This window comes from Oncorhynchus nerka, linkage group LG2 (genome assembly GCF_034236695.1).
Source record: "Oncorhynchus nerka isolate Pitt River linkage group LG2, Oner_Uvic_2.0, whole genome shotgun sequence".
NCBI lineage: Eukaryota > Metazoa > Chordata > Actinopteri > Salmoniformes > Salmonidae > Oncorhynchus > Oncorhynchus nerka.
The window spans coordinates 4,726,864-4,871,042 of NC_088397.1; the positions used below are offsets into that span (position 1 = coordinate 4,726,864).

The 144,179-nt window shown below is 44.9% G+C and overlaps 4 protein-coding genes and 1 long non-coding RNA gene across 10 annotated transcripts; all 5 read right to left on the reverse strand.

Annotated features, from left to right (window-relative positions):
- Window positions 1-1,647: 1,647 nt before the first annotated feature.
- On the reverse strand, window positions 1,648-21,728 carry nsun3 (NOP2/Sun RNA methyltransferase 3). Of its 3 annotated transcripts, XR_010464638.1 has the most exons (7): window positions 21,467-21,728; window positions 21,156-21,259; window positions 18,527-19,116; window positions 12,225-12,379; window positions 5,173-5,300; window positions 2,130-2,846; window positions 1,648-2,033 (listed from the first exon to the last, which is right to left on the reverse strand). XR_010464638.1 is itself a non-coding variant. In XM_065022124.1 (6 exons), exons 1-6 carry the CDS (start codon window positions 21,620-21,622, stop codon window positions 2,573-2,575), a joined length of 1,329 nt encoding a protein of 442 aa, XP_064878196.1. In that variant the 5' UTR covers window positions 21,623-21,728; the 3' UTR covers window positions 1,648-2,572. The 3 variants fall into 3 exon arrangements, 2 of the variants coding, with proteins under 2 accessions (XP_064878196.1, XP_064878195.1); XM_065022124.1 differs by having other exon boundaries at window positions 1,648-2,846; window positions 18,527-19,038; XM_065022123.1 differs by having other exon boundaries at window positions 1,648-2,846.
- A 5,681-nt stretch (window positions 21,729-27,409) lies between these two features.
- On the reverse strand, window positions 27,410-67,350 carry arl13b (ADP-ribosylation factor-like 13b). Of its 4 annotated transcripts, none has more exons than XM_065022129.1 (10): window positions 66,476-67,350; window positions 60,034-60,104; window positions 59,807-59,912; window positions 59,465-59,608; window positions 57,131-57,236; window positions 53,788-53,990; window positions 38,594-38,711; window positions 35,415-35,676; window positions 31,927-31,995; window positions 27,410-27,636 (listed from the first exon to the last, which is right to left on the reverse strand). In XM_065022129.1, exons 1-10 carry the CDS (start codon window positions 66,532-66,534, stop codon window positions 27,623-27,625), a joined length of 1,152 nt encoding a protein of 383 aa, XP_064878201.1. In that variant the 5' UTR covers window positions 66,535-67,350; the 3' UTR covers window positions 27,410-27,622. The 4 variants fall into 4 exon arrangements, with proteins under 4 accessions (XP_064878201.1, XP_064878198.1, XP_064878210.1 ...); XM_065022126.1 differs by having other exon boundaries at window positions 27,410-27,889; window positions 66,476-67,349; XM_065022138.1 differs by lacking the exon at window positions 31,927-31,995 and having other exon boundaries at window positions 66,476-67,349.
- Window positions 67,351-68,545: 1,195 nt separating this feature from the next.
- LOC135573287 (uncharacterized) lies at window positions 68,546-95,448 on the reverse strand. Its single transcript, XM_065022140.1, has 9 exons — window positions 95,274-95,448; window positions 92,313-92,458; window positions 90,687-90,768; window positions 90,298-90,433; window positions 89,363-89,565; window positions 84,246-84,382; window positions 83,654-83,795; window positions 72,307-78,853; window positions 68,546-71,591 (listed from the first exon to the last, which is right to left on the reverse strand). Exons 1-9 carry the CDS (start codon window positions 95,397-95,399, stop codon window positions 71,581-71,583), a joined length of 7,530 nt encoding a protein of 2,509 aa, XP_064878212.1. The 5' UTR covers window positions 95,400-95,448; the 3' UTR covers window positions 68,546-71,580.
- A 4,036-nt stretch (window positions 95,449-99,484) lies between these two features.
- Window positions 99,485-101,567, reverse strand: LOC135573290 (uncharacterized). The gene is made up of 2 exons (XR_010464644.1): window positions 100,872-101,567; window positions 99,485-100,647 (listed from the first exon to the last, which is right to left on the reverse strand). It is a non-coding gene; the product is annotated as an uncharacterized LOC135573290 (long non-coding RNA).
- A 1,201-nt stretch (window positions 101,568-102,768) lies between these two features.
- chmp2bb (charged multivesicular body protein 2Bb) lies at window positions 102,769-114,561 on the reverse strand. Its single transcript, XM_065022149.1, has 6 exons — window positions 114,404-114,561; window positions 113,696-113,787; window positions 109,027-109,221; window positions 106,536-106,638; window positions 104,486-104,592; window positions 102,769-103,418 (listed from the first exon to the last, which is right to left on the reverse strand). The coding sequence occupies exons 1-6, from the start codon at window positions 114,435-114,437 to the stop codon at window positions 103,305-103,307; spliced, it is 645 nt and encodes a 214-aa protein (XP_064878221.1). The 5' UTR covers window positions 114,438-114,561; the 3' UTR covers window positions 102,769-103,304.
- Window positions 114,562-144,179: the final 29,618 nt, after the last annotated feature.

Below are 144,179 nucleotides of genomic sequence, written 5' to 3' on the forward strand. Positions count from 1 at the left end.
ACCAGTTCATTAACAGTGATGATCAGGACCAGGTGTTAAATAGTGACCAGTTCATTAACAGTGTTGACCAGGTGTTAAATAGTGACCAGTTCATTAACAGTGATGACCAGGTGTTAAATAGTGACCAATTCATTAACAGTGATGATCAGGACCAGGTGTTAAATAGTGACCAGTTCATTAACAGTGATGATCAGGACCAGGTGTTAAATAGTGACCAATTCATTAACAGTGAAAGGTGGTTCCAGGTGAATTAAGAAATCTGATCAATATATAATATAATATATATAATATAATAATATTTACATAATCTACCAAGGTATTTACAACAGGAACAGACATACAGTTTAGAATAGAAATCAAAACCTAAGCCTGAATCAGGCCTACTATAGCAGGTTGGGGTCTACCAGGCTATAACAGGTTGGGGTATACCAGGCTATAACAGGTCGGGGTCTACCAGGCTATAACAGGTTGGGGTCTACCAGGCTATAACAGTCTCCCCACACAGCTCAAATACCTACCAGGCTATAACAGTCTCCCCACACATCTCAAATACCTACCAGGCTATAACAGTCTCCCCACACAGCTCAAATACCTACCAGGCTATAACAGTCTCCCCACACATCTCAAATACCAAACCAACTATAGCAGGTTGGGGTCTACCAGGCTATAACAGGTTGGGTCTACCAGGCTATAACAGTCTCCCCACACAGCTCAAATACCTACCAGGCTATAACAGGTTGGGGTCTACCAGGCTATAACAGGTTGGGGTCTACCAGGCTATAACAGGTTGGGGTCTACCAGGCTATAACAGGTTGGGGTCTACCAGGCTATAACAGGTTGGGGTCTACCAGGCTATAACAGGTTGGGGTCTACCAGGCTATAACAGGCTCTACCAGGCTAGGTTGGGGTCTACCAGGCTATAACAGGTTGGGGTCTACCAGGCTATAGGTTAACCAGGCTATAACAGGTTGGGGTCTACCAGGCTATAACAGGTTGGGGTCTACCAGGCTATAACAGGTTGGGGTCTACCAGGCTATAACAGGTTGGGGTCTACCAGGCTATAACAGGTTGGGGTCTACCAGGCTATAACAGGTTGGGGTCTACCAGGCTATAACAGGTTGGGGTCTACCAGGCTATAACAGGTTGGGGTCTACCAGGCTATAACAGGTTGGGGTCTACCAGGCTATAATAGGTTGGGGTCTACCAGGCTATAATAGGTTGGGGTCTACCAGGCTATAATAGGTTGGGGTCTACCAGGCTATAATAGGTTGGGGTCTACCAGGCTATAATAGGTTGGGGTCTACCAGGCTATAATAGGTTGGGGTCTACCAGGCTATAATAGGTTGGGGTCTACCAGGCTATAATAGGTTGGGGTCTACCAGGCTATAATAGGTTGGGGTCTACCAGGCTATAATAGGTTGGGGTCTACCAGGCTATAACAGGTTGGGGTCTACCAGGCTATCTCCACACAGCTCACATACCACAGATAGAACATCACTCCAGCTCACAGGTGAAACAGACTAAAAGTATTTAGTCAGCCACCAATTGTGCAAGTTCTCACACTTAAAAAAGATGAGAGAGGCCTGTAATTTTCATCATAGATACACTTCAACTATGACAGACAAAATGAGGAAAAAATCCAGAAAATCACATTGTAGGATTTTTAATGAATTTATTTGCAAATTATGATGGAAAATAAGTATTGTGTATATATATATATATATATTCTCAAATAAACTACAGGTAGTTTGAAAACTTGGCCTCATATTTCTGTCATGCTGCTTTGTTGACAATTCAAACCATAATGCACCTCGGGTATTCAGCCAATCAGCAGCCACCACTGCTTCTTTGTATCAAAAACTGTTGTGGGTATTCAGAGGTCATTGGGATTTATTATTTATTTAAGAGTTCAGTGGGTCCTCTTGATGCCAGATAGGAACATGGCCAAAGAGCGTGTGAAACCAAGCGTGCTTCCTAAATAGCACCCTGTTCCCTATATAGTGCACTACTTTAGACCAGAGCCCTATAGAACCCTATTCCCTATATAGTGCACTACATTAGACCAGAGCCCTATAGAACCCTATTCCCTATATATAGTGCACTACTTTTGACCAGAGCCCTATAGAAACCTATTCCCTATATATAGTGCACTACTTTAGACCAGAGCCCTATAGAACCCTATTCCCTATATAGTGCACTACTTGCGTGTGGTATATATAGAGTGGCATTTGGAACACAGTCCTAGAGAGGTAGCTCGTTAGCAGTAGCCGTCACATGAAAACATGTTGCATTGTGGAATCCATCGAAGACCAGCCTCAGCGTCTGACATGCTCAGTCAGCGAGTCCTCTTGATACGTGACAGGAAGTCAGCGAGTCCTCTTGATACGTGACAGGAAGTCAGCGAGTCCTCTTGATACGTGACAGGAAGTCAGCGAGTCCTCTTAATGCGTGACAGGAAGTCAGCGAGTCCTCTTAATGCGTGACAGGAAGTCAGCGAGTCCTCTTAATGCATGACAGGAAGTCAGCGAGTCCTCTTAATGCATGACAGGAAGTCAGCGAGTCAATCAACCAATCAGTGAATCCTCTTGATGCGCGACAGGAACATGGGCCCCCAAGTCTGACCCTGCTGTGGAACCACAAGTAGGCCTAACGAGGGGGTGTGGCCTAACGGGGTGAAGGTGAAGTGTTCCTGAAGTGGAAGGGCTAGCTCCTCCTCCAGGTCTTGAAGCTCCACCCCTGGACAGGTGTTTAGGACCGCCTCCACCACTTCCTGGTTCTCAGAGCGGGACAACGTGCAGGTGGAGTAGACGGCCACGCCCCCCGGACGCACCGCAGCCAGCGCAGACCTGGGGAACAGACAGGATGTGATGAGACAGGATGTGATGAGACAGGATGTGATGAGACAGATCAGTAACAGCTGGAGGAGGGCTGTGGATTGCTTTTTCAGGTTAAAGGTCAACATAGGCCTGGCCCAGGACTGTTTTTACACCCCCGGTATGTCTGTATGTAGGCCAGGTATGTCTGGATGTAGGCCAGGTATGTCTGGATGTAGGCCAGGTATGTAGGCCAGGTATGTCTGTATGTGGGCCAGGTATGTCTGTATGTGGGCCAGGTATGTCTGGATGTAGGCCAGGTATGTCGATGTAGGCCAGGTATGTCTGGATGTAGGCCAGGTATGTCTGGATGTAGACCAGGTATGTCTGGATGTAGGCCAGGTATGTCTGGATGTAGGCCAGGTATGTCTGTATGTGGGCCAGGTATGTATGTATGTGGGCCAGGTATGTCTGTATGTGGGCCAGGTATGTCTGTATGTAGGCCAGGTATGTCTGTATGTGGGCCAGGTATGTCTATGTGGGCCAGGTATGTCTGTATGTAGGCCAGGTGTCTCTGTATGTAGGCCAGGTATGTCTGGATGTAGGCCAGGTATGTCTGTATGTAGGCCAGGTATGTCTGTTTGTAGGCCAGGTATGTTTGGATGTGGGCCAGGTATGTCTGTATGTGGGCCAGGTATGTATGTATGTGGGCCAGGTATGTCTGTATGTGGGCCAGGTATGTCTGTATGTGGGCCAGGTATGTCTGGATGTAGGCCAGGTATGTCTGGATGTAGGCCAGGTATGTCTGGATGTAGACCAGGTATGTCTGTATGTGGGCCAGGTATGTCTGTATGTAGGCCAGGTATGTCTGTATGTGGGCCAGTTATGTTTGGATGTGGGCCAGGTATGTCTGTATGTGGGCCAGATATGTTGGTATGTAGGCCAGGTATGTCTGTATGTAGACCAGGTATATCTGTATGTAGGCCAGGTATGTCTGTATGTGGGCCAGGTATGTCTGTATGTGGGCCAGGTATGTCTGTATGTGGGCCAGGTATGTCTGTATGTAGGCCAGGTATGTCTGTATGTGGGCCAGGTATGTCTGTATGTGGGCCAGGTATGTCTGTATGTAGGCCAGGTGTCTCTGTATGTAGGCCAGGTATGTCTGGATGTAGACCAGGTGTGTCTGGATGTAGGCCACGTATGTCTGTATGTGGGCCAGGTATGTCTGTATGTGGGCCAGGTATGTCTGTATGTAGGCCAGGTATTTCTGTATGTAGGCCAGGTGTGTCTGTATGTAGGCCAGGCGTATCTGTATGTAGACCAGATATGTCTGTATGTGGGCCAGGTATGCCTGTATGTAGGCCAGGTATGTCTGTATGTGGGCCAGGTATGCCTGTATGTGGGCCAGGTATGTCTGTATGTGGGCCAGGTATGTCTGTATGTAGGCCAGGTATGTCTGTATGTGGGCCAGGTATGTCTGTATGTAGGCCAGGTATGTCTGTATGTGGGCCAGGTATGTCTGTATGTGGGCCAGGTATGTCTGTATGTAGGCCAGGTATGTCTGTATGTAGGCCAGGTATGTTTGGATGTGGGCCAGGTATGTTTGGATGTGGGCCAGGTATGTTTGGATGTGGGCCAGGTATGTCTGTATGTAGGCCAGGTATGTCTGGATGTGGGCCAGGTATGTCTGTATGTGGGCCAGGTATGTCTGTATGTGGGCCAGGTATGTCTGTATGTGGGCCAGGTATGTATGTATGTAGGCCAGGTATGTATGTGGGCCAGGTATCTCTGTATGTAGGCCAGGTATGTCTGTATGTAGGCCAGGTATGTCTGTATGTAGGCCAGGTATCTTTGTATGTAGGCCAGGTATGTCTGTATGTAGGCCAGGTATGTCTGTATGTGGGCCAGGTATGTCTGTATGTAGGCCAGGTGTGTCTGTATGTAGGCCAGGTGTGTCTGTATGTAGGCCAGGTGTGTCTGTATGTAGGCCAGGTATGTCTGTATGTAGGCCAGGTATGTCTGTATGTAGGCCAGGTATGTCTGTATGTGGGCCAGGTATGTCTGGATGTAGACCAGGTGTGTCTGGATGTGGGCCAGGTGTGTCTGGATGTAGACCAGGTGTGTCTGTATGTAGGCCAGGTGTGTCTGTATGTAGGCCAGGTATGTATATATGTAGGCCAGGTATGTATGTATGTGGGCCAGGTATGTCTGTATGTAGGCCATGTATGTATGTATGTAGGCCAGGTATGTCTGTATGTAGGCCAGGTATGTCTGTATGTAGGCCAGGTATGTCTGTATGTAGGCCAGGTATGTCTGTATATTGCCAAGCTGATTTCATAATTAAAGCATGAATTCATACCTGAGCAGTTGTGTCTGTAGTGTGGGCAGCCTGGCCCTCTCCCTCAGCCTCACAGCCCCATGCTCCTCCCCTCCTGGACCAGAGAACAGCCAGCTACGATCATTAGAACATGGAGCATCCAGCAGAACCTGGGGGGAGAGAGAACACTATTGGTGAGAACACTATTAAAATGACTAGTATTCTAATTCAATGAACACTAATGACACAACACAGGAAAGATCCCCAGCCTCATGGTCTCTAGCCCCTAAATCCATCAACCCCTTTCTGTTTCAAGAGGAGAAAGAGGAGAGAACAGAGAGGAGAGAACAGAGAGGAGAGAACAGAGGAGAGAACAGAGGAGAGAGAAGAGAGAACAGAGGAGAGAGAACAGAGGAGAGAGAGGAGAGGAGAGAACAGAGAGAACAGAGGAGAGAACAGAGGAGAGAACAGAGAGGAGAGAAACAGAGAGGAGAGAACAGAGAGGAGAGAGAGGAGAGGAGAGAGAACAGAAAGGAGAGAGAACAGAGAGGAGAGAGAACAGAGAGGAGAGAAGAGAGAGGAGAGAACAGAGGAGAGAGAACAGAGAGGAGAGAGAGGAGAGAACAGAGGAGAGAGAACAGAGAGGAGAGAACAGAGAGGAGAGAAGAGAGAACAGAGAGGAGAGAGGAGAGAACAGAGAGGAGAGAACAGAGAGGAGAGAAGAGAGAACAGAGGAGAGAACAGAGAGGAGAGAACAGAGAGAGAGAGAACAGAGAGGAGAGAGAACAGAGAGGAGAGAGAACAGAGAGGAGAGAAGAGAGAACAGAGAGGAGAGAGGAGAGAACAGAGGAGAGAGAACAGAGGAGAGAGAACAGAGGAGAGAGAACAGAGAGGAGAGGACAGAGAGGAGAGAACAGAGGAGAGAGAACAGAGAGGAGAGAACAGAGGAGAGAACAGAGAGGAGAGAACAGAGGAGAGAGAACAGAGAGGAGAGAAGAGAGAACAGAGGAGAGAGGAGAGAGAACAGAGAGGAGAGAACAGAGAGGAGAGAACAGAGAGGAGAGAACAGAGAGAGAGAGAACAGAGAGGAGAGAACAGAGAGGAGAGAACAGAGAGGAGAGAACAGAGGAGAGAACAGAGAGGAGAGAACAGAGAGGAGAGAGAACAGAGAGGAGAGAACAGAGAGGAGAGAACAGAGGAGAGAACAGAGAGGAGAGAGCAGAGAGAGGATGACTGTAATGTAGAGTCTCTGTGTGATGCTAAGTGACGTGTGATGCTAGCTGCTGAGGAGGGATGAGATAGGATGGGTTTTCCTCCGGTGGGTAGAGGCGTGGGCTCCTCTCCTCCACAGGGCCTCTCCAGTCAGTGAGACGGCGCTAATGAGAGCCACAGAGGAGAACAAGAGCTAATCCTATATGTGGGAGAGGAGATAAGAGAGAGGCAGGGCGGAGCGAGAGGAAGAGAGGCAGGGGGAGAGAGGAAGAGAGGAAGAGAGGCAGAGAGGAAGAGAGGCAGGGGGAGAGAGGAAGAGAGGCAGGGGGAGAAGAGAGGCAGGGGGAGAGAGCAGGGGAGAGAGGAAGAGAGGCAGGGGGGGGAGAGAGGAAGAGAGGCAGGGGGAGAGAGGAAGAGAGGCAGGGGGAGAAGAGAGGCAGGGGGGAGAGAGGAAGAGAGGCAGGGGGGAGAGAGGAAGAGAGGCAGGGGGGAGAGAGGAAGAGAGGCAGGGGGGAGAGAGGAAGAGAGGCAGGGGGAGAGAGGAAGAGAGGCAGGGGGAGAGAGGAAGAGAGGCAGGGGGGAGAGAGGAAGAGAGGCAGGGGGAGAGAGGAAGAGAGGGGGGGAGAGAGGAAGAGAGGAGAGGGAGACAGAGCACACAAATAATTATACCTACCTCGGCATAAACATCAACACTGCAGTTAACCCACTGTTCCTAGGCCAGTTAACCCACTGTTCCTAGACCAGTTAACCCACTGTTCCTAGACCAGTTAACCCACTGTTCCTAGACCAGTTAACCCCACTGTTCCTAGACCAGTTAACCCCACTGTTCCTAGACCAGTTAACCCACTGTTCCTAGACCAGTTAACCCACTGTTCCTAGACCAGTTAACCCACTGTTCCTAGACCAGTTAACCCCACTGTTCCTAGACCAGTTAACCCACTGTTCCTAGACCAGTTAACCCCACTGTTCCTAGACCAGTTAACCCACTGTTCCTAGACCAGTTAACCCCACTGTTCCTAGACCAGTTAACCCACTGTTCCTAGACCAGTTAACCCACTGTTCCTAGACCAGTTAACCCCACTGTTCCTAGACCAGTTAACCCACTGTTCCTAGACCAGTTAACCCACTGTTCCAAGACCAGTTAACCCACTGTTCCTAGACCAGTTAACCCGCTGTTCCTAGACCAGTTAACCCCACTGTTCCTAGACCAGTTAACCCACTGTTCCTAGACCAGTTAACCCACTGTTCCTAGACCAGTTAACCCACTGTTCCTAGACCAGTTAACCCACTGTTCCTAGGCCAGTTAACCCACTGTTCCTAGACCAGTTAACCCACTGTTCCTAGACCAGTTAACCCCACTGTTCCTAGACCAGTTAACCCACTGTTCCTAGACCAGTTAACCCACTGTTCCTAGACCAGTTAACCCACTGTTCCTAGACCAGTTAACCCCACTGTTCCTAGACCAGTTAACCCACTGTTCCTAGACCAGTTAACCCACTGTTCCTAGACCAGTTAACCCACTGTTCCTAGGCCAGTTAACCCACTGTTCCTAGACCAGTTAACCCACTGTTCCTAGACCAGTTAACCCACTGTTCCTAGACCAGTTAACCCACTGTTCCTAGACCAGTTAACCCACTGTTCCTAGACCAGTTAACCCACTGTTCCTAGACCAGTTAACCCACTGTTCCTAGACCAGTTAACCCACTGTTCCTAGGCCAGTTAACCCACTGTTCCTAGACCAGTTAACCCACTGTTCCTAGACCAGTTAACCCACTGTTCCTAGGCCAGTTAACCCACTGTTCCTAGACCAGTTAACCCACTGTTCCTAGACCAGTTAACCCACTGTTCCTAGACCAGTTAACCCACTGTTCCTAGACCAGTTAACCCCACTGTTCCTAGACCAGTTAACCCACTGTTCCTAGACCAGTTAACCCCACTGTTCCTAGACCAGTTAACCCCACTGTTCCTAGACCAGTTAACCCCACTGTTCCTAGACCAGTTAACCCACTGTTCCTAGACCAGTTAACCCACTGTTCCTAGACCAGTTAACCCACTGTTCCTAGACCAGTTAACCCACTGTTCCTAGACCAGTTAACCCCACTGTTCTAGACCAGTTAACCCCAGTTCCTAGACCAGTTAACTGTTCCACTAGACCAGTTAACCCACTGTTCCTAGACCAGTTAACCCCACTGTTCCTAGACCAGTTAACCCACTGTTCCTAGACCAGTTAACCCCACTGTTCCTAGACCAGTTAACCCCACTGTTCCTAGACCAGTTAACCCCACTGTTCCTAGACCAGTTAACCCACTGTTCCTAGACCAGTTAACCCACTGTTCCTAGACCAGTTAACCCACTGTTCCTAGACCAGTTAACCCACTGTTCCTAGACCAGTTAACCCACTGTTCCTAGACCAGTTAACCCACTGTTCCTAGACCAGTTAACCCACTGTTCCTAGACCAGTTAACCCACTGTTCCTAGACCAGTTAACCCCACTGTTCCTAGACCAGTTAACCCCACTGTTCCTAGACCAGTTAACCCCACTGTTCCTAGACCAGTTAACCCCACTGTTCCTAGACCAGTTAACCCACTGTTCCTAGACCAGTTAACCCCACTGTTCCTAGACCAGTTAACCCCACTGTTCCTAGACCAGTTAACCCCACTGTTCCTAGACCAGTTAACCCACTGTTCCTAGACCAGTTAACCCACTGTTCCTAGACCAGTTAACCCACTGTTCCTAGACCAGTTAACCCACTGTTCCTAGACCAGTTAACCCACTGTTCCTAGACCAGTTAACCCACTGTTCCTAGACCAGTTAACCCACTGTTCCTAGACCAGTTAACCCACTGTTCCTAGGCCAGTTAACCCACTGTTCCTAGACCAGTTAACCCCACTGTTCCTAGACCAGTTAACCCACTGTTCCTAGACCAGTTAACCCCACTGTTCCTAGACCAGTTAACCCACTGTTCCTAGACCAGTTAACCCCACTGTTCCTAGACCAGTTAACCCCACTGTTCCTAGACCAGTTAACCCCACTGTTCCTAGACCAGTTAACCCCACTGTTCCTAGACCAGTTAACCCCACTGTTCCTAGACCAGTTAACCCCACTGCTCCTAGACCAGTTAACCCACTGTTCCTAGACCAGTTAACCCACTGTTCCTAGACCAGTTAACCCACTGTTCCTAGACCAGTTAACCCACTGTTCCTAGGCCAGTTAACCCACTGTTCCTAGGCCAGTTAACCCACTGTTCCTAGACCAGTTAACCCCACTGTTCCTAGACCAGTTAACCCACTGTTCCTAGACCAGTTAACCCCACTGTTCCTAGACCAGTTAACCCACTGTTCCTAGACCAGTTAACCCCACTGTTCCTAGACCAGTTAACCCCACTGTTCCTAGACCAGTTAACCCCACTGTTCCTAGACCAGTTAACCCCACTGTTCCTAGACCAGTTAACCCCACTGTTCCTAGACCAGTTAACCCCACTGCTCCTAGACCAGTTAACCCACTGTTCCTAGACCAGTTAACCTACTGTTCCACTGTTCCTAAACCAGTTAACCCACTGTTCCACTGTTCCTAGACCAGTTAACCCCACTGTTCCTAGACCAGTTAACCCCACTGTTCCTAGACCAGTTAACCCCACTGTTCCTAGACCAGTTAACCCCACTGTTCCTAGACCAGTTAACCCCACTGTTCCTAGACCAGTTAACCCCACTGTTCCTAGACCAGTTAACCCACTGTTCCTAGACCAGTTAACCCCACTGTTCCTAGACCAGTTAACCCCACTGTTCCTAGACCAGTTAACCCCACTGTTCCTAGACCAGTTAACCCACTGTTCCTAGACCAGTTAACCCCACTGTTCCTAGACCAGTTAACCCCACTGTTCCTAGACCAGTTAACCCCACTGTTCCTAGACCAGTTAACCCACTGTTCCTAGACCAGTTAACCCCACTGTTCCTAGACCAGTTAACCCCACTGTTCCTAGACCAGTTAACCCCACTGTTCCTAGACCAGTTAACCCACTGTTCCTAGACCAGTTAACCCACTGTTCCTAGACCAGTTAACCCCACTGTTCCTAGACCAGTTAACCCACTGTTCCTAGACCAGTTAACCCCACTGTTCCTAGACCAGTTAACCCACTGTTCCTAGACCAGTTAACCCCACTGTTCCTAGACCAGTTAACCCCACTGTTCCTAGACCAGTTAACCCCACTGTTCCTAGACCAGTTAACCCCACTGTTCCTAGACCAGTTAACCCCACTGTTCCTAGACCAGTTAACCCACTGTTCCACTGTTCCTAGACCAGTTAACCCACTGTTCCACTGTTCCTAGACCAGTTAACCCACTGTTCCACTGTTCCTAGACCAGTTAACCCCACTGTTCCTAGACCAGTTAACCCCACTGTTCCTAGGGCCGTCATTGTAAATAAGAACTTGTTTTAACTGACTTGTCTAGTTAAATTAAAAAAGGCTGTGAAACATCTTCTATGCCATATTGAAAGGAACTTTAAGAACTCAACCTCCCAATTAGATCTGATGATTTGCCCTCTGTGGTTGTGAAATCTGGAGTCCCACTCACTAACCAAAAATGGGACAACAAAAAAAACCAATCTATTGAGACTCTGCAACAACAACAACAACAAACTTTGTCTACAAGTCAAAACCCAAAACATACAGAGCAGAACGAGGACTATAGCCGTACACAGAGACACACATGGCATCCAGGAGATCATGTGACTCTGAGGAAGTAGATAAAATAACTCCCTGTCAACCCGTACACAGGAGATCATGTGACAGGAAGTAGATAAAAGACCTCCCTGTCAACCCGTACACAGGAGATCATGTGACTCTGAGGAAGTAGATAAAAGACCCCTCTGTCAACCCGTACACAGGAGATCATGTGACAGGAAGTAGATAAAAGACCGCCCTGTCAACCCGTACACAGGACATCATGTGACAGGAAGTAGATAGAAGACCTCCCTGTCAACCCGTACACAGGAGATCATGTGACAGGAAGTAGATAGAAGACCTCCCTGTCAACCCGTACACAGGAGATCATGTGACAGGAAGTAGATAGAAGACCTCCCTGTCAACCCGTACACAGAGACAAACATGGCATCCAGGAGATCATGTGACTCTGAGGAAGTAGATAAAAGACCCCCCCAAACACGGACGACACTGGGACGATTATGCGCCGCCCTATGGGACTCCAGATCCCAGCCGGGTTGTGATACAGCCCGGGATTGAACCAGGGTCTGTAGTGACGCCTCTAGCACGGAGATACAGTGCCTTAGACCACCATGGAGTTTTTAACTTGTCTAAATTAAAAATATATATCTAAATTATTTTGCAAACAAAGATAAATGGTTCCCGTTACGCGTGAGTCCGCTACTGTATTCATACTGGCATATTGTCCTTCAACAGGAAACGTTCAGAATAGCTGCAGTGTGTCTTTCAACTGATCTGGGCTGTTGTGTTATTTACAGGCATTTGGTAGCAGTCAGGGGGGGGGGGACACCTGCAATAACATCTGCTAAACACACGCGCATATGTGACCTAATAAACGGGGTCTGATTTGATGTCCGTTCAGAGGAACAAGAGCGCCCCCTGCTGGAACTGCAGGTTAGAGACGGTCACTTCAGAGAAATTAAAACCTGGCTCTTCCTCAGTCCACGACTCCTTGCAGCCTGTCTCCTAGCCCCCTTCTTAAAACCTTTTGGAGAAACCAGTCTGAAGGGAGGGAGCGTCTCCTAACGGATGGGAAGGAAGCAGGTAAGGAGATAGGATGCACTGAGATGGAGCGTCTCCTATAGATACGGATGGGAAGGAAGCAGGTAAGGAGATAGGATGCACGACACACTGAGATGGAGCCCTTGTGTCTTCCCTCACCTTGTCATACATTCCGGCTTCACTCTGCCCAAAGATCCGTCCATCCTGATTGGACACGGTGACAGTGCTGCTCAGCGATTGGGGGATGAAGGATTCCAGGGTTTTGGCCAGCCAATCACGTCGGTGTGGGTCCATTTCATTACAACACAACAGGGCTGGAACACAACGACAGATAAGAGTGACTCAAGTTAACAATATAACGGTGTTAACCAGTCAGGGGGGAGGGTGGAACAGCCCATTAATGAGTTTAACAGGACCTGGGTTAGCAGTCAGGGGGGGTGGAACAGCCCATTAATGAGTTTAACAGGACCTGGGTTAGCAGTCAGGGGGGGGGTGGAACAGCCCATTAATGAGTTTAACAGGACCTGGGTTAGCAGTCAGGGGGGAGGTGGAACAGCCCATTAATGAGTTTAACAGGACCTGGGTTAGCAGTCAGGGGGGAGGGTGGAACAGCCCATTAATGAGTTTAACAGGACCTGGGTTAGCAGTCAGGGGGAGGGTGGAACAGCCCATTAATGAGTTTAACAGGGGGGGGTGGAACAGCCCATTAATGAGTTTAACAGGACCTGGGTTAGCAGTCAGGGGGGTGGAACAGCCCATTAATGAGTTTAACAGGACCTGGGTTAGCAGTCAGGGGGGGTGGAACAGCCCATTAATGAGTTTAACAGGACCTGGGTTAGCAGTCAGGGGGGAGGGTGGAACAGCCCATTAATGAGTTTAACAGGACCTGGGTTAGCAGTCAGTCAGGGGGGAGGGGGAACAGCCCATTAATGAGTTTAACAGGACCTGGGTTAGCAGTCAGGGGGGGGGAACAGCCCATTAATGAGTTTAACAGGACCTGGGTTAGCAGTCAGGGGAGGGGTGGAACAGCCCATTAATGAGTTTAACAGGACCTGGGTTAGCAGTCAGGGGGAGGGTGGAACAGCCCATTAATGAGTTTAACAGGACCTGGGTTAGCAGTCAGGGGGGAGGGTGGAACAGCCCATTAATGAGTTTAACAGGACCTGGGTTAGCAGTCAGGGGGGAGGGTGGAACAGCCCATTAATGAGTTTAACAGGACCTGGGTTAGCAGTCAGGGGGGGGGGTGGAACAGCCCATTAATGAGTTTAACAGGACCTGGAACAGTTAGCAGTCAGGGGGGGGGAGGGTGGAACAGCCCATTAATGAGTTTAACAGGACCTGGGTTAGCAGTCAGGGGGGGTGGAACAGCCCATTAATGAGTTTAACAGGACCTGGGTTAGCAGTCAGGGGAGGGTGGAACAGCCCATTAATGAGTTTAACAGGACCTGGGTTAGCAGTCAGGGGAGGGGGTGGAACAGCCCATTAATGAGTTTAACAGGACCTGGGTTAGCAGTCAGGGGGAGGGTGGAAGGAACAGCCCATTAATGAGTTTAACAGGACCTGGGTTAGCATTCAGGGGGGATGGAACAGCCCATTAATGAGTTTAACAGGACCTGGGTTAGCAGTCAGGGGGGAGGTGGAACAGCCCATTAATGAGTTTAACAGGACCTGGGTTAGCAGTCAGGGGGGGAGGGTGGAACAGCCCATTAATGAGTTTAACAGGACCTGGGTTAGCAGTCAGGGGGGGGGGGGTGGAACAGCCCATTAATGAGTTTAACAGGACCTGGGTTAGCAGTCAGGGGGAGGGTGGAACAGCCCATTAATGAGTTTAACAGGACCTGGGTTAGCAGTCAGGGGGGGGGTGGAACAGCCCATTAATGAGTTTAACAGGACCTGGGTTAGCAGTCAGGGGGGGGGTGGAACAGCCCATTAATGAGTTTAACAGGACCTGGGTTAGCAGTCAGGGGGGGGGGGTGGAACAGCCCATTAATGAGTTTAACAGGACCTGGGTTAGCAGTCAGGGGGAGGGTGGAACAGCCCATTAATGAGTTTAACAGGACCTGGGTTAGCAGTCAGGGGGGGTGGAACAGCCCATTAATGAGTTTAACAGGACCTGGGTTAGCAGTCAGGGGGGAGGGTGGAACAGCCCATTAATGAGTTTAACAGGACCTGGGTTAGCAGTCAGGGGGAGGGTGGAACAGCCCATTAATGAGTTTAACAGGACCTGGGTTAGCAGTCAGGGGGAGGGGGGTGGAACAGCCCATTAATGAGTTTAACAGGACCTGGGTTAGCAGTCAGGGGGGGAGGGTGGAACAGCCCATTAATGAGTTTAACAGGACCTGGGTTAGCAGTCAGGGGGGGTGGAACAGCCCATTAATGAGTTTAACAGGACCTGGGTTAGCAGTCAGGGGGAGGGTGGAACAGCCCATTAATGAGTTTAACAGGACCTGGGTTAGCAGTCAGGGGAGGGTGGAACAGCCCATTAATGAGTTTAACAGGACCTGGGTTAGCAGTCAGGGGGGGGAGGGTGGAACAGCCCATTAATGAGTTTAACAGGACCTGGGTTAGCAGTCAGGGGGGGGGGTGGAACAGCCCATTAATGAGTTTAACAGGACCTGGGTTAGCAGTCAGGGGGGGGGTGGAACAGCCCATTAATGAGTTTAACAGGACCTGGGTTAGCAGTCAGGGGGGGGGGGGTGGAACAGCCCATTAATGAGTTTAACAGGACCTGGGTTAGCAGTCAGGGGGGAGGGTGGAACAGCCCATTAATGAGTTTAACAGGACCTGGGTTAGCAGTCAGGGGGGGTGGAACAGCCCATTAATGAGTTTAACAGGACCTGGGTTAGCAGTCAGGGGAGGGTGGAACAGCCCATTAATGAGTTTAACAGGACCTGGGTTAGCAGTCAGGGGGGGGTGGAACAGCCCATTAATGAGTTTAACAGGACCTGGGTTAGCAGTCAGGGGGGTGGAACAGCCCATTAATGAGTTTAACAGGACCTGGGTTAGCAGTCAGGGGAGGGTGGAACAGCCCATTAATGAGTTTAACAGGACCTGGTTAGTTGGAACAGCAGTCACCTGGGGGGGGTGGAACAGCCCATTAATGAGTTTAACAGGACCTGGGTTAGCAGTCAGGGGGGGGGTGGAACAGCCCATTAATGAGTTTAACAGGACCTGGGTTAGCAGTCAGGGGGGAGGGTGGAACAGCCCATTAATGAGTTTAACAGGACCTGGGTTAGCAGTCAGGGGGGAGGGTGGAACAGCCCATTAATGAGTTTAACAGGACCTGGGTTAGCAGTCAGGGGGGGGGTGGAACAGCCCATTAATGAGTTTAACAGGACCTGGGTTAGCAGTCAGGGGGAGGGTGGAACAGCCCATTAATGAGTTTAACAGGACCTGGGTTAGCAGTCAGGGGGAGGGTGGAACAGCCCATTAATGAGTTTAACAGGACCTGGGTTAGCAGTCAGGGGGTGGAACAGCCCATTAATGAGTTTAACAGGACCTGGGTTAGCAGTCAGGGGGGGTGGAACAGCCCATTAATGAGTTTAACAGGACCTGGGTTAGCAGTCAGGGGGAGGGGGTGGAACAGCCCATTAATGAGTTTAACAGGACCTGGGTTAGCAGTCAGGGGGGGTGGAACAGCCCATTAATGAGTTTAACAGGACCTGGGTTAGCAGTCAGGGGGGGGTGGAACAGCCCATTAATGAGTTTAACAGGACCTGGGTTAGCAGTCAGGGGGGGGGTGGAACAGCCCATTAATGAGTTTAACAGGACCTGGGTTAGCAGTCAGGGGAGGGGGGGGTGGAACAGCCCATTAATGAGTTTAACAGGACCTGGGTTAGCAGTCAGGGGGGGTGGAACAGCCCATTAATGAGTTTAACAGGACCTGGGTTAGCAGTCAGGAGGGGGTGGAACAGCCCATTAATGAGTTTAACAGGACCTGGGTTAGCAGTCAGGGGGGGTGGAACAGCCCATTAATGAGTTTAACAGGACCTGGGTTAGCAGTCAGGGGGGAGGGTGGAACAGCCCATTAATGAGTTTAACAGGACCTGGGTTAGCAGTCAGGGGGGGTGGAACAGCCCATTAATGAGTTTAACAGGACCTGGGTTAGCAGTCAGGGGGGAGGGTGGAACAGCCCATTAATGAGTTTAACAGGACCTGGGTTAGCAGTCAGGGGGGGGGGGTGGAACAGCCCATTAATGAGTTTAACAGGACAGGGGGGGGTTAGCAGTCAGGGGGGGGGAGGGTGGAACAGCCCATTAATGAGTTTAACAGGACCTGGGTTAGCAGTCAGGGGGGGGGTGGAACAGCCCATTAATGAGTTTAACAGGACCTGGGTTAGCAGTCAGGGGGGGGTGGAACAGCCCATTAATGAGTTTAACAGGACCTGGGTTAGCAGTCAGGGGGGGGGGTGGAACAGCCCATTAATGAGTTTAACAGGACCTGGGTTAGCAGTCAGGGGGGGGGTGGAACAGCCCATTAATGAGTTTAACAGGACCTGGGTTAGCAGTCAGGGGGGGGGGTGGAACAGCCCATTAATGAGTTTAACAGGACCTGGGTTAGCAGTCAGGGGAGCAGTCAGGGGGGGTGGAACAGCCCATTAATGAGTTTAACAGGACCTGGGTTAGCAGTCAGGGGGGAGGGTGGAACAGCCCATTAATGAGTTTAACAGGACCTGGGTTAGCAGTCAGGGGGGGGTGGAACAGCCCATTAATGAGTTTAACAGGACCTGGGTTAGCAGTCAGGGGGGGAGGGTGGAACAGCCCATTAATGAGTTTAACAGGACCTGGGTTAGCAGTCAGGGGGAGGGTGGAACAGCCCATTAATGAGTTTAACAGGACCTGGGTTAGCAGTCAGGGGGGAGGGTGGAACAGCCCATTAATGAGTTTAACAGGACCTGGGTTAGCAGTCAGGGGGGAGGGTGGAACAGCCCATTAATGAGTTTAACAGGACCTGGGTTAGCAGTCAGGGGGGGGTGGAACAGCCCATTAATGAGTTTAACAGGACCTGGGTTAGCAGTCAGGGGGGAGGGTGGAACAGCCCATTAATGAGTTTAACAGGACCTGGGTTAGCAGTCAGGGGGAGGGTGGAACAGCCCATTAATGAGTTTAACAGGACCTGGGTTAGCAGTCAGGGGGGGGGTGGAACAGCCCATTAATGAGTTTAACAGGACCTGGGTTAGCAGTCAGGGGGAGGGTGGAACAGCCCATTAATGAGTTTAACAGGACCTGGGTTAGCAGTCAGGGGGAGGGTGGAACAGCCCATTAATGAGTTTAACAGGACCTGGGTTAGCAGTCAGGGGGAGGGTGGAACAGCCCATTAATGAGTTTAACAGGACCTGGGTTAGCAGTCAGGGGGGGGTGGAACAGCCCATTAATGAGTTTAACAGGACCTGGGTTAGCAGTCAGGGGGGAGGGTGGAACAGCCCATTAATGAGTTTAACAGGACCTGGGTTAGCAGTCAGGACCTGGGTTAGCAGTCAGGGGGGGTGGAACAGCCCATTAATGAGTTTAACAGGACCTGGGTTAGCAGTCAGGGGGAGGGTGGAACAGCCCATTAATGAGTTTAACAGGACCTGGGTTAGCAGTCAGGGGGGAGGGTGGAACAGCCCATTAATGAGTTTAACAGGACCTGGGTTAGCAGTCAGGGGGGGGGTGGAACAGCCCATTAATGAGTTTAACAGGACCTAGCAGGAACAGTTAGCAGTCAGGGGGGGTGGAACAGCCCATTAATGAGTTTAACAGGACCTGGGTTAGCAGTCAGGGGGGGTGGAACAGCCCATTAATGAGTTTAACAGGACCTGGGTTAGCAGTCAGGGGGGGTCAGGGGGGTGGAACAGCCCATTAATGAGTTTAACAGGACCTGGGTTAGCAGTCAGGGGGGGGGTGGAACAGCCCATTAATGAGTTTAACAGGACCTGGGTTAGCAGTCAGGGGGGTGGAACAGCCCATTAATGAGTTTAACAGGACCTGGGTTAGCAGTCAGGGGGAGGGTGGAACAGCCCATTAATGAGTTTAACAGGACCTGGGTTAGCAGTCAGGGGGGGGTGGAACAGCCCATTAATGAGTTTAACAGGACCTGGGTTAGCAGTAACAGGGGGGGGGTGGAACAGCCCATTAATGAGTTTAACAGGACCTGGGTTAGCAGTCAGGGGGGAACAGCCCATTAATGAGTTTAACAGGACCTGGGTTAGCAGTCAGGGGGGTGGAACAGCCCATGAATGAGTTTAACAGGACCTGGGTTAGCAGTCCTACCCTTAAGGGGTTAGCCCCTACACCTAACCTACACCCTAACCCCTACACCCTTAGCCCCTACACCCTAACCTACACCCTAGCCCCTACACCTTAACTCCCTTACCCCCTGCACCCTTAGCCCCTACACCCTAACCCCCTTAGCCCCTACACCCTAACCCCTTAGCCCCTACACCCTTAGCCCCTAACCCCTAACAGTGTAATGCTCCTGACCTGGGTCAGCAGTCTGTAGTATAGCCAAGGCCTTCCCTCCAGGAGCCGAGCAGAGATCCAGGACCCTGTCCCCCTCCTCTACCCCCAGGGCTAAGACAGGCAGCAGGGAGGCAGCGTTCATCAGGTAGTAGGGTTTCAACTGGCCCTGGCGGTGAGGAGGAGAGGGGTAACGCACTGGGGAGGGGTGGATGAAACACTGCAGGGAGGGGGGAGGAGGACCGGGGTGAGGGATGGAGCTAGGCTGAGTGGGAGAGGTAGGGTGAGGGCTGGGGTGAGGGATGGAGCTAGGCTGGGTGGGAGAGGTAGGGTGAGGACCGTGGTGAGGGATGGAGCTAGGCTGGGTGGGAGAGGTAGGGTGAAGCTGGGGGAGAGAGGAGTTAAGAGGCAGGTCTGTGTGGGGCAGTAGGCTGACGAAGCCTTGCCCTTGGAGGCGTTGTTTGACCTCTGACACCGCAGCAAAACGGTTGAGCATCACTCCATACTGCCAGCACCCAGGGTTCAACAACACCGCCCTGTAGGAGACAGGAGGAGAGGAGAAGAGGTTGAGCATCACTCCATCCTGCCAGCACCCAGGGTTCAACAACACCGCCCTGTAGGAGACAGGAGGAGAGGAGAAGAGGTTGAGCATCACTCCATCCTGCCAGCACCCAGGGTTCAACAACACTTTCCCTTTGTCAGGGAGGTGACCAAGAACCCGATGGTCACTCTAAACAGAGCTCCAGAGATCCTCTGTGGAGATGGGAGATCTTTCCAGAAGGACAACCATCTCTGCAGTACTCCACCAATCAGGCCTTTATGGTAGAGTGGCCAGACGGAAGCCACTCCTCAGTAAAAGGCCCATGACAGCTCGCTTGGAGTTTTCCAAAAGGCACCGAAAAGACTCTCAAACAAGATTCCCTGGTTTGATGAAATCAAGATTGATCACTTTGGCCTGAATGCCAAGCGTGCCAAGACTGGAGGAAACCTGGCACCATCCCTACGGTGAAGCATCACACTGCAGGGATGTTTTTCATAGGCAGGGACTGGGAGACTAGTCAGGATCGAGGAGAAGATGACCAGAGTACAGAGAGATCCTTGATGAAAACCTGCTCAAAACCACAGACTGGGGCGAAGGTTCACCTTCCAACAGGACAACGACCCTGACCACACAGCCAAGACAACACAGGAGTGGCTTATGGACAAGTCTCTGAATGTCCTTGACATTCATGAGCGGCCCAGCCAGATCCCGGACTTGAACCTGGTCTAACATCTCTGGAGACCTGAAAATAGCTGTGCAGCGACCCTCCCCATCTAACCTGACAGAGCTTCAGAGGATCTGCAGAGAAGAATGGGAGAAACTCCCCAAATACAGGTGTGCCAAGCTTGTAGCGTCATACCCAAGAAGACACGAGGCTGTAATCACTGCCAAAGGTGCTTCAACAAAGTATTGAGTAAAGGGTCTGAATACTTATGTGAAAATGTGATTTCAGGTTGTTTTTTTAAATACATTTGTCTAAACCGGTCATTATGGGGTATTGTGATGTCATTATGGGGTATTGTGATGTCATTATGGGGTATTGTGATGTCATTATGGGGTATTGTGATGTCATTATGGGGTATTGTGTGTAGATTGATGAGGCATTTTAGAATAAGTCTGTAACATAACAAAATGTGTGTGTGTGGGGGGTCAATGTGGTCTGAATACTTCCAGAATGCACTGCACAACTTTAGAGGGGTTGGCACCCCCCCCTTGGGTTGTGCCGTGGCGGAGGTCTTTGTGGGCTATACTCGGCCTTGTCTCAGGATGGTAAGTCGGTGGTTAAAGATATCCCTCTAGTGGTGTGGGGGCTGTGCTTTGGCAAAGTGGGTGGGGTTATATCCTTCCTGTTTGGCCCTGTCCGGGGGTGTCCTCGGATGGGGCCACAGTGTCTCCTGACCCCTCCTGTCTCAGCCTCCAGTATTTATGCTGCAGTAGTTTATGTGTCGGGGGGCTAGGGTCAGTTTGTTATATCTGGAGTACTTCTCCTGTCCTATATGGTGTCCTGTGTTAATTTAAGGATGCTCTCTCTAATTCTCTCTTTCTTTCTCTCTCTCGGAGGACCTGAGCCCTAGGACCATGCCTCAGGACAACCTGACATGACTCCTTGCTGTCCCCAGTCCACCAGGCCGTGCTGCTGCTCCAGTTTCAACTGTTCTGCCTTATTATTATTTGACCATGCTGGTTATTTATGAACATTTGAACATCTTGGCCATGATCTGTTATAATCTCCACCCGGCACAGCCAAAAGAGGACTGGCCACCCCTCATAGCCTGGTTCCTCTTTAGGTTTCTTCCTAGGTTTTGGCCTTTCTAGGGAGTTTTTCCTAGCCACCGTGCTTCTACACCTGCATTGCTTGATGTTTGGGGTTTTTTTAGGCTGGGTTTCTGTACAGCACTTTGAGATATCAGCTGATGTACGAAGGGATTTATAAATACATTTGATTTGATTATACCAGGACAAATAGGGAACACTGTGCCATTTGGGAAACAGACTACAACAGAGTTCCCATCCGATTTAAGTTCAGAACAACGATTTATAATATAGTTATTGGCACGTAATGCTGCATAGACTGTATAAAAGGATAAGAGGACGAGGTGAACGCGTACATACCTTGCAGACGGCCATAGGGGGCCAAGTTCATGACCGTATTGTTGGTCAAAACGGTCCAATATGACTTTACACACCCGTTTCTGTTTCTCGGGTCGGGAAGGAACCTGTGAGTTTTGAGGAAGACGTCTAGATTCAAACAGGAGGACGGCTGATGAGTGTGTGCGTGTGTGTAACTAAAAGTATAACTAATCTAATCATTTATTTGATCAAATAACCAACAGTGAATTTGTCCTGGTTAATACCAGAAACAAATAACCCACACACGTATTGTCTGCTGGTCCTATACGTGTATTCGTATGAACCAACCTTACCCGTTCGGTCGGAACAGTTCGCTCCTCTCTCGACAGGTCCTGTCCACGGTCGGAACCGATAACGGAGTTGCACGACAGTAATCTCAGACATTTCGACGACTGAGAATGTCTCCACCGTAGAATAATTAACTCTCTCGAGACTAAACGTCTAAACATTTCATAAATAAATCAGAATTAAATCAATTTAAGCAAACGGTTGACTGACATTTCGTTCCGTGTTCTTCTTTAGACATGTCCGTCTCTTATAATTTACCCCCTTCTCCTTGGCTATTTTAAACTCAGTTCCCCTCCCTAACATCAAGCAACATTGAGACCCAAAGATTTTGGAATAGATACGGGTACAAATCGTACACAACTACTCATTCAAGGGTTTTTCTGTATTTTTACTATTTTCTACATTGTAGAATAATAGTGAAGACTTCAAAACTATGAAATAACACATATGGAGTCATGTAGTAACCAAAAAAAAAGTGTTGAATGAAAAATATATTTTATATTTGAGATTCTTCAAAGTAGCCACCCTTTGCTTTGACGACAGCTTTGCACACTCTTAGCATTCTCTCAACCAGCTTCACCTGGAATGTTTTTTTCCAACAGTCTTGAAGGAGTTCCCACACATGCTGAGCACTTGTCGGCTGCTTTTCCTTCACTCTGCGATCCAACTCATCCCAAACCATCTCAAATTGAGGTGAAGCCGGGTGATTGTGGAGGCCAATAGAGTTTGGAATAGAGACAAGGGTACAAATCATATACGCATTTATTAGCATTTTATAACAAAAAAAATGTACAAGGTAGAAAATGTGACTATGAAATCCCAAGAATGCAGCCGTGTGACTAAAGTAACATGTTATGGAAATGTACAAGATACATTCACATGGTAAGGTGATACCAGGACAAGACCGACCCCGTGACCCCCTGACCCCGTTCACATGGTAAGGTGATACCAGGACAAGACCGACCCCGTGACCCCCTGACCCCGTTCACATGGTAAGGTGATACCAGGACAAGACCGACCCCGTGACCCCCTGACCCGTTCACATGGTAAGGTGATACAGGACAAGACTGACCCCCTGACCCCGTTCACATGGTAAGGTGATACAGGACAAGACTGACCCCGTGACCCCCTGACCCCGTTCACATGGTAAGGTGATACAGGACAAGACTGACCCCGTGCACATGGTAAGGTGATACAAGACATGACTGACCCCCTGACCCCGTTCACATGGTAAGGTGTGGCCTACAGTCAAACAATAAAAGGACATGATACATCTAGTGTAGAAACGGGGTCAGTCTCTATGCAGAGTAGAAACGGGGTCAGTCTCTATGCAGAGTAGAAACGGGGTCAGTCTCTATGCAGAGTAGAAACGGGGTCAGTCTCTATGCAGAGTAGAAACGGGGTCAGTCTCTATGCAGAGTAGAAACGGGGTCAGTCTCTATGCAGAGTAGAAACGGGGTCAGTCTCTATGCAGTGTAGAAACGGGGTCAGTCTCTATGCAGAGTAGAAACAGGGTCAGTCTCTATGCAGAGTAGAAACGGGGTCAGTCTCTATGCAGTGTAGAAACGGGGTCAGTCTCTATGCAGAGTAGAAACGGGGTCAGTCTCTATGCAGAGTAGAAACGGGGTCAGTCTCGATGCAGAGTAGAAACGGAGTCAGTCTCTATGCAGAGTAGAAACGGGGTCAGTCTCTATGCAGAGTAGAAACGGGGTCAATCTCTGGACCAGAGTAGAAACGGGGTCAGTCTCTATGCAGTGTAGAAACGGGGTCAGTCTTGATGCAGAGTAGAAACGGGGTCAGTCTCTATGCAGAGTAGAAACGGGGTCAGTCTCGATGCAGAGTAGAAACGGGGTCAGTCTATGCAGAGTAGAAACGGGGTCAGTCTCTGGACCAGAGTAGAAACGGGGTCAGTCTCTATAACTATAACAGACTGTAGAGTACAGTATGTAGTGACTATAACAGACTGTAGAGTACAGTATGTAGTGACTATAACAGACTGTAGAGTACAGTATGTAGTGACTATAACAGACTGTAGAGTACAGTATGTAGTGAGTATAACAGACTGTAGAGTACAGTATGTAGTGACTATAACAGACTGTAGAGTACAGTATGTAGTGACTATAACAGACTGTAGAGTACAGTATGTAGTGACTATAACAGACTGTAGAGTACAGTATGTAGTGACTATAACAGACTGTAGAGTACAGTATGTAGTGACTATAACAGACTGTAGAGTACAGTATGTAGTGACTATAACAGACTGTAGAGTACAGTATGTAGTGACTATAACAGACTGTAGAGTACAGTATGTAGTGACTATAACAGACTGTAGAGTACAGTATGTAGTGACTATAACAGACTGTAGAGTACAGTATGTAGTGACTATAACAGACTGTAGAGTACAGTATGTAGTGACTATAACAGACTGTAGAGTACAGTATGTAGTGACTATAACAGACTGTAGAGTACAGTATGTAGTGACTATAACAGACTGTAGAGTACAGTATGTAGTGACTATAACAGACTGTCTTTAAAAAAATCAAGTATGTCGAGAATAAAGTCTGACTTCCAAATAGTAGTATGTAGCAGTATGTACCTACTTTATCATGTAGTGACTATAACAGACTGTAGAGTACAGTATGTAGTGACTATAACAGACTGTCTTTAAAAAAATCAAGTATGTGAGAATAAAGTCTGACTTCCAAATGTAGTGCACCTATTTATCATGTAGGGCACTACTTTATCATGTAGTGCACTACTTTATCATGTAGTGCACTACTTTATCATGTAGTGCACTACTTTATCGTGTAGTGCACTACTTTATCATGTAGTGCACTACTTTGTCATGTAGTGCACTACTTTGTCATGTAGCGCACTACTTTATCATGTAGCGCACTACTTTGTCATGTAGTGCACTACTTTGTCATGTAGTGCGCTACTTTACCATGTAGTGCGCTACTTTACCATGTAGTGCACTACTTTATCATGTAGTGCACTAAGGATGCATTGAAAGATGTCTTTATCACAGACAGTACACCCTATAATACTGATATTATCAGCAGGGGGAAAATAAAACAGGGCCTAAACAATAAAATGGTTTCAGCCTCCAGGTTGAGGATGTTTTAGTCAGACTAAAAACAGGATGAGACCAACGAAATAACTGCAATGCAAAGTTATACACACACACACCGAGTATACTAAACATTAGGAACACCGTAATATTGAGTTGTACTCTCCCCCCTTCCCCTTCCTCCTCCCCCTCCCGATCAGAACAGCTTCGATTGGTCGGGGACTTCACAAGGTGTGGAAAGGGTTCGAGTTGTACTCCCCCCTTCCCCTTCCTCCTCCCCCTCCCGATCAGAACAGCTTCGATTGGTCGGGGACTTCACAAGGTGTGGAAAGGGTTCCAGTTGTACCCTCCCCCTTCCCCTCCCCCTCCCGATCAGAACAGCTTCGATTGGTCGGGGACTTCACAAGGTGTGGAAAGGGTTCCACAGGGACACTGGCCCCAATGTCGACTCCAATGCTGTTCTCACGGTTGTGTCATAATTAGCCGGATGTCGTTTGGATGGTGGACCATTCTTGATACACACGGGAAAACTGTTTAGCATGAAAAACCAGCAGCTTTGCAGTTCTTGACACAAACCGGTGCAACTGGCTCTTACTACCATCCCCTGGTAAAAAAAAGACAATTAAAATCTTCTTGTCTTGTAACATTCGCAATCTATGTCGCCAATTGTCTCAAGGCTTGAAAATCCTTCTTTAAACCTGTCTCCTCCCCTCTTCATCTACATGTCTCCTCCCCTCTTCATCTACATGTCTCCTCCCATCTTCATCTACATGTCTCCTCCCCTCTTCATGTCTCCTCCCCTCTTCATCTACATGTCTCCTCCCCTCTTCATCTACATGTCTCCTCCCCTCTTCATCTACATGTCTCCTCCCCTCTTCATCTACAAGTCTCCTCCCCTCTTCATCTACATGTCTCCTCCCCTTCATCTACATGTCTCCTCCCCTCTTCATCTACACTGATTGAAGTGGATTTAACACGAGACGTCAATAAGGGATCACCTGGTCAGTCTGTGTCACAGAAAGAATAGGTGTTCTTAATGTTCTGCATACTCAGTGTGTTTGTGTATATATACACACACACACACACACACACACTACATGACCAAAAGTATGTGGACACCTGCTCATCAAACATCTCATTCCAAAACCATGGGCTTTAATATGGAGTTGGACCCCCCTTTGCTGCTGCTATAACAGCCTCCACTCTTCTGGGAAGTCATTAATATGGAGTTGGTCCCCCTTTTCTGCTATAACAGCCTCCACTCTTCAGGGAAGTCATTAATATGGAGTTGGACCCCCCCTTTGCTGCTATAACAGCCTCCACTCTTCTGGGAAGTCATTAATATGGAGTTGGACCCCCCCTATAACAGCCTCCACTCTTCTGGGAAGGCATTAATATGGAGTTGGTCCATTAGATGTTGGAAACATTGGTCCCCTTTGCTGCTATAACAGCCTCCACTCTTCTGGGAAGGCTTTCCAATAGATGTTGGAACATTGCTGCTATAACAGCCTCCACTCTTCTGGGAAGGCTTTCCACTAGATGTTGGAACATTGCTGCTATAACAGCCTCCACTCTTCTGGGAAGGCTTTCCACTAGATGTTGGAACATTGCTGCAGGGGAACTTGCTTCCATTCAGCCACAAGATCATTAGTGAGGTCGGGCACTGATGTGGGCGATTAGTCCTGGTTCACAGTCGGCGTTCCAATTCATTGTCATGCTGAAACAGGAAAGGGCCTTCCCCAAATTATTGCCACAAAGTTGGAAGCACAGAACCGTCTAGAATGTCATTGTGCTGTAGCGTTAAGATTTCCCTTCATTGGAACTAAGGGGCCCACCCAGTCACCCTCCGTCTCTCTCCAGGGCCCACCCAGTCACCCTCCGTCTCTCTCCAGGGCCCACCCAGTCACCCTCCCTCTCTCTCCAGGGCCCACCCAGTCACCCTCCCTCTCTTTCTCCAGGGCCCACCCAGTCACCCTCCGTCTCTCTCCAGGGCCCACCCAGTCACCCTCCGTCTCTCTCCAGGGCCCACCCAGTCACCCTCCCTCCTCTCTCTCCAGGGCCCACCCAGTCACCCTCCCTCTCTCTCCAGGGCCCACCCAGTCACCCTCCCTCTCTCTCCAGGGCCCACCCAGTCACCCTCCCTCTCTCTCCAGGGCCCACCCAGTCACCCTCCCTCTCTCTCCAGGGCCCACCCAGTCACCCTCCCTCTCTCTCCAGGGCCCACCCAGTCACCCTCCCTCTCTCTCCAGGGCCCACCCAGTCACCCTCCCTCTCTTTCTCCAGGGCCCACCCAGTCATCCTCCCTCTCTCCAGGGCCCACCCAGTCATCCTCCCTCTCTCTCCAGGGCCCACCCAGTCACCCTCCCTCTCTCTCCAGGGCCCACCCAGTCATCCTCCGTCTCTCTCCAGGGCCCACCCAGTCATCCTCCGTCTCTCTCCAGGGCCCACCCAGTCACCCTCCCTCTCTTTCTCCAGGGCCCACCCAGTCATCCTCCCCCTCTCCAGGGCCCACCCAGTCACCCTCCCTCTCCAGGGCCCACCCAGTCACTCTCCCTCTCTCTCTCCAGGGCCCACCCAGTCACTCTCCCTCTCTCTCTCCAGGGCCCACCCAGTCACCCTCCCTCTCTCTCCAGGGCCCACCCAGTCTCTCTCCCCCTCTCTCTCCAGGGCCCACCCAGTCACCTCCCTCTCTCTCCAGGGCCCACCCAGTCACCCTCCCTTCTCCAGGGCCCACCCAGAAATCACCCTCCCTCTCTCTCCAGGGCCCACCCAGTCACCCTCCCTCTCTCTCCAGGGCCCACCCAGTCACCCTCCCTCTCCAGGGCCCAATGGAGGAAGAGAGAGGAGGAGGAAGAGGAGGCAGTCACTAAATTCTCCATCTCTCTCTCCAGGGCCCACCCAGTCACTCTCCCTCTCTCTCTCCAGGGCCCACCCAGTCACCCTCCCTCTCTCTCCAGGGCCCACCCAGTCTCTCTCCAGGGTTGGACAGTCCGCTCCACCATCGTAGTCCTGTGAGCTCGTGGGCCGACGGTGGCGGTGGCTCCTTGGTCTTGGGAGCATCATCTCGGCTGGTGGTGGAGTCTGTAGACCTCTACACAGCACGTACTTTGAAAAGAAACCAAAGAAACTGTCATTTTTTTTTTGGTGGTGAGGTGTCAGGTCAAAGCCTAATAGAAATGCCTGAAGAGGACAAATAATGTTGTTTGAATTGAAGGTTGGGCTTGGGGATGGGATAAACCAATCAGGTAAGGAAGGAGGAGCCCGGTGGAGGGGAGGGGCTAGGATATGACATCATGAGTGTCGCTGTTAGGTTGTTGTTGACGGTTGGCCACGGGAGGGAGGGGCTTGCCGAAGAACTCTGAAAAAGAGAGAGAGGAGGAGGAAGAATGGAGGAAGAGAGAGGAGGCAGGAGGGACAGGATCAAAAGAGGAGGAGGCTGTTATAGCAGCTGTAACTTAAATTAGTTCTATATAACATAGAGACTAAGGCTATATACTTATAGCTGTAAGGCATATAACTATAACTAACTATAGGCATAACTATATAACATAACAACTAATATAACTATAACTATACTATAACTAACTATATAACTATAACTATACATGTAGGATGTAACATAGGATCATAACTATAACTATGTATAACTAACTATAAACAGCCCATAGACAGGAAGATGACCTGATCACCAGAGTAACAGACATGTAGGACGTAGGATCAACAGAGATACAGGAGGCATGTAGGAGGATCAACAGAGATACAGGAGGCATGTAGGATGTTCAACAGAGATACAGGAGGCATGTAGGATGTTCGTAGGATCAACAGAGATACAGGAGGCATGTAGGATGTTCGTAGGATCAACAGAGATACAGGAGGCATGTAGGATGTTCGTAGGATCAACAGAGATACAGGAGGCATGTAGGATGTTCATAGGATCAACAGAGATACAGGAGGCATGTAGGATGTTCATAGGATCAACAGAGATACAGGAGGCATGTAGGATGTTCATAGGATCAACAGAGAGACAGGAGGCATGTAGGATGTTCATAGGATCAACAGAGATACAGGAGGCATGTAGGATGTTCATAGGATCAACAGGATCAACAGAGATACAGGATGGCATGTAGGATGTTCATCAACAGGATCAACAGAGATACAGGAGGCATGTAGGATGTTCATAGCATCAACAGAGATACAGGAGGCATGTAGGATGTTCGTAGGATCAACAGAGATACAGGAGGCATGTAGGATGTTCGTAGGATCAACAGAGAGATTTAATCCAACTTCCATCAGACAAAGAAGACAATTACAATATGTTTTCAGAGGAGATGGAGTCAATATAACTATAACTATAACTAACTATATACAATATATATAATGTTAGTGTTGTTTAACATGCTCTGTAGACACAGAGAGGAAATGGAGTCAGTGTTTAACATGCTCTGTAGACAGAGAGGAAATGGGGTCAGTGTTTAACATGCTCTATAGACAGAGAGGAAATGGGGTCAGTGATTAACATGCTAACATGCTCTGTAGACAGAGAGGAAATGGGGTCAGTGTTTAACATGCTCTATAGACAGAGAGGAAATGGGGTCAGTATTTAACATGCTGTGTAGACAGAGAGGAAATGGAGTCAGTGTTTAACATGCTCTATAGACAGAGAGGAAATGGACAGTCAGTGTTTAACATGCTCTGTAGACAGAGAGGAAATGGGGTCAGTGTTTAACATGCTCTGTAGACAGAGAGGAAATGGGGTCAGTGTTTAACATGCTCTGTAGACAGAGAGGAAATGGAGTCAGTGTTTAACATGCTCTGTAGACAGAGAGGAAATGGGGTCAGTGTTTAACATGCTCTATAGACAGAGAGGAAATGGGGTCAGTGTTTAACATGCTCTGTAGACAGAGAGGAAATGGGGTCAGTGTTTAACATGCTCTGTAGACAGAGAGGAAATGGGGTCAGTGTTTAACATGCTCTGTAGACAGAGAGGAAATGGGGTCAGTGTTTAACATGCTCTGTAGACAGAGAGGAAATGGGGTCAGTGTTTAACATGCTCTGTAGACAGAGAGGAAATGGGGTCAGTGTTTAACATGCTCTGTAGACAGAGAGGAAATGGGGTCAGTGTTTAACATGCTCTGTAGACAGAGAGAGGAAATGGGGTCAGTGTTTAACATGCTCTGTAGACAAAGAGAGGAAATGGGGTCAGTGTTTAACATGCTCTGTAGACAGAGAGGAAATGGGGTCAGTGTTTAACATGCTCTGTAGACAGAGAGGAAATGGGGTCAGTGTTTAACATGCTCTGTAGACAAAGAGAGGAAATGGGGTCAGTGATTAACATGCTAACATGCTCTGTAGACAGAGAGGAAATGGGGTCAGTGTTTAACATGCTCTATAGACAGAGAGGAAATGGGGTCAGTATTTAACATGCTGTGTAGACAGAGAGGAAATGGGGTCAGTGTTTAACATGCTCTATAGACAGAGAGGAAATGGGGTCAGTGTTTAACATGCTCTGTAGACAGAGAGGAAATGGGGTCAGTGTTTAACATGCTCTGTAGACAGAGAGGAAATGGGGTCAGTGTTTAACATGCTCTGTAGACAGAGAGAGGAAATGGGGTCAGTGTTTAACATGCTCTGTAGACAGAGAGGAAATGGGGTCAGTGTTTAACATGCTCTGTAGACAAAGAGAGGAAATGGGGTCAGTGTTTAACATGCTCTGTAGACAGAGAGAGGAAATGGGGTCAGTGTTTAACATGCTCTGTAGACAGAGAGAGGAAATGGGGTCAGTGTTTAACATGCTCTGTAGACAGAGAGGAAATGGGGTCAGTGTTTAACATGCTCTGTAGACAGAGGGGAAATGGGGTCAGTGTTTAACATGCTCTGTAGACAGAGAGAGGAAATGGGGTCAGTGTTTAACATGCTCTGTAGACAAAGAGAGGAAATGGGGTCAGTGTTTAACATGCTCTGTAGACAGAGAGGAAATGGGGTCAGTGTTTAACATGCTCTGTAGACAGAGAGGGGAAATGGAGTCAGTGTTTAACATGCTCTGTAGACAGAGAGAGGAAATGGGGTCAGTGTTTAACATGCTCTGTAGACAAAGAGAGGAAATGGGGTCAGTGTTTAACATGCTCTGTAGACAGAGAGGGGAAATGGGGTCAGTGTTTAACATGCTCTGTAGACAAAGAGAGGAAATGGGGTCAGTGTTTAACATGCTCTGTAGACAAAGAGAGGAAATGGGGTCAGTGATTAACATGCTAACATGCTCTGTAGACAGAGAGGAAATGGGGTCAGTGTTTAACATGCTCTATAGACAGAGAGGAAATGGGGTCAGTATTTAACATGCTGTGTAGACAGAGAGGAAATGGGGTCAGTGTTTAACATGCTCTATAGACAGAGAGGAAATGGGGTCAGTGTTTAACATGCTCTATAGACAGAGGGGAAATGGGGTCAGTGTTTAACATGCTCTATAGACAGAGAGGAAATGGGGTCAGTGTTTAACATGCTCTATAGACAGAGAGGAAATGGGGTCAGATGCTCTATAGACAGAGAGGAAATGGGGTCAGTGTTTAACATGCTCTATAGACAGAGAGGAAACGGGGTCAGTGTTTAACATGCTCTGTAGACAGAGAGGAAATGGGGTCAGTGTTTAACATGCTCTATAGACAGAGAGGAAATGGGGTCAGTGTTTAACATGCTCTATAGACAGAGAGGAAATGGGGTCAGTGTTTAACATGCTCTATAGACAGAGAGGAAATGGGGTCAGTGTTTAACATGGAATAAGAGCCGTCATCAGCTGTTAGTGAAAGAGAAGAAACAACAGCATGCCATGAACAGGCTGCTAGATGAGGAACAGACAGATGGTTAGTTAGTAGTTAGTTAGTGGTTAGTTAGTGGTTAACATACAGCAGTGGAGTGGTGGTGGAGATAGTCAGATGACATGAACAGGCTGCTAGATGAGGAACAGACAGATGGTTAGTTAGTAGTTAGTTAGTGGTTAGTTAGTAGTTAGTTAGTGGTTAACATACAGCAGTGGAGTGGTGGTGGAGACAGTCAGATGACATGAACAGGCTGCTAGATGAGGAACAGACAGATGGTTAGTTAGTGGTTAGTTAGTGGTTAGTTAGTGGTTAACATACAGCAGTGGAGTGGTGGTGGAGATAGTCAGATGACATGAACAGGCTGCTAGATGAGAAACAGACAGATGGTTAGTTAGTGGTTAGTTAGTGGTTAGTTAGTGGTTAACATACAGCAGTGGAGTGGTGGTGGAGACAGTCAGATGACATGAACAGGCTGCTAGATGAGGAACAGACAGATGGTTAGTTAGTGGTTAGTTAGTGGTTAGTTAGTGGTTAGTTAGTTAGTCAGATGACAGGTCTAGACAGTCACTTTAAACATCATTACCGGATCGACTCCTATCGCCAAGAGGCTCCAGCTTGGGAAGCCTAGACATTTTGGGAGTAGCCCATCCAACTAAAACAACAAATACATTATTAGTAGAAGCCCATCCCACTACAACAACTAAATACATTATTAGTAGAAGCCCATCCAACTAAAACAACAAATACATTATTAGTAGAAGCCCATCCCACTACAACAACTAAATACATTATTAGTAGAAGCCCATCCCACTAAAACAACAACTAAATACATTATTAGTAGAAGCCCATCCCACTAAAAAACAACTAAATACATTATTAGTAGAAGCCCCATCCCACTAAAACAACAACTAAATACATTATTAGTAGAAGCCCATCCCACTAAAAAACAACTAAATACATTATTAGTAGAAGCCCATCCCACTAAAAAACAACTAAATACATTATTAGTAGAAGCCCATCCCACTAAAACAACAACTAAATACATTATTAGTAGAAGCCCCTCCCACTAAAACAACTAAATACATTATTAGTAGAAGCCCATCCCACTAAAACAACAACTAAATACATTATTAGTAGAAGCCCATCCCACTAAAACAACTAAATACATTATTAGTAGAAGCCCATCACTAAAAAACAACTAAATACATTATTAGTAGAAGCCCATCCCACTAAAACAACAACTAAATACATTATTAGTAGAAGCCCATCCCACTAAAACAACTAAATACATTATTAGTAGAAGCCCATCCCACTAAAACAACTAAATACATTATTAGTAGAAGCCCATCCCACTAAAACAACAACTAAATACATTATTAGTAGAAGCCCATCCCACTAAAAACAACTAAATACATTATTAGTAGAAGCCCATCCAACTAAAACAACTAAATACATTATTAGTAGAAGCCCATCCCACTAAAACAACTAAATACATTATTAGTAGAAGAAGCCCATCCCACTAACAACAACTAAATACATTATTAGTAGAAGCCCATCCCACTACAATTAACAACTAAATACATTATTAGTAGAAGCCCATCCCACTACAACAACAACCCATCCCATCCCACTAAAACAACAACTAAATACATTATTAGTAGAAGCCCATCCCACTAAAACAACAACTAAATACATTATTAGTAGAAGCCCATCCCACTAAAACAACAACAACTAAATACATTATTAGTAGAAGCCCATCCTAAAACTAACAACAACTAAATACATTATTAGTAGAAGCCTCATCCAGGTAGTGGTGGAAACTCTCAACAGGTAAATACATTATTAGTGGTGGAGAAGCCCATCCTCTCACAACAACAACAACTAAGTGGTGGAAGTGTGTCCCACTACAACAACAAGTGGTGGAGGTGTGTCTCTCACCAGGTAGTGGTGGAGGAAGCCCCTCTCTCACCAGGTAGTGGTAGGCCCTCCACTGGTGGAGGTGTGTCTCTATTAGTGGTGGAGGTGCCCCTCCCACTAAAACAACAACAACTGAACCAGGTAGTGGTGGCCCATCCCACTAAAACAACAACTAAATACCAGGTAGTGGTGGAGGCCCATCCATCACCAGGTAACAACAACTAAATACATTAGTGGTGGAGTGTGTCTCCCACTAAAACAGGTAAGTACATTAGGTGTGGAAGCCCTCACCAAGGTAGTGGTGGAGGTGTGTCTCTCACCAGGTAGTGGTGGAGGTGAAGCCCTCTAAAACAACCAAATAGTGGTGGAGTGTGTCTCTCACCAGGTAAAAAAGTGGTGGAGGTGTGTCTAAATACAGGTAGTGGTGGAGCCCATGTCTCAACAACCAGGTAGTGGTATTGGTGTGTCCATCCCAGGTAGTGGTGGAAACTCTCACCAGGTAGTGGTGGAGGTGTGGATCTCACCAGGTAGTGGTCATCCCACTAAAACTCTCACCAGGTAGTGGTGGAGGGTGTCCCATCCCACTAGTGGTGGAGGTGTGTCTCTCACCAGGTAGTGGTGGAGGTGTCATCTCTCACCAGGTAGTGGTGGAGGTGTGTGGATCTCACCAGGTAGTGGTGGAGGTGCCCATCTCTCACCAGGTAGTGGTGGAGGTGTGTCTCTCACCAGGTAGTGGTGGAGGTGTGTCTCTCACCAGGTAGTGGTGGAGGTGTGTGGATCTCACCAGGTAGTGGTGGAGGTGTGTGGATCTCACCAGGAAGTGGTGGAGGTGTGTCTCTCACCAGGTAGTGGTGGAGGTGTCTCTCACCAGGTAGTGGTGGAGGTGTCTCTCACCAGGTAGTGGTGGAGGTGTGTCTCTCACCAGGTAGTGGTGGAGGTGTGTCTCTCTCACCAGGTAGTGGTTATTAGTGTCTCTCTCACCAGGTAGTGGTGGAGGTGTGATCTCACCAGGTAGTGGTGGAGGTGTGGATCTCACCAGGTAGTGGTGGAGGTGTGGATCTCACCAGGTAGTGGTGGAGGTGTGTGGATCTCACCAGGTAGTGGTGGAGGTGTGTGGATCTCACCAGGTAGTGGTGGAGGTGTGTCTCTCACCAGGTAGTGGTGGAGGTGTGTCTCTCACCAGGTAGTGGTGGAGGTGTGTCTCTCACCAGGTAGTGGTGGAGGTGTGTCTCTCACCAGGTAGTGGTGGAGGTGTGTCTCTCACCAGGTAGTGGTGGAGGTGTGTCTCTCACCAGGTAGTGGTGGAGGTGTGTCTCTCACCAGGTAGTGGTGGAGGTGTGTCTCTCACCAGGTAGTGGTGGAGGTGTGTCTCTCACCAGGTAGTGGTGGAGGTGTCTCTCACCAGGTAGTGGTGGAGGTGTGTCTCTCACCAGGTAGTGGTGGAGGTGTGTCTCTCACCAGGTAGTGGTGGAGGTGTGTCTCTCACCAGGTAGTGGTGGAGGTGTGTGTCTCTCACCAGGTAGTGGTGGAGGTGTGTCTCTCACCAGGTAGTGGTGGAGGTGTGTGGATCTCACCAGGTAGTGGTGGAGGTGTGTCTCTCACCAGGTAGTGGTGGAGGTGTGTCTCTCACCAGGTAGTGGTGGGGGTGTGTCTCTCACCAGGTAGTGGTGGAGGTGTGGGGCTCTCACCAGGTAGTGGTGGATGTGTGTCTCTCTCACCAGGTAGTGGTGGAGGTGTGTCTCTCTCACCAGGTAGTGGTGGAGGTGTGTCTCTCACCAGGTAGTGGTGGAGGTGTGTCTCTCACCAGGTAGTGGTGGAGGTGTGTCTCTCACCAGGTAGTGGTGGAGGTGTGTCTCTCACCAGGTAGTGGTGGAGGTGTGTCTCTCACCAGGTAGTGGTGGAGGTGTGTCTCTCACCAGGTAGTGGTGGAGGTGTGTCTCTCACCAGGTAGTGGTGGAGGTGTGTGGATCTCACCAGGTAGTGGTGGAGGTGTGTGGATCTCACCAGGTAGTGGTGGATGTGTGTCTCTCACCAGGTAGTGGTGGAGGTGTGAACCCCATGATCTCACCAGGTAGTGGTGGAGGTGTGTCTCTCACCAGGTAGTGGTGGAGGTGTGTGTCTCTCACCAGGTAGTGGTGGGGGTGTGTCTCTCACCAGGTAGTGGTGGAGGTGTGGGGCTCTCGGGGGCTGCTGTCTCCTCCGTCCTCAGAGGATCCACTCTGTGTTTCCTCTTCAGTCTCAGTTTACTCGTCTTCTTCTTCGTCCGCTCCACTGAGGCTGCACCGCTCTCTGGAGTCTGTCTCTCGCTGTCCTCTTCCTCCTCCTCCTCCTCTTCCTCTTCCTGCCCTCCTTCTCTAGCATCGTTGGCACCACCCACCTGCCCTCCTGTCGGTCTCTTCTTCAGCTTGTCTTCATTCTGCATGGATGGAACACGCATTAACACAGCTGGAACCACCCGATGGCATTAACACAGCTGGAACCCCCCCGATGGCATTAATACAGCTGGAACCCCCCCATGGCATTAATACAGCTGGAACCCCCCATGGCATTAATACAGCTGGAACCCCAATGGCCAATGGCACTAATACAGCTGAACCCCCATGGCATTAATACAGCTGGAACCCCCATGGCATTAATACAGCTGGAACCCCCATGGCATTAACACAGCTGGAACCCCCATGGCATTAATACAGCTGGAACCCCCGATGGCATTAATACAGCTGGAACCCCCCATGGCATTAATACAGCTGGAACCCCCATGGCATTAATACAGCTGGAACCCCCATGGCATTAATACAGCTGGAACCCCCATGGCATTAATACAGCTGAACCCCCATGGCATTAATACAGCTGGAACCCCCATGGCATTAATACAGCTGGAACCCCCATGGCATTAACACAGCTGGAACCCCCATGGCATTAACACAGCTGGATCCCCCCCCATGGCATTAATACAGCTGGACCCCCCCATGGCATTAATACAGCTGGACCCCCATGGCATTAATACAGCTGGACCCCCATGGCATTAATACAGCTGGACCCCCATGGCATTAATACAGCTGGACAGCTGGACCCCCATGGCATTAACACAGCTGGAACCCCCATGGCATTAACACAGCTGGACCCCCCATGGCATTAATACAGCTGGAACCCCCCATGGCATTAATACAGCTGGAACCCCCCATGGCATTAACACAGCTGGAACCCCCATGGCATTAATACAGCTGGAACCCCCCCATGGCATTAATACAGCTGGAATCCCCCCCCCCATGGCATTAACACAGCTGGAACCCCCATGGCATTAATACAGATGGAACCTCCCCATGGCATTAATACAGCTGGAACCCCGCATGGCATTAATACAGCTGGAACCTCCCCCATGGCATTAATACAGATGGAACCCCCCCAGCTGGCATTAACACAGCTGAACCCCCATGGCATTAATACAGTTGGCATTAACACATGAACCCCCATGGCATTAATACAGATGGAAACCCCATGGCATTAATACAGATGGAACCTGGAACCCATGGCATTAATACAGCTGGAACCCCCCATGGCATTAATACAGATGGAACCTCCCCATGGCATTAATACAGCTGGAAACCCCATGGCATTAATACAGCTGGAACCCCCCATGGCATTAATACAGCTGGAACCCCCCATGGCATTAATACAGATGGAACCCCCCATGGCATTAATACAGCTGGAACCCCCCCCACATGGCATTAACACAGCTGGACCCCCCATGGCATTAATACAGATGGAACCCCCATGGCATTAATACAGCTGGAACCCCCCATGGCATTAATACAGATGGAACCTTCCCATGGCATTAATACAGCTGAACCCCCATGGCATTAATACAGATGGAACAGCTGAAACCCATGGCATTAATACAGCTGGAACCCCCCATGGCATTAATACAGCTGGAACCCCCCATGGCATTAATACAGCTGGAACCCCCCATGGCATTAATACAGATGGAACCCCCATGGCATTAATACAGCTGGAACCTCCCCATGGCATTAATACAGATGGAACCCCCATGGCATTAATACAGCTGGAACCCCCATGGCATTAATACAGATGGAACCTTCCCATGGCATTAATACAGCTGAACCCCCCATGGCATTAATACAGATGGAACCCACCCATGGCATTAATGCAGCTGGAACCCACCCATGGCATTAATACAGCTGGAACCACCCATGGCATTAATACAGCTGGAACCACCCCATGGCATTAATACAGCTGGAACCCCCATGGCATTAATACAGCTTAATACAGCTGGAACCTCCCCATGGCATTAATACAGCTGGAACCCACCCATAGCATTAATACAGCTGAACCCCCATGGCATTAATACAGCTGGAACCATGGCATTAATACAGCTGGACCCCCTGGCATTAATACAGATGGAACCCCCATGGCATTAATACAGCTGGAACCCCCATGGCATTAATACAGCTGGAACCTCCCCATGGCATTAATACAGCTGGAACCCCCATGGCATTAACAGCTGGAACCCCCATGGCATTTATACAGCTGGAACCCCCCATGGCATGGCATTAATACAGCTGGAACCCCCATGGCATTAATACAGCTGGAACCCCCATGGCATTAATACAGCTGGAAAACCCCATGGCATTAATACAGCTGGAACCCCCCCCATGGCATTAATACAGCTGGAACCCCCCCATGGCATTAATACAGCTGGAACCCCCATGGCATTAATACAGCTGGAACCCCCATGGCATTAATACAGCATTAATACTGGAACCCCCATGGCATTAATACAGCTGGAACCCCATGGCATTAATACAGCTGGAACCCTCCCCCATGGCATTAATACAGCTGGAACCCCCCATGGCATTAGCTGGAACCCCTGGACAGCTGGAACCCCATGGCATTAATACAGCTGGAACCCCGATGGCATTAACACAGCTGGAACCCCGATGGCATTAACACAGCTGGAACCCCCGATGGCATTAACACAGCTGGAACCTCCCCATGGCATTAACACAGCTGGAACCCCTCATGGTATTAATACAGATGGAACCCCCTGGTATTAATACAGATGGACCCCCATGGCATTAATATAGCTGGACCCCCCCCCCATGGCATTAATATAGCTGGAACCCCCATGGCATTAACACAGCTGGACCCACAACCCATTGACCCTGCGGCTCAAATGGCACCCTATTCCCTAAAGGGGACACTACAACGAACACATAGGGCTCTGGTCAAAACCAGTGCACTACATAGGGAATAGAGTGCCATTTCAAGCAAATCAACAAAGTTGATGCTGATTGGCCCAGTGTATTCCACACCTCATTGATGACGTTGCCGATTGGCTGGAAGGGGCTGTGTACGGCGGCGTCGTCGGTCTCCTCCTCCTCATGCAGTGTCCGACCCTCCCTCTCCGCCTCCTCTTTCTCCTGACGGTCTCTGGGATCAGGGGAACAAAAGGACTTTTTTATTTACCTAAAATGTTAACATGTCAGTTAATAACTCATTCTTATTTACAACGACTCCAACTGTCACTAAGGTGTGATATCTCTCCTAACCAGCTGGTTAATGTTCCCTTCACTAAGGTGTGATATCTCTCCTAACCAGCTGGTTAATGTTCCCTTCACTAAGGTGTGATATCTCTCCTAACCAGCTGGTTAATGTTCCCTTCACTAAGGTGTGATATCTCTCCTAACCAGCTGGTTAATGTTCCCTTCACTAAGGTGTGATATCTAACCAGCTAACCAGCTGATATCTTCTAACCAGCTGGTTAATGTTCCCTTCACTAAGGTGTGATATCTCCCTAACCAGCTGGTTAATGTCACTAAGGTGTGATATCTCTCCTAACCAGCTGGTTAATGTCACTAAGGTGTGATATCTCTCTAACCAGCTGGTTAATGTTCCCTTCACTAAGGTGTGATATCTCTCTAACCAGCTGGTTAATGTTCACTAAGGTGTGATATCTCTCCTAACCAGCTGGTTAATGTCACTAAGGTGTGATATCTCTCCTAACCAGCTGGTTAATGTTCCCTTCACTAAGGTATGCTGGTTAATCTCTCACTAACCAGCTGGTTAATGTTCCCTTCACTAAGGTGTGATATCTCTCCTAACCAGCTGGTTGGTTAATGTCACTAAGGTGTGATATCTCTCCTAACCAGCTGGTTAATGTTCCCTTCACTAAGGTGTGATATCTCTCCTAACCAGCTGGTTAATGTTGTGATATCCCTTCACTAAGGTGTGATATCTCTCCTAACCAGCTGGTTAATGTTCCCTTCACTAAGGTGTGATATCTCTCCTAACCAGCTGGTTAATGTTCCCTTCACTAAGGTGTGATATCTCTCCTAACCAGCTGGTTAATGTTCCCTTCACTAAGGTGTGATATCTCTCCTAACCAGCTGGTTAATGTTCCCTTCACTAAGGTGTGATATCTCTCCTAACCAGCTGGTTAATGTTCCCTTCACTAAGGTGATATCTCTCTAACCAGCTGGTTAATGTTCCCTTCACTAAGGTGTGATATCTCTCCTAACCAGCTGGTTAATGTTCCCTTCACTAAGGTGTGATATCTCTCCTAACCAGCTGGTTAATGTTCCCTTCACTAAGGTGTGATATCTCTCCTAACCAGCTGGTTAATGTCCCTTCACTAAGGTGTTGATATCTCTCCTAACCAGCTGGTTAATGTTCCCTTCACTAAGGGTGTGATATCTCTCCAGCTGGTTAATGTTCCCTTCACTAAGGTGGATTCTCTCTAACCATGGTTAATGTCACTAAGGTGTGATATCTCTCCTAACCAGCTGGTTAATGTTCCCTTCACTAAGGTGTGATATCTCTCCTAACCAGCTGGTTAATGTTCCCTTCACTAAGGTGTGATATCTCTCCTAACCAGCTGGTTAATGTCACTAAGGTGTGATATCTCTCCTAACCAGCTGGTTAATGTCACTAAGGTGTGATATCTCTCCTAACCAGCTGGTTAATGTTCCCTTCACTAAGGTGTGATATCTCTCCTAACCAGCTGGTTAATGTTCCCTCACTAACCAGGTGTGATATCTCTCCTAACCAGCTGGTTAATGTCACTAAGGCATGATATCTCTCCTAACCAGCTGGTTAATGTCACTAAGGTGTGATATCTCTCCTAACCAGCTGGTTAATGTTCCCTTCACTAAGGTGTGATATCTCTCCTAACCAGCTGGTTAATGTCACTAAGGTGTGATATCTCTCCTAACCAGCTGGTTAATGTTCCCTTCACTAAGGTGTGATATCTCTCCTAACCAGCTGGTTAATGTTCCTTCAAGGTGTGATATCTCTCCTAACCAGCTGGTTAATGTTCCCTTCACTAAGGTGTGATATCTCTCCTAACCAGCTGGTTAATGTTCCCTTCACTAAGGTGTGATATCTCTCCTAACCAGCTGGTTAATGTTCCCTTCACTAAGGTGTGATATCTCTCCTAACCAGCTGGTTAATGTCACTAAGGTGTGATATCTCTCCTAACCAGCTGGTTAATGTCACTAAGGTGTGATATCTCTCCTAACCAGCTGGTTAATGTCACTAAGGTGTGATATCTCTCCTAACCAGCTGGTTAATGTTCCCTTCACTAAGGTGTGATATCTCTCCTAACCAGCTGGTTAATGTCACTAAGGTGTGATATCTCTCCTAACCAGCTGGTTAATGTTCCCTTCACTAAGGTGTGATATCTCTCCTAACCAGCTGGTTAATGTTCCCTTCACTAAGGTGTGATATCTCTCCTAACCAGCTGGTTAATGTCACTAAGGTGTGATATCTCTCCTAACCAGCTGGTTAATGTTCCCTTCACTAAGGTGTGATATCTCTCCTAACCAGCTGGTTAAATGTTAACCAGCTTCACTAAGGTGTGATATCTCTCCTAACCAGCTGGTTAATGTTCCCTTCACTAAGGTGTGATATCTCTCCTAACCAGCTGGTTAATGTCACTAAGGTGTGATATCTCTCCTAACCAGCTGGTTAATGTTCCCTTCACTAAGGTGTGATATCTCTCCTAACCAGCTGGTTAATGTTCCCTTCACTAAGGTGTGATATCTCTCCTAACCAGCCAGCTGGTTAATGTTCCCTTTAATGTCACTAAGGTGTGATATCTCTCCTAACCAGCTGGTTAATGTCACTAAGGTGTGATATCTCTCCTAACCAGCTGGTTAATGTTCCCTTCACTAAGGTGTGATATCTCTCCTAACCAGCTGGTTAATGTTCCCTTCACTAAGGTGTGATATCTCTCCTAACCAGCTGGTTAATGTCACTAAGGTGTGATATCTCTCCTAACCAGCTGGTTAATGTTCCCTTCACTAAGGTGTGATATCTCTCCTAACCAGCTGGTTAATGTCACTAAGGTGTGATATCTCTCCTAACCAGCTGGTTAATGTCACTAAGGTGTGATATCTCTCCTAACCTGGTTAATGGTTAATGTATCTCCTAACCACTGGTTAATGGTGTGATATCTCTCCTAACCAGCTGGTTAATGTCACTAAGGTGTGATATCTCTCCTAACCAGCTGGTTAATGTTCCCTTCACTAAGGTGTGATATCTCTCCTAACCAGCTGGTTAATGTTCCCTTCACTAAGGTGTGATATCTCTCCTAACCAGCTGGTTAATGTCACTAAGGTGTGATATCTCTCCTAACCAGCTGGTTAATGTTCCTTCACTAAGGTGTGATATCTCTCCTAACCAGCTGGTTAATGTTCCCTTCACTAAGGTGTGATATCTCTCCTAACCAGCTGGTTAATGTTCCCTTCACTAAGGTGTGATATCTCTCCTAACCAGCTGGTTAATGTTCCCTTCACTAAAGTTAATGTTCCCTTCACTGTGTGATATCTCTCCTAACCAGCTGGTTAATGTTCCCTTCACTAAGGTGTGATATCTCTCTAACCAGCTGGTTAATGTTCACTAAGGTGTGATATCTCTCCTAACCAGCTGGTTAATGTTCCCTTCACTAAGGTGTGATATCTCTCCTAACCAGCTGGTTAATGTTCCCTTCACTGGTTAATGTCAAGGTGTGATATCTCTCCTAACCAGCTGGTTAATGTTCCCTTCACTAAGGTGTGATATCTCTCCTAACCAGCTGGTTAATGTTCCCTTCACTAAGGTGTGATATCTCTCCTAACCAGCTGGTTAATGTTCCCTTCACTAAGGTGTGATATCTCTCCTAACCAGCTGGTTAATGTTCCCTTCACTAAGGTGTGATATCTCTCCTAACCAGCTGGTTAATGTCACTAAGGTGTGATATCTCTCCTAACCAGCTGGTTAATGTCACTAAGGTGTGATATCTCTCCTAACCAGCTGGTTAATGTTCCCTTCACTAAGGTGTGATATCTCTCCTAACCAGCTGGTTAATGTTCCCTTCACTAAGGTGTGATATCTCTCCTAACCAGCTGGTTAATGATATCTCTCCTAACCAGCTGGTTAATTCACTAAGGTGTGATATCTCTCCTAACCAGCTGGTTAATGTTCCCTTCACTAAGGTGTGATATCTCTCCTAACCAGCTGGTTAATGTTCCCTTCACTAAGGTGTGATATCTCTCCTAACCAGCTGGTTAATGTCACTAAGGTGTGATATATCTCCTAACCAGCTGGTTAATGTCACATCTCTCCTAACCAGCTGGTTAATTCACTAAGGTGTGATATCTCTCCTAACCAGCTGGTTAATGTCTCTCCCTAACCAGCTGGTTAATGTTCCCTTCATGATATCTCTCCTAACCAGCTGGTTAATGTTCCCTTCACTAAGGTGTGATATCTCTAACCAGCTGGTTAATGTCACTGGTTAATGTTAATGTTCCCTTCACTAAGGTGTGATATCTCTCCTAACCAGCTGGTTAATGTTCCCTTCACTAAGGTGTGATATCTCTCCTAACCAGCTGGTTAATGTTCCCTTCACTAAGGTGTGATATCTCTCCTAACCAGCTGGTTAATGTTCCCTTCACTAAGGTGTGATATCTCTCCTAACCAGCTGGTTAATGTCACTAAGGTGTGATATCCCTTCACTAAGGTGTGATATCTCCTAACCAGCTGGTTAATGTCACTAAGGTGTGATATCTCTCCTAACCAGCTGGTTAATGTCACTAAGGTGTGATATCTCTCCTAACCAGCTGGTTAATGTTCCCTTCACTAAGGTGTGATATCTCTCCTAACCAGCTGGTTAATGTCACTAAGGTGTGATATCTCTCCTAACCAGCTGGTTAATGTCACTAAGGTGTGATATCTCTCCTAACCAGCTGGTTAATGTTCCCTTCACTAAGGTGTTATATCTCTCCTATTGTCCCCTGTCACTAAGGTGTTATATCTCTCCAGCTGGTTAATGTCACTAAGGTGTTATATCTCTCTAACCAGCTTGTCCCCTGTCACTAAGGTGTTATATCTCTCCTATTGTCCCCTGTCACTAAGGTGTTATATCTCTCTCCTGGTTAATGTTCCACTAAGGTGTGATATCTCTCTAACCAGCTGGTTAATGTCACTCAAGGTGTTATATCTCTCCTACCAGCTGTTAATGTCACTAAGGTGTTATATCTCTATTGTCCCCTGTCACTAAGGTGTTATATCTCTCCTATTGTCCCTGTCACTAAGGTGTTGATATCTCTCCTGCTGTTAATGTCACTAAGGTGTTATATCTCTCTAACCAGCTGGTTAATGTCCCCTTCACTAAGGTGTTATATCTCTCCAGCTGGTTTGTCCCTGTCACTAAGGTGTTATATTGTCCCCTGTTTGTCACTAAGGTGTTATATCTCTCCATTGTCCCTGTCACTAAGGTGTTATATCTCTCCTATTGTCCACTGGTTAATGTCCCCTGTCACTAAGGTGTTATAGGTGTTATATGATATCTCCTATTGTCCCCTGTCACTAAGGTGTTATATCTCTCCTATTGTCCCCTGTCACTAAGGTGTTATATCTCTCCTATTGTCCCCTGTCACTAAGGTGTTATATCTCTCCTATTGTCCCTGTCACTAAGGTGTTATATCTCTCCTATTGTCCCCTGTCACTAAGGTGTTATATCTCTCCTATTGTCCCCTGTCACTAAGGTGTTATATCTCTCCTATTGTCCCCTGTCACTAAGGTGTTATATCTCTCCTATTGTCCCCTGTCACTAAGGTGTTATATCTCTCCTATTGTCCCTGTCACTAAGGTGTTATATCTCTCCTATTGTCCCCTGTCACTAAGGTGTTATATCTCTCCTAACCCCTGTCACTAAGGTGTTATATCTCTCCTATTGTCCCCTGTCACTAAGGTGTTATATCTCTCCTATTGTCCCCTGTCACTAAGGTGTTATCTCTCCTCACTACTGTTATTGTCCCCTGTCACTAAGGTGTTATATCTCTCCTATTGTCCCCTGTCACTAAGGTGTTATATCTCCTCCTAATGTCCCCTGTCACTAAGGTGTTATATCTCTCCTATTGTCCCCTGTCACTAAGGTGTTATATCTCTCCTATTGTCCCCTGTCACTAAGGTGTTATATCTCTCCTATTGTCCCTGTCACTAAGGTGTTATATCTCTCCTATTGTCCCCTGTCACTAAGGTGTTATATCTCTCCTATTGTCCCTGTCACTAAGGTGTTATATCTCTCCTATTGTCCCTGTCACTAAGGTGTTATATCTCTCAGCTGGTTATTGTCCCCTGTCACTAAGGTGTTATATCTCTCCTATTGTCCCTGTCCTAACCAGCTTGTTAAGGTGTGTCACTATGTTAAGGTGTGTTATATCTCTCCTATTGTCCCCTGTCACTAAGGTGTTATATCTCTCCTATTGTCCCCTGTCACTAAGGTGTGATATATCTCTCCTATTGTCCCTGTCACTAAGGTGTTATATCTCTCCTATTGTCCCCTGTCACTAAGGTGTTATATCTCTCCTATTGTCCCTGTCACTAAGGTGTTATATCTCTCCTGGTTTGTCCCTGTCACTAAGGTGTTATATCTCTCCTATTGTCCCCTGTCACTAAGGTGTTATATCTCTCCTATTGTCCCCTGTCACTAAGGTGTTATATCTCTCCTATTGTCCCCTGTCACTAAGGTGTTATATCTCTCCTATTGTCCCTGTCACTAAGGTGTTATATCTCTCCTATTGTCCCCTGTCACTAAGGTGTTATATCTCTCCTAGCTTGTCCCCTGTCACTAAGGTGTTATATCTCTCCTATTGTCCCCTGTCACTAAGGTGTTATATCTCTCCTATTGTCCCCTGTCCCTGTCACTGTCACTAAGGTGTTATATCTCTCCTATTGTCCCCTGATATCACTAAGGTGTTATATCTCTCCTATTGTCCCCTGTCACTAAGGTGTTATATTGTCTCTCCTATTGTCCCCTGTCACTAAGGTGTTATATCTCTCCTATTGTCCCCTGTCACTAAGGTGTTATATCTCTCCTGGTTTGTCCCTCCTAACCCTGTCACTAAGGTGTTATATCTCTCCTATTGTCCCTGTCACTAAGGTGTTATATCTCTCCTATTGTCCCCTGTCACTAAGGTGTTATATCTCTCCTATTGTCTACTGTATTGTCCCCTGTCACTAAGGTGTTATATCTCTCCTATTGTCCCCTGTCACTAAGGTGTTATATCTCTCCTATTGTCTACTGTATTGTCCCCTGTCACTAAGGTGTTATATCTCTCCTATTGTCCCCTGTCACTAAGGTGTTATATCTCTCCTATTGTCCCCTGTCACTAAGGTGTTATATCTCTCCTATTGTCCCCTGTCACTAAGGTGTTATATCTCTCTATTGTCCCTGTCACTAGGTGTTATATCTCCCTGTCCCTGTCACTAAGGTGTTATATCTCTCTCCTGTCACTATTTATATCTCTCCCTGTCACTCACTAAGGTGTTATATCTCTCCTATTGTCCCCTGTCACTAAGGTGTTATATCTCTCCTATTGTGTCCCTGTCACTAAGGTGTTATATCTCTCCTATTGTCCCTGTCACTAAGGTGTTATATCTCTCCTATTGTCCCCTGTCACTAAGGTGTTATATCTCTCCTATTGTCCCCTGTCACTAAGGTGTTATATCTCTCCTATTGTCCCCTGTCACTAAGGTGTTATATCTCTCCTATTGTCCCTGTCACTAAGGTGTTATATCTCTCCTATTGTCCCTGTCACTAAGGTGTTATATCTCTCCTATTGTCCCCTGTCACTAAGGTGTTATATCTCTCCTATTGTCCCCTGTCACTAAGGTGTTATATCTCTCCTATTGTCCCCTGTCACTAAGGTGTTATATCTCTCCTATTGTCCCCTGTCACTAAGGTGTTATATCTCTCCTATTGTCCCTGTCACTAAGGTGTTATATCTCTCCTATTGTCCCTGTCACTAAGGTGTTATATCTCTCCTATTGTCCCCTGTCACTAAGGTGTTATATCTCTCCTATTGTCCCCTGTCACTAAGGTGTTATATCTCTCCTATTGTCCCTGTCACTAAGGTGTTATATCTCTCCTATCCCTGTCACTAAGGTGTTATCCCCTGTCACTAAGGTGTTATATCTCTCCTATTGTCCCCTGTCACTAAGGTGTTATATCTCTCCTAGCTTGTCCCCTGTCACTAAGGTGTTATATCTCTCCTATTGTCCCCTGTCACTAAGGTGTTATATCTCTCCTCTCTTGTCCCCTGTCACTAAGGTGTTATATCTCTCCTATTGTCCCTGTCACTAAGGTGTTATATCTCTCCTATTGTCCCCTGTCACTAAGGTGTTATATCTCTCTATTGTCCCTGTCACTAAGGTGTTATATCTCTCCTATTGTCCCCTGTCACTAAGGTGTTATATCTCTCCTATTGTCCCCTGTCACTAAGGTGTTATATCTCTCCTATTGTCCCTGTCATAAGGTGTTATATCTCTCCTATTGTCCCCTGTCACTAAGGTGTTATATCTCTCCTATTGTCCCCTGTCACTAAGGTGTTATATCTCTCCTATTGTCCCCTGTCACTAAGGTGTTATATCTCTCCTATTGTCCCCTGTCACTAAGGTGTTATATCTCTCCTATTGTCTACTGTCACTAAGGTGTTATATCTCTCCTATTGTCCCCTGTCACTAAGGTGTTATATCTCTCCTATTGTCCCCTGTCACTAAGGTGTTATATCTCTCCTATTGTCTACTCTATTGTCCCCTGTCACTAAGGTGTTATATCTCTCCTATTGTCCCCTGTCACTAAGGTGTTATATCTCTCCTATTGTCCCCTGTCACTAAGGTGTTATATCTCTCCTATTGTCCCTGTCACTAAGGTGTTATATCTCTCCTATTGTCCCCTGTCACTAAGGTGTTATATCTCTCCTATTGTCTACTGTATTGTCCCTGTCACTAAGGTGTTATATCTCTCCTATTGTCCCCTGTCACTAAGGTGTTATATCTCTCCTATTGTCCCCTGTCACTAAGGTGTTATATCTCTCCTATTGTCCCCTGTCACTAAGGTGTTATATCTCTCCTATTGTCCCCTGTCACTAAGGTGTTATATCTCTCCTATTGTCCCCTGTCACTAAGGTGTCTCTCCTATTGTCCCCTGTCACTAAGGTGTTATATCTCTCCTATTGTCCCCTGTCACTAAGGTGTTATATCTCTCCTATTGTCTCCTGTATTGTCCCTGTCACTAAGGTGTTATATCTCTCCTATTGTCCCCTGTCACTAAGGTGTTATATCTCTCCTATTGTCCCCTGTCACTAAGGTGTTATATCTCTCCTATTGTCCCCTGTCACTAAGGTGTTATATCTCTCCTATTGTCCCCTGTCACTAAGGTGTTATATCTCTCCTATTGTCTACTGTATTGTCCCCTGTCACTAAGGTGTTATATCTCTCCTATTGTCCCCTGTCACTAAGGTGTTATATCTCTCCTATTGTCCCCTGTCACTAAGGTGTTATATCTCTCCTATTGTCCCCTGTCACTAAGGTGTTATATCTCTCCTATTGTCCCCTGTCACTAAGGTGTTATATCTCTCCTATTGTCCCCTGTCACTAAGGTGTTATATCTCTCCTATTGTCCCCTGTCACTAAGGTGTTATATCTCTCCTATTGTCCCCTGTCACTAAGGTGTTATATCTCTCCTATTGTCCCCTGTCACTAAGGTGTTATATCTCTCCTATTGTCCCCTGTCACTAAGGTGTTATATCTCTCCTATTGTCCCCTGTCACTAAGGTGTTATATCTCTCCTATTGTCCCCTGTCACTAAGGTGTTATATCTCTCCTATTGTCCCCTGTCACTAAGGTGTTATATCTCTCCTATTGTCCCCTGTCACTAAGGTGTTATATTGTCCCTCTCACTAAGGTGTTATATTCTCCTATTGTCCCCTGTCACTAAGGTGTTATATCTCTCCTATTGTCCCCTGTCACTAAGGTGTTATATCTCTCCTATTGTCCCTGTCACTAAGGTGTTATATCTCTCCTATTGTCCCCTGTCACTAAGGGTGTTATATCTCTCCTATTGTCCCCTGTCACTAAGGTGTTATATCTCTCCTATTGTCCTGTCACTAAGGTGTTATATCTCTCCTATTGTCCCCTGTCACTAAGGTGTTATATCTCTCCTATTGTCCCCTGTCACTAAGGTGTTATATCTCTCCTATTGTCCCCTGTCACTAAGGTGTTATATCTCTCCTATTGTCCCCTGTCACTAAGGTGTTATATCTCTCCTATTGTCCCTGTCACTAAGGTGTTATATCTCTCCTATTGTCCCCTGTCACTAAGGTGTTATATCTCTCCTATTGTCCCCTGTCACTAAGGTGTTATATCTCTATTGTCTCCTGTCACTAAGGTGTTATATCTCTCCTATTGTCCCCTGTCACTAAGGTGTTATATCTCTCCTATTGTCCCCTGTCACTAAGGTGTTATATCTCTCCTATTGTCCCCTGTCACTAAGGTGTTATATCTCTCCTATTGTCCCCTGTCACTAAGGTGTTATATCTCTCCTATTGTCCCCTGTATTGTCCCCTGTCACTAAGGTGTTATATCTCTCCTATTGTCCCTGTCACTAAGGTGTTATATCTCTCCTATTGTCCCCTGTCACTAAGGTGTTATATCTCTCCTATTGTCCCCTGTCACTAAGGTGTTATATCTCTCCTATTGTCCCCTGTCACTAAGGTGTTATATCTCTCCTATTGTCCCCTGTCACTAAGGTGTTATATCTCTCCTATTGTCCCCTGTCACTAAGGTGTTATATCTCTCCTATTGTCCCCTGTCACTAAGGTGTTATATCTCTCCTATTGTCCCTGTCACTAAGGTGTTATATCTCTCCTATTGTCCCCTGTATTGTCCCCTGTCACTAAGGTGTTATATCTCTCCTATTGTCCCCTGTCACTAAGGTGTTATATCTCTCCTATTGTCTACTGTATTGTCCCCTGTCACTAAGGTGTTATATCTCTCCTATTGTCCCCTGTCACTAAGGTGTTATATCTCTCCTATTGTCCCCTGTCACTAAGGTGTTATATCTCTCCTATTGTCCCCTGTCACTAAGGTGTTATATCTCATTGTCCCCTGTCACTAAGGTGTTATATCTCTCCTATTGTCCCCTGTCACTAAGGTGTTATATCTCTCCTATTGTCCCCTGTCACTAAGGTGTTATATCTCTCCTATTGTCCCCTGTCACTAAGGTGTTATATCTCTCCTATTGTCCCCTGTCACTAAGGTGTTATATCTCTCCTATTGTCCCCTGTCACTAAGGTGTTATATCTCTCCTATTGTCCCCTGTCACTAAGGTGTTATATCTCTCCTATTGTCCCCTGTCACTAAGGTGTTATATCTCTCCTATTGTCCCCTGTCACTAAGGTGTTATATCTCTCTCCTATTGTCCCCTGTCACTAAGGTGTTATATATTGTCCCCTGTCACTAAGGTGTTATATCTCTCCTATTGTCCCCTGTCACTAAGGTGTTATATCTCTCCTATTGTCCCTGTCACTAAGGTGTTATATCTCTCCTATTGTCCCCTGTCACTAAGGTGTTATATCTCTCCTATTGTCCCCTGTCACTAAGGTGTTATATCTCTCCTATTGTCCCCTGTCACTAAGGTGTTATATCTCTCCTATTGTCCCCTGTCCCCTGTCAGGTGTTATATCTCTCCTATTGTCCCCTGTCACTAAGGTGTTATATCTCTCCTATTGTCCCCTGTCACTAAGGTGTTATATCTCTCCTATTGTCACCCCTATTGTCCCTCAAGGTGTTACATCTCTCCTATTGTCCCCTGTCACTAAGGTGTTATATCTCTCCTATTGTCCCTGTCACTAAGGTGTTATATCTCTCCTATTGTCCCCTGTCACTAAGGTGTTATATCTCTCCTATTGTCCCCTGTCACTAAGGTGTTATATCTCTCCTATTGTCCCCTGTCACTAAGGTGTTATATCTCTCCTATGTTATATCTCTTGTCCCCTGTCACTAAGGTGTTATATCTCTCCTATTGTCCCCTGTCACTAAGGTGTTATATCTCTCCTATTGTCCCCTGTCACTAAGGTGTTATATCTCTCCTATTGTCCCTGTCACTAAGGTGTTATATCTCTCCTATTGTCCCCTGTCACTAAGGTGTTATATCTCTCCTATTGTCCCTGTCACTAAGGTGTTATATCTCTCCTATTGTCCCCTGTCACTAAGGTGTTATATCTCTCCTATTGTCCCCTGTCACTAAGGTGTTATATCTCTCCTATTGTTGTCCCCTGTCCCTGTCACTAAGGTGTTATATCTCTCCTATTGTCCCCTGTCACTAAGGTGTTATATCTCTCCTATTGTCCCCTGTCACTAAGGTGTTATATCTCTCCTATTGTCCCCTGTCACTAAGGTGTTATATCTCTCCTATTGTCCCCTGTCACTAAGGTGTTATATCTCTCCTATTGTCCCCTGTCACTAAGGTGTTATATCTCTCCTATTGTCCCCTGTCACTAAGGTGTTATATCTCTCCTATTGTCCCCTGTATTGTCCCCTGTCACTAAGGTGTTATATCTCTCCTATTGTCCCTGTCACTAAGGTGTTATATCTCTCCTATTGTCCCCTGTCACTAAGGTGTTATATCTCTCCTATTGTCCCCTGTCACTAAGGTGTTATATCTCTCCTATTGTCCCCTGTCACTAAGGTGTTATATCTCTCCTATTGTCTACTCTATTGTCCCTGTCACTAAGGTGTTATATCTCTCCTATTGTCCCCTGTCACTAAGGTGTTATATCTCTCCTATTGTCCCCTGTCACTAAGGTGTTATATCTCTCCTATTGTCCCCTGTCACTAAGGTGTTATATCTCTCCTATTGTCCCCTGTCACTAAGGTGTTATATCTCTCCTATTGTCCCCTGTCACTAAGGTGTTATATCTCTCCTATTGTCCCCTGTCACTAAGGTGTTATATCTCTCCTATTGTCCCCTGTCACTAAGGTGTTATATCTTATATTGTCTACTGTATTGTCCCCTGTCACTAAGGTGTTATATCTCTCCTATTGTCCCCTGTCACTAAGGTGTTATATCTCTCCTATTGTCCCCTGTCACTAAGGTGTTATATCTCTCCTATTGTCCCCTGTCACTAAGGTGTTATATCTCTCCTATTGTCCCCTGTCACTAACCTGTCGCTCTGTTTCTTAACCGCCATTTTAAACATGTACATGATACTGCAACACAGTGTCCCCACGGGCACAGTAAAGTTCCTCTCCTCCTCCTCACTTATCCTCCTCCCCTCTCCCTTTCTCCCCTCCTCACCTCTCCTCTCTCCTCTTCTCCCCCCTTCTCCACCTCCTCACCTCTCCTCCTCCTCCTCCTCCTCCTCCCTCTCCTCCTCCTCCTCCTCTCCTCCTCCTCTCCTCTCCCTCTCCTCTCTCTCTCTCTCCTCCTCTCCCTCACCTCTCCTCCTCCCTCCCCTCTCTCCCTCCTCTCCCTCATCTCTCTCTTTCTCCTCTCCCCGCCTCCTCCTCTCCTCTCTCTCCTCTCCTCCTCCTCTCCTCCTCCTCCTCTTCCTCCTCTCTCCCTCTCTCCTCCTCTCCTCTTCCTCCTCACCTCCTCCTGCTCTCTCCTCCTCCCTCCTCCTCCTCCTCCTCCTCCTCCCTCTCTCCTCCTCCTCACCTCTCCTCCTCACCTCTCCTCCGTACTCTCTCCTGTCTCTCTCTCTTCTCCTGTTCCTCCTGAGCCCTCTGTTCGGCCGTGTCCTTCGTACTCTCTCCTCCCCTCCTCTCCTCCTCCTCACCTCTCCTCCTCCTCCTCCCTCTCCTCCTCCTCCTCTCCTCCTCCTCCTCCTCCTCCTCCTCACCTCTCCTCCCATATCCTCCGTACTCTCTCCTGTCTCTCTCTCTTCTCCTGTTCTTCCTGAGCCCTCTGTTCGGCCGTGTCCTTCGTACTCTCTCCTCCTCCTCCTCACCCTCCTCACCTCTCCTCCCCCCTCCTCCTCCTCCTCCTCCTCCTCCTCCTCACCTCTCCTCCTCACCTCCTCCTCCTCCTCCTCACCTCTCCTCCTCTCCTCTCCTCCCTCCTCCTCTCCTCCTCCTCCTCCCCTCCCCCTCCCCCTCCTCCTCCTCCTCTCCCCTCCTCCTCCTCTCCTCCTCCTCACCTCTCCTCCCGTGTCCTTCGTACTCTCTCCTCCCTCCTCCTCCTCCTCCTCCTCCCTCCTCCTCCTCACCTCTCCTCTCCTCCCCTCCCCCCTCACCTCTCCTCCTCCTCACCTCTCCTCCCCTCCCCTCCCTCCCCTCCCCTCCCCCCTCCCCCTCCTCCTCCTCCTCCTCACCTCCCCCTCCCTCCCCTCCTCCCTCCTCCCCTCCTCCTCCTCACCTCTCCTCCCGTATCCTCCGTACTCTCTCCTGTCTCTCTCTCCTCCTCACCTCCTCTCTCTCTCTCTCTCCTCCTCCTCCTCTCCTCTCCTCCTCCTCCTCCTCTCCTCCTCCTCCTCCCCCCTCCTCCTCACCTCTCCTCCCGTATCCTCCGTACTCTCTCCTGTCTCTCTCTCCTCCTCACCTCCTCTCTCTCCTCTCCTCCTCCTCCTCACCTCTCCTCCTCCTCACCTCTCCTCCTCCTCCTCCCCCTCCTCCCCCTCCTCTCCCCTCCTCCTCCTCCTCCTCACCTCTCCTCCTCACCTCTCCTCCCGTATCCTCCGTACTCTCTCCTGTCTCTCTCTCTTCTCCTGTTCCTCCTGAGCCCTCTGTCCTCCGTGTCCTTCTCCTCCCCTCTCCCCTCTCCTCCCCTCCTCCTCCTCCTCCTCACCTCTCCTCCTCCTCCTCCTCTCCTCCCTCCCCTCCTCCTCCTCCTCTCCTCCTCCCTCCTCCTCCTCCTCACCTCTCTCCTCCCATATCCTCCTCCTCCTCTCCTGTCTCTCTCTCTTCTCCTGTTCTTCCTGAGCCCTCCTCCCGTGTCCTCCATTTACTCTCTCCTCCTCCTCCTCCTCACCTCTCCTCCCCCTCCTCTCCTCCCCTCCTCCTCCTCACCTCTCCTCCTCACCTCCTCCTCCTCTCCTCCTCCTCCTCCTCCTCCTCCTCACCTCCCTCCTCCTCCTCCTCTCTCCTCCCGTGTCCTCTACTCTCTCCTCCCCTCCCCTCCTCCTCCTTCCTCCTCCTCCTCACCCTCCTCCTCCTCCTCCCCCCTCCTCCTCCTCCTCCTCCTCACCTCTCCTCCCGTATCCTTCGTACTCTCTCCTGTCTCTCTCTCTTCTCCTGTTCCTCCTGAGCCCTCTGTTCGGCCGTGTCCTTCTGGACGCGTTCAGAGATGGCTTCGTAGTCTTTGGCGATGTTGTTCAGCAGCCAGTTGAGTCCGTTCCTGATGGACTTGTCCCCCTTCTTACCGTAGCCCAGAACAGCAGAACACGGCTCCTGACAACACACACAGGAAGTCAGACGGATAGAGAGACAGAGAGGAGGTCACAGGTCACACAACATTTAATTTCTTAACTCATGTATTTTATAGATAGCTATTCTCCCAAGAGAGAGAACAATAAGGGGGGTCATTGTTGAAACCAGGAGGATCTCTTTGCTAATAGAATGTATGAAGAACACACAATCCTGACCAGTATAACAAGGTACAGCCTCATAGCCACAGTACTGCAGTATAACAAGGTACAGCCTCATAGCCACAGTACTGCAGTATAACAAGGTACAGCCTCATAGCCACAGTACTGCAGTATAACAAGGTACAGCCTCATAGCCACAGTACTGCAGTATAACAAGGTACAGCCTCATAGCCACAGTACTTCAGTATAACAAGGTACAGCCTCATAGCCACAGTACTTCAGTATAACAAGGTACAGCCTCATAGCCACAGTACTGTAGTATAACAAGGTACAGCCTCATAGCCACAGTACTGCAGTATAACAAGGTACAGCCTCATAGCCACAGTACTGCAGTATAACAAGGTACAGCCTCATAGCCACAGTACTGCAGTATAACAAGGTACAGCCTCATAGCCACAGTACTGCAGTATAACAAGGTACAGTCTCATAGCCACAGTACTGCAGTATAACAAGGTACAGCCTCATAGCCACAGTACTGCAGTATAACAAGGTACAGCCTCATAGCCACAGTACTGCAGTATAACAAGGTACAGTCTCATAGCCACAGTACTGCAGTATAACAAGGTACAGCCTCATAGCCACAGTACTGCAGTATAACAAGGTACAGCCTCATAGCCACAGTACTGCAGTATAACAAGGTACAGCCTCATAGCCACAGTACTGCAGTATAACAAGGTACAGCCTCATAGCCACAGTACTGCAGTATAACAAGGTACAGTCTCATAGCCACAGTACTGCAGTATAACAAGGTACAGTCTCATAGCCACAGTACTGCAGTATAACAAGGCAGTATAACAGCCTCATAGCCACAGTACTGCAGTATAACAAGGTACAGCCTCATAGCCACAGTACTGCAGTATAACAAGGTACAGCCTCATAGCCACAGTACTGCAGTATAACAAGGTACAGCCTCATAGCCACAGTACTGCAGTATAACAGTCTCATAGCCACAGTACTGCAGTATAACAGTACAGTCTCATAGCCACAGTACTGCAGTATAACAAGGTACAGTCTCATAGCCACAGTACTGCAGTATAACAAGGTACAGTCTCATAGCCACAGTACTGCAGTATAACAAGGTACAGCCTCATAGCCACAGTACTGCAGTATAACAAGGTACAGTCTCATAGCCACAGTACTGCAGTATAACAAGGTACAGTCTCATAGCCACAGTACTGCAGTATAACAAGGTACAGTCTCATAGCCACAGTACTGCAGTATAACAAGGTACAGCCTCATAGCCACAGTACTGCAGTATAACAAGGTACAGCCTCATAGCCACAGTACTGCAGTATAACAAGGTACAGCCTCATAGCCACAGTACTGCAGTATAACAAGGTACAGCCTCATAGCCACAGTACTTCAGTATAACAAGGTACAGCCTCATAGCCACAGTACTTCAGTATAACAAGGTACAGTCTCATAGCCACAGTACTGCAGTATAACAAGGTACAGCCTCATAGCCACAGTACTGCAGTATAACAAGGTACAGCCTCATAGCCACAGTACTGCAGTATAACAAGGTACAGCCTCATAGCCACAGTACTGCAGTATAACAAGGTACAGCCTCATAGCCACAGTACTTCAGTATAACAAGGTACAGCCTCATAGCCACAGTACTGCAGTATAACAAGGTACAGCCTCATAGCCACAGTACTGCAGTATAACCAGGTACAGTCTCATAGACACAGTACTGCAGTATAACAAGGTACAGCCTCATAGCCACAGTACTGCAGTATAACCAGGTACAGTCTCATAGACACAGTACTGCAGTATAACAAGGTACAGTCTCATAGCCACAGTACTGCAGTATAACAAGGTACAGCCTCATAGCCACAGTACTGCAGTATAACAAGGTACAGCCTCATAGCCACAGTACTTCAGTATAACAAGGTACAGTCTCATAGCCACAGTACTGCAGTATAACAAGGTACAGCCTCATAGCCACAGTACTGCAGTATAACAAGGTACAGCCTCATAGCCACAGTACTGCAGTATAACAAGGTACAGCCTCATAGCCACAGTACTGCAGTATAACAAGGTACAGCCTCATAGCCACAGTACTTCAGTATAACAAGGTACAGCCTCATAGCCACAGTACTTCAGTATAACAAGGTACAGTCTCATAGCCACAGTACTGCAGTATAACAAGGTACAGCCTCATAGCCACAGTACTGCAGTATAACAAGGTACAGCCTCATAGCCACAGTACTGCAGTATAACAAGGTACAGTCTCATAGCCACAGTACTGCAGTATAACAAGGTACAGCCTCATAGCCACAGTACTGCAGTATAACAAGGTACAGCCTCATAGCCACAGTACTGCAGTATAACAAGGTACAGCCTCATAGCCACAGTACTGCAGTATAACAAGGTACAGCCTCATAGCCACAGTACTGCAGTATAACAAGGTACAGCCTCATAGCCACAGTACTGCAGTATAACCAGGTACAGTCTCATAGACACAGTACTGCAGTATAACAAGGTACAGCCTCATAGCCACAGTACTGCAGTATAACCAGGTACAGTCTCATAGACACAGTACTGCAGTATAACAAGGTACAGCCTCATAGCCACAGTACTGCAGTATAACCAGGTACAGTCTCATAGACACAGTACTGCAGTATAACAAGGTACAGTCTCATAGCCACAGTACTGCAGTATAACAAGGTACAGCCTCATAGCCACAGTACTGCAGTAGCCACAGTACTGCAATAACCAGGTACAGTCTCATAGACACAGTACTGCAGTATAACAAGGTACAGTCTCATAGCCACAGTACTGCAGTATAACAAGGTACAGCCTCATAGCCACAGTACTGCAGTATAACAAGGTACAGCCTCATAGCCACAGTACTGCAGTATAACAAGGTACAGCCTCATAGCCACAGTACTGCAGTTACTGCAGGTGAAGTATTGAAAGATAAACCACAGCATCACTCACGATCTGACAGAGACACTTGTTCTCGTTCACTAGCTTCTCCAATGACAGGTTCTCAATGATGTCTGCCTCAGCCAATGCCCCGTCCCGATCCTGCTTGTTAGCCAATCTGTGGAGCCGGCAGGGATATATGTCAGAAACAGGTGCCAGACAGCAAGGGTGAGGTGGTGTGTGTGTGTGTGTGTGTGTGTGTGTGATCTACAATCTCAGAAAGCCCACTACAAGGATAGTAGAACAAGGGAAATTATGCGTGTGTGTGTGTGTGTGTGTGATCTACAATCTCAGAAAGCCCACTACAAGGATAGTAGAACAAGGGAAATTATCCCTCGTCCCAATGAGGACGGAGGCTATTTTAAGCTCAGAGATTCAGGGTTACAATTAGGCTTAGAATTAGGGTACGAGGTTAGTGGTTCCGGTAAGGGGAAATAGATATATTTTTTAAATAGAAATGAAGTTGAGTTCTCCAGGAGGATGAGGAGGATGTGTGTGTGTGTGTGTGTGTGTGTGTGTGCGTGCGTGCGTGCGTGCGTGCGTGCGTGCGTGCGTGCGTGTGACAGATGGTGTGGGAAGAAGACACTTCATGCTCTAATGCAGCCAGTCAGGGAACTGGAAATATAGTTGGATTCCTGCTAACATTGATTCCCTTTTCTCAAAATGTTGAATATAATACACTACTTTAAAGAAAGAAAGAAAGACAGACAGACAGACAGACAGACTTAGAGCACAGACAGAGTGACTCACACTAGGCCAGGTTTAGAGCTCAGACAGACAGTAACTCACACTAGGACAGGTTTAGAGCTCAGACAGTAACGCACACTAGGCCAGGTTTAGAGCTCAGACAGAGTGACTCACACTAGGCCAGGTTTAGAACTCAGACAGTAACTCACAATAGGCCAGGTTTAGAGTTCAGACAGTAACTCACACTAGGACAGGCTTATAGCTCAGACAGTAACTCACACCAGAACAGGTTTAGAGCTCAGACAGACAGTAACGCACACTAGGCCAGGTTTAGAGCTCAGACAGTAACTCACAATAGGCCAGGTTTAGAGTTCAGACAGTAACTCACACTAGGACAGGCTTATAGCTCAGACAGTAACTCACACCAGAACAGGTTTAGAGCTCAGACAGAGTGACTCACACTAGGCCAGGTTTAGAGCTCAGACAGAGTGACTCACACTAGGCCAGGTTTAGAGCTCAGACAGACAGTGACTCACACTAGGCCAGGTTTAGAGCTCAGACAGAGTGACTCACACTAGGCCAGGTTTAGAGCTCAGACAGTAACTCACACTAGAACAGGTTTAGAGCTCAGACGGAGTGACTCACACTAGGACAGGTTTAGAGCTCAGACAGAGTGACTCACACTAGGACAGGTTTAGAGCTCAGACAGAGTGACTCACACTAGGCCAGGTTTAGAGCTCAGACAGAGTGACTCACACTAGGCCAGGTTTAGAGCTCAGACAGTGACTCACACTAGGCCAGGTTTAGAGCTCAGACAGAGTGACTCACACTAGGCCAGGTTTAGAGCTCAGACAGTGACTCACACTAGGCCAGGTTTAGAGCTCAGACAGTGACTCACACTAGGCCAGGTTTAGAGCTCAGACAGAGTGACTCACACTAGGCCAGGTTTAGAGCTCAGACAGACAGTAACTCACACTAGGCCAGGTTTAGAGCTCAGACAGAGTAACTCACACTAGGACAGGTTTAGAGCTCAGACAGAGTGACTCACACTAGGCCAGGTTTAGAGCTCAGACAGTAACTCACACTAGGACAGGTTTAGAGCTCAGACAGTGACTCACACTAGGCCAGGTTTAGAGCTCAGACAGAGTGACTCACACTAGGCCAGGTTTAGAGCTCAGACAGTAACTCACAATAGGCCAGGTTTAGAGTTCAGACAGTAACTCACACTAGGACAGGCTTATAGCTCAGACAGTAACTCACACCAGAACAGGTTTAGAGCTCAGACAGACAGTAACGCACACTAGGCCAGGTTTAGAGCTCAGACAGTAACTCACAATAGGCCAGGTTTAGAGTTCAGACAGTAACTCACACTAGGACAGGCTTATAGCTCAGACAGTAACTCACACCAGAACAGGTTTAGAGCTCAGACAGTAACTCACACTAGGCCAGGTTTAGAGCTCAGACAGAGTGACTCACACTAGGACAGGTTTAGAGCTCAGACAGTGACTCACACTAGGACAGGTTTAGAGCTCAGACAGAGTGACTCACACTAGGCCAGGTTTAGAGCTCAGACATAGTGACTCACACTAGGCCAGGTTTAGAGCTCAGACAGAGTGACTCACACTAGGACAGGTTTTGAGCTCAGACAGAGTGACTCACACTAGGACAGGTTTCCCAGAGATGCGAGGGTGTCGGAGGACCTCGGCCATGGTGTCCCTGGTCTCCTGGATCCTCTGAACATCACTGGAGTCCACCACGAACACCACCCCGTAGGACTCGCTGTAGTAGTTCTTCCAGATGCCCCTGATCACATTGGAGTCATTTAGCAGACTCTTATCCAGAGCCACTTACAGGAAGTACATTCAACTATACGTTTAGTAGGGGGGGGGACCACATATCACAGCCACTGCAAGTAGACCTTTGTATAAAATAGTCCTATCAGCAGAATCAGGGCAGAAAGTGCAGGTGTGTGTGTCAGAAAGACAAGGAGTAATAAAAGACCTGATCCTCTTCCCTCCGCCCAGGTCAAAGATGGTGACCTCAAACTTCCCCTGCTTCAGATCCACCTTGGAGAACCCTACCGTAGGGGCCACGTCCTCTGGGCTCTCTGTGATGGAACACAACACACACACTCAGCGACGAAGAGAACGAGCCCCCCCCCAAAAAAAAAACATCTTATAATCGAGTAGAATAGAAGTGAGTGATTCAAGTCAAGACGACCCACTCACCTCCCTGGATCCCGCGTACTGTAGCAGTCTTCCCAGCGTTGTCAAGTCCAACCATCACCAGTGTTATTTTCCTAAAAACACCACAGAGAAGATGGATTACTAGAGAGATGACACAGAGACTCAAATGGAGGTGTGGTAGGAGAAGGACATGCAGGAAAAATGATAGGGCAATATTCACATGGGGGGGGGGGGGGTAGTCTACAACATGTCATGTGACTCATGCCGTGTCCCTTCCATAAAGGATAGAGAGCAAGACATATTGCTCTCTATTCGGGGGCGGCAGGTAGCCTAGTGGTTAGAGTGTAGAGGAGGCAGGTAGCCTAGTGGTTAGAGTGTAGGGACGGCAGGTAGCCTAGTGGTTAGAGTGTAGAGGTGGCAGGTAGCCTAGTGGTTAGAGTGTAGAGGAGGCAGGTAGCCTAGTGGTTAGAGTGTAGAGGAGGCAGGTAGCCTAGTGGTTAGAGTGTAGAGGTGGCAGGAGGCAGGTAGTCTAGTGGTTAGAGTGTAGAGGAGGCAGGTAGTCTAGTGGTTAGAGTGTAGAGGAGGCAGGTAGTCTAGTGGTTAGAGTGTAGAGGAGGCAGGTAGTCTAGTGGTTAGAGTGTAGAGGAGGCAGGTAGTCTAGTGGTTAGAGCATTGGGCCAGTAACCGAAAGGTTGCAAGATCAAATCCCAAAAGCTGACAAGGTAAACATCTGTCGTTCTACCCCTGAACAAGGCAGTTCTTAGACTGTTCCTAGGGCCGTCATTGAAAAGAAGCATTTGTTCTTAACTGACTTGCCTAGTTAAATAAAGGGTAAATAAATAATGATTTTATAGCTTGAGCCACTTCCAAAGAAAGCATTGAACATTCAACGCCAGTCTCCACACAGAAACGATGAATAATCTGATATTAGCCTAACGCATCAGAGCTCAGACAGAGTGACTCCCACTAGGCCAGGTTTAGAGCTCAGACAGAGTGACTCACACTAGGACAGGTTTAGAGCTCAGACAGTAACTCACACTAGGACAGGTTTAGAGCTCAGACAGTAACTCACACTAGGACAGGTTTAGAGCTCAGACAGAGTGACTCACACTAGGCCAGGTTTAGAGCTCAGACAGAGTGACTCACACTAGGCCAGGTTTAGAGCTCAGACAGAGTGACTCACACTAGGCCAGGTTTAGAGCTCAGACAGAGTGACTCACACTAGGACAGGTTTAGAGCTCAGACAGTAACTCACACTAGGACAGGTTTAGAGCTCAGACAGTAACTCTAGGACACTAGAGGAGTGACTCACACTAGGACAGGTTTAGAGCTCAGACAGTGACTCACACTAGGACAGGTTTAGAGCTCAGACAGAGTGACTCACACTAGGCCAGGTTTAGAGCTCAGACAGAGTGACTCACACTAGGACAGGTTTAGAGCTCAGACAGAGTGACTCACACTAGGACAGGTTTAGAGCTCAGACAGTAACTCACACTAGGACAGGTTTAGAGCTCAGACAGAGTGACTCACACTAGGACAGGTTTAGAGCTCAAACAGAGTGACTCACACTAGGACAGGTTTAGAGCTCAGACAGTAACTCACACTAGGACAGGTTTAGAGCTCAGACAGAGTGACTCACACTAGGACAGGTTTAGAGCTCAGACAGAGTGACTCACACTAGGACAGGTTTAGAGCTCAGACAGTAACTCACACTAGGACAGGTTTAGAGCTCAGACAGAGTGACTCACACTAGGACAGGTTTAGAGCTCAGACAGAGTGACTCACACTAGGACAGGTTTAGAGCTCAGACAGAGTGACTCACACTAGGCCAGGTTTAGAGCTCAAACAGAGTGACTCACACTAGGACAGGTTTAGAGCTCAGACAGTAACTCACACTAGGACAGGTTTAGAGCTCAGACAGAGTGACTCACACTAGGACAGGTTTAGAGCTCAAACAGAGTGACTCACACTAGGACAGGTTTAGAGCTCAGACAGTAACTCACACTAGGACAGGTTTAGAGCTCAGACAGAGTGACTCACACTAGGACAGGTTTAGAGCTCAGACAGAGTGACTCACACTAGGACAGGTTTAGAGCTCAGACAGTAACTCACACTAGGACAGGTTTAGAGCTCAGACAGAGTGACTCACACTAGGACAGGTTTAGAGCTCAAACAGAGTGACTCACACTAGGACAGGTTTAGAGCTCAGACAGTAACTCACACTAGGACAGGTTTAGAGCTCAGACAGAGTGACTCACACTAGGACAGGTTTAGAGCTCAGACAGAGTGACTCACACTAGGACAGGTTTAGAGCTCAGACAGAGTGACTCACACTACGACAGGTTTAGAGCTCAGACAGAGTGACTCCCACCCTCACCTCACCCTGTCCTTCAGATGTTACTGGTTGAGGTGGTAACTGTAAGAGGGGCTTAGCCAGCAGCCCAGGTCACTAATGCCCCCCACCTTAGGGCTGCCCAGGGCTAAAACCACAGGGACATGACCACAGATTGGGTGAGTCAGCACTCTGTCCATAATCACAGTGAACAGCTGGGTAGATCTATGGATGTACACAGACAGGGATGCAGAGTCAACAGACTCATCGACCACCTCGAAGCATTCCTTTAAAAGGGAGGTGGATGTTAGAACTATCGTCCATCATTCATTCACCTTCCAATGAATCGGCCCAGATCCTAAATCCACCCTTTATACTCAGGAAAAGCCCAGATCCTAAATCCACCCTTTATACTCAGGAAAAGCCCAGATCCTAAATCCACCCTTTATACTCAGGAAAAGCCCAGATCCTAAATCCACCCTTTATACTCAGGAAAAGCCCAGATCCTAAACCCACCCTTTATACTCAGGAAAAGCCCAGATCCTAAATCCACCCTTTATACTCAGGAAAAGCCCAGATCCTAAATCCACCCTTTATACTCAGGGAAAAGCCCAGATCCTAAATCCACCCTTTATACTCAGGAAAAGCCCAGATCCTAAATCCACCCTTTATACTCAGGAAAAGCCCAGATCCTAAATCCACCCTTTATACTCAGGAAAAGCCCAGATCCTAAATCCACCCTTTATACTCAGGGAAAAGCCCAGATCCTAAATCCACCCTTTATACTCAGGAAAAGCCCAGATCCTAAATCCACCCTTTATACTCAGGAAAAGCCCAGATCCTAAATCCACCCTTTATACTCAGGAAAAGCCCAGATCCTAAATCCACCCTTTATACTCAGGAAAAGCCCAGATCCTAAATCCACCCTTTATACTCAGGAAAAGCCCAGATCCTAAATCCACCCTTTATACTCAGGAAAAAGCCCAGATCCTAAATCCACCCTTTATACTCAGGAAAAGCCCAGATCCTAAATCAGAAAGTGCCTCTCCTATGGAACACACACACACCTAGCCTCCATCAAAAAGAGCCTCTCCTATGGAACACACACACACACCTAGCCTCCATCAAAAAGAGCCTCTCCTATGGAACACACACACACACCTAGCCTCCATCAAAAAGAGCCTCTCCTATGGAACACACACACACACCTAGCCTCCATCAAAAAGAGCCTCTCCTATGGAACACACACACACACCTAGCCTCCATCAAAAAGAGCCTCTCCTATGGAACACACACACACACCTAGCCTCCATCAAAAAGAGCCTCTCCTATGGAACACACACACACACCTAGCCTCCATCAAAAAGAGCCTCTCCTATGGAACACACACACACACAGACAGACAGACAGACAGACAGACAGACAGACATTCTGACAACACACACACACTCACATTCTGACAACACACACACACACACACACACATTCTGACAACACACACACACACACACACATTCTGACAACACACACACACATTCTGACAACACACACACACACACACATTCTGACAACACACACACACACACATTCTGACAACACACACACACACTCACATTCTGACAACACACACACACTCACATTCTGACAACACACACACACACACACACACACCAACGTGTAGAAATACTTGCCTGCGGCTCTTCCGCCGTATGGACTTCCAGCACACTATCCAGTGGACAGTCCTCTGGAGCCAGGAAGACTTCATCTGGGAGCTTCAACCAGTCCAGACCCAGAGAGCACTGATCAGAACACCCCCACTCTACAGACCCAGAGAGCACTGACCACAACACCCCCCACTCTACAGACCCAGAGAGCACTGACCAGAACACCCCCCACTCTACAGACCCAGAGAGCACTGACCACAACACCCCCCACTCTACAGACCCAGAGAGCACTGACCAGAACACCCCCACTCTACAGACCCAGAGAGCACTGACCAGAACACCCCCACTCTACAGACCCAGAAAGCACTGACCAGAACACCCCCACTCTACAGACCCAGAGAGCACTGACCAGAACACCCCCACTCTACAGACCCAGAGAGCACTGACCACAACACCCCCACTCTACAGACCCAGAGAGCACTGACCACAACACCCCCCACTCTACAGACCCAGAGAGCACTGACCACAACACCCCCCACTCTACAGACCCAGAGAGCACTGAGCAGACAGACGTCAGGGACACGAACTAGTAACCACAACAACCGAAATATACAGTACGCCTCCCTGATGGAAAACACGTCACACACACACACACTTCATAACCACCCCCCGCCCACTGCCCTGAGAGCAGCAGGATTAGCTGGGGATTTCCTTAAATCTCTCTACAGCGGGGACACGTGTTCTCACGATACTCTTGTCTGTTTAGCGTCAGAGGGACACCAACTGTTCAGGCCGTCGGGTAGACCCCTCCACCAACTGTTCAGGCCGTCAGGTCGGCCCCTCCACCAACTGTTCAGGCCGTCAGGTAGACCCCTCCACCAACTGTTCAATCGGCCGTCAGTCAGCTGTTCACCAGATAAACCCAACCACCCCATTGGTTGTGTAGAGCCAGCTGTTCACCAGATAAACCCACCCACCCCATTGGTTGTGTAGAGCCAGCTGTTCACCAGATAAACCCACCCACCCCATTGGTTGTGTAGAGCCAGCTGTTCACCAGATAAACCCACCCCATTGGTTGTGTAGAGCCAGCTGTTCACCAGATAAACCCACCCCATTGGTTGTGTAGAGCCAGCTGTTCACCAGATAAACCCACCCCATTGGTTGTGTAGAGCCAGCTGTTCACCAGATAAACCCACCCCATTGGTTGTGTAGAGCCAGCTGTTCACCAGATAAACCCACCCCATTGGTTGTGTAGAGCCAGCTGTTCACCAGATAAACCCACCCCATTGGTTGTGTAGAGCCAGCTGTTCACCAGATAAACCCACCCACCCCATTGGTTGTGTATAGCCAGCAGTTCACCAGATAAACCCACCCACCCCATTGGTTGTGTAGAGCCAGCTGTTCACCAGATAAACCCACCCACACCATTGGTTGTGTAGAGCCAGCTGTTCACCAGATAAACCCACTCACCCCATTGGTTGTGTAGAGCCAGCTGTTCACCAGATAAACCCACCCATTGGTTGTGTAGAGCCAGCTGTTCACCAGATAAACCCACCCCATTGGTTGTGTAGAGCCAGCTGCAGAAAACAAATTCTAAGAATCTGGGGGGCCAAATAAAACCACCTTCAGGCCGCAACCCTGGCCTATAACCTAGGAGGCCTACTCCACACTATACACTGTCAGCCATGCGTTGAACTTCTTTGTTTTGCCAACAGTGATTGGGTTATATTATCAGCCTAAATTATGACTATCCAATCTACTCATCACATTATCTTACATGAGTATGCAAATGTAATGATGCAACGAATGCTTATTAATAATAAAAAGTGCATTTTTATAGTGAAAATAAGCTTCCCCCAAACTTGAAACTCACACACTGCCTACGATCCTGTGCCTTTATCACAGTCAACAACACACATATATGTTATAGTAAGAATAGGCATGTCATGAAATCAAACAGAATGAAAGAGAACATACAGAATAACAGCCCTGGGGTTTATGCCTTTTTAATCCGGCTCCCGGAGAGAGGGGGGTACTTCTGCAGTTTTAAGGAGTGACAGCTGCCAAAAGTGGCTGTAGTTTAGCACCTTAGTCACTGGTTACATGACTACCCGGTAATCAGACAGCAGCATGCTATAAACCACACATCTCGGTTGGGTGATATATAGCGAACAAGACATTCTATGAAATCACAGATTCTGACATGGGGTGAACTGGGTGGCTGGCTGGCTGGCAGCACTGGTACCCCATTCACAAATCAAATAGCCAATAAATCAAAAATAGTGTGAATATTTAAATACATAACCAGACAATTTAACTTCCGTTAGCTAACTAGTAGTCCGATTTTTTATGTCACCTTTATTTAACCAGGTAGGCTAGTTGAGAACAAGTTATCATTTGCAACTGCGACCTGGCCCAGATAAAGCATAGCAGTTCGACACATACAACAACACAGAGTTACACATGGAATGATACTTCATGCACTCACCTTGCGGGCTGCCGCCAGCGTTTCAACCAGTTGCAACAATTCGCCATCAGACTAAACATTGCTGTCCAAACTCAGATAATTGTCGGAAAAGATTCATGTAGCAGCGATTCTGAATGGATCAAATGCCTCTAGTCGGCATTTCAGCTCATTATCACCATACAGCTGCATGAGTTAGGCCTAGGGGCCAATAAAAGTGTCATTCTTTGACATCATTTCATTTACATTTAAGTCATTTAGCAGACGCTCGTCGGATTGTCAAAAAACACTAGCCACAGCTAGTACTAGTGAGTGTACTTGTTGTTTCTCTAACTATATCATTGTGTTTACTTTATCTACCTACACAAATAGCTAGCTAGAACAAAGTGTTAATAATATTTTTTTTTAAATCCTAACTATTTAAAAGCAATATAAAATATTGGCCAGCTTGTAACGTTAGCTAGAACTAGCTAATAACATTAGCAGGTAAGTTTCCTTGCTAAACTACACTAGCAAACTATTATGTTTAGTATTTTTCACAAACTGCAAAAGATAGCGGCTAGACAATGTTAACACGCTAAGCTAACCTAGCAATACAATGTAGCTAGCTAACGTCAGTTAGCGAACCTAGCTAGCATACAATGCAGCTAGCTAATGTTAGTTAGCGAACCTAGCTAGGATACAATTTAGGCGCTGCTTAGCGACCTTAGCTAGTTTTACGTACAGCCGGCGTTGTCAGGTAAAACAAAACAACAACAAAAGTAAAGGTAGTATTCCTTTGTAAAGATCTCTTCAGTGAGAAAAATATTTCTGGAATCCGTTTTTTTGTGTGTTTACGACCGTTGTCGTGTTCGGCTGCTATGGCTACAAGAGCCGTGGGGGGGACGTCATCATCAGTGGTCGAGAAATCAGGCACCCCATCTTTTAGTGGTCGGCCCTAGTTACCACAGCCACAAAGTCATAATTGTGGCTAAAATCTTTTGACTATTCCTGCAATTTCTTAAAATCTGGGTTTAAACAACCTTAAGCACACTGCTAACCTTATGCTTAAACCTTTAAATGAAGTCTAAAAAAATGCTTTGTGGCTGTGGTAACTAGTAGCAATCTTTACTGTAAAAGTCTGCAGCAGCACCTTCTGTGGACAAAGCGTGGGACTACACGGGTCTAATAAATATGACCAGTGTTCTGGACTTTGTAAAACAAAAATAAAAAAAAAAAGCTTTAACATAAATCCTTAAGTCTATTGACGCACCCCTCGTGTCAATCTAAATAACATCCCCAGCTAAATCTGTCAAATGAAGTTAGAGAAATGTTTCTGCATGGGCTGCGTCCCAATCTGCCCGTATGCGTCTTCCACATCTGTGGTGGAAGGTGGCCCGAGCTACAGCGGTTAGACCATGAGATATCACAAACAGGTTTGTAGCGTCTGAACGGTTTGGCCTAAAAATAAACTAATATGACCACTCTATGGAAAGATGACTCATGACGGCGTCATGGGACTTGTTTGAAGGTAACCCATACAAATGAATGGAAGTCGTTGTGCCAACAAAAATAAGAGGTTAAATATGTGTTTAAAAAAACAAATATATTTCCTGAGCTTTCTTAGATCTCCTAGATAATACAACAGACACTTCAAAACCTTAAAACGAACATTATTCCACTGTCTTTTTTGCGATTTGTGTGTTATTCAAATCGGTTTCTGTGGGCTATATTAGTAAAGACCAAATTCACTATTTTATCTATTTTTTTTGTTTTTATATACAGAAAAAAGGGGGTCCTAAAAATTCTAAATGAACCATGTGATAAGGATGTGAAAACAAGTCTGTGTGTTAGCGGTCACCTGAAATGTCAAACTAAGCTAAGTGACTGATGTACATAAAACCCCATGGCATCATAACTAACTAGCAGTCAATTTACCCACGATACATTACGGTATCGATCCACTCAAACACAGCCAATGCCTTTTGAGAAGAGAGGCAAGGAGAGGAAGATACAAGGAATCAATGAAAGATGAATTGAGAAAAAGGAGGGCCCACCCCACAGTGATCACACCTTATGCATGTACTGGTTTGATAAATAAAAGACTCGGTCGACTTATACCAGTTTAATAACATGTGTTTTTATTATTTTACACCAAGAACTTGATGATATATAAACCCGTTTCAAAACACCCAGTAAATAATAAGCCATTTCGAACTCGTCACATATTTACAGGAGCCAAATAGAAAACCCCCATGTGAATAATACATTAAACCTGCTGCCACTGTTCTGTTGGGTTCAGTAGAACAGTCAGTCACCGCCCGGTGGAATGCCGCCTCGCTGACATCACAATAGATTTATCTTCTTTTTTTAAACGCTTCTATGAGCTTCTGACATCACAATAGATTCATCTTTTTTTAAACGCTTCTATGAGCTTCTGACATCACAATAGTTATTTCTCTTAAAAAAAAAAAAAAAATGGGAAGTGATGTCAGAAGCTCATAGAAGCGTTTAGTCTCGTCCATGTGTTGAGCAATAGACAATATCAATACACTGGTTTCTGAACGCAGCGTTGTTGGTTGGGGTCAGATTAATACACGTAACAAGTTCCTAACCTCTTTTATAAAATATGAGTCCCAAGTGGCACCCTGGTCTATTCCTTAAATTAACCCAAATGGGGCCCCTGGCCTATTCCTTATAGTTAACCCAAATGGGGCCCCTGGCCTAATTCCTTATAGTTAACCCAAATGGGGCCCCTGGCCTAATTCCTTATAGTTAACCCAAATGGGGCCCCTGGCCTAATTCCTTATAGTTAACCCAAATGGGGCCCCTGGCCTATCCATTATAGTTAACCCAAATGGGGCCCCTGGCCTATCCATTATAGTTAACCCAAATGGGGCCCCTGGCCTATCCATTATAGTTAACCCAAATGGGGCCCCTGGCCTATCCATTATAGTTAACCCAAATGGGGCCCCTGGCCTATCCATTATAGTTAACCCAAACGGGGCCCCTGGCCTATTCCTTATATAGTTAACCCAAATGGGGCCCCTGGTCCCAAGTAGTACACAAGGAACCGTTTGGGACAGGGACGTACATTGAACAACAGCTGACAGCATAGTTCTGGTTGTGTTGAGACCGACTGACATCGCGTCAACTCATCCCAGACAGATAAACAAAGAGTGAAACTTAAAAATGTGCATTAAACTATAATATGGATTAAAGTCACATATATAAAAAAAAACAGGTTGTTGATGTTGTTGTTTAGTCCTGATGGAAAAATATGTTCAAACAGGTTATAGTGTGTATTATAGTCAATGTAAGCAGTAATATGGAAATGAAAGACACTTTGCACATTGCAGACACAATGGTCTCAAATGGCAACCTGTTCCCTACATACAGGGCCGGATTAATGCAGGGGCTTACCGGGGCTGAAGCCCCTGGGCCCAGGCCCGTGGGGGGGGGGCCCAAGACACTTATATACAGTATATATTAGATAGAGATATTTTTACTGCGACCGCCAACCACAGGAGGATTCAGGAGCCCGCTGTCAATGAGTTTTAGACAGCCTGCTGCCGCTCTGCTAATTATCAGACAGGGGAGAGAAGAGGCAGGTAACTGGGCGGGGCCCTGCCTTGATTGGGTAACTGGGCGGGGCCCTGCCTTGATTGGGTAACTGATTTAATAAAATGAACTGCATAATAAATAAACGTGATGGGGGTCAATTGGTGTGAGTCAGGGGCTGGACCCCAAGAAAAAAAAAATATATATATATATATATATAAAATAATATTGAGTTTTAAAAAAAAGTATCCAATCACAGGAGCATGCTCTCAATGAACAGAATTTAGTCACAGAGGATCAACAGTGAAAATTTGATCAAATACGTGTAATTGCCAAAATAAAGGAAACACCTACATACATTTCTTAAATAGGTGTCGTGTCACCACGAGCTGCCAGAACAGCTTCAATGCACCTTGACATAGATTCTACAAGTGGACCTGGACCATGCCGGGAAAATGGCACCCCACACATTTACAAACTTCTGTATTTACTCAAGGGTTTCCTTTATTTGGACAGTTATCCGGTTGCCTAACAACACGATATCTTAAATATACACGTTGTTGCGTTGTGGGTCGTAGACATATAATCCATAGAAGAGGTTTTGGAGCCTCTTTCCTCTTGGCAGTTTGACTGTTAAACTCACTAGGGAGGGTTTTGGGTTTAAGTGACAAGTGCAATAGCAAAAAGATGAGCAATATAAAATAAAATAAAATTTGTTAGTGTGTGTTAAATATTTGAACATTTTGTATAGTTAACATCCCTGCATAACATCAGTTCTCACATCTTCACGAGTCATTCCTTGACCCCGGCAATAAGTCTCCGTGGCCCAAATGATTCCCTTTTAATAGTACACTGCTTTTGACCAGGGCTCACATAGGGTAGTGCACTATAGAGGGAATAAGATGCCAATTGGGAGGAAAAACCCCTGGACCATTGACCAATAGAAGAGAAGCAGGAAGTAGCAGGTTGGATTCCAGGCACTTCTTCAGTCCAAAGTAAATACGGTCGAAAAACAAATAAAAACAAAGAATATATTAACTATCCGGCCAGGTCTCATAGTCTCCGCCTCATAAGTCCTTCAGGCTTTAGTTTAGAGACGCTTCCTGGTCGACGAATCGAAAAATCGGTCAGCCCAAAAGACCCCTTGAACTTTGGATTTGAGGTCAGGGTTCAAAGGTCGTAGGTCACTCCTATGACCATGGGAGACAGAACATGGAAGAATGGTCACAACCCTTTTACTGTTCTCCGTCTTCTGCTGTAGCCAACCGGGCCAACTTCAGTCACATCCCAGGCTAGTCAGCAAGTCATGTAAAAGAGTTAACGCTTTAAGAATCCTCTTGAGAGGTGTCTTCTGTTGTAGCCGCCTCAGATTGCCAGCCTCAGTCACAAGGGGAGGCCTGGCACGGCTGTCCCAGACTAGCCAGCAAGTCATGTTAAGAGCCCTGTAAACCCTGGTCGTCCCTCTTGAGGTAGCAGGGTCGAAAGGGGTTCAACACTCCTAGCAGGTTTTGGAGGGGGTTCAACAGCCCCCACACCCCCACCCCCTTCCCTAGCAGCACATCCAAACATGTCCTCTTGTCTATCAGCTTTCACGAGCTACCTGAAACGATAGTAAATCACAAACCATAAATCATACAACATCTGGAGCTTTCAGCATAAAAACAATATTCTATAATCTAGCACACTTTGAGGAGGTTTACCAGACACATAATCTACTACACTTTGAGGAGGTTTACCAGACACAATCTACTACACTTTGAGGAGGTTTACCAGACATTTAATCTACTACAGGAGGTTTACCAGACACATAATCTACTACACTTTGAGGTTTACCAGACACATAATCTACTACACTGAGGTTTACCAGACATATAATCTACTACACTGAGGTTTACCAGACATATATAATCTACTACACTTTGAGGAGGTTTACCAGACACATAATCTACTACACTTTGAGGAGGTTTACCAGACACATAATCTACTACACTTTGAGGAGGTTTACCAGACACATAATCTACTACACTTTGAGGAGGTTTACCAGACATATAATCTACTACACTTTGAGGAGGTTTACCAGACACATTTTAAGGGTAGTCTGGGACTAAGAATACTTTGATGGATTCCCCGTTGAGATTGTTTTTAAATCCACGACTTCTAGGCTTAAATCTGCATCCGGAAACAGCTCCTAAATTACCTTGTATTAACTATCATTCAAATAATGTTTTTATTTTATTTTTTAAATTCAATCAACGAGAAATCAAATCCCTGAAGTAGACAAATATGTTAACAACAAGTCACAATCTTATACTTACTGTCCTCGTCTGAGTCGAAGCCGAAAAGGGTTGCGCACTTCTTCAGCGAGACGTGCGTCTGCAACTCTTCTCCTCTGTCGAAGGACAAGAAACACTTGGCACAGCGCTGCCTATGGACGGACGGTGTCGCCGTGGTCCCCGACGCCTCCACCACGAGGTCCGGGCGCGTCGGAGAGAAGCGAGGGTTCCAGGACATCTCTTTCCTGCGTTTTGGCATGGTGGTGTACCGCTCGTCTAGGTAAGCCGTGGGTGGAGGCCGGATGTATGGCCTGTTGTTAATCTTCCCAAAGAAAGTTGATTTTTTCGCTTCCTCCTTGATAGGGGCTTTGGGAGTATTTGTAGGGGGTTTAGGAGTATTTGTAGGAGGTTTGGGCGTATTTGTAGGGGGTTTGGGCGTATTTGTAGGGGGTTTGGGAGTAGCAGGTTTATGGTTTCGTGGGTCACATTTCTTGGATTTGGAAACTGTACTTGTTTTAAGACTTTTCTGGTATTTTGGCGATTCTTTAGGGAGGTCCTTTAAGTGTCCGTTAACCATCTTCTGGTCACAGACACTGCTAGCTGTTGAGTCTGATGTTTCCACCAATGGTTTATCATCTTCTTCCTTTGATTTACTTCCTACCACTTCTGTGTCCTTACTTCCTAGCACTTCTGTGACTTCATTAACATGTTTCTCTGGACCAGACGTCTTTGACTTCACAGGTTTTTTGGAGGTCTTCCTGGGTTCTTCGCTAACAGGCCTCTTGGGTTCCTTGATAACTCTTTGTTTCTTTAGAACTCGTGTTTTCTTTAACTTCTCGGTCACCACGGGTAACTTCTCGGTGACTTTCGGAGTGACGTTGGGAGGAACAGGTTGGGTGTCCTCGTCTGTGCTAACGCTTGACATCTTCCTGGGGTCTTTTCCAACACTCGGTTTCTTTACAAGTTGCGTTTCCTTTAACTTTTCGGTCACTTTTGTGTCGGTGGCTGGATCCGGTTGGGTATCCTTTTCTTTGCTAACGTTCGGTTTCTTAATAACTCGCATTTTCTTCAACTTGTTTATGATTTTGAGCTTTTTGGTAACTTTCTCAGTGGCGGTAATCGTGGTGGAGGTGGTTGGACCAGTTGGGGTATAATCGTCTTCGCTAACGTTCTGTCCCGTTACAGCCCACGCTTTCTTTCCCTTATGAATCATCGTTAACTTCTTGCTCGCTTGCTCAGCTTTTTCATTGGACGTGGTGACGGGAGTGTTTGGAGCGTCCATTTTCTTACCAACACACGGTTTCCTCTTAACCTGCAATTTCCTCAACGTATTTGTTACCTTCGCAGAGACGGTAGAGGGGTCAGTAGTACGAGGATCCTTGTCTCCAGGAACATGCCGTTTCTTACCGACCTGTGTTTTCTTTAACGTCTTGGTCAAGTCATACTTCCTGGTTACCTTTACAGTAGTAGTGAGGTCAGTTGCCGATCCCTCCTTTTCTCTAAGAGGCCATCGTCTCTTAACACCCTGCATCTTCTGTAGCTTATTCCTCCCCGTCTTACACGGTTTAATCACGTTAACAGAGGTGGTATTGGTGACGAGGGAAGAGGAAACGGATTCATCCTTCCCTTCCTTTGGAAGACGATAGTGTTCTAGTTCGTGGCGGTTCAACTCCGGAAGACAAGCCAAGCGCTCCCGACAACCTGGGAAGCAGCACACTGCCAGGAGCGGCTGATGGGTCTTTGCGTGGTTCCTCATTTCTGTCGCTGCACTGAACCGGGCTTTACATCCGTCATGTAGACAAGGATGCCTGGGAATTCCTTTGTGCCATAAAATGTGGTGCTGGTAATGCTGCAAAGTCAAAACAGGTTTCTTGCAAATATTGCATTTGCCATTCCCGTGACGGAACGTCGTTTCCAAGGGTTTGGCGTCACCGCGGTGATCGTCCAGAATATGTCCGAGGAGAGAACGCCGTTTTCCAGTGAATATCTCTGTGCATCCCTCCACAGGGCAGCTGCCGGGAGTCTCCTTACCCTGAACTGAGGTCTCTAGAGGTGAAACTGAAAGCCTATCCTGTGTTACCGATACAGCCTGAGATTCTGTGTCGTCCTCCATGGTCTTTGCCGAGGAACAGGGTTTCTCCTCTTCTTCCAAAAACTTTGTCAGAGGAGAGGAACAGGGTTTCTCCTCTTCTTCCAAAAACTTTGTCAGAGGAGAGGAACAGGGTTTCTCCTCTTCTTCCAAAAACTTTGTCAGAGGAGAGGAACAGGGTTTCTCCTCTTCTTCCAAAAACTTTGTCAGAGGAGAGGAACAGGGTTTCTCCTCTTCTTCCAAAAACTTTGTCAGAGGAGGAGAACAGGGTTTCTCCTCTTCTTCCAAAAACTTTGTCAGAGGAGAGGAACAGGGTTTCTCCTCTTCTTCCAAAAACTTTGTCAGAGGAGAGGAGCAGGATCCTCCTTGTTCACCTGTCGATGTCTTCGCCAGAGAAGTAGCGATCTCCACGGGTTCTTCCCTCTGTTCCAGAGCAGAGTGCTCCTCCTCTTGCCTCCTACTGATCTTTTCTTGTTCCTCTGCCTGAGTATCACCATCACCCTCAGTTCCTTCAACCTGAACTCGTCTTCTGCCCTTCTGTCCACTGACCCCCTGTGTCCACTGCTTGCCTTCAGACTCTTCTGTTGCGAGTTTAGTATCCGGTGAAGGTTGAGAGTCAGTTGAGAGCCTATCGGGGTTAGACCGTAGATTAGGGTTAGTAGACCGTAGCTTCCTGCGATCCGGTGGAGTTGACTCCGAGGAGTTTATAGAGGAGATCCTATTGGTGGACCGTAGCTTCCTGTAATCCGGAGGTGTTGACTCTGTGGAGTTTACAGGGATCCTCTTGCGTCCCCGTCTCCCTCTCTGCGTTGAGCGTCCAGGCGTGTCTGACATCCCAGCTTTACAGTTCTCACGGACCTCCTCAATATCAGGCGGTAGGTTTCCTTTTTTCAACTTGTCGATGTGCTGGGACAGATGCATCATAGCGAGCAGGTCGTTTTTGAACAGCATCCTACAGAACATACATTGGTCCCTGCGGAAGTGGTACATGGCGTGGGCAATAACACGTTTGCCTTTGAAAACCTTGTTGCAGAGACTACAGCGATATGCCAGTGGGCTGTTCTCATTTTCCTGTGGGGTGCCATCTCCAGGAGTTTGTCCGATATCCCCAGAGACAGTTGGGTTGTCCTTTGTAGATTTTGGGGTGTCCTGTGTTTTCTGTGGAGAGTTTTCAGTGACTTTTGAGGAGTCTTCGGAGTCCTGTGACGTGTCTTCAGGGACTCTTGGGGTGACCTTTGGAGTGTGAGCACTTTCAGTGACTTTCGGGTTGACCAGTGAATTGTACTGCCTGTCCTGTGGGGTGTCTTCAGTAACCATTGAGGTGTCTTCATTGACTTGTGTGTCCTGTGGGGTGTCCTCTGGGACCTTTTGAGTATCCACATGTACTTTAAGGGTGTCCTCAGAGACCATCGGGGTATCTCTCCTGACCTTTGAGGTGTCTTTGGGTTCCTGTGACGTCTCTTCGGGGACTCTTGGGGTGTCCTCAGTGACCGGTGTGTCCTCATGGAGCTGTGGCGTGTCCCCATTGTTCTGTGTGGCACTACGTGTGTCCTTGGTGAACTCTTCAGAGACCATTGGGGCATCCACTGTGAACTGTAGGGTGTCTGCAGTGTTTTGAATTTGTAGGGCGTCCTCAATGTGCTCAGAGGTATCTACAGTGACTTCCTGGCTGTCTACAGTGACTTCCTGACTGTCTACAGTGACTTCCTGGCTGTCTACAGTGACTTCCTGGCTGTCTACAGTGACTTCCTGGCTGTCTACAGTGACTTCCTGGCTGTCTACAGTGACTTCCCGGCTACCCTCAATTCCCTCCGAGCTGTCCTCCTCCATGTTCTGTGGTAGTGTGTCCACAGCCTCTGGAGTATCCACCGTGGCTTTTGTGCGGTCCTCAGTAGCCTGTGGGGTGACCTCAGTGAAAGTGACTTTCAGGGTGTCCTCTGCGAGTTGTCTTATGTCCTGTGTATTCTGTGGGGGGTCTTCAGTGTCATTGTCATGTGTCGAGTCCACAGGGAACTCTGGAGTACCCACAGTGCCTTTCAGAGGGTGCTCAAGCTGCCGGGTCTCATCAGTGAGCCGTGGGAAGCTCCCAGCGGCCATTGGGATATCCTCCGGCTCCGTGTTTTGTGAGGTACCTTTAATGTCCAGTTGGGTGTGTCGAGTGTCCATGTTTTCCTGGATATCTGTAGTGTCCTGTGGGGTGACTTTGGTTATTTTTGAAGTGTCCTCAAGGACCACTGGATCTGTGACGGCCGTAGGGATGACTTTTGGAGACGTTGACAGTGTCTCGCACAAAACCTTGGAGAGGACACCATCGGTGGTCTGTGGTGTCACCGTTGACGATGTCGTCTCCAACGTTTTGCGCGAGACACCATCTGTGGTCTGTGGTGTCACCGACTGCTGCTTTGCGACAACATCAGAATCCGGACCCTTGGCAAACTTTTCAAACTCTCTAGCAAACGCATCCATTGAGGTATTAGCCAGCCAGCAGAAAGGAGTAAGAACAACAAGCTCCCGAGTTTCCTTTCCAGGGACGCTGCCAGTGCCACCGTCCCTCACCATTGCTTCATCCACACCAATGTTTGCTATATCCATAGCCTCTTTCAGAATATCGGTAACTTCGGACTTCCTGGACGATTCTAGAATCTCCCCGACTTCAGAAGCGGTTCGCTTTTTTGGAACATTCGTAACTTCCGTTGGTTCTCTCGGAACATTAGTTACATATGTATTTGTTGTCCTTCTTGTGTTATTAGGAACAATTACATTCACCGAGAGAACAGATGGAATACATGTTTGCTGAGCATCGGTAGAGAATCCGTCCTCATTCTTGGGACTTTCGATGTGTTCGACAGCGCCACCTTGTGGTGTGAAAGTCATGTCAGTCGCAGTGACAGTTTGTGAGGAGACCTCAACTTCCATTTCCACTGCAGACGTCTGGTAAAATACCCTCGAATCGTCACATGGCACCGGCAGACAACTTGGGTTTAGGGAGGGACGGACATCTGTCGCTTTCAACAAACAGGTTTCAGTGTTCAACGTGACACCTTCCGCCTCTCGCGTCTGGGCGTAGTTGTGCAACTGCTGTATGAAGAGACTGGCGTTCTGAGCGGAAAGGAGAAACACCTCTCCGAGTCTATCCTTCACCCGATACTGTGCCTGGATTGGTGCCTTAGATTTATCACAGTTTAGAGTCACCAGTCCTTGCCTACTGAGATAATCCTCATGGAAGAACCCAAATACTTCGTTGTCAGGTAGGGAGACCTCCAGCTTTGAGTCATGAGCAGGAGATACTGCTGGTAGGTGGTTAGTAGCAGGAATCTCCTTCTGACGTTTACCTTCCTGTTCCCTCGGAGCTGTTAGACGAGCGGCCGCCATTTTATTTTGGGAGGTCACGGCATTCTTTTGTTTGGTTGTGCTTTCCTTGACTGCGGCACCAGACCGAGAGGTCTTATTGGTCTTGTCCACTGGTGTCTTCTGCTGTGGAGGTTTCCTCCCCGGTCGGCGACCCTTCCGGGGAGCACTGTTCTCAGCCTGGAACGTACCCTCCAGGAGCCACCGGGGTTTCCTACCCCTCCGTTTGGGAGGTTTCTTCTCCGAGAGTCTGGTCATGTGCCTATGTGGTCTGTGACCGACTTGCCCGGCCAGGTTCTCCTGCGCCATGTCCAGTTGTCTGAAGGACCGTCTGACAGAGGTGGTCTCGGCTGAGGGCTCTGTTGTTTTGACGGATGACCGCGGTCCCGGCTTCCTCCCTCTTCTTTTTATTACAGGTTGTTCATCGACAACAGGGGGTTCAGCCAGCTTCTCCGTCTTCGCCGTCGTCACATGATTAACAGGCAGCCGCTGCGACTCGACAACAGAGGTTTTTTCCGACCTTTGAGCTTTGACACGTTTGGCTGCCACCGGCGCCGTCGAAACGTGATTCTTCTCTTCTTTTTGGAACCGCCTTTTGGGCGCTGTTACCTGGTGAAAGGGTTTAATCTGAACGTGCTTCTGTGCTGGTTTAGTCTCTACATGTTTAGGCTGCACACGCTCTGACAGGTTGGCGCTCCAGCTGCAACAGGGCTCTTTGGTGGCGGTGCTGCAGTAGTTGGACACCCACCCATCATCCTCCATCATCATCCTCGCCAACGCCGCCTTCTTCTCGCTCATCAGCTTCAGGCAGTTGGTCCGGAGATTCAAAAGGTTCCAGAACTCTGGATCGAAGTAGAGACCTCTCTTCAGGGTCTGGAGGATCTCAAAGCGGATGTGGTTCCCGATGGGACCGGCTTCGACGTGGTACTCCTGGTCGGGGTGCGTGTAGAGGAGGAACACCGTTTTGTAGGCCTCCACGGTGCGTTCCAGGAAGAAGACGAGGAGGGCGCAGGCCCGGCAGACCTCCAGGTCGTTGGGGAGGAGGTAGGCTACCGTCTTGTAGATGAGGGACTTGGTGGCGGCGTCGCAGGGGTTCGTCTGGAGGGCGTGGGTGCAGAGCTCCACACAGAACTGGAGACCATCCTTTCCCAGCTGGGAGAGCAGAACAGAAATAGAACAGAAGGGGTCAGTGAATTACCCATGCTGTACAAAAACATGTATTTCTATATTTCTTTATTTAATATATATATTTTTTAGACACAGTCAGGTCCAAAATGATTGGCACCCAAACATGGGGTCTTGAATTTTAATAAGTATTGAGTTTTTCTTGCCAAGTGGGTGTTTCCTCCTGATAGTGGCATTATGCTGTGTTCATAACAAGTGGGACCCTGCGGGGATATTGTGTAGCAGCGGCAGGGTGGCCTAGTGGTTAGAGCGTTGGGAAGGTTGCAACCGGAAGGTTGCAAGTTCAAATCCCCGAGCTGACGAGGTACAAATCTGTCGTTCTGCCCCTGAACAGGCAGTTAACCCAGGCCGTCATTGAAAATAAGAATTTGTTCTTAACAGACTTGCCTAGTTAAAAAGGTAAAATTAAATTAAAAAATAAAAGATGAGCAGAAAAGACTAATAATGTATGCCCTTTTTTTTTAACAATCATTACTTTACAACAATACCATTTCTTAGAGATTGTTTAAGTATTATTATCAAAGAGACGAGGTCGAAATGATTTGCACACCTGGTTCTCGATCCCTCATCCTGCGAGGATAACGGCACTGAGCTGTTTGTGAGTCTGATCGCAATTATAATTCAAAATGTATCATACTCGCACAAATACGACCTGTTATTTTTCATATTTGCATTTAAATTTCTTTCACTAGCGAGTGAACTGCTGGCACTTTATAGAGGCCATCTTATGTTCTCTAACGTTAGCTTGAAAACAATTAGTGTTTCCATTTCCACAACACACGGAGTGGAAAAGGGATTTAGTCCGCGTGTTTAAGTATAGCTGACAGTCAGCATCACAACAAACAAGGAGGGGCAGACACGTCCAATAATGATGTATTCATCTCCATGTCCGCTGACACAAACTCCGTAGATGTCTGTGTGTCGCAGCTCGAGAAACAGGATGTTCGATTAACTTTTTATAAAAATTTAAAATATTAATTTCTACATACTTTTAAAGGCATCTGCGTACATGGACAGAGAATTGCGTAGTTGGTTTGCAAAATGCGTGCATGTTGACAGATCTGCAAGAGCCCCAGGACCGGCGGAGGCAGAACAGAGCCCCAGGACCGGCGGAGGCAGAACAGAGCCCCAGGACCGGCGGAGGCAGAACAGAGCCCCAGGACCGGCGGAGGCAGAACAGAGCCCCAGGACCGGCGGAGGCAGAACAGAGCCCCAGGACCGGCGGAGGCAGAACAGAGCCCCAGGACCGGCGGAGGCAGAACAGAGCCCCAGGACCGGCGGAGGCAGAACAGAGCCCCAGGACCGGCGGAGGCAGAACAGAGCCCCAGGACCGGCGGAGGCAGAACAGAGCCCCAGGACCGGCGGAGGCAGAACAGAGCCCCAGGACCGGCGGAGGCAGAACAGAGCCCCAGGACCGGCGGAGGCAGAACAGAGCCCCAGGACGGCGGAGGCGGAGAGCAGAACAGAGCCCCAGGACCGGCGGAGGCAGAACAGAGCCCCAGGACCGGCGGAGGCAGAACAGAGCCCCAGGACCGGCGGAGGCAGAACAGAGCCCCAGGACCGGCGGAAGCAGAACAGAGCCCCAGGACCGGCGGAAGCAGAACAGAGCCCCAGGACCGGCGGAGGCAGAACAGAGCCCCAGGACCGGCGGAAGCATCAGGAGCCCCAGGAGAACAGAGCCCCAGGACCGGCCGAAGCATCCGGAGCCCCAGGACCGGCCGAAGCATCCGGAGCCCCAGGACCGGCCGAAGCATCCGGAGCCCCAGGACCGGCCGAAGCATCCGGAGCCCCAGGACCGGCCGAAGCATCCGGAGCCCCAGGACCGGCCGAAGCATCCGGAGCCCCAGGACCGGCCGAAGCATCCGGAGCCCCAGGACCGGCCGAAGCATCCGGAGCCCCAGGACCGGCCGAAGCATCCGGAGCCCCAGGATCCGGAGCCCCAGGACCGGCCGAAGCATCCGGAGCCCCAGGACCGGCCGAAGCATCCGGAGCCCCATCCGCATCCGGAGCCCCAGGACCGGCCGAAGCATCCGGAGCCCCAGGACCGGCCGAAGCATCCGGAGCCCCAGGACCGGCAGAAGCATCCGGAGCCCCAGGACCGGCAGAAGCATCCAGAGCCCCAGGACCAGCAGAAGCATCCAGAGCCCCAGGACCAGCAGAAGCAGAACAGCCCCCACAACATCAAAGATCCAGCACCATATTCCACAGTAGGTAATGGGGTTATTCTCTGCTCATACATCCCGATTTGGACACCAAACCCACCGCTGGTCTGCATGGACAAAGAGCTCTATTTACAGGCGATCTGTCCCGAAGCACCAGGTTCCAATCCAAGTGGCATTTAGAAAACTCCAGCCGTTTACATTTGTTGGATGACATGAAAAGAGATCTTTGGCCCCACACACACAGCCGCGGTGGGTTTAGTGTCGAAATCAGAACGCATAGGCAGAGGGAGAAAAAGTACCCACATAGCTACTTAGAACAAGTCTCGATGCCGGTATATTTCACAAAGGTGAGGTTTTGAAAAACAGGGGTGCCAATAATTATGACCGAACCTTTCTACGAGAAGAAACCAAAAGATGTACTGGTTAAACTCAAATCTTTCCCTGAGCGATTGTATAAGAGTATAAAATAATACCAAAATGTTTTGGAGAATAAAATATATCTCAGTATTTGGATCATGTATTCATCTAGTCTGTGTTGCTCATCCTCATCAAAATGTGTCTATTTTTGACGGAAAAACAAACAATTATACTAACGAGTCGGCCTAATAATGATCAGGGCTGTGTCCCCAATTATACTAACGAGTCGGCCTAATAACGATCAGGGCTGTGTCCCCAATTATACTAACGAGTCGGCCTAATAACGATCAGGGCTGTGTCCCCAATTATACTAACGAGTCGGCCTAATAATGATCAGGGCTGTGTCCCCAATTATACTAACGAGTCGGCCTAATAATGATCAGGGCTGTGTCCCCAATTATACTAACGAGTCGGCCTAATAATGATCAGGGCTGTGTCCCAAAAAAAGTAAACTATTCCCTATATACTGTAGTGCCTAATCTCGATCAGGGCTGTGTCCCCATTTTATACTAAGCACCATGCCTAATAATGATCAGGGCTGTGTATTTTATTTTATTTTACTGAGTCGGCCTAATAATGATCAGGGCTGTGTCCCCAATTATACTAACGAGTCGGCCTAATAATGATCAGGGCTGTGTCCCAAAAAAAGTAAACTATTCCCTATATACTGTAGTGTGTTATTCTCAACCAGGGACCATAAATAGGGGCCCATTTTAGTCGCACCCCAGCACCATGCTAAGCTGGTGGTATTTTTATTTTATTTTACTAGGCAAGTCAGTTAAGAACTAATTCTTATTTTCAATGTCGGCCTTACCGGGGACCAGTGGGTTTAACTGGTCTAGGAACAGTGGGGTTAACTGGCCTAGGAACAGTGGGGTTAACTGGCCTAGGAACAGTGGGGTTAACTGGCCTAGGAACAGTGGGGTTAACTGGCCTAGGAACAGTGGGTTAACTGGCCTAGGAACAGTGGGTTAACTGGCCTAGGAACAGTGGGTTAACTGGTCTAGGAACAGTGGGTTAACTGGTCTAGGAACAGTGGGGTTAACTGGTCTAGGAACAGTGGGGTTAACTGGTCTAGGAACAGTGGGGTTAACTGGTCTAGGAACAGTGGGGGTCTAGGAACAGTGGGTTAACTGGCCTAGGAACAGTGGGTTAACTGGCCTAGGAACAGTGGGTTAACTGGCCTAGGAACAGTGGGTTAACTGGCCTAGGAACAGTGGGTTAACTGGCCTAGGAACAGTGGGGTTAACTGGCCTAGGAACAGTGGGTTAACTGGCCTAGGAACAGTGGGTTAACTGGCCTAGGAACAGTGGGTTAACTGGCCTAGGAACAGTGGGTTAACTGGCCTAGGAACAGTGGGTTAACTGGCCTAGGAACAGTGGGTTAACTGGCCTAGGAACAGTGGGTTAACTGGCCTAGGAACAGTGGGTTAACTGGCCTAGGAACAGTGGGTTAACTGGCCTAGGAACAGTGGGTTAACTGGCCTAGGAACAGTGGGTTAACTGGCCTAGGAACAGTGGGTTAACTGGCCTAGGAACAGTGGGTTAACTGGCCTAGGAACAGTGGGTTAACTGGCCTAGGAACAGTGGGTTAACTGGCCTAGGAACAGTGGGTTAACTGGTCTAGGAACAGTGGGTTAACTGGTCTAGGAACAGTGGGTTAACTGGTCTAGGAACAGTGGGTTAACTGGCCTAGGAACAGTGGGTTAACTGGCCTAGGAACAGTGGGTTAACTGCCTTGTTCAGGGGCAGAACGACAGATTTGTACCTCGTCAGCTCGGGGATTCGATCTTGCAACCTTTCAGTTACTCGTCCAACGCTCTAACCACTAGGCTACCCTGCCACCCCTCACATACAACATACAACATACAACATACAACATACAACATACATACAACATACAGTTTCAGTTACTCGTCCAATGCTCATGTTGTTTGTCAGTTCAACACAAATTCTCAGTCAAACCCAAAATAAAAGCCATGACTTCTATTCATCTCTCTAGTCGGCACAGTAATCCTCAACAAGCATCTGAAGAACGCTGACCTAAGCCAAGCCACCTGAGCGGAGGTACAACCCGAGCTTTTCACATCATCCTCTATCACAACAACTCCATTACATCTGAACAAACAAAAAATGGCAGCTGGAATGTCAGCACTAAAAATCAACAATCACAGGAGTTCCTGGCTCACCTCTGCAAGGATCACTCTAATGAAAGAGAATATGGATCTGATGTTGGTGGCCGACAGCAGCAACCGATGACTCTCTTCCAGGAAGGCCTGTTTGGAAGGGTTGACCCGCAGGCGGAGTCGACTCCATATGAACACCAAATCCCTGGAAGAGGAAGTGATTTAATAACAAAATTATTTAAAAAATCCACTTCATTAATAAAAAACGTTAATTATTACTAGGGGTTTAAAAAAAAAAAAAAAGTCACGTTTATTCATTAGCGGACTCAATTAAAAACCTGGGTTTGTAAATCAGATCCCAACAGGGGAGTAGGAAGTGGTCCAAGATCAATCAATCAATGTTGTCTATAAAGCCCCATTAATGTCAACAGGTGCTGAACGGTAACCAGGCCCAGAAAACACCAAACATCAAAGAACAAGCAGGATAAATACATGTCAGCACTTCGTGCGTCGCCCTATGGGACTCCCCGATCACGGCCCCTGTGTCGAACACAGACCGGTATGATGTGTATAGACAGTGAACACAGACCGGTATGATGTGTATAGACAGTGAACACAGACCGGTATGATGTGTATAGACAGTGACGAGGCTCACCACATGCAGTACAGGTCTCCCCGGTGTAGCTGCTGAGAGAGGAAGGCTGTGCAGAGGGACAGGAGCGTCTCGTCGCTCTCCTCACTCTCTGTGTTACACACGATATCCACGGCGTCCTGACCGTCGATGTCAGACATCTACAGGTAGAGAGGAGAAGAAGAAGAAATGGTGACATCATTCAAGTATATACAGGTAGAGAGAGAGAAGAAGAAGAAATGGTGACATCATTCAAGTATATACAGGTAGAGAGAGAGAAGAAGAAATGGTGACATCATTCAAGTATATACAGGTAGAGAGAGAGAAGAAGAAGAAATGGTGACATCATTCAAGTATATACAGGTAGAGAGACAGAAGAAGAAGAAATGGTGACATCATTCAAGTATATACAGGTAGAGAGAGGAGAAGAAGAAGAAATGGTGACATCATTCAAGTATATACAGGTAGAGAGAGAGAAGAAGAAGAAATGGTGACATCATTCAAGTATATACAGGTAGAGAGAGAGAAGAAGAAGAAATGGTGACATCATTCAAGTATATACAGGTAGAGAGAGGAGAAGAAGAAGAAATGGTGACATCATTCAAGTATATACAGGTAGAGAGAGAGAAGAAGAAGAAATGGTGACATCATTCAAGTATATACAGGTAGAGAGAGAGAAGAAGAAGAAATGGTGACATCATTCAAGTATTTATACGGTAGATTCCAGTGGTGTAGTGGAGAGCGAACGCAGGGCAACGCCGTTAGGGGAGCGTTACTTTACTCCCCGCGACACCGGCTACTTCTCCCCCGCGACACCGGCTACTTCTCCCCCGCGACACCGGCTACTTCTCCCCCGCGACACCGGCTACTTCTCCCCCGCTACACCGGCTACTTCTCCCCCGCTACACCGGCTACTTCTCCCCCGCTACTTCTCCCCCGCTACTTCTCCCCGCTACTTCTCCCCGCTACACCGGCTACTTCTCCCCGCTACTTCTCCTTCCCCCGCTACTTCTCCCCGCTACTTCTCCCCGCTACTTCTCCCCGCGACACCGGCTACTACTTCTCCCCGCGACACCGGCTACTTCTCCCCGCGACACCGGCTACTTCTCCCCGCGACACCGGCTACTTCTCCCCGCGACACCGGCTACTTCTCCCCGCGACACCGGCTACTTCTCCCCCGCGACACCGGCTACTTCTCCCCCGCGACACCGGCTACTTCTCCCCCGCGACACCGGCTACTTCTCCCCGCTACTTCTCCCGGCTACTTCTCCCCGCTACACCGGCTACTTCTCCCCCGCTACTTCTCCCCGCTACTTCTCCCCCGCCACCGGCTACTTCTCCCCCGCTACTTCTCCCCCCCACCGCTACTTCTCCCCCGCTACTTCTCCCCCCCCCGCTACTTCTCCCCCGCTACACCGGCTACTTCTCCCCGCTACCCGCTACTTCTCCCCCGCTACACCGGCTACTTCTCCCCCCCCGCTACTTCTCCCCCGCTACACCGGCTACTTCTCCCCGCTACACCGGCTACTTCTCCCCCCTACACCTCCCCGCTACACCTCCCCGGCTACTTCTCCCCCGCTACACCGGCTACTTCTCCCCCGCTACACCGGCACCGGCTACTTCTCCCCGCTACACCGGCTACTTCTCCCCGCTACACCGGCTACTTCTCCCCGCTACACCGGCTACTTCTCCCCCGCTACACCGGCTACTTTCTACACCGGCCCCCGCTACACCGGCTACTTTCTCCCCGCTACACCGGCTACTTCTCCCCCGCTACACCGGCTATTTCTCCCCGCTACACCGGCTATTTCTCCCCCGCTACACCGGCTATTTCTCCCCCACTACACCGGCTATTTCTCCCCGCGGCACCGGCTATTTCTCCCCGCGGCACCGGCTATTTCTCCCCGCGGCACCGGCTATTTCTCCCCACTACACCGGCTATTTCTCCCCGCGGCACCGGCTATTTCTCCCCACTACACCGGCTATTTCTCCCCGCTACACCGGCTATTTCTCCCCACTACACCAGCAAAATTCTCCCCACTACATCGTTGCTAGATTCCTAATGACATCACCCAAAACTAAGAGGTAAACAGATGATAAAACAGAAAAATGGGAGTACTGGTCAAATATCGCCTTCTAGCAGGCTAGCAGAAATGACTATTGTCTTCTACCTGTAGTCTCATCCATACGTGACCTACTAAACCTTCCAAACAAGGGGGAATGGCAGCAACTCCAAATATGGACTGCAACAACCACATTTAGGAATTAGTTAGTGCTCTTGTACAAAACACATCATCTTCGTCAAAACCTTATCCTCTCATCTCTACTGTAGATCCCAGCTAGCATATCAGTCCATCCTCTCATCCCTACTGTGGATCCCATCTAGCATATCAGTCCATCCTCTCATCTCTACTGTGGATCCCATCTAGCATATCAGTCCATCCTCTCATCTCTACTGTAGATCCCAGCTAGCATATCAGTCCATCCTCTCATCCCTACTGTAGATCCCATCTAGCATATCAGTCCATCCTCTCATCTCTACTGTAGATCCCAGCTAGCATATCAGTCCATCCTCTCATCTCTACAGTAGATCCCATCTAGCATATCAGTCCATCCTCTCATCTCTACTGTGGATCCCATCTAGCATATCAGTCCATCCTCTCATCTCTACATCCCAGCTAGCATATCAGTCCATCCTCTCATCTCTACATCCCAGCTAGCATATCAGTCCATCCTCTCATCTCTACTGTAGATCCCAGCTAGCATATCAGTCCATCCTCTCATCTCTACATCCCAGCTAGCATATCAGTCCATCCTCTCATCCCTACTGTGGATCCCATCTAGCATATCAGTCCATCCTCTCATCTCTACATCCCAGCTAGCATATCAGTTCATCCTCTCATCTCTACTGTAGATCCCAGCTAGCATATCAGTCCATCCTCTCATCTCTACTGTAGATCCCAGCTAGCATATCAGTCCATCCTCTCATCTCTACTGTAGATCCCAGCTAGCATATCAGTCCATCCTCTCATCCCTACTGTAGATCCCAGCTAGCATATCAGTCCATCCTCTCATCTCTACATCCCAGCTAGCATATCAGTTCATCCTCTCATCTCTACATCCCAGCTAGCATATCAGTCCATCCTCTCATCTCTACATCCCAGCTAGCATATCAGTCCATCCTCTCATCTCTACATCCCAGCTAGCATATCAGTCCATCCTCTCATCTCTACTGTAGATCCCATCTAGCATATCAGTCCATCCTCTCATCTCTACATCCCAGCTAGCATATCAGTCCATCCTCTCATCTCTACATCCCAGCTAGCATATCAGTCCATCCTCTCATCTCTACATCCCAGCTAGCATATCAGTCCATCCTCTCATCTCTACATCCCAGCTAGCATATCAGTCCATCCTCTCATCTCTACATCCCAGCTAGCATATCAGTCCATCCTCTCATCTCTACATCCCAGCTAGCATATCAGTCCATCCTCTCATCTCTACTGTAGATCCCAGCTAGCATATCAGTCCATCCTCTCATCCCTACTATGGATCCCATCTAGCATATCAGTTCATCCTCTCATCTCTACATCCCAGCTAGCATATCAGTTCATCCTCTCAACTCTACTGTAGATCCCAGCTAGCATATCAGTCCATCCTCTCATCTCTACTGTAGATCCCAGCTAGCATATCAGTCCATCCTCTCATCTCTACATCCCAGCTAGCATATCAGTCCATCCTCTCATCTCTACTGTGGATCCCATCTAGCATATCAGTCCATCCTCTCATCTCTACATCCCAGCTAACATATCAGTCCATCCTCTCATCTCTACTGTAGATCCCAGCTAGCATATCAGTCCATCCTCTCATCTCTACTGTAGATCCCAGCTAGCATATCAGTCCATCCTCTCATCTCTACTGTAGATCCCAGCTAGCATATCAGTCCATCCTCTCATCTCTACATCCCAGCTAGCATATCAGTCCATCCTCTCATCTCTACATCCCAGCTAGCATATCAGTCCATCCTCTCATCTCTACTGTAGATCCCATCTAGCATATCAGTCCATCCTCTCATCTCTACTGTACATCCCATCTAGCATATCAGTTCATCCTCTCATCCCTACTGTAGATCCCAGCTAGCATATCAGTTCATCCTCTCATCCCTACTGTAGATCCCAGCTAGCATATCAGTCCATCCTCTCATCTCTACTGTAGATCCCAGCTAGCATATCAGTCCATCCTCTCATCTCTACTGTAGATCCCATCTAGCATATCAGTCCATCCTCTCATCTCTACATCCCAGCTAGCATATCAGTCCATCCTCTCATCTCTACAGTAGATCCCAGCTAACATATCAGTCCATCCTCTCATCTCTACATCCCAGCTAACATATCAGTCCATCCTCTCATCTCTACATCCCAGCTAGCATATCAGTCCATCCTCTCATCTCTACTGTAGATCCCAGCTAGCATATCAGTCCATCCTCTCATCTCTACTGTACATCCCATCTAGCATATCAGTCCATCCTCTCGTCTCTACTGTAGATCCCAGCTAGCATATCAGTCCATCCTCTCGTCTCTACATCCCAGCTAGCATATCAGTCCATCCTCTCATCTCTACTGTAGATCCCAGCTAGCATATCAGTCCATCCTCTCATCTCTACTGTACATCCCATCTAGCATATCAGTCCATCCTCTCGTCTCTACTGTAGATCCCATCTAGCATATCAGTCCATCCTCTCATCTCTACATCCCAGCTAGCATATCAGTCCATCCTCTCATCTCTACTGTAGATCCCAGCTAGCATATCAGTCCATCCTCTCATCCCTACTGTAGATCCCAGCTAGCATATCAGTCCATCCTCTCATCTCTACTGTACATCCCATCTAGCATATCAGTCCATCCTCTCGTCTCTACTGTAGATCCCAGCTAGCATATCAGTCCATCCTCTCGTCTCTACATCCCAGCTAGCATATCAGTCCATCCTCTCGTCTCTACAGTAGATCCCATCTATCAATTACAGTAATTATCCAGAGCAGTCATTAGCCCCTCCCATTCCCAACGTTTTATATTTAAGTCATTTAGCAGATGCTATTATCCAGAACCCAGGAATCCTAATAACCAAAAGTTTGTTCCCCTCACCTCTTCGTGCATATGGCGAGGGAGCGATGCCTTCAACAGACAGGTGAGGTAGGCCTGTCGGAAGAACAGGTGTCGCCCGGCAACGGGGTGCTGAGAGCAGGTCTTAGCCAAGACCACCGCCTCGGTGAACATCTCACTGGACAGCAGGTAACGAACACGCAGCTCAAAGAACACTGGCACCTCTGAGCCTAGGTACCGGTCCACTGTGGAGAGAGACAGGTCAAGGGTCAATGTTGCACCTCTGTGCCTAGGTACCGGTCCACTGTGGAGAGAGACAGGTCAAGGGTCAGTGTAGCACCTCTGAACCTCGGTACCGGTCCACTGTGGAGAGAGACAGGTCAAGGGTCAATGTTGCACCTCTGAGCCTAGGTACAGGTCCACTGTGGAGAGAGACAGGTCAAGGGTCAATGTTGCACCTCTGAACCTCGGTACCGGTCCACTGTGGAGAGAGACAGGTCAAGGGTCAATGTTGCACCTCTGAGCCTAGGTACCGGTCCACTGTGGAGAGAGACAGGTCAATGTTGCACCTCTGAACCTCGGTACCGGTCCACTGTGGAGAGAGACGGGTCAATGTTGCACCTCGGTACCGGTCCACTGTGGAGAGAGACAGGTCAAGGGTCAATGTTGCACCTCTGAACCTCGGTACCGGTCCACTGTGGAGAGAGACAGGTCAAGGGTCAATGTTGCATCCCAAATAGTGCTCTATATTTGGGGGAAAGAAAGAAAGAGAAAGGAGTGTAACAGTAGTAAACATTAAATCCACAGAGAAGAACCTCTAGTTAACGGACTCCTGTCATTATAGACGGACGACTCGAGAGCAGATATTTACAGGACAGATTTCTAGTCAGTAATACAACATGGTACACGGATGAGTATGTAGAAGTTGGTCCATGGCCCCTCCCCTCTCATCCTGCCTTTCTCTCCCAGACCCTCACCTTCATCCCGGGGCAGCTGTGAGTCCTTCAGGATGGCCTGTAGTATGGGGTTGGTCCACGGTCCCTTCTCTCTGATGATCTGTCCCACCTGCAGCAGGTGGATGTTCTGGTGTCTCTCCAGCTGGGAAAAACATTCCTGGTAAAAAGGAGGAAGAGGTTAGCCTGGTTCAAGATCTTACGTGCCATCTTGCCAAACCATAAAGCAGTGAGAAATGGATATGATCTGATTGGTCAGCTGATCCAAACGGATATGATCTGATTGGTCAGCTGAGTCAACACAGCCTCTTTGTGTCGTCTTGTTGACATGACAACAACCATAGGAGCTGGCAAGACAGCACAAACAGATATGGAACCAGGCTAGGAAGCAAGGGGTTGTTAAGACAACTCACCTGGAACGAATCAAGGATTTTTTTCAAGGGATCCTGCAGGATCTTATTTCTGTTCAAAAACAGCAAGAGCTCAAAAGCACTCCTGTGGAGAGAGAAAGGGGAGGGGGAGAGAAAGGGGAGGGGGAGAGAGAAAGGGGAGGGAGAGAGAGAGAGAAAGGGGAGGGGAGAGAGAAAGGGGAGGGGTGGGGAGAGAGAAAGGGGAGGGGTGGGGAGAGAGAAAGGGGAGGGGTGGGGAGAGAGAAAGGGGAGGGGTGGGGAGAGAGAAAGGGGAGGGGTGGGGAGAGAGAAAGGGGAGGGGTGGGGAGAGAGAAAGGGGAGGGGTGGGGAGAGAGAAAGGGGAGGGGTGGGGAGAGAGAAAGGGGAGGGGTGGGGAGAGAGAAAGGGGAGGGGTGGGGAGAGAGAAAGGGGAGGGGTGGGGAGAGAGAAAGGGGAGGGGTGGGGAGAGAGAAAGGGGAGGGGTGGGGAGAGAGAAAGGGGAGGGTGGGGAGAGAGAAAGGGGAGGGTGGGGAGAGAGAAAGGGGAGGGAGGGGGGGAGAGAGGGGAGGGGTGGGGAGAGAGAAAGGGGAGGGGTGGGGAGAGAGAAAGGGGAGGGGTGGGGAGAGAGAAAGGGGAGGGGTGGGGAGAGAGAAAGGGGAGGGGTGGGGAGAGAGAAAGGGGAGGGTGGGGAGAGAGAAAGGGGAGGGGTGGGGAGAGAGAAAGGGGTGGGGAGGGGAGAGAGAAAGGGGTGGGGAGAGAGAAAGGGGTGGGGAGAGAGAAAGGGGTGGGGAGAGAGAAAGGGGTGGGGAGAGAGAAAGGGGTGGGAGAGAGAAAGGGGTGGGGAGAGAGAAAGGGGGGGAGAGAGAAAGGGTGGGGAGAGAGAAAGGGTGGGGAGAGAGAAAGGGGGGGGAGAGAGAAAGGGGGGGAGAGAGAAAGGGGAGGGGTGGGGAGAGAGAAAGGGGAGGGGTGGGGAGAGAGAAAGGGGAGGGGTGGGGAGAGAGAAAGGGGAGGGGTGGGGAGAGAGAAAGGGGAGGGGTGGGGAGAGAGAAAGGGGAGGGACTGTTTGAGCCTCAAACCTCCTTTAATAAATGTAACAACAGGGACGGAATAACAAGGCTGAAAGGGGCGGAGTCACCCTAGAAAACAACACTCATACTGGAGATGGAGACTGGGGGTGACATGACTATGGACCCCAAGGAGCAGGTAAACAAGTCAACACTCAAACTGGAGATGGAGACTGGGGGTGACAGGACTATGGACTCCAAGGAGCAGAGTCACCCTAGAAAACAACACTCATACTGGAGATGGAGACTGGGGGTGACATGACTATGGACCCCAAGGAGCAGAGTCACCCTAGAAAACAACACTCATACTGGAGATGGAGACTGGGGGTGACATGACTATGGACCCCAAGGAGCAGAGTCACCCTAGAAAACAACACTCATACTGGAGATGGAGACTGGGGGTGACAGGACTATGGACTCCAAGGAGCAGAGTCACCCTAGAAAACAACACTCATACTGGAGATGGAGACTGGGGGTGACAGGACTATGGACTCCAAGGAGCAGGTAAACACTCATACTGGAGATATTGTCCTGTCACCCCCAGTCTATGTACCCCAAGGAGCAGGTAAACAACACTCATACTTACAGGGCAAGGCTACTCAGTGTGTAGCATACATGTTCACAGTCAGACGGGAAGCAGGCCGAGGCTTGGACAAAGGAACATAGAGCAGTCTGGAGCACCTGCAGCTGTGGCAAGGGTACCTGCCATCGTCCTGAATACACCTCCACCAACTACAGGGAAAGGGAGCAGAGGGAGGAGAGAGGGAAGGGGGTGGGGAGGGTGAGATACAGGTAGGAAAGGGGAGGGGGGATACAGGTAGGAAAGGGGAGAGATACAGGTAGGAAAGCGGAGGGGGAGATACAGGTAGGAAAGGGGGAGATACAGGTAGGAAAGGGGGAGATACAGGTAGGAAGGGGAGGGGGAGATACAGGTAGGAGATACAGGTAGGAAGGGGAGGGGGAGATACAGGTAGGAAGGGGAGGGTGGAGATACAGGTAGGAAAGGGGAGGGGGAGATACAGGTAGGAAAGGGGAGGGGGAGATACAGGTAGGAAAGGGGAGGGGGATACACAGGTAGGAAAGGGGAGGGGGATACAGGTAGGAAAGGGGAGGGGGATACACAGGTAGGAAAGGGGGGGGAGATACAGGTAGGAAAGGGGAGGGGGAGATACAGGTAGGAAGGGGAGGGGGAGATACAGGTAGGAAGGAGATACAGGTAGGAAGGGGAGGGGGAGATACAGGTAGGAAGGGCAGGTAGGAAGGGGAGGGGGAGATACAGGTAGGAAGGGGGGTACAGGTAGGAAAGGGGGGATACAGGTAGGAAATGGGGGGGATACAGGTAGGAAAGGGGGATACAGGTAGGAAAGGAGGGGGATACAGGTAGGAAAGGGGGGATACAGGTAGGAAATGGGGGATACAGGTAGGAAATGGGGGGGATACAGGTAGGAAATGGGGGATACAGGTAGGAAATGGGGGATACAGGTAGGAAAGGGGGATACAGGTAGGAAAGGGGGGATACAGGTAGGAAAGGGGGATACAGGTAGGAAAGGGGGGGATACAGGTAGGAAATGGGGGATACAGGTAGGAAAGGGGGGGATACAGGTAGGAAAGGGGGGAGGAAAAATAGACAGTGGATAGGGAAACCATACCAAGATGTTGGATTAATTAAAAACAATTGTTGTCCCTTTCACTGTATCACCATCTCAACTTATTTAGTAGCAACTGAATACTTCGCTAGCTACATTATTACCAAACTAGGCCATAGTCAGACTAACTAGACACTGTAGCTAGCTACATTATTACCTAACTAGGCCATAGTCAGACTAACTAGACACTGTAGCTAGCTACATTATTACCTAACTAGGCCATAGTCAGACTAACTAGACACTGTACCTAACTAGGCCATAGTCAGACTAACTAGACACTGTAGCGAGCTACATTATTACCTAACTAGGCCATAGTCAGACTAACTAGACACTGTAGCGAGCTACATTATTACCAAACTAGGCCATAGACAAACTAGACACTGTAGCTAGCTACATTATTACCAAACTAGGCCATAGTCAAGACTAACTAGACACTGTAGCTAGCTACATTATTACCAAACTAGGCCATAGTCAGACTAACTAGACACTGTAGCTAGCTACATTATTACCTAACTAGGCCATAGTCAGACTAACTAGACACTGTAGCTAGCTAAATTATTACCAAACTAGGCCATAGTCAGACTAACTAGACACTGTAGCTAGCTACATTATTACCAAACTAGGCCAGTCAGACTAACTAGACACTGTAGCTAGCTACATTATTACCAAACTAGGCCATAGTCAGACTAACTAGACACTGTAGCTAGCTACATTATTACCAAACTAGGCCAGTCAGACTAACTAGACACTGTAGCTAGCTACATTATTACCAAACTAGGCCATAGTCAGACTACCTAGACACTGTAGCTAGCTACATTATTACCAAACTAGGCCAGTCAGACTAACTAGACACTGTAGCTAGCTACATTATTACCAAACTAGGCCATAGTCAGACTACCTAGACACTGTAGCTAGCTACATTATTACCAAACTAGGCCAGTCAGACAAACTAGACACTGTAGCTAGCTACATTATTACCAAACTAGGCCATAGTCAGACTAACTAGACACTGTAGCTAGCTACAGTATTACCAAACTAGGCCATAGCCAGACTACCTAGACACTGTAGCTAGCTACATTATTACCTAACTAGGCCATAGTCAGACTAACTAGACACTGTAGCGAGCTACATTATTACCAAACTAGGCCATAGACAAACTAGACACTGTAGCTAGCTACATTATTACCAAACTAGGCCATAGTCAGACTAACTAGACACTGTAGCTAGCTACATTATTACCTAACTAGGCCATAGTCAGACTAACTAGACACTGTAGCTAGCTACATTATTACCAAACTAGGCCAGTCAGACTAACTAGACACTATAGCTAGCTACATTATTACCAAACTAGGCCATAGTCAGACTAACTAGACACTGTAGCTAGCTACAAATATATGTAACGTTAACGCTTCAATCTGACAAACTGTAAAAAGCCACTTCAAAACTTAAAGGGCAGACATTGAATTCCACTAGAGGCATTATTAAACACGTTCCCGAATCTACTGTTGGTAAACTAGCAGCTAAACTAACTAGCTAAAGTGGGAACTGAAGATAAGTTGGCTAACAAGCAAGCTACCCGAAAACGACTTGACAATGCTTTTCCCCGTAGCTAGCTAGTTAGTTAGCTACTATCATGCATTTTGAAAAGGGTGAATTAGGATATAACATATGTGACATTACAGGGGGGAAAACAGGTTGGTTTATTGGTTGCTAGCTAGCCATTTACAGGTTGTTATCCGTCTGTTTGAGGGGGAATAGGTTGGTTGGCTAGTTAGCCTTAGCATAGATTAGAGAAAGGAGCTCTGGCTAGCTAGCTACCGTTAGCTAGTACGAGTCTGTACTGGGGAAAACAAGTATTTTCCTCTCTCTCCCCCAGGTGTAATTCCAATACATTGCTTTACCTTACAGAACCGTACACAATATAACTTGCTTTGAAGTCCGTATTCTTCACTTGAACTACTGACAAATAAACTCTTCAATTCTTTTTTAAAACCTTCTAACTCAAATTCACTCTCTTCTTCCGCCATACTGCTTGTCTTGCCTAGCGCGTAGCTACAGCGACTAAAACGCGACGCGTCCGAACGTATCGCGGTCGAGAGATTTGATTGGATGAAACTCGCGTCTGTATTGCCCTACGGCGGAAAAAGACGTCTTGTGATTGGAGGACACTGCACATCATCTAAAAATTTAAAAAACGCCCCTACATTGAAAGGTATCTTGTGTGTTTATATATTATGGGTTACATTGGAACATTGTTGCAAACGTGTTTGATTAACGTTTCTTTGAACGTTGTCACCAACCTAATATTGAACGAATCAATTAGTGATTTTATCTGTCTGTGTCTCTCTCATTTCAGAACGGCGGCATGATCAAAAACACGTTATATCTTTCCATTCCGTTGATTGGTTGACATGAGATGATATTGGATTTGTGCTCATTTATTAATTAACAGGTGACACTGAGCGCGCCTACCTTTATAAATCCATCCCCTACTGTCTCGTTTAAAAGGAATCAGTTCTGGCTGTTGAGTCCAAGGAGGACTAGGTCACAGTTGAGCAGCAGGTGACCAATGCTTATAACTGCTTCATTTATGGAATGTTTTGGGGAAAAAAACCTTCCTCATCCTTTGAGTTTGTCAAAACAATTTGGTTTATGCAAGTTAATTTTTATCTACCTTTACCCCTTATTTCTCTGCCATTTTAAAACGTATTATGTAAAGGCAGTATATGTAACCTGGAATTGGCATGTGTTTTAAACGTAGCCGATGTGAATATGACGACGAAGAGCCGACTAGACCATTTCAAATCAAATTTTATTTGTCACATACACATGGTTAGCAGATGTTAATGCGAGTGTAGCGAAATGCTTGTGCTTCTAGTTCCGACTTTTTTTTGAATATACTATGTCTGTAAGGATGACAGACTCATTTCTCCATGAGGGGATTAATTGAAGTTCATCTCAGGGGTCGTGGGCTGGTTGGTAATCATCTTGTCCTGCTGCTGTGGAGAGTCCCAGTCTTTATCGGCAACAACATAGTGACGGCTCAGATCTTCTGGAAGAGGCTGTGGATGATACTGTGACGTGCAGAGTACTGGACAGATGCAAGGTCAGAGGGCCAAGGGCCAAAGATTTCTCCGTATTCCCTATATAGTGCACTACTTTAGACCAGGACCCTATATAGTGCACTACTTTAGACCAGGACCCTATACAGTGCACTACTTTAGACCAGGACCCTATATAGTGCACTACTTTAGACCAGGACCCTATATAGTGCACTACTTTAGACCAGGACCCTATATAGTGCACTACCTTAGACCAGGGCCCTATATAGTACACTACCTTAGACCAGGGCCCTATATAGTGCACTACTTTAGACCAGGGCCCTATATAGTACACTACTTTAGACCAGGGCCCTATATAGTACACTACTTTAGACCAGGACCCTATATAGTGCACTACCTTAGACCAGGACCCTATATAGTGCACTACCTTAGACCAGGGCCCTATATAGTACACTACTTTAGACCAGGACCCTATATAGTGTACTACCTTAGACCAGGACCCTATATAGTACACTACTTTAGACCAGGACCCTATATAGTGCACTACTTTAGACCAGGACCCTATATAGTGCACTACCTTAGACCAGGGCCCTATATAGTACACTACTTTAGACCAGGACCCTATATAGTGCACTACTTTAGACCAGGGCCCTATATAGTACACTACTTTAGACCAGGGCCCTATATAGTGCAGTACCTTAGACCAGGGCCCTATATAGTACACTACTTTAGACCAGGACCCTATATAGTGCACTACTTTAGACCAGAACCCTATATAGTACACTACTTTAGACCAGGACCCTATATAGTGCACTACTTTAGACCAGGACCCTATATAGTGCACTACTTTAGACCAGGACCCTATATAGTGCACTACTTTAGACCAGGACCCTATATAGTACACTACTTTAGACCAGAGCTGTATGGGGAACACGCTGCCATTTTGAATACAACCAGTGACATCAGTGGAGGCATCACTAGTTAATGCAAAGATGTTGTATTTTCAGGAACAAGCACATTTTCTAAAGACTATTTCTCTGACTGGTGTTTCATTCACTTTTAAAGATGGTGAGTAGACATTTTAACCTACATACACACAAAGTGATGGTTCTGTATTAAAACTAAAAGTTCATATTAACAGTTGAGGTATCAGCATGACTTCCTCTTCTCTTCCTGGTCAAGGTGTACAGACTCCATGTTGACTCTCCCCAGAGACCTGCAGAACAATCATCTCCATCTTGGTCACCATGGTCGCCACCATCGCCGGAATGGGGAAAGTGCAACAGCTGCTCGGCGCGAGGGTTCCGGAACCAAGGCCCAGGTTGCCACGGCAGCTGGGGTTCTGTTCCTGATTTGCCGGGTTGCTGAGTCTGGTGTCTCTCAGCTGGACAGCTCTGTGTCATCACTGACAATAAGTCAGACTTTGTTTTGTTTTTTAATCCACCATTTTGATGGATGTATTGTTGTCCTGAAACTACTGGAGCAACTATGTATTTTAAATGTCCTTCCATTCATTCAGGGGGTCTCCTGGTGTTCTCGTGCCCACAGAGGGATGTCCCTGGACAGGATAAGGGTTGGTATAATAAACCACCACTAACCCTGCCCGCAGCCAGGGCACGTCTCACGTCTGATCTGCCCGACCAGAGGAGGACCCTATGTAGTGCACGACATGTTCCCTAGAGAATAGGATGGTATTTGGAGACCTGTTCCCTATGTAGAGACCAAGGTCCTATTCCCTATATAGTGCACTACTTTAGACCAAGGTCCTATTCCCTATATAGTGCACTACTTTAGACCAGGGTCCTATTCCCTATATAGTGCACTACTTTAGACCAGGGCCCTATATAGTACACTACTTTAGACCAGGGCCCTATATAGTGCACTACTTTAGACCAGGGCCCTATATAGTGCACTACTTTAGACCAGGGTCCTATTCCCTATATAGTGCACTACTTTAGACCAGGGCCCTATATAGTACACTACTTTAGACCAGGGCCCTATATAGTGCACTACTTTAGACCAGGGCCCTATATAATACACTACTTTAGACCAGGGCCCTATATAGTGCACTACTTTAGACCAGGGCCCTATATAATACACTACTTTAGACCAGGGCCCTATATAGTACACTACTTTAGACCAGGGCCCTATATAGTGCACTACTTTAGACCAGGGTCCTATATAGTGCACTACTTTAGACCAGGGTCCTATATAGTACACTACTTTAGACCAGGGCCCTATATAGTGCACTACTTTAGACCAGGGCCCTATATAGTGCACTACTTTAGACCAGGGTCCTATATAGTGCACTACTTTAGACCAGGGCCCTATATAATACACTACTTTAGACCAGGGCCCTATATAGTGCACTACTTTAGACCAGGGCCCTCTATAGTGCACTACTTTAGACCAGGGCCCTATATAGTGCACTACTTTAGACCAGGGCCCTATATAATACACTACTTTAGACCAGGGCCCTATATAGTGCACTACTTTAGACCAGGGTCCTATATAATACACGACTTTAGACCAGGGCCCTCTATAGTACACTACTTTAGACCAGGGCCCTATATAGTGCACTACTTTAGACCAGAGCCCTATTCCCTATATAGTGCACTACTTTAGACCAGGGCCCTCTATAGTACACTACTTTAGACCAGGGCCCTATATAGTGCACTACTTTAGACCAGGGCCCTCTATAGTACACTACATTAGACCAGGGTCCTATATAGTGCACTACTTTAGACCAGGGCCCTCTATAGTGCACTACTTTAGACCAGGGCCCTATATAGTGCACTACTTTAGACCAGGGCCCTCTATAGTGCACTACTTTAGACCAGGGCCCTATATAGTGCACTACTTTAGACCAGGGCCCTATATAGTACACTACTTTAGACCAGGGCCCTATATAGTACACTACTTTAGACCAGGGCCCTATATAGTACACTACTTTAGACCAGGGCCCTATATAGTGCACTACTTTAGACCAGGGTCCACTGACAGCTTTCTGTTTCAGACTGAAGATCTAGTGAAGTGCCTTGTATATCTGATGAAATAAAAGGTATTTATTTATTTACACTTTCTCAAAACGAGAGGATAGCAGAAAAACAAAGACCGGAACAAATCCCTGCAGGAGCGTACCTCCCCAGGACAAGAGTTGGCCACCACATCACAGCTCTAAGATATCAGGGCCGTGTTCACAAAGCATCTCAGAACAGGAGTGCTGATCTAGCATCAGTTTTGGCTTTAGGTTATAATGGATAAGAGGGGACCTGATCCTAGAACAGCACTACTACTGATCATAATGAATAAGAGGGGACCTGATCCTAGAACAGCACTACTACTGATCATAATGAATAAGAGGGGACCTGATCCTAGAACAGCACTACTACTGATCATAATGAATAAGAGGGGACCTGATCCTAGAACAGCACTACTACTGATCATAATGAATAAGACGGGACCTGATCCTAGATCATAATGAGTAAGAGGGGACCTGATCCTAGATCATAATGAATAAGAGGGGACCTGATCCTAGAACAGCACTACTACTGATCATAATGAATAAGACGGGACCTGATCCTAGATCATAATGAGTAAGAGGGGACCTGATCCTAGATCATAATGAATAAGACGGGACCTGATCCTAGATCATAATGAATAAGACGGGACCTGATCCTAGATCATAATGAATAAGAGGGGACCTGATCCTAGATCATAATGAGTAAGAAGGGACCTGATCCTAGATCATAATGAATAAGAGGGGACCTGATCCTAGATCATAATGAATAAGAGGGGACCTGATCCTAGATCATAATGAATAAGAGGGGACCTGATCATAATGAATAAGAGGGGACCTGATCCTAGATCATAATGAATAAGAGGGGACCTGATCCTAGATCATAATGAATAAGAGGGGACCTGATCATAATGAATAAGAGGGGACCTGATCATAATGAATAAGAGGGGACCTGATCCTAGATCATAATGAATAAGAGGGGACCTGATCCTAGATCATAATGAATAAGAGGGGACCTGATCCTAGATCATAATGAATAAGAGGGGACCTGATCCTAGATCATAATGAATAAGAGGGGACCTGATCCTAGATCATAATGAATAAGAGGGGACCTGATCCTAGATCATAATGAATAAGAGGGGACCTGATCATAATGAATAAGAGGGGACCTGATCATAATGAATAAGAGGGGACCTGATCCTAGATCATAATGAATAAGAGAGGACCTGATCCTAGATCATAATGAATAAGAGGGGACCTGATCCTAGATCATAATGAATAAGAGGGGACCTGATCCTAGATCATAATGAATAAGAGGGGACCTGATCCTAGATCATAATGAATAAGAGGGGACCTGATCATAGATCATAATGAATAAGAAGGGACCTGATCCTAGATCATAATGAATAAGAGGGAACCTGATCCTAGATCATAATGAATAAGAGGGGACCTGATCATAATGAATAAGAGGGGACCTGATCCTAGATCATAATGAATAAGAAGGGACCTGATCCTAGATCATAATGAATAAGAGGGGACCTGATCATAATGAATAAGAGGGGACCTGATCCTAGATCATAATGAATAAGAGGGGACCTGATCATAATGAATAAGAGGGGACCTGATCCTAGATCATAATGAATAAGAGGGGACCTGATCCTAGATCATAATGAATAAGAGGGGACCTGATCCTAGATCATAATGAATAAGAGGGGACCTGATCCTAGATCATAATGAGTAAGAGGGGACCTGATCCTAGATCATAATGAATAAGAGGGGACCTGATCATAGATCAGCCTGACCACTCTGAGAGGCTTTGTGAGTACGAGCCCTGTTAACGTCCCCTTACTGGTTCAGACAGTGGCGTCATTACCGACAGACATGTAATAACACTGAGATCCAGTCGGCCTCAGAAGCCCAGGTTTCCGTGACATTTGGAAGGACGGCCTCGCTAGACGAAGACGCAGTAGTGTCTCACACACCTGTGTAAAACTCCCCCTTGGGATACACACACACACAACAGCGGGACCGCTAGCTGTGTGTACGGACCTGTTCTGGAAAGGACTGATTGGGAAGTAAGACCAGGAGAGGGGGGCTAAGTAGGGGGACAAAGGGAGGGGGACAGGGAGAGGTGGAGCTAAGTGGGGGGGGCAGGGAGAGGTGGAGCTAAGAGGGGGGGACAGGGAGAGGTGGAGCTAAGTGGGGGGGGACAAGGAGAGGTGGGGCTAAGTGGGGGGGAACAAGGAGAGGTGGGACTAAGGGAGGGGGGACAGGGAGAGGTGGGGCTAAGTGGGGGGGACTAAGGGAGGGGGAAAGGGAGAGGTGGGACTAAGGGAGGGGGACAGGGAGAGGTAGGGCTAAGGGGGGACACAGGGAGAGGTGGGGCTAAGGGAGGGGGACAGGGAGAGGTGGGACTAAGGGAGGGGGACAGGGAGAGGTGGGACTAAGGGGGGGATAGGGGGATAGGGAGAGGTGGGGCTAAGTGGGGGGGATAGGGAGAGGTGGGGCTAAGGGAGGGGGATAGGGGGGTTAGGGAGAGGTGGGGCTAAGGGGGGTAGGGGGGGATAGGGAGAGGTGGGGCTAAGGGGGGGGATAGGGAGAGGTGGGGATAGGGAGAGGTGGGGCTAAGTGGGGGGCTAGGGAGAGGTGGGACTAAGGGGGGGGTAGGGGGATAGGGAGAGGTGGGGCTAAGGGGGGCAGGGAGAGGTGGGGCTAAGGGGGGGGAGGGAGAGGTGGGACTAAGGGAGGGGGACAGGGAGAGGTGGAGCTAAGTGGGGGGGACAAGGAGAGGTGGAGCTAAGTGGGGGGGGACAAGGAGAGGTGGAGCTAAGTGGGGGGGACAAGGAGAGGTGGAGCTAAGTGGGGGCGAGACAAGGAGAGGTGGAGCTAAGGGGGTGGCACAGGGGGGGGCAGGGAGAGGTGGAGCTAAGTGGGGGGACAGGGAGAGGTGGAGCTAAGTGGGGGGGGACAAGGAGAGGTGGGGCTAAGTGGGGGGACACAGGGAGAGGTGGGGCTAAGGGGGGGGGGGGGGACACAGGGAGAGGTGGGGCTAAGGGGGTGGCACAGGGAGTGGTGGGGCTAAGGCTGGGGGGGGACACAGGGAGTGGTGGGGCTAAGGGGGACACGGAGTGGTGGGGCTAAGGGGGAGGGACACAGGGAGTGGTGGGGCTAAGGGGGACACAGGGAGTGGTGGGGGGACAGGGAGAGTTGGGGCTAAGTGGGGGGGGTGAAAGGTAGTTTCAGATTCTACTGTTCATGCATTCAAAATGGAAAGATATGGCTGCCAATGAGTATAATCATCAGTTACACATGCAATTCAACATTCCTGTTTCTTTTAATTGATAGGCTGTTATAAACTTTAAATCTTGATAAGTCCCGTGACCTTTTGGGGGCACTGACCTGGAACTAAAGCAGCATTCTCCTTTACTTCCTGTTCTAAAACTCCACACAGGTGGAAAACCCGGGGGTGGGGGGGGGGGGGCGTTCAGTAGGAACGAAAACGTTTTGCAACGTTCAGATAGGAATGTGCCATACAGAACAAAAACACGCCTCTCTGACGTGTAGAATGAGACTCTTGTTCGTTACATTTTATTGTATCAGCAACGTTAGGCTACTGAACGTGGTGGTCCTGTCATTCAAAACTCACTCTCCTTGTGTGGCCCACTGCGTAGACCCAATACACAGCAGGACATGTACAACTACATCAAGTGCCATCTATAGTCATATAGACTATATATATATAAATATAATAATGTCAATATATCCCAGAAAAGGCATGTCAGAAACTGAGCAGGGGGAGTTGTGTGTGTGTGTGTGTCCAGGCACAGGGTGTGTGTGTGTGTGTGTGTGTGTTAGTCCACTCCCAAGGCTTTGAGCTGTCGTTCGATGTCTTCGTCTGAGATGCCGTCTGATTTGGTGGCAGAAGAGGTGGGGTTGTTTCTGCTGGTTGAAGGAGCGTTCACCATCTACGATCAATAAGAACAACAAGTGAATCAACTCAACCTTGATTCTCCCAGGCATAACGCTATTCCCCCCTGTCCAGGGGGTGTCCTGTCCAGGGGGTGTCCTGTACATCAAGCTGTCTCACTACAGAAACAGGAGATTCAGCTCCTGCCCTATGGGCCATTCTGGCTCAGACACGGCTAACTTACTTCACAGAGTATTTCTATAGAGCTGCAGAATGACAACCCCAGTAGGACCCTAACCCAGTAGGACCCTAACCCAGTGGGACCCTAACCCAGTGGGACCCTAACCCAGTTGGACCCTAACCCAGTTGGACCCTAACCCAGTGGGACCCTAACCCAGTGGGACCCTAACCCAGTGGGACCCTAACCCAGTTGAACCCTAACCCAGTAGGACCCTAACCCAGTTGGACCCTAACCCAGTTGGACCCTAATCCAGTAGGACCCTAACCCAGTTGAACCCTAATCCAGTTGAACCCTAATCCAGTAGAACCCTAATCCAGTAGAACCCTAATCCAGTAGAACCATAATCCAGTTGGACCCTAACCCAGTTGGACCCTAACCCTAACCCAGTAGGACCCTAACCCAGTAGGACCCTAACCCAGTTGGACCCTAACCCTAACCCAGTAGGACCCTAACCCAGTAGGACCTTAATCCAGTTGGACCCTAACCCAGTAGAACCCTAACCCAGTAGGACCCTAACCCAGTAGGACCCTAATCCAGTTGGACCCTAACCCTAACCCAGTAGGACCCTAACCCAGTAGGACCCTAACCCTAACCCAGTAGGACCCTAACCCAGTAGGACCCTAACCCAGTGGGACCCTAACCCAGTGGGACCCTTGTCAGCCAATCAGCATTCAGGGCTGGAACCAGACAGTTTATAATGCTAGATACAGGTCCAGTTTCCCGGACACTGACGAACCCTGGTTCTATTTCAGATCTACATCTGGGAAACCAGCCCCAAGGATCTCGTTCAGGGTTTAGTCTCTAGATTCATTCTGGCTTTATTAAAAATCAGGTACATCATCGAGAACACATTTTATTTGACAATAAAAAGACCAATGTCTCACCTTTCCTGATATCTCGATGCCGATCTCGTCCAGAACCTGGTTAACAATGCTGTCAGACTCCTCCTCGTCTCCAGACTCGTCAAAGATCTCATCCAGCGTGTCGTTAACTGAAGGGGACAGAGAGATGACTCCTATTAAAACACACACACACGCCTCCACACACACGCACACACACCTCCACACACACACACACACACACACACACACACACCTCCACCTCCACACACACACACCTCCACACACACACACGCACGCACGCACACACCTCCACACACGCACGCACGCACGCACGCACACACGCACACACACACACACACACACTCTACCGGTCAAAAGTTTTAGAACACCTACTCATTCAAGGGTTTTTCTTTATTTTTACTATTTTCTACATTGTAGTAAAATAGTTAAGACATCAAAACTATGAAATATCATGTAGTAACCAAAGAAAAGTGTTAAACAAATCAACATATATGTTGTATTTGAGATTCTTCAAAGTAGCCACCCTTTGCCTTGATGACAGCTTTGCAATACTCTTGGCATTCTCTCACCTGGAATGCTGTTCCAACAGTCTTGAAGGAGTTCCCACATATGCTGAGCACTTGTTGGCTGCTTTTCATTCACTCTGCTGTCCAACTCATCCCAAACCAAATCTCAATTGGGTTGGGGTCGGGTGATTGTGTAGGGTGATGTTGGTTTTGTGTGCTTTAAATTCTAAATAAAATCACAGACACCAGCAAAGCACCCCCACACCTCCTCCTCCATGCTTCAATGTGGGAACCACAAATGGGGAGGTCATCCGTTCACCTACTCTGCGTCTCAAATATACCGCGGTTGGAACCAACATTTTTCACCAGTCTAATGTCCATTGCTCGTGTTTCTTGGCCCAATCAAGTCTCTTCTTATTGGTGTCCTTTAGTAGTGGTTTCTTTGCAGCAATTTGACCATGAAGGTCTGATTCACACAGTCTCCTCTGAACAGTTGATGTTGAGATGTGTCTGTTACTTGAACTCTGAAGCATTTATTTGGGCAGCCATTTCTGAGGCTGGTAACTCTAATGAACTTATCCTCTGCAGCAGAGGTAACTCTGGGACTTCCTTTCCTGTGGCGGTCCTCATGAGAGACAGTTTCATCACAGCGCTTGATGGTTTTTGTGACTGCACTTGAAGAAACTTTCAAAGTTCTTGAAATGTTCCGTATTGACTGACCTTCATGTCTTAAAGTAATGATGGACTGTCGTTTCTCTTTGCTTATTTGAGCTGTTCTTGCCATAATATGGACTTGGTCTTTTATCAAATAGGGATATCTTCTCTATACCCCCCCTACATTGTCAACACAACTGATTGGCTCAAATGCATTAAGGAAAGAAAGAAATCCCTCTGATTAACATAAGGCACAGCTGTTAATTGAAATACAATAATAGCATGTAGTCCACTATATAGGTATTAATAGCATGTAGTACACTATGTAGGTATTAATAGCATGTAGTACACTAAATATATATATATTATGCTACGTTAGCAGTCTTATCATCATGAGGACAAGAACATAGAATGTGTAATATAGATCCAGTCTTATCATCATGAGGACAAGAACATAGAATGTGTAATATAGATCCAGTCTTATCATCATGAGGACAAGAACATAGAATGTGTAATATAGATCCAGTCTTATCATCATGAGGACAAGAACATAGAATGTGTAATATAGATCCAGTCTTACCATCATGAGGACAAGAACATAGAATGTGTAATATAGATCCAGTCTTATCATCATGAGGACAAGAACATAGAATGTGTAATATAGATCCAGTCTTATCATCATGAGGACAAGAACATAGAATGTGTAATATAGATCCAGTCTTACCATCATGAAGGACAACATAGAATGTGTAATATAGATCCAGTCTTATCATCATGAGGACAACATAGAATGTGTAATATAGATCCAGTCTTATCATCATGAGGACAAGAACATAGAATGTGTAATATAGATCCAGTCTTATCATCATGAGGACAAGAACATAGAATGTGTAGTATAGATCCAGTCTTACTCAGCTCCTCTGACATCTCCATCTTCATGTTCTCCTTCTGGAAGTTCTGCATGGTCTGTTGCATCTTCTGAGGGTCCATCTTCTTATTGACAGCCTGCATAGTCTGAGACGGGAGAGGAGAGGGAGTCACATGGGCTGGTTACACTTTGCAAAAGGCAGAAAACACCCATTAAAATACAGAACACACAGAGACAGACAGACAGGAGAGACAGACAGACAGACAGGAGAGACAGACAGACAGACAGGAGACACAGACAGACAGACAGGAGAGACAGACAGACAGACAGACAGACAGACAGACAGACAGACAGACAGACACAGACAGACAGACAGGAGAGACAGACAGACAGACAGACAGGAGACACAGACAGACAGACAGGAGAGACAGACAGACAGACAGACAGGAGAGACAGACAGACAGGAGAGACAGACAGACAGACAGACAGACATACAGACAGGACAGACAGACAGACAGACAGACAGACAGACAGACAGGAGAGACAGACAGACAGACAGACAGACAGACAGGAGAGACAGACAGACAGGAGAGACAGACAGACAGACAGACAGACAGGAGAGACAGACAGACAGACAGACAGGAGAGACAGACAGACAGACAGACAGGAGAGACAGACAGACAGGAGACACAGACAGACCAGAGACACAGACAGACCAGAGACACAGACAGACCAGAGACACAGACAGACCAGAGACACAGACAGACCAGAGACACAGACAGACCAGAGACACAGACAGACCAGAGACAGAGACAGACAGGAGAGACAGAGACAGACAGGAGACACAGACAGACCAGAGACACAGACAGACCAGAGACACAGACAGACCAGCGACACAGACAGACCAGCGACACAGACAGACCAGAGACACAGACAGACCAGAGACACAGACAGACCAGAGACACAGACAGACCAGAGACACAGACAGACAGGAGAGACAGACAGACCAGAGACACAGACAGACCAGAGACACAGACAGACCAGCGACACAGACAGACCAGAGACACAGACAGACCAGAGACACAGACAGACAGGAGAGACAGACAGAACGCTGTCCAAGGTGTCTACAGTAGGTACATCACCCCCCCCCCCCCCGTGGGGAGAAGCCCACTGACCCACACTAGGTACACCCCCCCCTGTGGGAAGCAGCCCACTGACCCACACTAGGTACATCACCCCCCCGTGGGGAGAAGCAGCCCACTGACCCACACTAGGTACATCCCCCCGTGGGAAGAAGAAGCAGCCCACTGACCCACACTAGGTACACCCCCTGTGGGAAGAAGCAGCCTACTGATCCACACTAGGTACACAGACCCCCCCCTGTGGGAAGAAGCAGCCCACTGACCCACACTAGGTACACCCCCTGTGGGAAGAAGCAGCCCACTAACCCACACTAGGTACATCACCCCCCTGTGGGAAGAAGCAGCCCACTGACCCACACTAGGTACATCACCCCCTGTGGGAAGAAGCAGCCCACTGACCCACACTAGGTACACACCCCCCGTGGGAAGAAGCAGCCCACTGACCCACACTAGGTACATCAACCCCCTGTGGGAAGAAGCAGCCCACTGACCCACACTAGGTACATCAACCCCCTGTGGGAAGAAGCAGCCCACTGACCCACACTAGGTACATCAACCCCCCTGTGGGAAGAAGCAGCCCACTGATCCACACTAGGTACATCACCCCCCTGTGGGAAGAAGCAGCCCACTGACCCACACTAGGTACATCACCCCCTGTGGGAAGAAGCAGCCTACTGATCCACACTAGGTACACCCCTGTGGGAAGAAGCAGCCCACTGACCCACACTAGGTACACCCCCTGTGGGAAGAAGCAGCCCACTAACCCACACTAGGTACATCACCCCCCTGTGGGAAGAAGCAGCCCACTGACCCACACTAGGTACACCCCCTGTGGGAAGAAGCAGCCCACTGACCCACACTAGGTACATCACCCCCCTGTGGGAAGAAGCAGCCCACTGACCCACACTAGGTACACACCCCCCGTGGGAAGAAGCAGCCCACTGATCCACACTAGGTACATCACCCCCCCCTGTGGGAAGAAGCAGCCCACTGATCCACACTAGGTACATCAACCCCCCTGTGGGAAGAAGCAGCCCACTGACCCACACTAGGTACATCAACCCCCCTGTGGGAAGAAGCAGCCCACTGACCCACACTAGGTACATCAACCTACCCCCTGTGGGAAGAAGCAGCCCACTGATCCACACTAGGTACATCACCCCCTGTGGGAAGAAGCAGCCCACTGACCCACACTAGGTACATCACCCCCTGTGAGAAGAAGCAGCCCACTGACCCACACTAGGTACATCACCCCCCTGTGGGAAGAAGCAGCAGCCCACTGATCCCCACTAGGTACATCATCCCCCCCTGTGGGAAGAAGCAGCCCACTGATCCACACTAGGTACATCACCCCCTGTGGGAAGAAGCAGCAGCCCACTGATCCACACGTACTTTGGTAGTGGTAGCCATGGCCCCTGCCATCTTCATCTGGGAGTTCATGAGTTTGGTCTGAGAGGACATGGAGGTGACCTTTGAACCGACGGCGTAGCTTCTGTTCTTCTGTCTCCTCAGCTGAACCAGCTGTTTGGCCAGGATGGTACACGCCTCCTTGTTCCCCGTCTTCGCCATCTTCTTAATCTCCATCTCCTGGGAGACAACGTGCATTCGGAAAGTATTCAGACCCCTTGGATTTTTTTCCCATATTTTGTTACAGCATTCTAAAATTATTTAAATCGTCCCCCCCTCATCAATCTACACAAAATAGCCCATAATGACATCACAATAGCCCATAATGACATCACAATAGCCCATAATGACATCGCAATAGCCCATAATGACATCGCAATAGCCCATAATGACATCGCAATAGCCCATAATGACATCGCAATAGCCCATAATGACATCGCAATAGCCCATAATGACATCGCAATAGCCCATAATGACATCACAATAGCCCATAATGACATCACAATAGCCCATAATGACATCGCAATAGCCCATAATGACAAAGCAAAAACAGGTTTTTAGAAATGCACTGGGAACCCATCCCTACGGTGAAGCATTTTTATTTATTTAACTAGGCAAGTCAGTTAAGAACACATTCTTATTTTCAATGACGGCTTGGCAGAAGAGGAGGCTACCTGCCTCCTCTACACTCTAACCGCTAGGCTACCTGCCTCCCCTACACTCTAACCGCTAGGCTACCTGCCTCCCCTACACTCTAACCGCTAGGCTACCTGCCTCCCCTACACTCTAACCACTAGGCTACCTGTCTACCTGTCTCCTCTACACTCTAACCACTAGGCTACCTGTCTCCTCACACTCTAACCACTAGGCTACCTGCCTCCTCTACACTCTAACCACTAGACTACCAGCCGCCCCTACACTCTAACCACTAGGCTACCTGTCGACCTGTCTCCTCTACACTCTAACCCACTAGGCTAACCTAGGCTACCTGCCTCCTCTACACTCTAACCACTAGGCTACCTGCCTCCTCTACACTCTAACCACTAGGCTACCTGCCTAACCACTAGGCTACCTGCCTCCTCTACACTCTAACCACTAGGCTACCTGCCTCCTCTACACTCTAACCACTAGACTACCAGCCGCCCCTACACTCTAACCACTAGGCTACCTGTCTACCTGTCTCCTCTACACTCTAACCACTAGGCTACCTGCCGCCCCTACACTCTAACCACTAGGCTACCTGTCTACCTGTCTCCTCTACACTCTAACCACTAGGCTACCTGCCGCCCCTACACTCTAACCACTAGGCTACCTGCCTCCTCTACACTCTAACCACTAGGCTACCTGTCTCCTCTACACTCTAACCACTAGGCTACCTGTCTCCTCTACACTCTAACCACTAGGCTACCTGCCGCCCCTACACTCTAACCACTAGGCTACCTGCCGCCCCTACACTCTAACCACTAGGCTACCTGCCGCCCCTCCACTCTAACCACTAGACTACCTGCCACCTCTACACTCTAACCACTAGGCTACCTGCCGCCCCTACACTCTAACCACTAGGCTACCTGCCTCCTCTACACTAACCACTAGGCTACCTGCCTCCTCTACACTCTAACCACTAGACTACCTGCCTCCTCTACACTCTAACCACTAGGCTACCTGCCGCCCCTCCACTCTAACCACTAGACTACCTGCCACCTCTACACTCTAACCACTAGGCTACCTGCCGCCCCTCCACTCTAACCACTAGACTACCTGCCACCCCTACACTCTAACCACTAGGCTACCTGCCGCCCCTACACTCTAACCACTAGGCTACCTGCCTCCTCTACACTCTAACCACTAGGCTACCTGCCTCCTCTACACTCTAACCACTAGGCTACCTGCCTTCTCTACACTCTAACCACTAGGCTACCTGCCTCCTCTACACTCTAACCACTAGGCTACCTGCCTCCTCTACACTCTAACCACTAGACTACCAGCCGCCCCTACACTCTAACCACTAGGCTACCTGTCTACCTGTCTCCTCTACACTCTAACCACTAGGCTACCTGCCGCCCCTACACTCTAACCACTAGGCTACCTGTCTACCTGTCTCCTCTACACTCTAACCACTAGGCTACCTGCCGCCCCTACACTCTAACCACTAGGCTACCTGCCTCCTCTACACTCTAACCACTAGGCTACCTGTCTCCTCTACACTAACCACTAGGCTACCTGTCTCCTCTACACTCTAACCACTAGGCTACCTGCCGCCCCTACACTCTAACCACTAGGCTACCTGCCCCTACACTCTAACCACTAGGCTACCTGCCCCCCTCCACTCTAACCACTAGACTACCTGCCACCTCTACACTCTAACCACTAGGCTACCTGCCGCCCCTACACTCTAACTAACCACTAGGCTACCTGCCTCCTCTACACTCTAACCACTAGACTACCTCCTCCTCTACACTCTAACCACTAGGCTACCGCCCCTCCACTCTAACCACTAGCCTGCCACCTCTACACTCTAACCACTAGGCTACCTGTCTAACCCTGTCTCCTCTACACTCTAACCACTAGGCTACCTGCCGCCCCTACACTCTAACCACTAGGCTACCTGCCTACCTCTAACCACTAGGCTACCTGCCTCCTCTACACTCTAACCACTAGGCTACCTGCCTTCTCTACACTCTAACCACTAGGCTACCTGCCTCCTCTACACTCTAACCACTAGGCTACCTGCCTCCTCTACACTCTAACCACTAGACTACCAGCCGCCCCTACACTCTAACCACTAGGCTACCTGTCTACCTGTCTCCTCTACACTCTAACCACTAGGCTACCTGCCGCCCCTACACTCTAACCACTAGGCTACCTGTCTACCTGTCTCCTCTACACTCTAACCACTAGGCTACCTGCCGCCCCTACACTCTAACCACTAGACTACCTGCCTCCTCTAACCACTAGGCTACCTGCCTCCTCTACACTCTAACCACTAGGCTACCTGTCTCCTCTACACTCTAACCACTAGGCTACCTGTCTCCTCTACACTCTAACCACTAGGCTACCTGCCCCCTACACTCTAACCACTAGGCTACCTGTCTCCTCTACACTCTAACCACTAGGCTACCTGCCGCCCCACACTCTAACCACTAGGGCTACCTGCCTCCTCTACACTCTAACCACTAGGCTACCTGCCGCCCCTACACTCTAACCACTAGACTACCTGCCTCCTCTAACCACTAGGCTACCTGCCTCCTCTACACTCTAACCACTAGGCTACCTGCCGCCCCTCCACTCTAACCACTAGACTACCTGCCACCTCTACACTCTAACCACTAGGCTACCTGCCGCCCCTACACTCTAACCACTAGACTACCTGCCTCCTCTACACTCTAACCACTAGGCTACCTGCCTCCTCTACACTCTAACCACTAGGCACCTGCCTCCTCTAACCACTAGGCTACCTGCCTCCTCTACACTCTAACCACTAGGCTACCTGCCTCCTCTACACTCTAACCACTAGGCTACCTGCCTTCTCTACACTCTAACCACTAGGCTACCTGCCTCCTCTACACTCTAACCACTAGGCTACCTGCCTCCTCTACACTCTAACCACTAGACTACCTGCCTCCTCTAACCACTAGGCTACCTGTCTCCTCTACACTCTAACCACTAGGCTACCTGCCTCCTCTACACTCTAACCACTAGACTACCTGCCTCCTCTACCCTCTAGGCTACCTGCCTCCTCTACACTCTAACCACTAGGCTACCTGCCTCCTCTACACTCTAACCACTAGGCTACCTGCCTCCTCTACACTCTAACCACTAGACTACCTGCCTCCTCTACACTCTAACCACTAGGCTACCTGCCAAGCGTCACGTCTGGAGGAAACCAGGCACCACTCATCACCTGGCCAATGCCATCCCTACAGTGAAGCATGGTGGTGGCAGCATCACGTCTGGAGGAAACCAGGCACCACTCATCACCTGGCCAATACCATCCCTACAGTGAAGCATGGTGGTGGCAGCATCATGCGGTCGGGTTGTTTTTCTACAGCAGGGACTGGGAAACTTGTCAGGGTCGAGTGAAAGGATACTGAGTAAAGGGTCTGAATACTGATGTAAAATGTGATATTTCAGTTATTTTTATTAAAAGGTAAAAATGTCTAAATATGTTTTTTTTGCTTTGTCATTATGTGGTAGTGTGTGTGTGTGTAGATTGAGGCAGTCTGAATACACTGTACATTATCCATGACTCAGATACTCTCTGTATTCACTACTACAGAACAGACTCCTACTACACCCCCCACCAGATACTCTCTGTATTCACTACTACAGAACAGACTCCTAATACAACAGATACTCTCTGTATTCACTACTACAGAACAGACTACTAATACACCCCCCACCAGATACTCTCTGTATTCACTACTACAGAACAGACTCCTACTACACCCCCCACCAGATACTCTCTGTATTCACTACTACAGAACAGACTACTACTACACCCCCCACCAGATACTCTCTGTATTCACTACTACAGAACAGACTACTACTACACCCCCACAGATACTCCCCTACTACAGAACAGACTCCTACTACACCCCCCACCAGATACTCTCTGTATTCACTACTACAGAACAGACTACTAATACACCCCCACCAGTTGTTTTTCCTGTTTCTCCAGGGAAGCTCTGTCTCTGGTGATCTGTCTCTGGGTTCCTCTCAGCTCTTTGGTCTGCTCCTTTATCACATCTAGACACAGCGGTGGGAGAGAAAACTACAAGATCAGTACTAGGCCTTGGCAAACAGAGGAGAAGAGAGAAACAATTGTTATTGTTTATTTCACTTGTTTTGGCCAAAACATATGTTTCCCATGTCAATGAAGCCCTTTGAATTGAGAGAGGAGACAGACGAGAGATCCACAGAGGGGATTCTACATCATCATCATCATCATCATCATGATGAAGAGACTGAAAATCCAAGTGACAGAACCGCAAAAAGTCGAGAGAGCAAACCTCTCCTGTGGATACCCCATCGCCACCCACTACGGCCAAAAGGACCAACAGCACGAACTGCTGCTACGTTATTGTTGTTATGACTCTGTGGTTCTCTATACAGACCAGCGTACTGAAAGGCAGGCAGATAACACTTCCCTGTGTCCCCCCTTCAGATTACCTTCCATTTAAGGACAAAAACTAAAACAAAGTTTATTCAACATTCTGACTTGTAATAGGAATGTTCAGGAGTGCTGAGCCGACCTGTTAGACAGACGTGTATAACGTTAAGTATTACACTCTCTTATAATAAGAGACTGAAGCTAACTTTGCTCATGTCCGCTAGCTGAAACGCCGAGTCTGTGTACACTTACCATCTACTGTCTTTTTCTTGAAGAAGCCGGCCATGGTGACAGGCGATAATTTGGCCAAATAGCTATAATCCAATGCTATTTTAAAAGGACACCGCCTGTTAATTAAACCAGACCAGCGACTTGTTTATTTCCTGGTTCGGAGAGAAGCAGGAAGTGCAGCACTTTAATGGGGGCGTTCGAGACAGCCTAGAATAAAAGCGCTGCGCTCACACTGAGCCAAGTCGCCTGGGTAGAAAGACAACCGCTAGGTGGCAGTAGATACCTAGTTCCATAGTCACATCACACCCACAGCTGCATGGGGATACCCAGCCAAACACAGAGCTCTTTACAGACTGTAAATAGCTTCCAGCTGACTCGATCTGTCTGTTCATGATTTGGGAATGGGGTCTTGAATTTTAATAAGTATAGAGTTTTTCTTGCCAAGTGGGTGTTTCCTCCTGATAGGGACATTATGCGGTGTTCATAACAAGTGGGAATATTGCTTGCAAACTGGGTCAACGATTTGTGTGGTTTCAAGTGCTTTGAACTTGTTGAGAACGCCGATTTGGCTAATGGCAAAAAAAAAGCAGCGGGGTCAACCATAAACTACAGCTTTCATGCTCCCAAACAAATTATAGTTTAAAAAAAAAAAACATATTCTTTGTCAGATGAAATCCTTATTTGAAAAAAAAAATAACGTTAATTAAATACAGCCACGGACTTGTTTCCTTGTTGAGATTCAATTGGCACATCGGCATTTTCTCGTGAGTTTCCATTTTAGATCAACATTAATGAGCAAATAGTCGGTGGTTGTTTTTTGATTTAACGTTTATTTGAAAAAAAGTATGGTTTTCATCAAATAAAGAAAGGCAACCGCAAGGGGACAAACATAAGTACAAGATAAAGCGTTTTCAAAATGTAAAATTGGTTTTTGAAGTATTGACGTTGGAGCGAATTGATGTCATCTGAGCTGAAATTCCACAACGCCTGGAATATACTGAGCTATATTATAGGCTTACATTCGTAAATTATGTTATTTTATCTCCCAGTGTTATTATAATGACATGTTTATCTCCCAGTGTTATTATAATGACATGTTTATCTCCCAGTGTTATTATAATGACATGTTTATCTCCCAGTGTTATTATAATGACATGTTTATCTCCCAGTGTTATTATAATGACATGTTTATCTCCCAGTGTATTATAATGCCATGTTTATCTCCCAGTGTTATTATAATGACATGTTTATCTCCCAGTGTTATTATAATGACATGTTTATCTCCCAGTGTTAATATAATGCCATGTTTATCTCCCAGTGTATTATAATGCCATGTTTATCTCCCAGTGTTATTATAATGCCATGTTTATCTCCCAGTGTTATTATAATGCCATGTTTATCTCCCAGTGTTATTATAATGCCATGTTTATCTCCCAGTGTTATTATAATGAAATGTTTATCTCCCAGTGTTATTATAATGACATGTTTATCTCCCAGTGTATTCTGCCATGTTTTATCTCCCAGTGTTATTATAATGACATGTTTATCTCCCAGTGTTATTATAATGCCATGTTTATCTCCCAGTCTATTATAATGCCATGTTTATCTCCCAGTGTTAATATAATGCCATGTTTATCTCCCACTGTTATTATAATGACATGTTTATCTCCCAGTGTTATTATAATGACATGTTTATCTCCCAGTCTATTATAATGCCATGTTTATCTCCCAGTCTATTATAATGCCATGTTTATCTCCCAGTGTTATTATAATGACATGTTTATCTCCCAGTGTTAATATAATGCCATGTTTATCTCCCAGTGTATTATAATGCCATGTTTATCTCCCAGTGTTATTATAATGCCATGTTTATCTCCCAGTCTATTATAATGCCATGTTTATCTCCCAGTGTTATTATAATGCCATGTTTATCTCCCAGTGTTATTATAATGCCATGTTTATCTCCCAGTCTATTATAATGCCATGTTTATCTCCCAGTGTTAATATAATGCCATGTTTATCTCCCAGTGTTATTATAATGACATGTTTATCTCCCAGTGTTATTATAATGACATGTTTATCTCCCAGTGTTATTATAATGCCATGTTTATCTCCCAGTGTTATTATAATGCCATGTTTATCTCCCAGTGTATTATAATGACATGTTTATCTCCCAGTGTTATTATAATGCCATGTTTATCTCCCAGTGTTATTATAATGCCATGTTTATCTCCCAGTCTATTATAATGCCATGTTTATCTCCCAGTGTTAATATAATGCCATGTTTATCTCCCAGTGTTATTATAATGACATGTTTATCTCCCAGTGTTATTATAATGACATGTTTATCTCCCAGTGTTATTATAATGCCATGTATATCTCCCAGTGTATTATAATGACATGTTTATCTCCCAGTGTTAATATAATGCCATGTTTATCTCCCAGTGTATTCTGACATGTTTATCTCCCAGTGTATTATAATGACATGTTTATCTCCCAGTGTTATTATAATGACATGTTTATCTCCCAGTGTTATTATAATGACATGTTTATCTCCCAGTGTTATTATAATGACATGTTTATCTCCCAGTGTATTATAATGACATGTTTATCTCCCAGTGTATTATAATGCCATGTTTATCTCCCAGTGTTATTATAATGACATGTTTATCTCCCAGTGTATTATAATGCCATGTTTATCTCCCAGTGTTATTATAATGCCATGTTTATCTCCCAGTGTTATTATAATGCCATGTTTATCTCCCAGTGTTATTATAATGCCATGTTTATCTCCCAGTGTATTATAATGCCATGTTTATCTCCCAGTGTATTCTGACATGTTTATCTCCCAGTGTTATTATAATGACATGTTTATCTCCCAGTCTATTATAATGCCATGTTTATCTCCCAGTCTATTATAATGCCATGTTTATCTCCCAGTGTTATTATAATGACATGTTTATCTCCCAGTGTTAATATAATGCCATGTTTATCTCCCAGTGTATTATAATGCCATGTTTATCTCCCAGTGTTATTATAATGCCATGTTTATCTCCCAGTCTATTATAATGCCATGTTTATCTCCCAGTGTTATTATAATGCCATGCTTATCTCCCAGTGTTATTATAATGCCATGTTTATCTCCCAGTCTATTATAATGCCATGTTTATCTCCCAGTGTTAATATAATGCCATGTTTATCTCCCAGTGTATTATAATGCCATGTTTATCTCCCAGTGTTATTATAATGCCATGTTTATCTCCCAGTCTATTATAATGCCATGTTTATCTCCCAGTGTTATTATAATGCCATGTTTATCTCCCAGTGTTATTATAATGCCATGTTTATCTCCCAGTCTATTATAATGCCATGTTTATCTCCCAGTGTTAATATAATGCCATGTTTATCTCCCAGTGTTATTATAATGACATGTTTATCTCCCAGTGTTATTATAATGACATGTTTATCTCCCAGTGTTATTATAATGCCATGTTTATCTCCCAGTGTTATTATAATGCCATGTTTATCTCCCAGTGTATTATAATGACATGTTTATCTCCCAGTGTTATTATAATGCCATGTTTATCTCCCAGTGTTATTATAATGCCATGTTTATCTCCCAGTCTATTATAATGCCATGTTTATCTCCCAGTGTTAATATAATGCCATGTTTATCTCCCAGTGTTATTATAATGACATGTTTATCTCCCAGTGTTATTATAATGACATGTTTATCTCCCAGTGTTATTATAATGCCATGTTTATCTCCCAGTGTTATTATAATGCCATGTATATCTCCCAGTGTATTATAATGACATGTTTATCTCCCAGTGTTAATATAATGCCATGTTTATCTCCCAGTGTATTCTGACATGTTTATCTCCCAGTGTATTATAATGACATGTTTATCTCCCAGTGTTATTATAATGACATGTTTATCTCCCAGTGTTATTATAATGACATGTTTATCTCCCAGTGTATTATAATGCCATGTTTATCTCCCAGTGTTATTATAATGCCATGTTTATCTCCCAGTGTTATTATAATGCCATGTTTATCTCCCAGTGTTATTATAATGCCATGTTTATCTCCCAGTGTATTATAATGCCATGTTTATCTCCCAGTGTATTCTGACATGTTTATCTCCCAGTGTTATTATAATGACATGTTTATCTCCCAGTCTATTATAATGCCATGTTTATCTCCCAGTCTATTATAATGCCATGTTTATCTCCCAGTGTTATTATAATGACATGTTTATCTCCCAGTGTTAATATAATGCCATGTTTATCTCCCAGTGTATTATAATGCCATGTTTATCTCCCAGTGTTATTATAATGCCATGTTTATCTCCCAGTGTTATTATAATGCCATGTTTATCTCCCAGTGTTATTATAATGCCATGTTTATCTCCCAGTCTATTATAATGCCATGTTTATCTCCCAGTGTTAATATAATGCCATGTTTATCTCCCAGTGTTATTATAATGACATGTTTATCTCCCAGTGTTATTATAATGACATGTTTATCTCCCAGTGTTATTATAATGCCATGTTTATCTCCCAGTGTTATTATAATGCCATGTTTATCTCCCAGTGTATTATAATGACATGTTTATCTCCCAGTGTTAATATAATGCCATGTTTATCTCCCAGTGTATTCTGACATGTTTATCTCCCAGTGTATTATAATGACATGTTTATCTCCCAGTGTTATTATAATGACATGTTTATCTCCCAGTGTTATTATAATGACATGTTTATCTCCCAGTGTTATTAAAATGACATGTTTATCTCCCAGTGTATTATAATGACATGTTTATCTCCCAGTGTTATTATAATGACATGTTTATCTCCCAGTGTATTATAATGCCATGTTTATCTCCCAGTGTTATTATAATGCCATGTTTATCTCCCAGTCTATTATAATGCCATGTTTATCTCCCAGTGTTATTATAATGCCATGTTTATCTCCCAGTGTTATTATAATGCCATGTTTATCTCCCAGTCTATTATAATGCCATGTTTATCTCCCAGTGTTAATATAATGCCATGTTTATCTCCCAGTGTATTATAATGCCATGTTTATCTCCCAGTGTTATTATAATGCCATGTTTATCTCCCAGTGTTATTATAATGCCATGTTTATCTCCCAGTGTTATTATAATGCCATGTTTATCTCCCAGTGTTATTATAATGCCATGTTTATCTCCCAGTGTATTATAATGCCATGTTTATCTCCCAGTGTATTCTGACATGTTTATCTCCCAGTGTTATTATAATGACATGTTTATCTCCCAGTCTATTATAATGCCATGTTTATCTCCCAGTCTATTATAATGCCATGTTTATCTCCCAGTGTTATTATAATGACATGTTTATCTCCCAGTGTTAATATAATGCCATGTTTATCTCCCAGTGTATTATAATGCCATGTTTATCTCCCAGTGTTATTATAATGCCATGTTTATCTCCCAGTCTATTATAATGCCATGTTTATCTCCCAGTGTTATTATAATGCCATGCTTATCTCCCAGTGTTATTATAATGCCATGTTTATCTCCCAGTCTATTATAATGCCATGTTTATCTCCCAGTGTTAATATAATGCCATGTTTATCTCCCAGTGTATTATAATGCCATGTTTATCTCCCAGTGTTATTATAATGCCATGTTTATCTCCCAGTCTATTATAATGCCATGTTTATCTCCCAGTGTTATTATAATGCCATGTTTATCTCCCAGTGTTATTATAATGCCATGTTTATCTCCCAGTCTATTATAATGCCATGTTTATCTCCCAGTGTTAATATAATGCCATGTTTATCTCCCAGTGTTATTATAATGACATGTTTATCTCCCAGTGTTATTATAATGACATGTTTATCTCCCAGTGTTATTATAATGCCATGTTTATCTATAATGCCATGTTTATCTCCCAGTGTTATTATAATGCCATGTTTATCTCCCAGTGTATTATAATGACATGTTTATCTCCCAGTGTTATTATAATGCCATGTTTATCTCCCAGTGTTATTATAATGCCATGTTTATCTCCCAGTCTATTATAATGCCATGTTTATCTCCCAGTGTTAATATAATGCCATGTTTATCTCCCAGTGTTATTATAATGACATGTTTATCTCCCAGTGTTATTATAATGACATGTTTATCTCCCAGTGTTATTATAATGCCATGTTTATCTCCCAGTGTTATTATAATGCCATGTATATCTCCCAGTGTATTATAATGACATGTTTATCTCCCAGTGTTAATATAATGCCATGTTTATCTCCCAGTGTATTCTGACATGTTTATCTCCCAGTGTATTATAATGACATGTTTATCTCCCAGTGTTATTATAATGACATGTTTATCTCCCAGTGTTATTATAATGACATGTTTATCTCCCAGTGTTATTATAATGACATGTTTATCTCCCAGTGTATTATAATGACATGTTTATCTCCCAGTGTATTATAATGCCATGTTTATCTCCCAGTGTTATTATAATGACATGTTTATCTCCCAGTGTTATTATAATGCCATGTTTATCTCCCAGTGTTATTATAATGCCATGTTTATCTCCCAGTGTTATTATAATGCCATGTTTATCTCCCAGTGTTATTATAATGCCATGTTTATCTCCCAGTGTATTATAATGCCATGTTTATCTCCCAGTGTATTCTGACATGTTTATCTCCCAGTGTTATTATAATGACATGTTTATCTCCCAGTCTATTATAATGCCATGTTTATCTCCCAGTCTATTATAATGCCATGTTTATCTCCCAGTGTTATTATAATGACATGTTTATCTCCCAGTGTTAATATAATGCCATGTTTATCTCCCAGTGTATTATAATGCCATGTTTATCTCCCAGTGTTATTATAATGCCATGTTTATCTCCCAGTCTATTATAATGCCATGTTTATCTCCCAGTGTTATTATAATGCCATGTTTATCTCCCAGTGTTATTATAATGCCATGTTTATCTGTCTATTTATGCCATGTTTATCTCCCAGTGTTATTATAATGCCATGTTTATCTCCCAGTGTTATTATAATGACATGTTTATCTCCCAGTGTTATTATAATGACATGTTTATCTCCCAGTGTTATTATAATGCCATGTTTATCTCCCAGTGTTATTATAATGCCATGTTTATCTCCCAGTGTATTATAATGACATGTTTATCTCCCAGTGTTAATATAATGCCATGTTTATCTCCCAGTGTATTCTGACATGTTTATCTCCCAGTGTATTATAATGACATGTTTATCTCCCAGTGTTATTATAATGACATGTTTATCTCCCAGTGTTATTATAATGACATGTTTATCTCCCAGTGTTATTAAAATGACATGTTTATCTCCCAGTGTATTATAATGACATGTTTATCTCCCAGTGTTATTATAATGACATGTTTATCTCCCAGTGTATTATAATGCCATGTTTATCTCCCAGTGTTATTATAATGACATGTTTATCTCCCAGTGTATTATAATGACATGTTTATCTCCCAGTGTTATTATAATGCCATGTTTATCTCCCAGTGTTATTATAATGACATGTTTATCTCCCAGTGTATTATAATGACATGTTTATCTCCCAGTGTTATTATAATGTCATGTTTATCTCCCAGTGTTATTATAATGACATGTTTATCTCCCAGTGTTATTATAATGACATGTTTATCTCCCAGTGTATTCTGACATGTTTATCTCCCAGTGTTATTATAATGCCATGTTTATCTCCCAGTGTATTATAATGCCATGTTTATCTCCCAGTGTTATTATAATGACATGTTTATCTCCCAGTGTTATTATAATGCCATGTTTATCTCCCAGTGTATTCTGACATGTTTATCTCCCAGTGTTATTATAATGACATGTTTATCTCCCAGTCTATTATAATGCCATGTTTATCTCCCAGTCTATTATAATGCCATGTTTATCTCCCAGTGTTATTATAATGACATGTTTATCTCCCAGTGTTAATATAATGCCATGTTTATCTCCCAGTGTATTATAATGCCATGTTTAACTCCCAGTGTTATTATAATGCCATGTTTATCTCCCAGTCTATTATAATGCCATGTTTATCTCCCAGTGTTATTATAATGCCATGTTTATCTCCCAGTGTTATTATAATGCCATGTTTATCTCCCAGTGTTATTATAATGCCATGTTTATCTCCCAGTGTTATTATAATGCCATGTTTATCTCCCAGTGTTATTATAATGCCATGTTTATCTCCCAGTGTTATTATAATGCCATGTTTATCTCCCAGTGTTTGACATGTTTATCTCCCAGTGTTATTTAATGACATGTTTATCTCCCAGTGTTATTATAATGACAGTCTATTATAATGCCATGTTTATCTCCCAGTCTATTATAATGCCATGTTTATCTCCCAGTGTTATTATAATGCCATGTTTATCTCCCAGTGTTAATATAATGCCATGTTTATCTCCCAGTGTATTATAATGCCATGTTTATCTCCCAGTGTTATTATAATGCCATGTTTATCTCCCAGTCTATTATAATGCCATGTTTATCTCCCAGTGTTATTATAATGCCATGTTTATCTCCCAGTGTTATTATAATGCCATGTTTATCTCCCAGTCTATTATAATGCCATGTTTATCTCCCAGTGTTAATATAATGCCATGTTTATCTCCCACTGTTATTATAATGACATGTTTATCTCCCAGTGTTATTATAATGACATGTTTATCTCCCAGTCTATTATAATGCCATGTTTATCTCCCAGTGTTATTATAATGACATGTTTATCTCCCAGTGTTAATATAATGCCATGTTTATCTCCCAGTGTATTATAATGCCATGTTTATCTCCCAGTGTTATTATAATGCCATGTTTATCTCCCAGTCTATTATAATGCCATGTTTATCTCCCAGTGTTATTATAATGCCATGTTTATCTCCCAGTGTTATTATAATGCCATGTTTATCTCCCAGTCTATTATAATGCCATGTTTATCTCCCAGTGTTAATATAATGCCATGTTTATCTCCCAGTGTTATTATAATGACATGTTTATCTCCCAGTGTTATTATAATGACATGTTTATCTCCCAGTGTTATTATAATGCCATGTTTATCTCCCAGTGTTATTATAATGCCATGTTTATCTCCCAGTGTATTATAATGACATGTTTATCTCCCAGTGTTATTATAATGCCATGTTTATCTCCCAGTGTTATTATAATGCCATGTTTATCTCCCAGTCTATTATAATGCCATGTTTATCTCCCAGTGTTAATATAATGCCATGTTTATCTCCCAGTGTTATTATAATGACATGTTTATCTCCCAGTGTTATTATAATGACATGTTTATCTCCCAGTGTTATTATAATGCCATGTTTATCTCCCAGTGTTATTATAATGCCATGTTATCTCCCAGTGTATTATAATGACATGTTTATCTCCCAGTGTTATTATAATGCCATGTTTATCTCCCAGTGTATTATAATGACATGTTTATCTCCCAGTGTATTATAATGACATGTTTATCTCCCAGTGTTATTATAATGACATGTTTATCTCCCAGTGTTATTATAATGACATGTTTATCTCCCAGTGTTATTATAATGACATGTTTATCTCCCAGTGTTATTATAATGACATGTTTACATGTTTATCTCCCAGTGTATTATAATGACATGTTTATCTCCCAGTGTTATTATAATGACATGTTTATCTCCCAGTGTTATTATAATGACATGTTTATCTCCCAGTGTTATTATAATGACATGTTTATCTCCCAGTGTTATTATAATGCCATGTTTATCTCCCAGTGTTATTATAATGCCATGTTTATCTCCCAGTGTATTATAATGCCATGTTTATCTCCCAGTGTTATTATAATGCCATGTTTATCTCCCAGTCTATTATAATGCCATGTTTATCTCCCAGTGTTATTATAATGCCATGTTTATCTCCCAGTGTTATTATAATGCCATGTTTATCTCCCAGTGTTATTATAATGCCATGTTTATCTCCCAGTGTTATTATAATGCCATGTTTATCTCCCAGTGTTATTATAATGCCATGTTTATCTCCCAGTGTATTATAATGCCATGTTTATCTCCCAGTGTATTCTGACATGTTTATCTCCCAGTGTTATTATAATGACATGTTTATCTCCCAGTCTATTATAACGCCATGTTTATCTCCCAGTCTATTATAATGCCATGTTTATCTCCCAGTGTTATTATAATGACATGTTTATCTCCCAGTGTTAATATAATGCCATGTTTATCTCCCAGTGTATTATAATGCCATGTTTATCTCCCAGTGTTATTATAATGACATGTTTATCTCCCAGTCTATTATAATGCCATGTTTATCTCCCAGTGTTATTATAATGCCATGCTTATCTCCCAGTGTTATTATAATGCCATGTTTATCTCCCAGTCTATTATAATGCCATGTTTATCTCCCAGTGTTAATATAATGCCATGTTTATCTCCCAGTGTTATTATAATGACATGTTTATCTCCCAGTGTTATTATAATGCCATGTTTATCTTGTTATTATAATGCCATGTTTATCTCCCAGTGTTATTATAATGCCATGTTTATCTCCCAGTGTATTATAATGACATGTTTATCTCCCAGTGTTAATATAATGCCATGTTTATCTCCCAGTGTATTCTGACATGTTTATCTCCCAGTGTATTATAATGACATGTTTATCTCCCAGTGTTATTATAATGACATGTTTATCTCCCAGTGTTATTATAATGACATGTTTATCTCCCAGTGTTATTAAAATGACATGTTTATCTCCCAGTGTATTATAATGACATGTTTATCTCCCAGTGTTATTATAATGACATGTTTATCTCCCAGTGTATTATAATGACATGTTTATCTCCCAGTGTTATTATAATGACATGTTTATCTCCCAGTGTATTATAATGACATGTTTATCTCCCAGTGTTATTATAATGCCATGTTTATCTCCCAGTGTTATTATAATGACATGTTTATCTCCCAGTGTTATTATAATGACATGTTTATCTCCCAGTGTTATTATAATGTCATGTTTATCTCCCAGTGTTATTATAATGCCATGTTTATCTCCCAGTGTATTATAATGACATGTTTATCTCCCAGTGTATTATAATGACATGTTTATCTCCCAGTGTATTATAATGACATGTTTATCTCCCAGTCTATTATAATGCCATGTTTATCTCCCAGTGTTATTATAATGCCATGTTTATCTCCCAGTGTTATTATAATGACATGTTTATCTCCCAGTGTATTCTGACATGTTTATCTCCCAGTGTATTCTGACATGTTTATCTCCCAGTGTTATTATAATGCCATGTTTATCTCCCAGTGTATTATAATGCCATGTTTATCTCCCAGTGTTATTATAATGCCATGTTTATCTCCCAGTGTTAATATAATGACATGTTTATCTCCCAGTGTTATTATAATGACATGTTTATCTCCCAGTGTTATTATAATGACATGTTTATCTCCCAGTGTTATTATAATGACATGTTTATCTCCCAGTGTTATTATAATGCCATGTTTATCTCCCAGTGTATTATAATGCCATGTTTATCTCCCAGTGTTATTATAATGACATGTTTATCTCCCAGTGTTATTATAATGACATGTTTATCTCCCAGTGTTAATATAATGCCATGTTTATCTCCCAGTGTATTATAATGCCATGTTTATCTCCCAGTGTTATTATAATGACATGTTTATCTCCCAGTGTTATTATAATGCCATGTTTATCTCCCAGTGTATTATAATGACATGTTTATCTCCCAGTGTATTATAATGCCATGTTTATCTCCCAGTGTTATTATAATGACATGTTTATCTCCCAGTGTTAATATAATGCCATGTTTATCTCCCAGTGTATTATAATGCCATGTTTATCTCCCAGTGTTATTATAATGCCATGTTTATCTCCCAGTGTTATTATAATGCCATGTTTATCTCCCAGTGTTATTATAATGCCATGTTTATCTCCCAGTCTATTATAATGCCATGTTTATCTCCCAGTGTTAATATAATGCCATGTTTATCTCCCAGTGTTATTATAATGACATGTTTATCTCCCAGTGTTATTATAATGCCATGTTTATCTCCCAGTGTTATTATAATGCCATGTTTATCTCCCAGTGTATTATAATGACATGTTTATCTCCCAGTGTTAATATAATGCCATGTTTATCTCCCAGTGTATTCTGACATGTTTATCTCCCAGTGTATTATAATGACATGTTTATCTCCCAGTGTTATTATAATGACATGTTTATCTCCCAGTGTTATTATAATGACATGTTTATCTCCCAGTGTATTATAATGACATGTTTATCTCCCAGTGTTATTATAATGCCATGTTTATCTCCCAGTGTTATTATAATGCCATGTTTATCTCCCAGTGTTAATATAATGCCATCTTTATCTCCCAGTGTATTATAATGCCATGTTTATCTCCCAGTGTTATTATAATGCCATGTTTATCTCCCAGTCTATTATAATGCCATGTTTATCTCCCAGTGTTATTATAATGCCATGTTTATCTCCCAGTGTTATTATAATGCCATGTTTATCTCCCAGTCTATTATAATGCCATGTTTATCTCCCAGTGTTAATATAATGCCATGTTTATCTCCCAGTGTTATTATAATGACATGTTTATCTCCCAGTGTTATTATAATGTTTATCTCCCAGTGTTATTATAATGCCATGTTTATCTCCCAGTGTTATTATAATGCCATGTTTATCTCCCAGTGTATTATAATGACATGTTTATCTCCCAGTGTTAATATAATGCCATGTTTATCTCCCAGTGTATTCTGACATGTTTATCTCCCAGTGTATTATAATGACATGTTTATCTCCCAGTGTTATTATAATGACATGTTTATCTCCCAGTGTTATTATAATGACATGTTTATCTCCCAGTGTTATTATAATGACATGTTTATCTCCCAGTGTATTATAATGACATGTTTATCTCCCAGTGTTATTATAATGACATGTTTATCTCCCAGTGTATTATAATGCCATGTTTATCTTATTATAATGACATGTTTATCTCCCAGTGTTATTATAATGACATGTTTATCTCCCAGTGTTATTATAATGACATGTTTATCTCCCAGTGTTATTATAATGACATGTTTATCTCCCAGTGTATTATAATGACATGTTTATCTCCCAGTGTTATTATAATGTCATGTTTATCTCCCAGTGTTATTATAATGCCATGTTTATCTCCCAGTGTATTATAATGACATGTTTATCTCCCAGTGTATTATAATGACATGTTTATCTCCCAGTGTATTATAATGACATGTTTATCTCCCAGTGTATTATAATGCCATGTTTATCTCCCAGTCTATTATAATGCCATGTTTATCTCCCAGTGTTATTATAATGCCATGTTTATCTCCCAGTGTTATTATAATGACATGTTTATCTCCCAGTGTATTCTGACATGTTTATCTCCCAGTGTATTCTGACATGTTTATCTCCCAGTGTTATTATAATGCCATGTTTATCTCCCAGTGTATTATAATGCCATGTTTATCTCCCAGTGTTATTATAATGCCATGTTTATCTCCCAGTGTTATTATAATGACATGTTTATCTCCCAGTGTTATTATAATGACATGTTTATCTCCCAGTGTTATTATATAATGTTTATCTCCCATGTTATTTTATGTTTATCTCCCAGTGTTATTATAATGCCATGTTTATCTCCCAGTGTATTATAATGCCATGTTTATCTCCCAGTGTTATTATAATGACATGTTTATCTCCCAGTGTTATTATAATGCCATGTTTATCTCCCAGTGTTAATATAATGCCATGTTTATCTCCCAGTGTATTATAATGCCATGTTTATCTCCCAGTGTTATTATAATGACATGTTTATCTCCCAGTGTTATTATAATGCCATGTTTATCTCCCAGTGTATTATAATATGTTTATCTGTATTATAATGCCATGTTTATCTCCCAGTGTTATTATAATGACATGTTTATCTCCCAGTGTTAATATAATGCCATGTTTATCTCCCAGTGTATTATAATGCCATGTTTATCTCCCAGTGTTATTATAATGCCATGTTTATCTCCCAGTCTATTATAATGCCATGTTTATCTCCCAGTGTTATTATAATGCCATGTTTATCTCCCAGTGTTATTATAATGCCATGTTTATCTCCCAGTCTATTATAATGCCATGTTTATCTCCCAGTGTTAATATAATGCCATGTTTATCTCCCAGTGTTATTATAATGACATGTTTATCTCCCAGTGTTATTATAATGCCATGTTTATCTCCCAGTGTTATTATAATGCCATGTTTATCTCCCAGTGTATTATAATGACATGTTTATCTCCCAGTGTTAATATAATGCCATGTTTATCTCCCAGTGTATTCTGACATGTTTATCTCCCAGTGTATTATAATGACATGTTTATCTCCCAGTGTATTATAATGACATGTTTATCTCCCAGTGTATTATAATGCCATGTTTATCTCCCAGTGTTATTATAATGACATGTTTATCTCCCCGTGTTAATATAATGCCATGTTTATCTCCCAGTGTATTATAATGCCATGTTTATCTCCCAGTGTTATTATAATGCCATGTTTATCTCCCAGTCTATTATAATGCCATGTTTATCTCCCAGTGTTATTATAATGCCATGCTTATCTCCCAGTGTTATTATAATGCCATGTTTATCTCCCAGTCTATTATAATGCCATGTTTATCTCCCAGTGTTAATATAATGCCATGTTTATCTCCCAGTGTTATTATAATGACATGTTTATCTCCCAGTGTTATTATAATGACATGTTTATCTCCCAGTGTTATTATAATGCCATGTTTATCTCCCAGTGTTATTATAATGCCATGTTTATCTCCCAGTCTATTATAATGCCATGTTTATCTCCCAGTGTTATTATAATGCCATGTTTATCTCCCAGTGTTATTATAATGCCATGTTTATCTCCCAGTCTATTATAATGCCATGTTTATCTCCCAGTGTTAATATAATGCCATGTTTATCTCCCAGTGTTATTATAATGACATGTTTATCTCCCAGTGTTATTATAATGCCATGTTTATCTCCCAGTGTTATTATAATGCCATGTTTATCTCCCAGTGTATTATAATGACATGTTTATCTCCCAGTGTTAATATAATGCCATGTTTATCTCCCAGTGTATTCTGACATGTTTATCTCCCAGTGTATTATAATGACATGTTTATCTCCCAGTGTATTATAATGACATGTTTATCTCCCAGTGTATTATAATGCCATGTTTATCTCCCAGTGTTATTATAATGACATGTTTATCTCCCCGTGTTAATATAATGCCATGTTTATCTCCCAGTGTATTATAATGCCATGTTTATCTCCCAGTGTTATTATAATGCCATGTTTATCTCCCAGTCTATTATAATGCCATGTTTATCTCCCAGTGTTATTATAATGCCATGTTTATCTCCCAGTGTTATTATAATGCCATGTTTATCTCCCAGTCTATTATAATGCCATGTTTATCTCCCAGTGTTAATATAATGCCATGTTTATCTCCCAGTGTTATTATAATGACATGTTTATCTCCCAGTGTTATTATAATGACATGTTTATCTCCCAGTGTTATTATAATGCCATGTTTATCTCCCAGTGTTATTATAATGCCATGTTTATCTCCCAGTGTATTATAATGACATGTTTATCTCCCAGTGTTAATATAATGCCATGTTTATCTCCCAGTGTATTCTGACATGTTTATCTCCCAGTGTATTATAATGACATGTTTATCTCCCAGTGTTATTATAATGACATGTTTATCTCCCAGTGTTATTATAATGACATGTTTATCTCCCAGTGTATTATAATGACATGTTTATCTCCCAGTGTTATTATAATGACATGTTTATCTCCCAGTGTTATTATAATGCCATGTTTATCTCCCAGTGTTATTATAATGACATGTTTATCTCCCAGTGTATTATAATGACATGTTTATCTCCCAGTGTTATTATAATGTTTATCTCCCATGTTTATCTCCCAGTGTTATTATAATGACATGTTTATCTCCCAGTGTATTATAATGACATGTTTATCTCCCAGTGTTATTATAATGTCATGTTTATCTCCCAGTGTTATTATAATGACATGTTTATCTCCCAGTGTTATTATAATGACATGTTTATCTCCCAGTGTATTCTGACATGTTTATCTCCCAGTGTTATTATAATGCCATGTTTATCTCCCAGTGTATTATAATGCCATGTTTATCTCCCAGTGTTATTATAATGACATGTTTATCTCCCAGTGTTATTATAATGCCATGTTTATCTAATGACATGTTTATCTCCCAGTGTTATTATAATGACATGTTTATCTCCCAGTCTATTATAATGCCATGTTTATCTCCCAGTCTATTATAATGCCATGTTTATCTCCCAGTGTTATTATAATGACATGTTTATCTCCCAGTGTTAATATAATGCCATGTTTATCTCCCAGTGTATTATAATGCCATGTTTATCTCCCAGTGTTATTATAATGCCATGTTTATCTCCCAGTCTATTATAATGCCATGTTTATCTCCCAGTGTTATTATAATGCCATGTTTATCTCCCAGTGTTATTATAATGCCATGTTTATCTCCCAGTGTTATTATAATGCCATGTTTATCTCCCAGTGTTATTATAATGCCATGTTTATCTCCCAGTGTTATTATAATGCCATGTTTATCTCCCAGTGTATTATAATGCCATGTTTATCTCCCAGTGTATTCTGACATGTTTATCTCCCAGTGTTATTATAATGACATGTTTATCTCCCAGTCTATTATAATGCCATGTTTATCTCCCAGTCTATTATAATGCCATGTTTATCTCCCAGTGTTATTATAAATGTTTATCTCCCAGTGTTAATATAATGCCATGTTTATCTCCCAGTGTATTATAATGCCATGTTTATCTCCCAGTGTTATTATAATGCCATGTTTATCTCCCAGTCTATTATAATGCCATGTTTATCTCCCAGTGTTATTATAATGCCATGTTTATCTCCCAGTGTTATTATAATGCCATGTTTATCTCCCAGTCTATTATAATGCCATGTTTATGTTTATGCCATGTTTATCTCCCAGTGTTATTATAATGACATGTTTATCTCCCAGTGTTATTATAATGACATGTTTATCTCCCAGTGTATTATAATGACATGTTTATCTCCCAGTGTTATTATAATGCCATGTTTATCTCCCAGTGTTATTATAATGACATGTTTATCTCCCAGTGTTAATATAATGCCATGTTTATCTCCCAGTGTATTATAATGCCATGTTTATCTCCCAGTGTTATTATAATGCCATGTTTATCTCCCAGTCTATTATAATGCCATGTTTATCTCCCAGTGTTATTATAATGCCATGTTTATCTCCCAGTGTTATTATAATGCCATGTTTATCTCCCAGTCTATTATAATGCCATGTTTATCTCCCAGTGTTATTATAATGCCATGTTTATCTCCCAGTGTTATTATAATGACATGTTTATCTCCCAGTGTTATTATAATGCCATGTTTATCTCCCAGTGTTATTATAATGCCATGTTTATCTCCCAGTGTGTATTCCCATATTATAATGTTTATCTCCCATGTTTATCTCCCAGTGTTTATCTCCCAGTCTATTATAATGACATGTTTATCTCCCAGTGTTAATATAATGCCATGTTTATCTCCCAGTGTATTATAATGACATGTTTATCTCCCAGTGTTATTATAATGACATGTTTATCTCCCAGTGTTATTATAATGACATGTTTATCTCCCAGTGTATTATAATGACATGTTTATCTCCCAGTGTTATTATAATGACATGTTTATCTCCCAGTGTTATTATAATGACATGTTTATCTCCCAGTGTTATTATAATGACATGTTTATCTCCCAGTGTTATTATAATGACATGTTTATCTCCCAGTGTTATTATAATGACATGTTTATCTCCCAGTGTTATTATAATGACATGTTTATCTCCCAGTGTTATTATAATGACATGTTTATCTCCCAGTGTTATTATAATAATGACATGTTTATCTCCCAGTGTTATTATAAGTGACATGTTTATCTCCCAGTGTATTATAATGACATGTTTATCTCCCAGTGTTATTATAATGACATGTTTATCTCCCAGTCTATTATAATGCCATGTTTATCTCCCAGTGTTATTATAATGACATGTTTATCTCCCAGTGTTAATATAATGCCATGTTTATCTCCCAGTGTTATTATAATGCCATGTTTATCTCCCAGTGTTATTATAATGCCATGTTTATCTCCCAGTGTATTATAATGCCATGTTTATCTCCCAGTGTTATTATAATGCCATGTTTATCTCCCAGTGTTATTATAATGTTACATGTTTATCTCCCAGTGTTATTATAATGCCATATATTATAATGCCATGTTTATCTCCCAGTGTTATTATAATGCCAGTGTATTCTGACATGTTTATCTCCCAGTGTTATTATATAATGTCTATTATAATGCCATGTTTATCTCCCAGTCTATTATAATGCCATGTTTATCTCCCAGTGTTATTATAATGACATGTTTATCTCCCAGTGTTAATATAATGCCATGTTTATCTCCCAGTGTATTATAATGCCATGTTTATCTCCCAGTGTTATTATAATGCCATGTTTATCTCCCAGTCTATTATAATGCCATGTTTATCTCCCAGTGTTATTATAATGCCATGTTTATCTCCCAGTGTTATTATAATGCCATGTTTATCTCCCAGTGTTATTATAATGCCATGTTTATCTCCCAGTGTTATTATAATGCCATGTTTATCTCCCAGTGTTATTATAATGCCATGTTTATCTCCCAGTGTTATTATAATGCCATGTTTATCTCCCAGTGTTATTATAATGCCATGTTTATCTCCCAGTGTATTATAATGACATGTTTATCTCCCAGTGTTATATAATGCCATGTTTATCTCCCAGTGTATTCTGACATGTTTATCTCCCAGTGTATTATAATGACATGTTTATCTCCCAGTGTTATTATAATGACATGTTTATCTCCCAGTGTTATTATAATGACATGTTTATCTCCCAGTGTTATTAAAATGACATGTTTATCTCCCAGTGTATTATAATGACATGTTTATCTCCCAGTGTTATTATAATGACATGTTTATCTCCCAGTGTATTATAATGACATGTTTATCTCCCATGTTTATGACATGTTTATCTCCCAGTGTTATTATAATGCCATGTTTATCTCCCAGTGTTATTATAATGACATGTTTATCTCCCAGTGTTATTATAATGTCATGTTTATCTCCCAGTGTTATTATAATGCCATGTTTATCTCCCAGTGTATTATAATGACATGTTTATCTCCCAGTGTATTATAATGACATGTTTATCTCCCAGTGTATTATAATGACATGTTTATCTCCCAGTGTATTATAATGCCATGTTTATCTCCCAGTTTATTATAATGCCATGTTTATCTCCCAGTGTTATTATAATGACATGTTTATCTCCCAGTGTTATTCTGACATGTTTATCTCCCAGTGTATAATGACATGTTTATCTCCCAGTGTTATTATAATGCCATGTTTATCTCCCAGTGTTATTATAATGCCATGTTTATCTCCCAGTGTTATATAATGACATGTTTATCTCCCCAGTGTTATTATAATGACATGTTTATCTCCCAGTGTTATTATAATGACATGTTTATCTCCCAGTGTTATTATAATGACATGTTTATCTCCCAGTGTTATTATAATGACATGTTTATCTCCCAGTGTTATTATAATGACATGTTTATCTCCCAGTGTTATTATAATGACATGTTTATCTCCCAGTGTTATTATAATGACATGTTTATCTCCCAGTGTTAATATAATGCCATGTTTATCTCCCAGTGTTATTATAATGCCATGTTTATCTCCCAGTGTTATTATAATGACATGTTTATCTCCCAGTGTTATTATAATGACATGTTTATCTCCCAGTGTTATTATAATGACATGTTTATCTCCCAGTGTATTATATGACATGTTTATCTCCCAGTGTATTATAATGACATGTTTATCTCCCAGTGTTATTATAATGTTTATCTCCCATGTTTATCTCCCAGTGTTATTATAATGCCATGTTTATCTCCCAGTGTATTATAATGCCATGTTTATCTCCCAGTGTTATTATAATGCCATGTTTATCTCCCAGTCTATTATAATGCCATGTTTATCTCCCAGTGTTATTATAATGCCATGTTTATCTCCCAGTGTTATTATAATGCCATGTTTATCTCCCAGTCTATTATAATGCCATGTTTATCTCCCAGTGTTATTATAATGCCATGTTTATCTCCCAGTGTTATTATAATGACATGTTTATCTCCCAGTGTTATTATAATGCCATGTTTATCTCCCAGTGTTATTATAATGACATGTTTATCTCCCAGTGTATTATAATGACATGTTTATCTCCCAGTGTTATTATAATGACATGTTTATCTCCCAGTGTATTCTGACATGTTTATGACATGTTTATCTCCCAGTGTATTATAATGACATGTTTATCTCCCAGTGTTATTATAATGCCATGTTTATCTCCCAGTGTTATTATAATGACATGTTTATCTCCCAGTGTTATTATAATGACATGTTTATCTCCCAGTGTTATTATAATGCCATGTTTATCTCCCAGTGTTATTATAATGCCATGTTTATCTCCCAGTGTTATTATAATGACATGTTTATCTCCCAGTGTTATTATAATGACATGTTTATCTCCCAGTGTATTATAATGCCATGTTTATCTCCCAGTCTATTTATGCCATGTTTATCTCCCAGTGTTATTATAATGCCATGTTTATCTCCCAGTGTTATTATAATGACATGTTTATCTCCCAGTGTCTGACATGTTTATTATAATGACATGTTTATCTCCCAGTGTTATTATAATGCCATGTTTATCTCCCAGTGTATTATAATGCCATGTTTATCTCCCAGTGTTATTATAATGCCATGTTTATCTCCCAGTGTTATTATAATGACATGTTTATCTCCCAGTGTTATTATAATGCCATGTTTATCTCCCAGTGTTATTATAATGCCATGTTTATCTCCCAGTGTTATTATAATGCCATGTTTATCTCCCAGTGTTATTATAATGACATGTTTATCTCCCAGTGTTATTATAATGCCATGTTTATCTCCCAGTGTTATTATAATGCCATGTTTATCTCCCAGTGTTATTATAATGCCAGTGTTATTATATGTTTATCTCCCATGTTTATCATGTTTATCTCCCAGTGTATTATAATGCCATGTTTATCTCCCAGTGTATTATAATGACATGTTTATCTCCCAGTGTTATTATAATGACATGTTTATCTCCCAGTGTTATTATAATGCCATGTTTATCTCCCAGTGTTATATAATGCCATGTTTATCTCCCAGTGTATTATAATGCCATGTTTATCTCCCAGTGTTATTATAATGCCATGTTTATCTCCCAGTCTATTATAATGCCATGTTTATCTCCCAGTGTTATTATAATGCCATGTTTATCTCCCAGTGTTATTATAATGCCATGTTTATCTCCCAGTGTTATTATAATGCCATGTTTATCTCCCAGTGTTATTATAATGACATGTTTATCTCCCAGTGTTATTATAATGCCATGTTTATCTCCCAGTGTTATTATAATGCCATGTTTATCTCCCAGTGTTATTATAATGACATGTTTATCTCCCAGTGTTATTATAATGCCATGTTTATCTCCCCCATGTTTATCTCCCAGTGTATTATAATGACATGTTTATCTCCCAGTGTTATTATAATGACATGTTTATCTCCCAGTGTTATTATAATGACATGTTTATCTCCCAGTGTTATTATAATGACATGTTTATCTCCCAGTGTTATTATAATGCCATGTTTATCTCCCAGTGTTATTATAATGCCATGTTTATCTCCCAGTGTTATTATAATGACATGTTTATCTCCCAGTGTATTATAATGACATGTTTATCTCCCAGTGTTATTATAATGCCATGTTTATCTCCCAGTGTTATTATAATGCCATGTTTATCTCCCAGTGTATTATAATGACATGTTTATCTCCCAGTGTTATTATAATGCCATGTTTATCTCCCAGTCTATTATAATGACATGTTTATCTCCCAGTGTTATTATAATGCCATGTTTATCTCCCAGTGTTATTATAATGACATGTTTATCTCCCAGTGTATTATAATGCCATGTTTATCTCCCAGTGTTATTATAATGCCATGTTTATCTCCCAGTGTTATTATAATGCCATGTTTATCTCCCAGTGTTATTATAATGCCATGTTTATCTCCCAGTGTTTATCTCCCAGTGTTATTATAATGACATGTTTATCTCCCAGTGTTATTATAATGACATGTTTATCTCCCAGTTATTATAATGCCATGTTTATCTCCCAGTGTTATTATAATGCCATGTTTATCTCCCAGTGTTATTATAATGACATGTTTATCTCCCAGTGTTATTATAATGCCATGTTTATCTCCCAGTGTTGTTTATCTCCCATGTTTATAATGCCATGTTTATCTCCCAGTGTTATTATAATGCCATGTTTATCTCCCAGTGTTATTATAATGCCATGTTTATCTCCCAGTGTTTATTATATAATGCCATGTTTATCTCCCAGTGTTATTATAATGCCATGTTTATCTCCCAGTGTTATTATAATGCCATGTTTATCTCCCAGTGTTATTATAATGACATGTTTATCTCCCAGTGTTATTATAATGCCATGTTTATCTCCCAGTGTTATGTTTATAATGACATGTTTATCTCCCAGTGTTATTATAATGCCATGTTTATCTCCCAGTGTATTATAATGCCATGTATTTATCTCCCAGTGTTATTATAATGCCATGTTTATCTCCCATGTTATTATAATCATGTTTATCTCCCAGTGTTATTATAATGCCATGTTTATCTCCCAGTGTTATTATAATGACATGTTTATCTCCCAGTGTTATTATAATGCCATGTTTATCTCCCAGTGTTATTATAATGACATGTTTATCTCCCATGTCCCAGTGTTATTATAATGACATGTTTATCTCCCAGTGTTATTATAATGCCATGTTTATCTCCCAGTGTTATTATAATGCCATGTTTATCTCCCAGTGTATTATAATGACATGTTTATCTCCCAGTGTTATTATAATGACATGTTTATCTCCCAGTGTATTATAATGACATGTTTATCTCCCAGTGTTATTATAATGACATGTTTATCTCCCAGTGTTATTATAATGACATGTTTATCTCCCAGTGTTATTATAATGACATGTTTATCTCCCAGTGTATTATAATGACATGTTTATCTCCCAGTGTTATTATAATGACATGTTTATCATGTTTATCTCCCAGTGTTATTATAATGACATGTTTATCTCCCAGTGTATTATAATGACATGTTTATCTCCCAGTGTTATTATAATGCCATGTTTATCTCCCAGTGTTATTATAATGACATGTTTATCTCCCAGTGTTATTATAATGTCATGTTTATCTCCCAGTGTTATTATAATGCCATGTTTATCTCCCAGTGTATTATAATGACATGTTTATCTCCCAGTGTTATTATAATGACATGTTTATCTCCCAGTGTTATTATAATGCCATGTTTATCTCCCAGTGTTATTATAATGCCATGTTTATCTCCCAGTGTTATTATAATGACATGTTTATCTCCCAGTGTATTCTGACATGTTTATCTCCCAGTGTATTCTGACATGTTTATCTCCCAGTGTTATTATAATGCCATGTTTATCTCCCAGTGTATTATAATGCCATGTTTATCTCCCAGTGTTATTATAATGCCATGTTTATCTCCCAGTGTTATTATAATGACATGTTTATCTCCCAGTGTTATTATAATGACATGTTTATCTCCCAGTGTTATTATAATGACATGTTTATCTCCCAGTGTTATTATAATGCCATGTTTATCTCCCAGTGTTATTATAATGCCATGTTTATCTCCCAGTGTTATTATAATGCCATGTTTATCTCCCAGTGTTATTATAATGACATGTTTATCTCCCAGTGTTATTATAATGACATGTTTATCTCCCAGTGTTATTATAATGCCATGTTTATCTCCCAGTGTATTATAATGCCATGTTTATCTCCCAGTGTTATTATAATGACATGTTTATCTCCCAGTGTTATTATAATGCCATGTTTATCTCCCAGTGTATTATAATGACATGTTTATCTCCCAGTGTATTATAATGCCATGTTTATCTCCCAGTGTTATTATAATGACATGTTTATCTCCCAGTGTTAATATAATGCCATGTTTATCTCCCAGTGTATTATAATGCCATGTTTATCTCCCAGTGTTATTATAATGCCATGTTTATCTCCCAGTCTATTATAATGCCATGTTTATCTCCCAGTGTTATTATAATGCCATGTTTATCTCCCAGTGTTATTATAATGCCATGTTTATCTCCCAGTCTATTATAATGCCATGTTTATCTCCCAGTGTTAATATAATGCCATGTTTATCTCCCAGTGTTATTATAATGACATGTTTATCTCCCAGTGTTATTATAATGCCATGTTTATCTCCCAGTGTTATTATAATGCCATGTTTATCTCCCAGTGTATTATAATGACATGTTTATCTCCCAGTGTTAATATAATGCCATGTTTATCTCCCATGTTTATCTCCCAGTGTATTATAATGACATGTTTATCTCCCAGTGTTATTATAATGACATGTTTATCTCCCATGACATGTTTATCTCCCAGTGTTATTATAATGCCATGTTTATCTCCCAGTGTTATTATAATGCCATGTTTATCTCCCAGTGTTATTATAATGCCATGTTTATCTCCCAGTGTTATTATAATGCCATGTTTATCTCCCAGTGTTATTATAATGCCATGTTTATCTCCCAGTGTTATTATAATGCCATGTTTATCTCCCAGTGTTATTATAATGCCATGTTTATCTCCCAGTGTATTATAATGACATGTTTATCTCCCAGTGTTATTATAATGACATGTTTATCTCCCAGTGTTATTATAATGACATGTTTATCTCCCAGTGTTATTATAATGACATGTTTATCTCCCAGTGTTATTATAATCATGTTTATCTCCCAGTGTATTATAATGCCATGTTTATCTCCCAGTGTTATTATAATGACATGTTTATCTCCCAGTGTATTATAATGACATGTTTATCTCCCAGTGTTATTATAATGCCATGTTTATCTCCCAGTGTTATTATAATGCCATGTTTATCTCCCAGTGTTATTATAATGCCATGTTTATCTCCCAGTGTATTTAATGACATGTTTATCTCCCAGTGTTATTATAATGACATGTTTATCTCCCAGTTATTATAATGCCATGTTTATCTCCCAGTGTTATTATAATGCCATGTTTATCTCCCAGTGTATTATAATGACATGTTTATCTCCCAGTGTTAATATAATGCCATGTTTATCTCCCAGTGTATTATAATGACATGTTTATCTCCCAGTGTTATTATAATGACATGTTTATCTCCCAGTGTATTATAATGCCATGTTTATCTCCCAGTGTTATTATAATGCCATGTTTATCTCCCAGTGTTATTATAATGCCATGTTTATCTCCCAGTGTATTATAATGCCATGTTTATCTCCCAGTGTTATTATAATGCCATGTTTATCTCCCAGTGTTATTATAATGCCATGTTTATCTCCCAGTGTTATTATAATGACATGTTTATCTCCCAGTGTTATTATAATGACATGTTTATCTCCCAGTGTTATTATCCATGTTTATCTCCCAGTGTTATTATAATGCCATGTTTATCTCCCAGTGTTATTATAATGCCATGTTTATCTCCCAGTGTATATAATGACATGTTTATCTCCCAGTGTTATTATAATGACATGTTTATCTCCCCCATGTTTATCTCCCAGTTATTATAATGCCATGTTTATCTCCCAGTGTTATTATAATGCCATGTTTATCTCCCAGTGTTATTATAATGCCATGTTTATCTCCCAGTGTTATTATAATGCCATGTTTATCTCCCAGTGTTATTATAATGCCATGTTTATCTCCCAGTGTATTATAATGCCATGTTTATCTCCCAGTGTTATTATAATGCCATGTTTATCTCCCAGTGTTATTATAATGACATGTTTATCTCCCAGTGTTATTATAATGCCATGTTTATCTCCCAGTGTTATTATAATGCCATGTTTATCTCCCAGTGTTATTATAATGACATGTTTATCTCCCATATTATAATGACATGTTTATCTCCCAGTGTTATTATAATGCCATGTTTATCTCCCAGTGTTATTATAATGACATGTTTATCTAGTGTATTATAATGACATGTTTATCTCCCCAGTTTATCTCCCAGTGTTATTATAATGACATGTTTATCTCCCAGTGTTATTATAATGCCATGTTTATCTCCCAGTGTTATTATAATGCCATGTTTATCTCCCAGTGTTATTATAATGCCATGTTTATCTCCCAGTGTTATTATAATGCCATGTTTATCTCCCAGTGTATTATAATGCCATGTTTATCTCCCAGTGTATTATAATGACATGTTTATCTCCCAGTGTTATTATAATGACATGTTTATCTCCCAGTGTATTATAATGACATGTTTATCTCCCAGTGTTATTATAATGCCATGTTTATCTCCCAGTGTTATTATAATGCCATGTTTATCTCCCAGTGTTAATATAATGCCATGTTTATCTCCCAGTGTATTATAATGCCATGTTTATCTCCCAGTGTATTATAATGCCATGTTTATCTCCCAGTGTTATTATAATGCCATGTTTATCTCCCAGTGTTATTATAATGCCATGTTTATCTCCCAGTGTTATTATAATGCCATGTTTATCTCCCTATTATAATGCCATGTTTATCTCCCAGTGTTAATATAATGCCATGTTTATGTTTATCTCCCAGTGTTATTATAATGACATGTTTATCTCCCAGTGTTATTATAATGCCATGTTTATCTCCCAGTGTTATTATAATGCCATGTTTATCTCCCAGTGTATTATAATGACATGTTTATCTCCCAGTGTTATTATAATGCCATGTTTATCTCCCCCATGTTTATCTCCCAGTGTATTATAATGACATGTTTATCTCCCAGTGTTATTATAATACATGTTTATCTCCCAGTGTTATTATAATGACATGTTTATCTCCCAGTGTTATTATTATAATGCCATGTTTATCTCCCAGTGTTATTATAATGCCATGTTTATCTCCCAGTGTTATTATAATGCCATGTTTATCTCCCAGTGTTATTATAATGCCTATTATAATGCCATGTTTATCTCCCAGTGTTATTATAATGCCATGTTTATCTCCCAGTGTTATTATAATGCCATGTTTATCTCCCAGTGTTATTATAATGCCATGTTTATCTCCCAGTGTTATTATAATGCCATGTTTATCTCCCAGTGTTATTATAATGCCATGTTTATCTCCCAGTGTTATTATAATGCCATGTTTATCTCCCAGTGTTATTATAATGCCATGTTTATCTCCCAGTGTTATTATAATGCCATGTTTATCTCCCAGTGTTATTATAATGCCATGTTTATCTCCCAGTGTTATTATAATGCCATGTTTATCTCCCAGTGTATTCTGACATGTTTATCTCCCAGTGTTATTATAATGACATGTTTATCTCCCAGTGTTATTATAATGCCATGTTTATCTCCCAGTGTTATTATAATGCCATGTTTATCTCCCAGTGTTATTATAATGACATGTTTATCTCCCAGTGTTATTATAATGCCATGTTTATCTCCCCCATGTTTATCTCCCAGTGTTATTATAATGCCATGTTTATCTCCCAGTGTTATTATAATGCCATGTTTATCTCCCAGTGTTATTATAATGCCATGTTTATCTCCCAGTGTTATTATAATGCCATGTTTATCTCCCAGTGTTATTATAATGCCATGTTTATCTCCCAGTGTTAATATAATGCCATTATCTCCCAGTGTTATTATAATGACATGTTTATCTCCCAGTGTTATTATAATGCCATGTTTATCTCCCAGTTATTATAATGCCATGTTTATCTCCCAGTGTTATTATAATGCCATGTTTATCTCCCAGTGTTATTATAATGCCATGTTTATCTCCCAGTGTATTATAATGACATGTTTATCTCCCAGTGTTATTATAATGCCATGTTTATCTCCCAGTGTTATTATAATGCCATGTTTATCTCCCAGTGTTATTATAATGCCATGTTTATCTCCCAGTGTTATTATAATGACATGTTTATCTCCCAGTGTTATTATAATGCCATGTTTATCTCCCAGTGTATTATAATGACATGTTTATCTCCCATATTATAATGCCATGTTTATCTCCCAGTGTTATTATAATGCCATGTTTATCTCCCAGTCTATTATAATGCCATGTTTATCTCCCAGTGTTATTATAATGCCATGTTTATCTCCCAGTGTTATTATAATGACATGTTTATCTCCCAGTGTTATTATAATGACATGTTTATCTCCCAGTGTTATTATAATGCCATGTTTATCTCCCAGTGTTATTATAATGCCATGTTTATCTCCCAGTGTATTATAATGCCATGTTTATCTCCCAGTGTTATTATAATGCCATGTTTATCTCCCAGTGTTTATCTCCCAGTGTATTATAATGACATGTTTATCTCCCAGTGTTATTATAATGACATGTTTATCTCCCAGTGTTATTATAATGACATGTTTATCTCCCAGTGTTATTATAATGACATGTTTATCTCCCAGTGTATTATAATGACATGTTTATCTCCCAGTGTTATTATAATGCCATGTTTATCTCCCAGTGTTATTATAATGCCATGTTTATCTCCCAGTGTATTATAATGACATGTTTATCTCCCAGTGTTATTATAATGCCATGTATTATAATGCCATGTTTATCTCCCAGTGTTATTATAATGACATGTTTATCTCCCAGTGTATTATAATGACATGTTTATCTCCCAGTGTATTATAATGACATGTTTATCTCCCAGTGTTATTATAATGACATGTTTATCTCCCAGTGTATTATAATGCCATGTTTATCTCCCAGTGTTATTATAATGACATGTTTATCTCCCAGTGTTAATATAATGTTTATCTCCCAGTGTATTATAATGCCATGTTTATCTCCCAGTGTTATTATAATGCCATGTTTATCTCCCAGTGTTATTATAATGCCATGTTTATCTCCCAGTGCCATGTTTATCTAGTGTTATTATAATGCCATGTTTATCTCCCAGTCTATTATAATGCCATGTTTATCTCCCAGTGTTAATATAATGCCATGTTTATCTCCCAGTGTTTATCTCCCAGTGTTATTATAATGACATGTTTATCTCCCAGTGTTATTATAATGCCATGTTTATCTCCCAGTGTTATTATAATGCCATGTTTATCTCCCAGTGTATTATAATGACATGTTTATCTCCCAGTGTTAATATAATGCCATGTTTATCTCCCAGTGTATTCTGACATGTTTATCTCCCAGTGTATTATAATGACATGTTTATCTCCCAGTGTTATTATAATGACATGTTTATCTCCCAGTGTTATTATAATGACATGTTTATCTCCCAGTGTTATTATAATGACATGTTTATCTCCCAGTGTTATTATAATGA

Excerpts from the sequence above, each read along its gene's own strand:
- chmp2bb (XM_065022149.1), bottom strand. The coding sequence starts at position 114,437 with ATGGCCGGCTTCTTCAAGAAAAAGACAGTAGATG. Across the intron at positions 104,593-106,535 it reads GGAGATGTCAGAGGAGCTGA|TTAACGACACGCTGGATGAG; the intron begins GTAAGACTGGAT and ends TGTCCCCTTCAG. Across the intron at positions 103,419-104,485 it reads GCATCGAGATATCAGGAAAG|ATGGTGAACGCTCCTTCAAC; the intron begins GTGAGACATTGG and ends TATTGATCGTAG.
- arl13b (XM_065022126.1), bottom strand. The coding sequence starts at position 66,534 with ATGTTTAGTCTGATGGCGAATTGTTGCAACTGGTTGAAACGCTGGCGG. Across the intron at positions 53,991-57,130 it reads ACAAGTGTCTCTGTCAGATC|GAGCCGTGTTCTGCTGTTCT; the intron begins GTGAGTGATGCT and ends GTGTGTTGTCAG. Across the intron at positions 27,890-31,926 it reads TGGCGATAGGAGTCGATCCG|AGTTCTTCGGCAAGCCCCTC; the intron begins GTAATGATGTTT and ends TCTCTTTTTCAG.
- LOC135573287 (XM_065022140.1), bottom strand. The coding sequence starts at position 95,399 with ATGGCGGAAGAAGAGAGTGAATTTGAGTTAGAAGGTTTTAAAAAAGAA. Across the intron at positions 90,434-90,686 it reads AAATCCTTGATTCGTTCCAG|GAATGTTTTTCCCAGCTGGA; the intron begins GTGAGTTGTCTT and ends CCTTTTTACCAG. Across the intron at positions 89,566-90,297 it reads ACAGCTGCCCCGGGATGAAG|TGGACCGGTACCTAGGCTCA; the intron begins GTGAGGGTCTGG and ends CTCTCTCCACAG.
- nsun3 (XM_065022123.1), bottom strand. The coding sequence starts at position 21,622 with ATGTTTAGACGTTTAGTCTCGAGAGAGTTAATTATTCTACGGTGGAGA. Across the intron at positions 19,117-21,155 it reads CCCCTATGGCCGTCTGCAAG|GGCGGTGTTGTTGAACCCTG; the intron begins GTATGTACGCGT and ends TGTCTCCTACAG. Across the intron at positions 5,301-12,224 it reads AAGCCGGAATGTATGACAAG|GTTCTGCTGGATGCTCCATG; the intron begins GTGAGGGAAGAC and ends CTCTCCCCCCAG.